Here is a 137,959-nt window from a genome sequence, read left to right on the forward strand (position 1 = left end):
CTGCAAATGAACTCCAGATGCGTGCATCCCCTTGTGCATCTGGCTTATGTGGGTCTTGGGGAGTTGGACCTGGGTCCTTTGGCTTTGCAGGCAAGTGCCTTAACCTCTAAGCCATCTCTCCAGCCTCTAAATTCTTAAAATGCAGTAATTCACTTAATACACAACATAAGTACTGTTATTCTCTATAAGAAAAGTAAAGTACAGCTGCCAAGTCAAAGACCTACTAAGTGGTGGCAATTTACTTGAACCTAGATTGTATTATAGTTCAGTGGTTAAGTGATTGCCTGGTATGCACTAGGCTATGGGACCAATCCTCAACGTCAAAAACAAGAATGAGCATCATTAGGTAACTGCTTCATGCAGTGTTGAAATCAGTCAACTGTGAGCATACTTGCCAAACACCTGCCAGGGTGCTTGTGGAAGATGTAAAGGAAGGGGACCAGATCTTCATAGAGCTAGATTATTAATAGGAAAACCAAATGTATGGAAGAATCAAGCCCTAAGTATTCCAGACATCTGTAGCTATTGACTACTGCTCATATACAGTGGCTCTAGGTGAATAATATCCTCAGAAGACATGAGGAAGTGCCCTTTCTGTGGCTCATGATGAACCTCAGCTGAGAAAAGTGATTTAGAATATAATAAAGTAAGGCTGGGTGTGGGGGTGCATGCCTTTAGTCCCAGCACTAGGAAGGCAGAGGTAGGAGGATCACTGTGCATTCAAGGCCACCCTGAAACAACATAGTGAATTCCAGGTCAGCCTGGACTAGTGTGAGACCCGAACCTTGGGGAAAAATATAGACTCCCAAAATATAAAACTTAAAAATCTGTGACAATTTATTTCCTTTGCCTTTTATCTTCAACCCCACCAAAAATAAAGTTGGAAGGAAATCAGAATGTTGTTGGTTAGCCTTGTAATTGTTTTTTTTTTGTGTGTATGTGTATATGTACATACATATACACGTGGGAGACAGAGTTAGGAGAATCACCGTGAGTTTGAGGCCACCCTGAGAATTCAGAGTGAATTCCAGGTCAGCCTGGGCTAGAGTGAGACCCTACCTCAAAAAAAACAAAAGAAAAACTACCAAAAATAAAGAAAATCTTAGAGACAAATGTTTTATTCCTAAATAATAGTCACTTTTTTGTAATCCCTTTCTTTTTTGTGTGTGTTTCTCGAGGTAGGGTCTCACTCTAGCTCAGGCTGACCTGGAATTCACTCTGTATTCTCAGGCTGGCCTCGAATTCATGGCAATTCTCCTACGTCTGCCTCCCAAGTGCTGGGATTAAAGGCGTTTGCCACCACGCCCGGCTGTAATCCCTTTCTTATGGGAACCAAGTTAATATAAAATTTTTCTGAAAATTATTTACTAAGGCATTTACCACTGGTATTAGAAATCTACTCAGCCTTTATCAATAGTATGTACACTATCTAGGCCATTTTATACTTAACAAGAATATTTATCACCAATTTTTTTTTTCAGTCTGAGCGGGACTCTACCTTGTAAAACAAAAAAAATTAAATAAAAATAAAAATAAGATAAACTAACACTGTGTACGTGTGTGTGTATGGGTGTGTGTGCTGGGGCTCAAACCTAAGATTTTACATATGCTAGGTAAATGCTTTACTACTGAGCTACACTCCTAATCACTGTTTATATATTAAGAGATCAGACATAAGCAGCTAATAAGACACATATTCATTTACAGAGCTCCAGGTGGTCTCAGGAAACTGTTATGAACAAGGTGGGTGTGAGAGCTGGAAGACAGGGGAGACACCTAAAGCACTTAGATCCTGGGTGTCCTATCCTTGGCTGAGGAATCAGAGTTTGTGAGGTGAACTTGATGATCTAGACTCTACCATCTGAAAGTGGAAATGAGAAATAATACTGAAACTGTGTTGAATGGAAAAGAAGTTATATGAAAGAATATGAATATAAAGCTGAAGAGAAGGCTTAGTAGTTAAGGCGTTTGCCTGCAAAGCCAAAGGACCCAAGTTCAGTTCCCCAGTATCCACATAAAGCCAGATGCCCAAGATGGTGCATATATCTGCATTTCATTTGTGGTAGCTGGAGATGCTGGCACATCCATTCTCTCTGTCTCTCTGGCTGCCTTTTTCTCTCAAATAAATAAAATATTTAAATACACACACACACACACACACACACACACACACACACACACACACATTAATATTGGCTCCCAGAACATTGGCAACTAGTCATACATCCCCTGGGACTACATTTAAAGACTTCCTTCTGTAAGTTAATGTGAAGAGATGAGAGGGTTCAACTGAAAAAGTCAGTTTACTTGAACCTCCACTGAAAACTACTATATAAATTAATATGCCCAGCTCCTACAGGCTAAATGTCCAATCAATTTTAGCATCACAAAGCTTTTTTAAAATGTTTATTTATTTGCAAGCAGACACATATAGAGAAAAGAGAAACAGAGAGAATGAGCACACTAAGGCCTTCAACTGCTGCAAACAAACCAGATGCATGTACCTCTTTGTACATCTGGCTTTACATGAGTACTGGAGAATTGAACCTGGTTGTTAGGTTTTGAGGGTAAGCACTTTGACAGCTGATCCTTCTTTCCAGCCCCCACAAAACTTTGTAGGTTTTTTAAAACTACATTGAGATTCCATCTCACTCCTGTCAGATTGGCCACCATCATGAAAACAAATGATCATAAATGTTGGCGGGGATGTGGAAAAAGAGGAACCCTTCTACACTGGTCCAGCCATTGTGGAAATCAGTGTGGAGGTTCCTAAAACAGCTAAAGATTGATCTACCATATGACCCAGCTATAGCACTCCTAGGCATATATCCGAAGGACTCATCTCATTTCCTTAGAAGTACGCGCTCAACCATGTTTGTTGCTGCTCAATTTATAATAGCTGGGAAATGGAACCAGCCTAGATGTCCCTCAACTGATGAGTGAATAATGAAGATATGGCACACATGTACAAAATGGAGTTCTACTCAGCAGTAAAGAAAAATGAAGTTAGGAAATTTGCAGCAAAATGGATGCATCTGGAAAGGATTATACTAAGTGAGGTAACCCAGGCCCAGAAAGCCAAGCACCACATGTTCTCCCTCATATGTGGATCCTCGCTACAGATGATTGGGCTTCTGCGTGAGAAGGAAAAACCTCAGTAGCTGAGGCCAGTAAGTTATAAAGGGAAGAGAAAGGAAGGGAGGAGGGTACTTAATAGGTCGGTACTGTATATATGTAAGTACAATGATTGAGATGGGGAGGGGATATGATGGAGAATGGAATTTCAAAGGGGAAAGTGGGGGTGGGAGGGTATTACCATGGATATTTTTTATAATCATGGAAAATATTCATAAAAATTGAGAAAAAAAATTTGTGATTTTTTTTTTTTTTTCAAGGTAGGGTCTCACTCTGGTCCAGGCTGACCTAGAATTAACCATGTAGTCTCAGGGTGGCCTCTAACTCACAGTGATCCTCCTACCTCTGCCACCCAAGTGCTGGGATAAAGGCATGCGCCACCACACCTGGCTCAAAACTAACTTCTTTTTCCTTTTTTCTTCTTTTTTTTTGGAAATCGGCTCTCATACAGCCAGGCTGGCCATGTGGCAAAGGATGACCTTGAACATCTGATCCTTCTGCCTTCACTGACTGACTGTAGGGATTACAGGCCTGCATGTTCCACCTCACCTAGTTTATTGTGTTTCTTGAGATTGAACCCAGGACTTCATGCATGCTAAGCAAGCCCTCACCAACTGAGTGACATTCCTAGCAACCGTGTTAATTTGCTCTTCTGTTTTTCCTCTTGTGTCCCGGCTAGCGGGGAGTTGAACAAGGACCCGAGGGGAAGCTAACCTGAATGAGAAAAGGCAAACAGGCACAAGAAGGAGACCATGCTAGATGTTTGTCAAGGCCTCAGAGTCTTTATTTTTACACAGTGGTTATATAGGGGAAGAAAAAAGGGGGCAATAAGCTGGCTGATGTGATTTAGGGCTTTGGAATTGTCAGGAAACCTAGAGGGGATGTAATTAGGTGTTCATCTAATCTTGCCTCAGTGGCTTAACATCCTGACTGCACCAGGCTTCACATCCTGACCATTAACTGGCCTTTTGCAAAAGAAGATTCTGTAAGCAGTCTGCTGACTGACGTTCCAGAAGTACCTAACAAAAAGCTGGATGGACCAGCTTTCCGAGTAATAAGTCAGCTTATGAGCAGGCCCAGGCAAAATGGAGAGGCTTTTGCTCTATGGCTCCCGACACCCTTGGAACAATCTGATGTCCTACTTAGAATTTTTGACTATATGGACAATTGCCATTTTATAAACTTTTTATTTGAGAGAGACAGAAGCAGAGCAGCCAGGCATGGGGTAGTACACGCCTTTAATCCCAGCATTCGGGAGGCAGAGGTGGGAGGAGCGCCATGAGTTTGAGACTACCTTAAGATTATATAGTTAATTCTAGGTCAGCCTGGGCCAGAGTGAGACCCTACCTCAAAAAGCCAAGAGGCAGAGAGAGAAAGAGAATGGGTATGCCAGGGCCTCTAGCCACTGCAAACAAACTCCAAATGCAGGCATCACCTTGTGCATCTGGCTTATGTGGGTCCCAGGGAACTGAACCTGTGTCCTTTGGCTTTGCAGGCAAGTTCCTTATCCACTAAGCCATCTCTCCAGCCCAACAATTGCCACTTTATAGTACCTTTCAGCTTCAACTTCCTACCACTCTTGAATCCTATATTTCTATTCAGAATTTTATCATGTTGTTTTTATCTATCCTAGTAACAATCTCAATGTGTAATGGGCTATTCAGGGTCCAGGAAAGTCCTTGAGCCCCAAACCCTAGGTTCATTTCTAATTTTAGTCAGGGGCTGGAGAGATGGCTTAGCAGTTAAGACACTTGCCTACAAAGCCTAAGGTCCCAAGTTTGATTCCCCAGTACCCACATAAGCCAAATACACAAGGTGGAACATACATCTGGAGTTCATCTGCGGTGGCTGGAGGCCCTGACACACCCATTCTGTCTACATATATCCATATCCTCCCTGCTCAGGAAGACAGGTGACTCACAAGGGGCCAATGTAGAAGTGTCCCATCATCTCCAGTGGCATCATGACCTTATGACCTGGGAACAGGGACCCAAATATTGGCTTTTTGTTTGTTTGCTTGCTTGCTTTGAGGTAGGGTCTCACTCTGGCTCAAGCTGAGCTGGAATCAACTATGTAGTCTCAGGGTGGCCTCGAACTCTCGGCGATCCTCCTGCTTCTGCCTCCCAAGTGCTGGGGTTAAAGGCATGTGCCACCAGGCCTGGCAACAGGAGCTATCTTTAAAGCCACAATGTCTTTAGGTATGGGTGTCTCATCTTTGTAAATAAAACACTTTATATGTGAACCTTTATCTTAACACTCAGTTTCTCCAATAGTTAAAACCTTGACAGAGGAGTCTAATTTATTTTATTGAGAGCCTTATAGCTAGTTTTTATAACATTAAGCCATAACAAATTAGCATCAGTGAGCTGTTAATGAGTGAAACCTAAACCATAAGACTCATTTTTTTTAAAAAAATTATTTATTTGAGAGAGAGAGGGAGAGAGAGAGAGAAAGAGGCAGATAGATCAGGCATGTCAGGACCTTCAGCCACTGCAAACTCACTCCTGAAGCATGCACCACTTTATGCATATGGATTTTTTAAATTTTTTTGTTTATTTTTATTTATTTGAGAGTGACAGAGAAAGAGGCAGATAGGGAGAGAAGAGAGAGAATGGGCACACCAGGGCCTCCAGCCACTGCAAACGAACTCCAGACGTGTGCGCCCCCTTGTACATCTGGCTAACGTGGGTCCTGGGGAATTGAGCCTCGAACCGGGGTCCTTAGGCTTCACAAGCAAGCGCTTAACCACTAAGCCATCTCTCCAGCCCTGCATATGGCTTTTGTGGGTCCTGGGGAATTGAACCTGGGTTCTTTGGCTTTGCAGGGTAGTGCCTTAAACAGTAAGTCATCCCTCCAACCCAAGACTCAGTTTCTCCACTGCTTCAAACCTTGGCATCTAGATGTGGTGGTGCACACCTTTAATGCTAGCACTTGAGAGACAGAAGTAGGATTGCTGTGAGTTTGAACCTACCCTGAGACTACATAGTGAATTCCAGGTCAGCATGAGCTACAGAGAGACTCTACCTACTCTATCTGTTTTGGCTACCAATTTTTGTAAATTTTTTTTGTTTTTGTTTTTTGAGGTAGTTTCACTCTTAGTCCAGGCTGACCTGGAATTCACTACACAGTCTCAGGGTGACCTTGAACTCTCTGCGTTCCTCCTACCTCTACCTCCTGAGTTCTGGGATTAAAGGCATGCACCACTGTGCTCAGCACATTAGTATGTTTTCTAGTTGTCTCCTTTAAGTCTCTGGAGAAAACTAATGGGCAGTTCCTATTCATTTAATCTGTGGATAGGGTCTAGGGAACACATGGCTTAAAGCTGTTTGAGGTGTGAGATAAAGGGGGTGTCATCTCTTTCTCCAGAGTCCAGCTTGCCATGATTTTAAATAGCATATAACAGTAAGCAAGAGCAAAAGGACAGAGCAGAGAGCTAAGCATCCTGACATTCCTTGTCCTTTTGTTTTTTCATTTTTGCTTTTTGGTTTTTTGAGGTAGGGTTTCACTCTAGCCCAGGCTGACCTGGAATTCACTATGTAGTCTCTCAGGGTAGCCTTGAACTCAGCGATCCTCCTACCTCTGTCTGCGTCCCAGGGCTTAAAGGCATGTGCCATCATGCCCCCCCCCCTTTTTTTGAGAGGATCGTCACCCCTCCTCCATACTTCAAACTCTTGAGATATGAGATACTACCTCTCATGCCAAATGAGTAAATTTTTTTCAGTATTTTTTTTTAATTTACTAGAGAGAGGGAGGGAGAGAATGGGCACCCCAAGGCCTCCAGCCACTGCTACCGAACTCCAGATGCATGTGCCACCTTGTACATCTGGCTTACATGGTTTCTGGGGAATCAATCCTTAGGCTTTGCAGGCAAGTGCCTTATCTGCTAAGCCATCTCTCCAGCCCAAAAGCTTTTTTTTTTTTTTAAAGTGAATCTGTCGCAAGCATGGAATTAAGTAGTTGAGAGGTAGAATCATCAATTCATCTGCCACACTTTTATTCACTTCACACATACATTATTTTGAGTTAGGACTTCTCACTTATACCATCCTCTCAAATATAGCCTAGCCCCAGGCAGCCCACCTGTGAGGACACTTGGTCCCTGGTCAGTATCTGGGTTAGCCCTCCCCATGTGCTCTGCTCTGACCCTGGTATGGGGGGGAGGCTCCCTCAGGCTGCTCCTCCTCCTCACGGTGGGTATCAATACAAAGAGGGACATGGAGTCTGTCTCTCTGAGTTGAGTGACAGTGTTCTGAGCTTTTGCTGGGTTTTTATACCTATTTTCACCTCAGTCACTCTAGCTGCTGACAGCCACCTTAGGGTTAGCTCATTAACATATCAGCACATAGCTGGTCTCTAAAAGTGGCCTCAGGTTGCCATGGTGATGTCCTCATTGCTAGGTGAGTGCCTTCATTTTCTTGTTGACTTACTAGTGCTCCTATGAGCACTAGGAGGAGGGTTATCAGAGGGTAAAGGGTCATCACAACTCTCAAAAAGTCAAAGCATAATTCACTACACATCAATTCATAGCAAATGTCAAATACACAGCAAACACTCACAGCATAACAACAATTCAAAACAACTCAATGCATCACATTACAAGGATGTTTCAACAGTGTATATTGGATAAAAAACTGTTGGTACAATTTCCAAGTCAAATAGGCAAATAGTTGAAACAAGCAAAATTTTGTAAATGGCCTTACAAGAGATCTAAGACAGTAGTCCTCTAATGTTCTAACAGGGATAGTGGGTTCTTTTCCGTCAATTAACTAAAAAGCAAAGGATCCACACAACACAAAGAAGTTTTCCAATAATAATCATGGCAAGTATCTCCCAGTCACTTCAGTCATCTGCAAATCGCCTTCTCTTCTTGTTGTCCAGATGGTGTTCCCATAACCAGGCACGAGGGATTCCTGTGGGGAGAGAGATGTGTTGGCACTGTGCTGCAAACTCTTGTATGGCAATAACACTGCAGGCCTATCACCTGCTTTGGGCATGTTGATGTCCCCATATTCATATACTCATCCAAGGGGCTGGCTGTGCTGTCTATATCTGGAATTTAACTCAAAACTGGGTATTTCCAATGCCTTCTCAAAAGGGGTTTTTAACTAACACTTGGAGTTCATGTTTTAAAAGGCTGTTAAAATGTTCTACATTTCCTGCTGCTGTCAGGTTATATGGTAAATGAAAATCTCAAAGTATATCCATTACACATGTCCATATTTGCACTACATTCCCTGTAAAATAAGATCCCTGATCTGAAATAACTAGCATGGGGGTCTCATGCTGTGCAATCCAAGTCCACAATGTATAAATGGTTGCAACCTGATTTGGCTTATCACAGGCCTTGGAACTCCTCGGACCTGTGCACACATCTACTACAGTACACACATACTGATTATGGGAAGAAGATAACAGGCCAATAAAATCAATTTGAAAAGCATAATTAAATCTTTCAGTTTTGGAGATATCATTAGGTGGATCCCCTAAATCTCAACTCAGTTACAGGACAGTGCTCACACCAGGCAATTATTCTCTTGCATTCCTGCCAAGTTATCAGTAGATTTCTGCATTGCATCCAGGTAAACATGGTGTGTGTTCCCAGGAGCCCCAAAGTCTTATGTAGTTTTGTTAACTCCTCTCTTCTAATTGGTGCCTCATTTTCCCACGCTACTTTCCATTGCTTATGGTGTTTAAAGGTCAGGTACAGACCTCTACTATCTACAGTCTGCTGTGGGGCTTCATTTTTTATCTTTAAGGTCATAATTTGAATTAACTGGTCTGCCTCATTGTTATAAATACTAGTGGCATCTTGCCTATCTGTGTGCATTCACATGCGTTATAAGGACTTTTATACCTTCTGCTAACTTGCTAATCTTTATCCAGTCTTCCTTAGACCAAATATCCCTACCACTAATATTCCAGTCTGCTTCCATTTAGCTGACCAGAGGGCTAGTCCATTGACCAGCCACCGTGAGTCAGAGTAAATGTGGATTAACCGCCTGCCTGCCTTCCTTTACTGACTGTTGCAATGCCAGCAGGGCTGTGTGTACTTCTGCACACTGTGCGGATTTCGCCACCCCCTCATCCATCAGGATATATCCATCAGATGGTCTCCAGGCTGTGGATTTCCATCGAAGCTTGTCCCCCATGTTTGCAGATGATCCCTCCATGAATCATGCATTCACCTGTGTAGGGTCCCCTCAGTTTTCCCCATGTTCCAATAGATGCCTCTTTTGGGGAAGGGGCTGTTCACGGCAAATGATGGCCTGGGTACAAGAGGTAGCTGTGCCATCTCCTATACCCAGCCAGGCGTTGTCCCCTTTGCTGACACCTTGTGGTCCTTAATGAACTCCTGAAGTACCACTTCCATTGTAATACCTTCAGTTCTGTTTTTGTTCCAGCCAGGACTTTGCCTGGCATGCATACCCATCCTAGTAAGGGCACTGACTATAAGGCATTGATCCTGGATTGCTGTGAGCTTCCTGACCAGCAGGATAAGAACGACCAGCAAACAAAGATCCTTCTCGATCACACTTTATTGGAGAGCCTCTTGGTTAACAGAAAAGTTGATGGCGAGGGGCCGGGGTGCAGGAGTGTAGCTGCTTTTATAGGGTGTAATACTACTAGACACCTACGGATTGGCCGCCACCTGCTCCCCCATCACCCAGGGCCACGGGATAGGCCCAGGATGCATTACATCATGTGCACGCGCAGCATCAAGCAAGACTGTCGCCAAGATATGACCAAGTAGGGGGTTGTTCGTCACCACTCTCAGCAGGAAGTCAGCGCCATCTTGTAATGGCGTCTGTAGCCGCTCCCTGCACTGGATATTGGGGCTAAACATCCTTAACACCTCATACAGGGTTGTAGTGGTTGGATTCAGGTGTCCCCATAAATTTAGGTGTTCTGAATGCTAGGTTCCCAGCTGATGGTGATTGGAAATTAAAAGCCTACTGGAGGTGGTGTATTATTGAGGGTGGGCTTATGGGTGTTATAGCCAGTTTCTCCATGCCTGTGTTTGGCACACTCTCCTGTTGTATTGTCCACCTTATGTTGGCCAGGGCAGGGGGTGATGTCCACCTCTGCTCATGTCCTCATTTTCCCCCCTACCATCATGGAACTTCCCCTTGAGTCTGTAAGCCAAAATAAACCCTTTTTCCCCCAAACCTGCTCTTAGTTGGGTGATTTCTACTAGTAATGTGAACCTGATTGCAACAAGGGTCCATGCTCATTTTTTCAAAGAATATTTATTTTCTGAAAATGGGAACCTTTGACAACAGAATGCGACTGGCCATCTAATTCCCTGTGATTATTTTTTTTTTGTAAAAATGCTCCTTATACCATAATTGCCAATAAACAGTATATCCATACATATTTCATCATCAGACTGTATAATATATAGTTGACTGAACTCAGATACATATGCACACACTTGATCAAAAGCTTGTTGTTGGGCTGGAGAGATGGCTTAGCGGTTAAGCGCTTGCCTGTGAAGCCTAAGGAACCCGGTTCGAGGCTCGGTTCCCCAGGTCCCACGTTAGCCAGATGCACAAGGGGGCGCACGCATATGGAGTTCGTTTGCAGAGGCTGGAAGCCCTGGCGCACCCATTCCCTCTCTCTCCCTCTATCTGTCTTTCTCTCTGTGTCTGTCGCTCTCAAATAAAAAAATAAATAAAAATTTAAAAAAAAGAGTAATTAAAAAAAAAAAAAAGCTTGTTGTTGCTGCTCCCACCACTGCAAGTCTGCTGCCTTCCTAGTTACTTTGTATAATGGCTTCAATATCAATTGTAGATACAGTATATGAAGGCGCCAATATCCTCCTACAAATTTTACACTGGTATCCGGAGGGTGACTTTTTCGTCACTAATAGTCCAGCTATCCTCCTTTAAAGTCTTTACTAGGGCATCTAGTACTTCCTGTACTTTCTCCTTAGTATGACCACACATAATCATGACATCCACATAAGTCAGCATCAGAGTATCAGGTGAATGTTCCGCCTTATTCAGGCCCCACTGCAGACTGACATGTGCAATAATTGGGCTGTTGTGGTATCCCTGTGGGATATTGTTTATTTCCCCATGTGAATGTAGTATCTCTACTATTAGGATGTAAAGGAATGCAAAAGAACATGTCTGACAAATCCACCACTGCAAAATATTGCACATCAAAAATCCTAATTTTGTTAAAAATTTCTCCACTTCAGGTAAATTCCCAGGCACAGCTGGTGTTTTGGTGTTTAAATTTTTGTAGCCCACTGGGAACTTGTATTACCCATTAGGCTTCCTCATTGGCCATGTTGGACTGTTACATGAAAAGGATTGGGCATGTTCAATAACACCTTCCTCTAGGGGTTTCTTCACAGTCTCGGTTATTTCATCATGTCCCCCTTCAATGGACACTGTTTAGTAAAAGATGGAGGAATCTTTGGTAGTTGTACTGGCAGCAGGTGAACAGTACTCAACAGTGCATTGGCCCCTTCAATTGCTTATATGATATCCATTGAGGGAAGATTATATTTATCATATCTGTCTCTAGTAAATCTACTGGAGCTGTAATAAAGACAGCATTGAAAGGTATAGTGGTATCAAACACCTTAAAAATTTATCCTCTTTATGGGGGCTCACTGGCTAGTCTCGTGGATGCCTTCAATTTCTATTTCTTTTCTAGTCCCATGGCCTGGCAGGCTGGTTATTATTGTAACTTGGCGCCCATCTTTTTTTTTTTCCTCTCATGCATTTACAGGGCCCTTGGATGCACCAGGGACATATACATGGTTGGGGCGCCATTTGTGCCACTAAATGACGCTCTTGGCCCATGAAGGTGGCTTTAGCCTGAGTATGCTGACCAGTTAAAGTCACCACCTTATTAGTTTCTACCTCCTTTGTTTGCTTAAAGAACTCAATTAGCTATGGCTATAGTCTGGCGTGTAGCCAGGGCTGTAGACAGAGTCATTCTCATATGCTGAGATGCCCCCTTTATCACTATTTTCTTCATTCCTGGCATGAATTGTGCTGCTTGTGGGGTAATTATCCCCATGTTATATAAATCTTGTATAAGACCCCTAACTTGTGACATAGCTCGATTGCTTCCTTCATGGTCCGCTCATTTAAACAGGGGAAGGCGTGAACCCACACAAATGCTACGCAAGCAAATACTGAATGCTGATTCCTGGCACACTGCTCGAGGATCATGCTAAGGCTTTTTGTAAATATGTGGACTTTCCACTATGTCAGCCAGGCTACATTTTTCTTTTTTTCTTTTTTTTGGTTTTTTGAGGTAGGGTCTCACTCTAGCCCAGGCTGACCTGGAATTCACTATGTAGTCTCAGGGTGGCCTCGAACTCACAGTGATCCTCCTACCTCTGCCTCCCAAGTGCTGGGATTAAAGGCATCCGCCACCACGCCTGGCCCAGGCTACATTTTTCATTTGATGTCAGAATTAATGTGTCACTGCCTTTCTTCCAGAGTCTAGTCACCTAAGTGACATCTTTTCCTGCTCTTTGGGCAAATTCTTGTCTATGTCTACAATTCTGCTCTGGTTTCCACTATTTGTTCTACTTCTGTTCCTGGTCCTCTGGTGGCTTTATTGGGAGGATTTACCACATTCTGGGCTGACAGTGGTAGGCTAGCTGCAGTGGTTTTGTCCTGTTACCATTCTTCAATCGCATCCTCTGAGAATGAGTTATTTTTACATCTCTCTAACACATGTCTGGCCAGTCTTTTTTCTTTCATCCTGTCTTCTTCAATACCATAATTGTACACAAAATGGCAGCTACTTCCTTTGTCTCAGCTCGAGCTATGATTGGTTCTACAACTTCTGACTTGTGGAGCACAATTTTTCTGTTAGTCCCACTCTCCTACCTACTTAATTTTTCTTGAACTTTTTTGTTCTGTTTTCCTCCATTCTGGCTGTGGCTTCAGCTCCTTTCTCTCTGCACGCTTTTGTATCCACCATTCTTTGAGGTGGTACATTTTGTGGCAGGACTGAATACAAATTTCATGTACTTTCCCCTCAAGTACCAACTAAAAGAATTTGTACTGTTTATATCTGATGTTAAGGTTTCTAATTTACTTTCAGCCAATTTGAATATTCTTTTTGCAAACCAATTTCCTATCTAGTGCACACTTGTGCCTGAGTATTAGGACAGTTTGGCCAGTGCCATGGCCTCTTATCCAGGGTGGCCCTCTGTCCCATGCCAGGTATTAGGACTTCAGCAGCAGGATGAAAATCCCAAAAAGAAGCCTGTGTTGGGGGACGGGGCTGCAAAGCAACCCCTTTGGGAAACTGCAACACTTAAGTCTTTGGTTCGCCTTCTGCTAGTGGTACAACGAGAAGCATATCATTTTTTTTTAAATTAATTAATTTATTTATTTGAGAGAGACAGACACAGAGAGAAAGACAGGTAGAGGGAGAGAGAGAGAATGGGCGCGCCAGGGCTTCCAGCCTCTGCAAACGAACTCCAGATGCGTGCGCCCCCTTGTGCATCTGGCTAACGTGGGACCTGGGGAACTGAGCCTCGAACCGGGTTCCTTAGGCTTCACAGGCAAGCGCTTAACTGCTAAGCCATCTCTCCAGCCCAGAAGCATATCATTTACTTTCAATTTAGTTTCAGAATCCTGTCGACCAGGCCAGCTGTCACACGGAATTAAGTAGTCGAGAGGCAGATACATCAATTCAATTGCCACACTGCCACCCACCCCCCGCCTCGAGGTACGGTCTCCCTCTAGCCCAGGCTGACCTGGATTCACTATGTAGTCTCAGGGTGGCCTCGAACTCATGGCGATCCTCCTACCTCTGCTTCCTGAGTGCTGGGATTAAAGGCGTGAGCCCCCATGCCCAGCTGATTGCCACATTTTACACACACACACACACACACACACACACAATTAATTTGGGGCCAGGACTTCTCACCGATACCATCCTCTCAACTCCAGCCTAGCCCCAGGCAGCTCACCGGCGACGACACCCGGGGTCAGCCCTCCGCCGCCGGCTCCGCTCCGTGTCTGACCGCCGCCAAGGGCTCCCATCTCCTCCGGGGACGTGCAGTCTGTCTCTCCGAGCTGAGTGACAGAGTCCTGAGCTTTCGCTGGGGTCTTTATACCATTTTCTCCTCTGTTACTGTAGCTGCTGAAAGCCACCTTAGGGTTAGCTCATTTGCATACCAGCGCGGTCTCCGGGCTTGGCCTCTGGTTGCCATGGAGATGTCATCATGGCTAAGTGAGTGCCTCTTCCATTTTCTTGTTTATTATTACTGTAAGTGCTGCCAACAGAATCCAGTCTCTTTTTTCCTTAAAGGGAGGTAGCTAGACAAACAACGAACACTAAAATACCTAAGAGAGCGCGCTACCGCTCAGCGAGCTTCGCTGGCACAAATTCCCTCAGATCCAGCCCACTTGTCCCGCCTCCGGAAACGGAAAGAGAAGAGGAAACAGTCCCGGAACCCTGCCTGCGGGGGGATTCGTCGTCTATGTCCACAGCTTTCTTTTGATGGGCGAGGCCCCTTGGCCGGCGGGCGCCGATTGGTCCGCAGGACCATCACTCTTAGCTCTCTCCGCTTCCTATTGGCTCTGTCGGGCACCGCCCCCTCAGCAGGGCGGGAGATTCGGTGTGCGCGGTGCAGGCCTCACTTCCCCCCCTACCCCAGAGCTGGCCTCGGGGGTCCCGGCGCGTCGCAGCCTGGTACGGTGTGTGAGAACGTGTCCTCTTCCCCGGGGAACCCCGACTGAGCAGAGCGGCCGGCCGCAGCCGTGAGACGCCCGGCGTTGCGCCGTGGTGCTCGGGGGTGCTGTCGGTCGGCCTCGCTTCTCCGCGAGCTCCGGGCTCGTGAGGTGAGTCCGGGCGTTCCCCGGCCCTGTGGCCCCGCGGCCTGGGCGCGGACCCCGGGGCGGGGGTCGGTGCGTTTCCTCCGGGTCGTGGGCAAGGGGCCCTTCGTCAGTCTGTCCGTCCGTGGTAGGCCTTCCTGCAGGAGCGTAGCAGGTAATGTACGCGAGGTGGAAGGAGGTGGTCCGGGGACCAAACTGCCCCTGCAGCCTCTGGCATCCCCGCCTCGCCGCGCCGCGCCGCCTGCGATGGGACCTTCGCTTTGGGACCACGCTGACCTGTCAGTGTTGACGAGCCTGTATCCTCCTGTAGAGCTCTTTAACTCGCGAGGATGTTAACGCGTTGCTTTTCAGTGTACAGTTGAAACCCTAGCCGTCTCGGTCAAGTTGCAGTCTGAAGAAAAAAATCGCATGACCTATACTGTTGATAACACTGAATGGCTATCGCACGTCGCTCAATCGGCACACCTGTTTTTTTCTGATAATGTGGAATGAAGTACAGAGGTGGTAGACGTGCGATCTGCGTGGCTAAGTTGAAGTTTAAAGTACAGATACCGGGCTGGAGAGATGGCTTAGCGGTTAAGCGCTTGCCTGTGAAGCCTAAGGACCCCGGTTCAAGGCTCCACCCCCCAGGACCCACGTTAGCCAGATGCACAAGGGGGCGCACGCATCTGAAATTCGTCTGCAGTGGCTGGAAGCCCTGGCGCGCCCATTCTCTCCCTCTCACTCTACCTCTTTCTCTGTCTGTTGCTTTCAAATAAATAAATAAAAATAAACCAAAAAAATATTTTAAAAGTAATAAAGTACAGATACCTATAATATGGGACGATTAATACATCAGGCAAATGATCTTATTTAATTATCATGACTTTGGCCAAAGCCACACACTTAGTCTCAAGTTATTATTACTTAGTACCCAGCCAAAAAAAATTTTTTTTAATTTATTTGAGAGAAAGAGAGAGATTGAGTATGGGTACATCAGGGCCTTTTGCCACTGGAAACTAACTCCAGATGCATGTGCCACTTTTTGCATCTGCCTTTATATGTACAGGGAAATCAAACCTTGGCTTTACAAGCAAGCCCATCTAACCACTGTGTCATCTTAACAAGCTCATTGCCCAGCTTTGTCTGATGGTAAATTGGTGCTCAAGCACTAATCTTTTTTTAAAAATATTTTTATTTTTTATCGTTATTTATTTATTTATTAGATACAGAGGGAGAGAGAGAGAGAGAGAGAGAGAGAATGGGCGCACCAGGGCCTCTAGCCACTGCAAACAAACTCCAAATGCATGCACCGCAATGTACATCTGGCTAACGTGGGACTTGGAGAATCGAACCTGGGTCCTGGGGCTTCAAAGGCAAGCGCCTTAACCGTTAAGCCATCTCTCCAGCCCCCTTTTAAAAAAAATTATTTTTATTTATTTGACAGAAAGAGGAAGGGAGGGGGAGAGAGAATGGGCATGCCAGGGCCTCCAGCACTGTAAATGAACTCCAGATGCATCTGTGCATCTGGCTAAGGTGGGTCCTGGGGAATAGAACCTGGGTCCTTTGGCTTTGCAGGCAAACGCCTTAACCACTAAGCCATCCCTCCAGCCCCCCTTTTGTAAAAAATATTTTTTTAATTTTTTTATTTGACAGAAAGGGAGCGATATAGAATGTCATAAACACTGATCTTAATGCACTGTCTTTTCTAAAGGATTATATTTTAAATAGTTATAGCAAATTTGTTACTTACTCCCAGAAGAAAATGTGTTAACACTCACTTGGTGCTGTTATATTGTCTTGTAGTGAGCTCTGGGAAGAACTAAATTATTAACATTCAAGCCAGGCATCCTTGGTGGCTCACACCTTTAATCCCAGCACTCAGGAGGCTGAGGTAAGGATTGTTGTGAGTAAAAGGCAACTTGGCCTAGAGTGGAGACCCTGTCTCAAAAAAACCTGTATGTGTGTATGTGTGTGTAAATTAACACCCAAGCCTGTACCACTATGCATATTTGTACTTTTATTGTTATTTTTTTGTTTGTTTGTTTTCCAGTACCTGTTGGAAAGGAAGGAAAGTTTTCATATGTGGTCTTGGTAGAAATTTCAGTTGTAGTGGTATATTGTATACGCACAAGTACCTTTAAGCACTCCAGTTCTTGCATTTGGTTACAAACAAAGGTGAGTTAGGCTATCTGTCTAGGCATGTCTGTAATCCAAGTAATCAAATTAAAACAAGAAGGATCTTTAGTTCCAGGCCAGCCTGGACAACATAGTAAAACCCTGTCACAAAAAGTAAAATAGGGCTGGAGAGATGGCTTAGTGGATAAGGTGCTTGCCTGGGAAGCCTGAAGACCCAGGTTTGATTCCCCAGTACCCACATAAGCCAGATGCACAAGGTGGCCCATGCGTGTCTGGAGTTCATTTGCAGTGGCTGGAGGTCCTGGCATGCCCGTTCTTTCTCTCTCTCAAATAAGTAAATAAATAAAATTCAAAAAATAAAATAAGGGATTGGGAATGCATCTCAGTTGGTAGAGTTCTTATCTCCCATGCACAAAGTTGTGGATTGCATCCTTAGTACCACATAAACCTGTAATTACATCACTTGGAAGGTGGAGGTAGGAGGATCAGAAGTTCAAGGTTATTCTTGGCTACATAATGAGCTTGAGGCCAGCCCAGGATACATGAGACCTGTTATATTTATTTATTTACTTACTTATTTATTTATTTTTTTATTTATTTTTTCTTTTTTGAGGTAGGGTCTCACTCTGGCTCAGGCTGACCTGGAATTCGCCATGGAGTCTCAGGGTGGCCTTGAGCTCTCGGTGATCCTCCTACCTCTGCCTCCCGAGTGCTGGGATTAAAGGCATGCGCCACCACGCCCGGCTTGCTTATTTATTTATTTTTTGATAGAGTTCCATGTATTTATTATAAATTAGGTCACATTCTCTCCAGAAGGACTCCAAGGAGTAAAAGCAGTCAGGTGGCCCTGGAGATATGACCAGGTGGCTTAGGGCAGTAAGGCTGGTCCTTGGACAGCTCCCACTTGTTTATGGGAGAAGCAGGTGACACTGCTTTCTTCTCAGTGGCTGCCACAGCTGAGCTGTCTGCTATCCTGCCTGCAACCAGCACCATTTGTGAGGACATGATGATGGAAGGGGGCACAGCTTCCCAGCGGCCATCACGAGTACAATAATAATTGTTGGAGAGCTTGTGGCTGGGGCCCTCGGGAAGTCTAGGAGGTGGCTGGGTCTGCTTGGCGATCTCCTGGTAGTGTAGCTGCAGCTTCTCCTGCAGGTCTTGACCAGATGCCCAGTTCCGTAACTTCTGAATAATGCGAATAGCAGACGCCATTTTTAGTCTGTGCCTATTTTATTTCTTTTAAGGTTGGGCTAGAGAGATGGCTCATTTATTTGTAAGCAGAGACAGAGAGAGAATGAATATGGTTGCACCAGGGTCTGTTGCCTTTACAAATGAGCTCTAGATGGATGCACCACTTGATATGTTTGGCTTTTCATAAGTACTAGGGATTTGATTCCAGGCCATCAGGCCTTTAACCTCTGAACTGTCTCTCTAGCACCTAACCTAATGATCTTGAAAATTAGGAACAATAGAAATCTGTAGGAATTTGAAATACCTGTGGGAAAATGACTTACACATACTATGAATAGTTTGTAGAGGTCAAAACAAACAAGTAGGGTAATACAAGAAAGGTATGTAGTTTAATGGACTGATCAGAAACTTAGGACTCTGTCAAAACAAACTAGCTTAATTTCTAGTTGTATGAATTTTGGTGAAGCTTTAATATTTAACTTAATTTTACTTATTTGTAAGTTGGAGAAATTACACACCCAAATTCATACATGACTCTTTGTTAACGATCTGGTGGAAGACATAGTTTACTAACAGTGCTTACAGACATCATGAATGAAATTATTTGTTATCTTTATGCAGAGAGTATAACCTCATAAAGTTCTGAGAGTTAAGTTACAGTACATGTCAAGAGTTGGACAAGGTGGCACTTGCTTGTATTCCCAGCCCTTGGGAAGTATGTTCAAGGGTATCATGAGTTCAAGACTAGCCTTGGCTACATAGTGAGACCATGTCTCAGTTCAACAAAAACATATAAAGTACTGAAAATAATGTCTGCATTATAGTAAGCACTTAAATTTTCTCCTACCTCCCTTCTCCCAATCCAGATGTAGTTCTTGGTCTCTGGAGTTTTGTGGCCAGTTACCATTTTATCCTTTGCTGTACCATCTTGACAGCTTTGGCTAAGGACATTTATATATTCTTCATGTTGGTTAGGATTTTTTTCTTTTTTTCTTTTGGCTTTTTTGAGGTAGGGTCTCACACTAGCCCAGGCTGACCTGGAATTCACTATGTAGTCTCAGGATAGCCTCGAACTTACGGCGATCCTACTACCTGTGCCTCCCAAGTGCTGGGATTAAAGGTGTGTACCACCATGCCTGGCTAAGATTTTTTTTTTTAATATCTTAATTTATTTGAGAGAAAGGGAGAGAATATGCACCACTTTGTGTATATGGTTTTATGTGGGTACTGGGGAATTGAACCCAGGCCAACAGGCTTTGTAAGCAAGTTTCTTTAACCACTGAACCATCTCTCTAGCCCTGGTTAAAAGTCTTGAACTTGTGGGTTAGCCCTGTTGCTTTCCTTTTCTTATTAACTGACCTTGACTTGGGTCATTTTTTTCCAATTACAGGTGACTCTGAATTTTCCTGCAGAATGAATATCCTCTCAAAAGGTAAATTAAAGCAAAACAAAACATTTAATTGTGCCAGTTATTAAAAGAAAATTTAGAAACATTTAGCTATCTCTGTGCAATAACTAACTCATGAGAGACAGTATTTAGTTCCTTTTGCCAGAGAGCAAGGAAAAAAAAGTATGAAAATAGAGAAAAGAAATTAAATAAAAACCTGAATTTTAGCTTGTATTTTGTGGTGGTAGTTAGACTCAGCATTGATTAGTTTTCAGTCCATTAACACTTTAAGTTTTTCTTTTTTCTTTCTTTCTTTCTTTTTTTTTTTTTTTTCCCCTGGTAGGGTCTCATTCTATCCTAGGCTGACCTGGAACTTACTCTGAAGTCCCAGGATGGCCATGAATGATCGTCTTACCTCTGCCTCTCCAGTGCTGGGATTGAAGGCATGTGCCACTATGGCTCTACTTTAAGTGTTGAAACTAGATTTTGTCAAAATAGCCATAGATTCTTAAGCTTTTTCTTGACAGACTCTGGTGTTTGTTCACTGAAGAACTATCTCTAAAGTACTAGAAAGATTAATATTTGTATCGGGTAGTATTTCAATTTACTGTTGCTGAAATGTATAAAAAGCCATAGTTTGCAGTAGGGTTTCTCACTCTCGCTCAAGCTAATCTGGAATTCACTCTGTATCCCAGGGTGACCTGGAACTCAGGGCACTCTTCCTACCTCAGCCTCCCAAGCACTATGATGGTAGGTGTGAGCTACCATGCCTGGCTTTTAGTCACAACTGCAGAGTGTTTGGTAAGCATGCAGTAAAGAGAGATACTTGAGAATTAATAGTGCTAGTTTTGCTACATCAAGAAGGTATGTAGACCTCTTCTCGTAGACTGTATCTTTTTTTTTTTTTTTTTTTGTTTGTTTGTTTTTCGAGGTAGGGTCTCATTCATGTAGACTCTATCTTTCTGGTGAAAAAATAATAAAATCTACTATACCTTTTATCTTGGATTGCCCCTTTCTCAATGCTTTTGTGTTAACCACACTATTTCTGTTAGTGTGGTCATTAATAGGTTAGAGTGCAAATTACATCCTAGTTGTCATAATTGGATGTAGCTCTTCACAAATTGTATACACTTCTTTCCTTCTCTATTTTTCAGATAAAGAATTGAGTAACCTACAGTCAAAAACACAACACAATAATGCTTAATATATCTCCTTTTTTAAAGTGGTTTTTTTTGTTTTTTTTTTTTTTTCAAAATAGGTCTCACTCTAGCCCAGGCTGACCTGGAGTTCATTATGTAGTCTCACAGTGGCCTTGAACTCTTACAGCAGTCCTCCTATTTCTGCCTCCCAAGTGCTGGGATTAGAGGTGTGTGCCACCATGTCTGGCTAACTTTAAAGATTTTTGAATGTCACATAAATATGAGTGTTTGTTTCTCAGGTGTTGAGTCTCTATGGTAGTTGGTATTTATTTATTCTTCATCACATGGATTTTTGTTTCTGTTTAGGTTGGCCATGATGAGTAAACTGCAGCTAAAGGAAGAAAAGATGCTGGAGGTTCAATTTGTGGGAGATGATGATGTTCTTAATCATATTCTTGATAGAGAAGGAGGTACTGAGTTGATAATACAGTTGAGGAGATACTTATGGATCATTTCACTTTTAAGAATATTTTAGGACTGGAGAGATGGCTCAGTGATTAAGGCTCTTGCCTGCAAAGCCAAAAGACCAAGGTTTGAATCCCCAGGACCTATGTAAGCCAGATGTACAAGGTGGCTCATGTGCCTGGAGTTCATTTGCAGTGGCTGAAGGCCCTGGCACTCTCTCTCTTTCTTTTTCCCTCCCCCACTTCTCTCACTCTCAAATAAATAAATAAATATATAAATAAATAAATTTTAGCAAGGCATGGTGGTGCACACCTTTAATCCCAGCACTTGGGAGGCAGAGGTGGGAGGATCACCATGAGTTTGAGGCCACCCTGAGACTACATAAGTGAATTCCAGGCCAGCCTGGACCAGAGTGAGACCCTACCTTGAAAAACCAAAAAAAAAGAATAATGTTTTCTAGTAAGACTAAATACAAACTCTGGTTTTGTTGTTGTTGTTTGTGTTTTTTGAGGTAGGGTCTCATGCTCTAATCCAGGCTAACCTGGAATTTACTATGTCATCTCAGGGTGACCTTGAACTCACAGTGATCCACATACTTCTGCTTCCCAAGTGCTGGAATTAAAGGGGTGCACCACCACACACCACTGCCCAGCTTTTTTTTTTTTTTTAAAGATTTCTTGTTTTTAAATATTTTTTATTTTTATTTATTTATTTGAGATAGGGAGAAGCAGAGAGAGAGAGAGAGAGAGAGAATGGGCATGCCAGGGCATCTAGCCACTGTAAATGAACTCCAGATACATGCGCCACCTTGTGCGTCTGGTTTATGTGGGTCCTGAGGAATCAAACCTGGGTCCTTTGGCTTTGCAGGCAAATGCCTTAACTGCTAAGACATCTCTCCAGCCCTGCCCTGCCTTTTAACATGGATTCTGGGAGTCCAATTTAGCAGTTGGCTTAAGCGGGAGCACTTTTTTTTTGGTTTTTTGAGGTAGGGTCTCCTCCTAGCCCAGGCTGGCCTAGAATTCACTCTCTATTCTCAGGGTGGCCTTGAACTCATGGCAGTCCTCCTGCCTCTGCCTCCTGAGTGCTGGGATTAAAGGCATGCGCCACCACGCCCAGCTCTGGGAATCACTCTTTTCACTGCTGAACTATCTCCTCAGTCTTGAACTTAGTACTTAAAATAAAAGAAAAAGTATTAACTTTATCCAGCTTTTTTTTTTTTTTTTTTTTTTTTTGGTTTTCTGAGGTAGGGTCTCACTCTAGCCCAGGCTGACCTGGAATTCACTATGGAGTCTCAGGGTGGCCTTGAACTCACAGCAATCCTCCTACCTCTGCCTCCCAAGTGCTGGGATTAAAAGGCGTGCACCAGCACACCCGGCTCTCCCAGCCTTTAAGTAGTGAGCATTTGACAGTATAGTTTGTTTACTTAAATGTAATATTTAGAGCTTATACTTGTCATGTTTAATTCTTTGGGTACTTTTATAGGGGCTAAATTAAAGAAGGAGAGAGCTCAGATTTTGGTTAATCCCAAGAAAATAATAAAGAAGCCAGAAGAATTGGAGGAAAGTGAACAGGAAGTCTTGAAGGATCAAAACTATGTGGAAGTTTTGGGAAGAAGTATTCAAGGTATGTGATAAGGAAATAAATACTTAATTTCTACTAGTAGCAGAAATTGCTTTGCAGGATACATGGAAATAGTTTGGTAGGTTGAAACAGTGGTAAACTATAATTGCATATCTGACTGACCTAAAAGCATTTCTTTCAAGTTTCTCTGTGTGTTTGCATGTGTGTGTGCTCACCATAGGACAAACAATCTCGAGTTTGTGCCTCAGGTATTCGTCTTTTTGAAGCAGTCTTCACTTGGGGCTTACCAATTAGGCTGGATTGTCTGGCCAGTGAGCCCCAGGGATCTGCCAGCCTTTGGGATTACAGGCATATGTTGCCATGCCTGGCATTTTACTTGGGTACTGAGAAGCCAACTGAGATCCTTGTCCTTGTGAGACAAGCATTCTATTGATAGACCTATCTCATCAGCTGTAGAGGGGGATCTTTATGTGTGTTCTTAGAGCATTCTTCAACCTGAAGGGTGTCAGCCAGTTATTCAGACAGGGACTCTTGTTAGGCTGCCATGTTACAGGGAAGCACAGCTTATCCTTAGTGTGTATCATGTGAAACTGCATATCAGGTACATGTCAGGGATCACTCTCAAGCTCTGTTGACCTTAATCCACATAAATCTAGTTCAAGACATACTTAGGGAGTGATACACACACACACACACACACACACACACACACACACACACGTGTGTGTGTGTGTGTGTAAATACAGTCTAGCTATTTTTCAAATTATGTCCCTGAAGTGCATGGCCTTGGCCTTTCCCTATTTCAGAAAGCTTTTATAGAATTTCACATTTGTTTTGGTGTGTGTGTGATATTTGTTTATTGTGATATTTTATGATTTCATATGAGAGAACCTCGGATAACAGACATCTGTGAAACTTGGTCATAGGGATGTCCTTCAATTATTGCTTTGTATATTACTGTTTTAAGGCCTTCTGAATTAGATACATTTCTGATTCCTTGATAATATTGTACGTTTTGGTTCTTGTTTGTGTGTGCATGTGTGTGTGTGTATGTTACACATGTGTGCATGCATGTGGAGGCTAGAGAAGATCCTGGGGCTTCGTTCTCAGGAATACTGCCTGCCATTCTTTGAGACAGCATCTTTTGTGGCTCTAGAGTTTGCTGGTTAGGCTAGTCTACTGGCCAGTGAGCCACAGGGGTCTTTTCATCATCTTCAGAGCACTAGGAATACAAACATATGCCACACTTTCCCTGTATACCCACTTCCACTGTGATGTTTTTTTTTGAGGGAAAGCCCATGTTAGAGCCATGCCCTTGAACCCCTAGAACTCTAAACCTCTTTTATTTATACAGTACTTAGCCTCAGCGTTTTTTTGTTTGTTTTAAGGTAAGAACTCATGCCAGCCTAGGCTGACCTGGTTCTCACTCTGTGGTCTCAGTCTGGTCTTGAACTCATGACCGTCTTCCTACCTCTGCTTTCAGAGTGCTGGTGTTAAAGGCTTGCACTATCACACCCAGCCAGGTATTTCCTTCCTTTTTTCAAGGTAGGGTCTCACTGTAGCCCAGGCTGGCCTGGAACTCACTCTGTAGTCCCAAGCTGGCCTTGAACTCAAAGTGATCCTCCTACCTCTGCCTCACCAGGGTTGGGATTAAATGTTTGTGCCACCATGTCCAGCAGTTTTGGGGTTTTTTTTTAAAAATATTTTTGTTTATTTATTTGTGAAGAGGGAGAAAAGAGAGTGAGTATGGGTGCACCAGGGCCTTTTGCTCACACTGCACCTGAACTCCAGATATTTATACCACTCCATGGATCTGGCTTTTTGTGGGTACAAGGGAGTTGAACCTAGGCTCTCAGGCTTTGCAAGCAAGTGCTTCAACCATTGAGTCATCTCCCCACAGCCTCAGCTATTTTCTTGTAATAATAGAAAACTGATAAAGACAGTCTTTAAATACATCATTAATCCTTTTACAGCATACATTTTGGCATACTTGGATTAATCCTCATAGTCTCTTAGTTGATCTAGTATAGATAAAAGTTACTGTATCTGTTTAAAAGTTAAAGCATAAAATTTTAAAATATTTAGTAAATTCAGAATATCTGTATGACTCAAATCACTCATTACTTAACAAAAACTTAAGAACCTAAGCTACATAGTATCAAAACAAAAATAAAGACTGGGCATCTACTATATTTTTTTTAATTTTTTTATTTTTATTTATTTATTTGAGAGTGACAGAGAGAAAGAGGCAGAGAGAGAGAGAGAGAGAATGGGTGCTCCAGGGCCTCCAACCACTGCACACGAACTCCAGATGCATGCGCCCCTTTGTGCATCTGGCTAACGTGGGTCCTGGGGGAAATAGAGCCTTGAACCAGGGTCCTTGGGCTTCACAGGCAAGCACTTAACCACTAAGCTATCTCTCCAGCCTAGTCTACTATGTTTTTTGTACTAAAATGTAAATAAACAAGATCAATCTGTTTTCTTTATTATGTATCTTAAAATATTTTATCTATAAATATCAGTACATTAAAAAAATTTTTTTTGCTTTATTTATTTGAGAGAGGGGGAGAGACAGAATGGGTGCACCAGGGCCCCTAACCGCTGCAAATGAACTCCAGATGCATGCACCACCTTGTACATCTGGTTTCTGTAGGTTCTGGGGAATTGAACCTGGGTTCTTTGGCTTTGCAGGCAAGTACCTTAACCACTAAGCCATCTCAGCAGCCCAGATACCAGTAAATTTTTATGTAATACAATGAAGGATATGAATCTTACACTTTTGTTAATTAAAGTCTCATCCTTTTTTAAAAAAGGATATTTTGAAAATTGTTTTAAATTTTTATTTATTTATTCATTTGAGAGAGAAAGAGGTAGATAGAGAGAATGGGCATGCCAGGGCCTGTAGCTGCTACAAATGAACTCCAGATGTGTGTGCCATTTTGTGCATCTGGCTTTATGTGCATATTGGGAGTTGAACCTGGGTCCTTGGGTCTTGCAGGCAAATGCCTTAACTGCTGAGCCATCTCTTCAGCCAGTAAAGATGTTTGTTTGTTTGTGAGAGAAGGCAGAGAGAGAAGGGAGGGAGGGAGGGAGGGAGGGAGGGAGGGGGAGGGAGAGAGAGAAGGGGGCACACCAGGGCCTCTGGCCATTGCAAACAAACTCCAGACACATGTGCCCCTTGTGTATCTGCCTTACATGGATCTGGGAAATCGAACCAGGGTCCTTTGGCTTTGTAGGCAAATGCCTTAACCACTAAGCCATCTCTCCAGCCCAGATTTTTTTTTTTTTTTTCACATTTTATTTATTTGTGTGTGTGAGAGAGAGGGAGGAAGAGAAAGAATATAGGCATGCCAGAGCCTGTAGCTATTACAAACAAACTTCAGACACATGTGTGCCACCTTGTGCATCAGACTTACATAGGTGCTGGGGAATTGAACATGGGTCCTTAGACTTCGCAGGCAAGTGCCTTAATTAATCGTCAAGCTATCTCTTCAGCCCTTATCCTTTTTTCTTAATTACTTTGTTGTTTTTTCCCTAAATCCTTGTTGTATTTTCTTTTTCAGAATCCCTAAACAATGGCTCTGCTGCAGATGGTGGAAATAAAGTTTATTCTTTTCAAAGTAAAAAGCACCCTGCAAAGATGGCTAAATTAGGTATGTTACTTTCCTGATTTCTATAATCATTATTGACTAACACTAACCACATTTCCTGAGGTCATCATCCCATTATAGTTCCTAAAAGAATGAAAATAGTTTCTAAGGTTTAGAGAATAAAACACTTTTATTTTATTTTTTTATTTTTATTTTTTAGTTTTTTGAAGTAGAGTCTCTGGCCCAGGCTTACCTGGAATTCACTATGGAGTCTCAGGGTGGCCTCGAACTCATGGTGATCCTCCTACCTCTGCCTCCCGAGTGCTGGGATTGAATAAAACACTTTCTGAGAGAATGTTACCATTCCAAAACATTGGTGGTACATTCCTATAATCCCAGCACTCTGGAGATGAAGACAGAAGTATGGCAAATTCAAGACGATCCTCAGTTAATAGCAAGACCGGGTTTTCATTAAAAAAAAAAAAAAAAAGATTCATTTTATACTAAACACAGTTAAGTTCACTGGATTTTTTTTTTCATGTGCAGTGTCTTCTGTTCAAAGCTATAGAATCTTCTTGTAATAGGTGCCCAGTCTTTATTTTTGTTTTGATATTATGTACCTTAGGTTCTGTTTTGTTTTTGGAGGTAGGGCCTCACCCTAGCCCAGGCTGACCAGGAATTCACTATACAGTCTCAGGGTGGCCTTGAACTCATGGTGATTGTCCTACCTCTTCCTCCCAAGTGCTGGGATAAAAGGTGTGCGCTGCCATGCCTGGCTTAGTTTAGGTTCTTAACAAGTTTTTGTTAAGTAATGAGTGATTTGACTCATATAGATATTCTGAATTCATTAAATATTTTTATATTTTATGCTTTAAGTTTTATAGTGTGTATAGAAAAAAAGTTTGTATTATAGAAATATATTTACATAGTCATGCATGATGTTGCACACCTTTAATACCAGCACTCAAGAGGCAGAAATAGGAGGATCACTGTGAGTTTAAGGCCAGCCAGGAGAGCTCCATAGTGAATTCCAGGTCAGCCTGGGCTAGAATAAAACTCTACCTCGAGCAAAACAAGAAGAAAATTTACATAAAACTATTAGAAATCGTGTCTTCTAACATTTTCCTTATCCACATTACTACCTACACTAGTTACATTTGAATTATTAATATTTGGAAAACTGAACTATAATAAAATACACTTAGCATTAAAATCACACTGCCAATTCTTAAGATTTTTCAGATCAAAACAAATTTTAGATGGCACTGTATTTAGATGTCACAATGTGAGAGGTCATTTTGAATGTTTGAACTATTATAAGATGTGACTAAGGTTAGCAAATTAACAGTGTATTGGAAACAAAAACAATGTTTTGTTTGTTGGGAGAGTAGATTTTAAAACTTCTCACTTTGAATAAGCATGTGCAATGAAAATAAATGAAATAACATCATCAAAGAAAATGTTTAAGCCGGGCATGGTGACTTTAATCCCAGCACTCGGGAGGCAGCGGTAGGAGGATCACCATGAGGTCAAGGCCAACCTGAGACTACATAGAGAATTGTAGGTCAGCCTGAGCTAAAGTAAGACCCTACCTTGAGTAAAAAAAAAAAAAATGTTTAAGCTGGGTGTGGTGGCACACACCTTTAATTCCAGCACTTGGGAGGCAGAGGTAGAATCATTGAGAGTTCGAGGCCACCTGAGACTACATAGTGTTCACTGGTGCACTACAGATTATTAGAGGAGTGACAATAAAAAGTTACATAAAATACATGCCCCAGTTTTCTTTCTTCCTGTCATGGGGTAGGTGGGTGTGTGTATGCGCGCACACATGCATGCAAGCTCTGCACGTGTACATGGAGGCCAGAGGCTCTTCCATCTTAATTCTCTGAGGCTGTTTCTCACTGAACCTGAAGCTTACCATTTTTTTGTTAGCCTGGCTGGCCCCAGCAAGCTTGTGTCCACCCCTTCAGCACTTGGGTTACAAGTATGTGCAGCCATACCTGGTTTTGGGGTTTTTGGGGGGGGGGATTGGTAGTAAGGATCAAACTCAGGTCCAAGCACTCTAATCCACTGAGTCAACTCTGTAGCCTAATTTGTTTTTTTAATATTTTTGTTTGTTTGTTTTTTGGTTTTGTTTTGTTTTTTTTCAAGGTAGGGTCTCACTCTAGCTCAGGCTGACCTGGAATTCACTCTGCATTCTCAGGGTGGCTTCAAACTCACGGCAATCCTTCTGCCTCTGCCTCCCAAGTGCTGGGATTAAAGGCGTGCACCACCACGCCTGGCTGTTTTTTAATTTTTTTTTGTTATTTGACAGAGAGAAAGAGGGAGGGAAGGAGAGAGAGAGAAAGAGAGAGAATGGAGGGCTTCTTCCTACTGCAAACAAAAACTCCCGACACATGCAACTGTACATCTAGTCTATGTGGGTACTGGGGAATCAAACCCAGGCTGTGAGGCATTGCAAGCAAGCACTTTAACCTCTGAGCCATCTATCCAGCCCTATATGTCCTAATTTTTATTGTCAAAGTCATTAGCTATACAATGAACACTTACTAGAAGAAATTGTGACATGGAAGAAAGAACTGAATTATAACTGCACTTATTAAAAGTGATGATTATAGCTGGGCATAGTGGCGTACACTTTTAATCCCAGCACTTGGGAGGCAGAGGTAGGAGGATTACTGTGAGCTCAAGGCTACCCTGAGACTCCATAGTGAATTCCAGGTCAGCCTGGGCTAGAGTGAGACCCTACGTTAAAAAAAAAACAAAAAAAAAAAGTGATGATTATATTTGATTTAATATAGAACAAAGGTCAGCATACTTTTTTGTATTTATAGCTCTGCTAGTCTGCTCAACTTGCTCTTGAACAAGTTTATTACATATTAATATGGTGTTATATTAATGTGTAATAAAATGGTGTAGCAAGGTTCCAAAACGAGTAAAAGGCAGCATTTGGTGTATTAGCTTATAGGTTCTTGATGCCTAATATAGATAATTGATGTTTGTAACTTTGTCATTCACAGATGCAACTGAACAAAAAGTTATGTGTTGAGTGCCTGTATATAACTTTGTGCAAATGTTTTGCTTATCAGGAGGCAACATTTTCAATTTGACACATGAGTTTTTTTTCTTGAATCATGGTTTTTTGTTTTGTTTTGTTTTGTTTTTTCTGCTTAATACCAGTAGAAGAAAAAACATTTTTTTAAAAAAATATTTTATTTCTTTATTTTTGAAAGAGAGAAAGAGAGGGGGGAGACAGAAAGAATGGGCAGCACATCAGTGCCTTCAGCCACTGCCAGTGAACTCCAGACATATGCGCCACCTTGTGCATCTGGCTTACATGGGTACTGAGGAATTGAACCTGGGTCCTTAGGCTTTGCAGGCAAGAACCTTAATTGCTAAGCCATCTCTCTAACCTGATAAAATGTTTTAAGAAGTAAATTATAAAGAACTTTTTTTCTTGAAAGTAGCTTTCTAAGCCATGTCAAAATATTTAAAATAGTCACTTTTAACTGATCCAAAATGATGTCATGATATCGTCTCAGAATTTATCATTAGTCATTCATTAGAAGCCAATTTCAACAGTATAACCTGTAAAGTTATGATTATCAAAACTCTTGGAGCCAGGCGTGGTGGCACACGCCTTTAATCCTAACGCTCGGGAGGTAGAGGTTGGCTACCCCTGCATCCCGAGTGCTGGGATTAAAGGTGTGCACCACTACACCCAACTGATTTTGTGTATTTTTGTGTTGACATTGACAGACTAACCTCAAAGTCGTTTTTATGTTATGTGAAGGTGACTGACTCCACAGCATTTAGACTGGTCCCATTTGTATTTATGACTTTAGATATTGTAGCAATGTTAAATACCTATAAAAGTTTCTGAACATTTATTCCTGTTTGTTTGTTTGTTTTATTAAGGCAGGGTCTTACTCTAGACCAGGCTGACCTGGAGCTCACTCTACAGTCCCAAGCTGGCCTCAAACTCATAGTGACCTTCCTAACACTGCCTCCTGAGAGCTGGGATTAAGGGCATGTGCCACCCAGTCCAGCCTTTACATAAATTTTTAAAACCAAACACCTGCATACTACTTTTATCAGAAAGATACCACAGAGTAAGTTCCAGGGCTAGAGTAAGACCCCCCCCCCCCAAAAAAAAGAGAGAAAGAAAGAAAGAAAAGAGCCAGGCATGGTGGTGTATGACTTTAATCCCAGCACTCAGGTAGCAGATGTAGGAGGATTGCCATGAGTTCGAGGCCACCCTGAGATGAGAGTGAATTCCAGGTCAGCCTGAGTTAGAATGAGACCCTACCTTGAAAAACCAAATAATAATAATAACAAAACAGCAACAACAAAAGTATTCATATAAGTGAGGGCCACAGAGGTGGCTCAGCTATTAAAGGCATTGGTTCACAAAGTCTGAAAACTTGGATTCAATTCTACAGTATCCATGTAAAGCTGGATTCACACAGGGGCACATGTGTCTGGAGTTTATTTACAGAGGCACAAGGCCATGTGCACCTCTCCATCTCCCTCTCTCTCAATATAAAATTTATTCTTTTTTTTTTTTTTTTTTTTTTTGAGGTTGGGTTTCACTCTAGACCAGGATGACCTGGAATTTACTATGTAGTCTCAGGATGCTTTGAACTCAGCGATCATTCCTCTGCCTCCCAAGAGCTGGGATTAAAGGTGTGCGCCATCACACCCAGCTAAAAAAAGTAAATCTGTTTTTTTAAAAAAGAATTCATATAAATGAATACTGTTTCCCTTTATATCTGCTGCTTGGGAGATTGTTTAATGAGTGTTTATGTATTTTTTTGTTGTTATTACAGCTTCGGAACTGGCAAAAACACCAAAAAAAAGTATTCTATTTGATTTGAAGACTGATCCAGTAATGATGACAAACATTACTCAAAAAAACAAGGGTAAGAGATGACCTTAGTTCTTTGAAAAGTTTTTATAGGTGCTTTAGGTTAGTTTACTTTTTTTCTTATCTAGGTGAATTTTCATGCTTTCTCTGTCCTCAAGGTGGCCTCGAACTCATGGTGATCCTCCTACCTCAGCCTCCCAAATGCTGTGGTTAAAGGTGTGCGACAGCATACCTGACTCTATCATACCCATTATTTATTTATTTTTTAAATTTTTTATTTATTTATTTGAGAGCCACAGACACAGAGAGAAAGACAGATAGAGGGGGAGAGAGAGAATGGGCGCGCCAGGGCTTCCAGCCTCTGCAAACGAACTCTAGACACGTGCGCCCCCTTGTGCATTTGGCTAATGTGGGACCTGGGGAACCGAGCCTCGAACCGGGGTCCTTAGGCTTCACAGGCAAATGCTTAACCGCTAAGCCATCTCTCCAGCCCATACCCATTATTTATTTATTTGAGAGAGAGAAAGAGGCAGATAGAAAGAAAGAGAATGGGTGCACCAGGGCCTTCAGCCACTGCAAACAAACTCAATGCATGTGCCCCCTTGTGCATCTGGCTTACGTGGGTCCTGGGGAATCAGACTGTGATCCTTAGGCTTCACAGGCAAACTTCTTAACCACTGAACCATTTCCCTAGCCCTAATATACCTATTCTTATCAGTTAATAAAAAGGGGGGAAATCTGTGCTAACTGAAATTGTATAAATTGAGAGAACCAAATAAAAACAGTTTGAGTCCTATTGTCTTTTTTTGTTTGTTTTGTTTTGTTTTAGAGGTAGGGTCTCACTCTAGCCTAGGCTGACCTGAAATTCACTGTGTAGTCTCAGGGTGGCCTCGAACTCATGGTGATTAAAGGCGTTGTGCCACCATGCCTGGCTCATTATTTGTTTGAGTTAGCCAAGTTCCAGTACATACTATGAAAATAAGGTTTTTAGGGCTGGAGAGATGGCTTAGTGGTTAAGCGGTTGCCTGTGAAGCCTAAGGACCCCGGTTCGAGGCTCAGTTCCCCAGGACCCACGTTAGCCAGATGCACAAGGGGGCACACGCATCTGGAGTTCGTTTGCAGTGGCTGAAGGCCCTGGCACGCCCATTCTCTCTCTCTTTCTCTCTTTCTCTCTCTCTCTCTCTCTCTCTCTCTCTGCCTTTCTCTCTGTATTTGTCTCTCTCAAATAGATAAAAAAAAAAAAATAAATAAGGTTTTTAGGTATGTTTGGTGGAAAATTATGGTATACTTACTTTTGATAAATTGTGTGCTTTCTAGTCAAACATGCAAAAGGCTCAAGGATTTTTTTTTCTTGCTAGAATGCTACAGAAATACAGGAAATGGCTATCTTTTCTTTCAATAAAAGTAGACTGATACAAAGTGAAGCAATTATAATAAACGTTGCTTTTTTGTTTCATTTAGGAAGTTCTGCTTCAGATAAAGTTCAGCAGAAGGTAAGCAATTGATGGAAAACAAAGATAACCATTAGTGTTCAAAAGTCATGATGAAAACAATAGCCTTTCATCTCTTAATTTATATAGTGCTTTGTAATTAATAGAAATTTACCAGTTATATACTTAACAGATGAAGACTTTGAGATTTAGAGAGGTAAAATGACCTGGAAGAAATAAAGCTGGAAAATGAACCAAGTTCTTTTGTACCCAACTATTGTGTGCTCCCTGGGCACTTTTAACTTAGTAGAGCTGGCCCAGGAATTTTGTGGAGTTGGTTTTGCATTTATTTATTTATTTAAGAGGTAGTGGGGCCACCAGAGCCTCCTGCCACTGTAAACTTCAGACACATGTTCCACTTGTGAGTCTGGCTTTAACTGGGTATTGGGGAATTGAACCCAAGCTGTTAGGCTTTTCAGGCAAGCCATTTTAACTGCTAAGCCCTCTCTTTAGACTGGTTTTGCTTTTTTTTTTTTTTGTTTGTTTTGTTCTAGCCCAGGCTGACCTGGAATTCACTATGGAGTCTCAGGATGGCCTCGAACTCACAGCATTCCTATACCTCTGCCTCCCAAGTGCTGGGATTAAAGGTGTGTACCACCATGCCCAGCTCTTCTTTTTGTTTTTTAAAGATTTTTTTAAAAATTTATTTGATGGGCTGGAGAGATGGCTAAGTGGTTATGCGCTTGCCTGTGAAGCCTAAGGACCCCGGTTCGAGGCTCGGTTCCCCAGGTCCCACTTTAGCCAGATGCACAAGGGGGCACACACATCTGGAGTTCGTTTGCAGAGGCTGGAAGCCCTGGCGTGCCCATTCTCTCTCTCTCCCTCTATCTGTCTTTCTCTCTGTGTCTGTCACTCTCAAATAAATTTAAAAAAAAAATTTATTTGAGACAGAGGGAGTAAGAGAGAATGGGCACGCCAGGGCCTCTAGCCACTGCAAACAAACTCCAGACACATGCACCACCATGTGCAACTGGCTTAAGTGAGACCTGGAGAATCAAACTGGGGTCCTTAGGCTTTGCAGGCATGAACCACTAAGCCATCTCTCCAACTGCCTTGTCTTCTTTTTTTTTTTTTTTAATTATTTATTTATTTTGGTGTTTTCCAGGCAGGGTCTCCCTGTAGCCCATGCTGACCTGCAACTCATGCTGGCCTCGAACTCACAGGAATCCTACCTCTGCTTCCTGAATGCTGGGATTAAAGGCATGTGCCACCACACCTAGCTCCTCTGTTTTAGTGTTGTTTCTTTTTTTATGATTTTCATTATGCCTGGATTTGGGTACGTTCCAGTGATCATAGTGTTGTGCAGGGCATTGTGTATGTGAGTAGTAGCATGTGTCTGATCCTTGGTGGCTATAGAATTAGATATGTTTAGGCATAAAGGGCCCCCCTTTTTATTTACTTATTTATTGGTTTTTTGGGGTAGGGTCTTACTCAGGCTGACCTGAAATTCACTATGTAGTCTCAGGGTGGTCTCAAACTAAGCGATCCTCCTACCTCTGCCTCCCAAGTGCTGGGATTAAAGGCATGCACCATCATGCCCAGCTAAAGGAACCCGTTTTGATAAAAAAGTGAATATAGCTTCAGGCATGTTGACTCACATCTGTGATCCCAGCACTCAGGGAGACTGAGGGAGATCACTGAGTTCAGAGCATGCCTGGACTACAGAGTGAGTTTCAGATCAGCCTGGGGTAGAGTGAGACACTGTTGCAAAGGGGAAAAAGGTTTTTTTTGGGGGGAGGGGATTGTTTTGTTTTTTTTAAGAGGTAGGGTTTCACTCTGGCCCAGGCTGACTTGGAATTCACTATGTAGTCTCAGGGTGGCCTTGAACTCACAGCAGTCCTCCTACCTCTGCCTCCTGAGTGCTGGGATCACCATGCCCAGTGTGGAAAAAGTTTAAAATGCATATGAACATATGATTATGATTATGACCTAGGTAGCAGTATCCTATTTAAGAAAGTATAGGTATAGTGTTATATGAAAGGCTCAAATGCCTTTAAAAATACTTTTTTCATGCTTTGTATGTTGTATCATTATGAAAGAAGAAACTTAGGCTGTAGAGATGGCTCAGCAGTTATGGCCCTTGCCTATAACACTTAAGGACCCAAGTTTGATTCTTCAGTACCTGCATAAAGCCAGATGCACAGGGAGGTGCATGCATCTGGAGTTCATTTTCAGAGGCCCTGGCATGCCCATTCGTTTTTTCTCTCTCATTCTGTGCAAATAAATAAATATTATTTTAATATGAAAGAAAGAAAGAAACAAACAAACTCACTCACTCACTCACTCTTGGGCCTGGTGTGGTAGCACACACCTTTAATCCCAGAACTCAGGAGGCAAAGGTAGAAGGATTGCCTAGAGTTCGAGGCCAGCCTGAGACTATGTAATGATTTCCAGGTCAGCCTGAGAGTAAGATACCTGGGGGGGGGGGGGGGGGGGAAGAAACTCCTTACCCATAATCAAGTATGAATTGAAATGAATTACAGTACTCTTTTTCAAGTTTTATGTCACACCTGTTAGATCTTAATACCATTGTTTTGTAGTGGTAGGAACTGTCTCAACTCATTTAATGTTTTCTATTGAAACAAAATATTTTTCTTTTCTTGCCTTCACTTAAATCAGGTCCTTTGTCTTACTCATTGTGTTTTTAAAATTTTTAAACAGAACAGTGACACAAGAGAACTTCCATCAACTCCACCTCGTAGTCTACGGAAAAGATTAGTAGGTATGCATTTCTTTTAACATGAAGACTTTTTTTGGTTTTGGGTTTTTGCTTCTCAGTTGTATAATTACTATTATCATCTTTGGGGAGGGCATACAAGTGCACATGTAGAGGCCAGAATCCAACCCCTTGTGTTGATCCTTGCCTTGCCTTCCACCTTATTTGAGGCAGTAACTCTTGCCTCACTACTGTGAACCCTAGGTTGGGTAACCCATGCATTTCTAGAATTCTCCTTTCTCCAACTGCCATCTCACCATAGGAGGGCTGGGATTGAGGCTGGTCATTAGTAAAATTTGCTTTATGTGGGTTCTGGACCTCCAAACACAGGTTCTTGTGTTGCACAGCAAGTGCCCATTGAGCAACCTCCTCAACTCTTTTATTGTTTGTTTGTTTTGGTTTTTCGAGGTAGGGTCTTTCTCTAGCCCAGGCTGACCTGGAATTCACTGTGTATTTTCAGAGTGGCCTCAAACTCAAGGCAGTCTTCCTATCTCAGTCTCCCAAGTGCTGGGATTAAAGGTGTGTGTGCTGCCACCCCTGGCCTTGATTTTGTTTTTGAGAAAGACTTCATGTAGCCCAGGCTGGCCTCAAACACACTATATTCTCATTACTGGCCTTGAGTTCCTTATCCTCCTACCTCTACTTCCCAAGTTCTGAGATTTCAGTTATGTGCTACCATGAAGTTTTGACACAAAGTAACATCTACAGCTGGGCTTGGTGGTGCATGCCTTTAACCCTTGAGAGGCAGAGGTAGGAGGTCACTGGGAGTTTGAGGCCAGCCTGAAGCTGGAATGCATTCCAGATCAGCCTGGGCTAGAGTGAGACCCTACCTCAGGGGTTAGGGAAATCTCTTAATAGTAACATCCCTCTTAGTTTGTTTTGAGACAGTTTAGAAGTGGTCTATTTATTTATTGAAAAAATTCATAACAAATAATATTAAATATTATAGCTGTACTGTATGATAGCTATTAAAAACCAAATTAATGGGGCTGGAGAGATGGCTTAGCGGTTAAGTGCTTGCCTGTGAAGCCTAAGGACCCCGGTTCGAGGCTCGGTTCCCCAGGACCCACGTTAGCCAGATGCACGAGGGGGCGCACGCGTCTGGAGTTCGTTTGCAGTGGCCAGAGGCCCTGGCATGCCCATTCTCTCTCTCTCCCTCTCTGCCTCTTTCTCGCTCTGTCTGTTGCTCTCAAATAAATAAATAAACAAAAAAATTAAAAAAAAAAAAAACAAATTAATGGATTTGGGTCCTGCCCTCTGGAAAGTTACAACGGTTTTAGATGTCTAAGTGGTTGACTTTGGAGCAAATGGGTCATTGACCTTTATATATAGTTGCTAAAGGTCTAAACCCTTTTCTTGAAGTTGACCTGTATTAATTACCTTCCTGTTGGCTGTGACAAAATGTCTGACAAGAAGCAACTTAAGGAAAGAAGGGTTTGTTTGGTTTACAGTTCAAGGAGATATAGTCTGTCATGACGGGAAGCTGCCACATTCAATCCATAGTTTGGAAGCAGAGAGGTGAATGCTGGCAGTCTGCTTGCTTTGTTCTTTTTATTCATTCTGGAACCCCAACCCAGTGGAATGGTCCCACCTATAGATAGGATGGATATTCCCACCTCAAATTACCCAATCTAAAAACTTGCTTGGGCCAGGTGGTACACACCTTTAATCCCTTGGGATTAGCACTTGGGAGGCAGAGATAGGAGGATCACTGTGAGTTCAAGGTTCCTCTGATTCTACTTAGTGAATTCTAGGTCAGCCTGGGCTTCAGGAAGACCCTACTTCAAAAAATCAAACACACACAAAAAAACCTCCCTCAGATATGCCCAGGAATATGTCTCCCTAATGATTCCACACTTGTCATGTTGATAATCTGTATCAACCATTACATGACCTTTTCACAATAATTGGCTGTGGGCTGGAGGGATGGCTTAGCAGTTAAGGTGTTTGCCTGCAAAGCCAAAGGACCCAAGTTCAATTCTCCAGGACCCACGTTAGCCAGATGCACAAGGGGACACATGCGTCTGGAATTCATTTGCAGGGACTGGAGGACCTACATGCCCATTCATTTTCTCTCTCTCCCTCTTTCTCTGCCAAATAAATAATAAAAATAAATCAATAATAATAACAGTAATTGGCTAAGATTGTCAAACCTAGTAAGATGAAAATAAAGGCTTCATGCCATATTGTCAAGGTACAGATTTCATAGAGATGTATTGCTACATCTTTCAACAGTATAGAAATTATAATGCTAACTGATTGGCTTTTTGAAGTAATAATAATGTATGTAATTATTTCATGTAAATACATTCATATCTTACATTTTCTTATTCCAAAGAAGAATCCTTTCTAAAGAGAATGTAAACTGCATTATTTGCTCTCATGTAATTAAGATAGAGACATTTTCTGGTACCTTCTACAGCTTCCATGCATATTTCATGAGCAATGTCAGTGCAAATTTGAATCTGCCAAACTATTCCTACAAAATGAGGTCATCTTTTTTTTTTTTTCTTGAGGTACAGTCTTGCTTATCTTTTTCTTTTTAATGTATATTTTTTTATGCTGACCCTACATAACCTTTTGAAGTAAATGTGTTCTTCCAAGTAATATGCTTATTTGGACAAAGTTGTTTTGACAATATTTTGAAAGTTAGAAATCATTCTAGCGAGTCATGGTGGTATATACCTTTAATCCTGGCACTCTGGAGGCTGAGGTAGGAAGATTGCTGTGAGGTAGAGGCCAGCCTGAGACTACATAGTAAATTTCAGGTCAGCCTGGAGTAGAGTGAGACCCTAATGCAAAAGCCAAACAAACAAAACAATCATTCTATATACTTATCTTGTTGAATATACAGCTAGTCATACCCTTAATTTGGTAAATAAAAAATTATCTTTAGTGTTTCTATGGGAGTGCTAGTGATTGTGGATTTTAAAAAGTATAATCTTGAATCAACTGGACTAGAGTGGTGTATGTTTTTTAGAGTATGTATTATAGTTTATGGCAACTGCCTGTTACTGACTAATCAATCAGGTAGGATGATCTAGCAACAGAAGTTTCTATAATAGTAATGTAAGCTATAGACATTTTATTTTATTTATTTGAGAGCGACAGACAGAGAGAAAATGGGCACACCAGGTCCTCCAGCCACTGCAAGTGAACTCCAGATGTGTTTGCCCCTTGTGCATCTGGCTTAGGTGGGTCCTGGGGAATCGAGCCTCGAACTGGGGTCCTTAGGCTTCACAGCAAGTGCTTAACCGCTAAGCCATTTCTCCACCCTCAAGTCTTAGTGGTCAATTGCAAGGGAGGAAAGGAGAAAAGGAAGTATCTGGCCAAAGGAAGAGAAGATTATCATGATTATTTTATTTTATTTTATTTTGAGAGAGAGGCAGAGAAGAGAATGGGCATGCCAGGGCCTTTCGGCCACTGTGAGTGAACTCCAGATGCGTACACCCCATTGTGGGCATGCATTGCATTGCATGCTTGCATCACACATCTGGCTATATGTGGGATCTGGAGGATTCAAACAGGAATTCTTAGGCTTCGCAGGCAAGTGCCTCAACAGCTAAGCCATATCTCCAGCCCTATCATGATTTTTACTGTAGGGTGGGACATATGGATAAACTGTCCCAGAATGGGCTCTTTTAGCAAGGGACAGAGAGATGTTAAATGTGGTTGACATTTTCTACCACAGTTCCTGTATGCCAGGCATAATTATTTGCTTTAGAAACATTTTAGTACAATTAGTTCGGTGTCATTAGCCTCTTACTATCTGTTAGGTGAGTACATTCCTTGCTACTCAGAAAATGTATGAATACCACAGAATGTGTAGAATTAGATCTGATGTCATTACCACTTAAATGACAAAACTAGATTTAAAAGCCTCTTACTTCAAAGCTCACATTCTACAATACCCCCAGACAACTTTCTTATCAAACTCAATTTTTTCCAATTGTTTTTATTACCCCCACAGCGCCAAAGTCTCATTCTGACAGTGAAAGTGAATATTCTGCTTCTAACTCAGAGGATGATGAAGGGCTTACAAATGAGTATGAAGAAGGCACTAATAATGCAGGCATGGTCAGCCAAAAGATTCAAGCTCAGGATAGAGTGCTCTCAGCTTCTGTTTGCAAAGGGACACCTCCCAAGAAAACGAAAAGAGACAAAACAGTAAGTGAAGAGAGAGAGTTGAACTTTAAAGAACTGTGTGTAATATTTCCAGGATGGGCTGTCCTAAAGAATAGATCTACAACAGGGATCAAGTCTCTTTTTTTCACTTTTTTTTCTTCACTTTTTTATATTACCTTTGCCTCACACTTAAGCTTTCTTTTCTAGTCTGTCTGCCTGTTCATAAGTTGATATAATAATACACACTAAAGGTGACAATTAAGTTGTATTAAAAAGAGTTTGCAAGTAATGATTGAACAGTTGGTGGCAAACTCAATACATTCCTCTTCTTTTTTATTTTGTTTTTTCGAGGTAGGGTCTCACTGTAGCTCAGGCTGACCTGGTGCTCACTCTGAAGTCCAGACTGGCTTCGAACTCACAGCAATCTTCTTACTTCTGCCTCTAGAGCTGGGATTAAAGGCGTGCACCACCATGCTGGCTACAATACATTCTTTTTCATACATTGTGTTTTGGAACCTTAGTGATATGTTTAAGTCAAAGTAAGCAATAGGTGATGTGACTTGATATGTGTAGAATTGTTGGTTTGGAAAAATATTGCAAGCACCTGGCTTTCTTTTTTTTTTTTTTTGAGATAGTTCAGCACTGTAGCTCAGCCTGGCCTAAAACTCAAGGCAATCTTCTTACTTTAGCATTCCAAGTACTGATATTGCAGGCCTGCCCCACCATTCCTGACTTCATCCTGCCTTAGCAGTGGCCTATTATGCTGGTACTCTAGAGGTTCAGAACAGGGGGAAACATACTGCTTAATTTCCACTTCTACAAATCCTTTTTTGATTTAATTTTTATTTATTTGAGAGTAACAGGCAGAGAAAGAGGCACAGAAAGAGAGAGAGAGAAAGAGAGAGAGAATGGACATGCCAGGGTCTCCAGCCACTGCAAATGGACTGCAGATGCATGCGCCCCCCTTGTGCATCTGGCTTATGTGGGTCCTGGGAAATTGAACCTAGAACTGGGATTCTTAGGCTTCACAGGCAAGTGCTTAACCCCTAAGCCATCTCTCCAGGCCCCTCTCCCTTTTTTTTTTTTATTTTTTATTTTTTTATTTTTGGCTTTTGTTTTTTTTTTTTTTCAAGGTAGGTTCTTACTGTAGCTCATGCTGACCTAGAACTCATTCTGTAACTCCAGGCTGGCCTTGAACTCATGGTGATTCTCCTCCTCAGTCTCCCAGCACTGGGACTAAAAGGCATGTAGCACTATGCCTGACTAGGTCTTTTGAAACGCTTATTTTCACAATATTTCATCAGTACAATATTAAAGAGTTTATTATCATTTTTTGTGGAGAAACAAATGGAATATAAATATTTTTGAAGAACAGACTACTTTTTGTTTGCTCTTAATAATTATTTTGTATGTGTGTATATATATGTGTGTGTGTGTGTGTGAGTGTGTGGACATGTACCAGGGTCTCTCACTGCTGCAGACAAACACCAGATGCTTGCATGACTTTAACTATGTCATGACTATATGGATATTGGGGAATCAAATTCAGGCCTTAAGCTTTGTAAGCAAGCTCCTTTAACTGCTCAGACATCTCCCCAGCCCTTAATCAGTTTTATTGGAAAAGTTATATATCTGTGGTTCTTTTTTTTTTAACTTTTTTTTTGTTTTATGTTTGTTTATTTATTTATTTGAAAGTGACAGAGAAAGAGGTAGAGAGAGAGAGTGAGAGAATGGGCGTGCCAGGGCCTCCAGCCACTGCAAACGAACTCCAGATGCATGTGCCCTCTTATGCTTCTGGCTAACGTGGGTCCTGGAGAATCGAGCCTTGAACTGGGGTCCTTAGGCTTCACAGGCAAGTGCTTAACCGCTAAGCCATCTCTCCAGCCCTCTGTGGTTCTTAATCTGTATTTTTTTTTAATTTTTAAAAATTTATTTATGAGAGAGAAAGCATATGAATGGGCATGGCAGGGCCTCCAGCTACTGCAAATTCCAGATGCATATGCCACCTTGTCCATCTGACTTACGTGGGTCCTGGGGAATCAGATCTGGGTCCTTTGGCTTTGTAGGCAAGCACCTTAACTGCTAAGCCATCTCTCCAACCCTGTATGTTGTTTTAAAAAATACTGTCAGGGCTGAGGACATAGCTCAGCTATTTAGATACTTGCTTATAAAGCCAGGTTCAGTTCCCCAACCAATTCCCCAGCAACCTGAGTAGGCATTCTTTTGCAGCAGCAAAAGACATGGGCATGCCCATACCCATGCACAAAAGTGCACACAGACACACTCACGTGAATAAAAAGCCAGGCATTGCAAAGTCAAAGGACATAGGTTCGATTCCCCAGGACCCACGTAAGCTAGATGCACAAGGTGGCACATGCATCTGAGATGGCCATTCTCTCTCTCTCTCCCTCCCTCCCTCCTTTCCTCTTTCTCTCTCTCCAATAAATAAGTAAATAAATAAAAATAATTAAAAAAAAAAAAAGCCAGGCATGGTGGCACATGCTTTTAATCCCAGAACTCAGGAGGCCAAGGTAGGACCACTATGAGTTCAAGGCAAGTCTGAGACTACATTGTAAATCCTGGTCAGCCTGTGTTAAAACAAGACCCTATCTCAAAAATAAATAAATAAATTTAAATTTAAAAATGTTGCCCCCAACACCTCAGCACTGAAGCAGACCAAAAATGAACCCAACATGGCTCAGGGAAATCTTGCGGAAGAGGGGGCGGAAAGAATGTCAGAGTTACATGTTGGGTCATGATTTGCAGAGACATTTATCATACTAATAACTGGGGGCTAACTCCACAATGCACGACCCATTTTCATTAACAAGGAGGGTCTAATGGGAGGGGGTAGATCACAGATGAGCCTAAATAATGGTACCAAACTGCCTGTATTTACTGAAAAGAAAACTAATAAATTAAATTAAAAAAAATTTTTTTAAATGTTATCAAGTAAAGAATTTTAGGTAAGCATGGTGACACACAGATATCCCTACTACTTGAGAAGCTGAGACAGGAGTATCTGTGGATCTTACTGATTTGGTATGAGCCTGAACAATGTAGTGAGATCCTATCTCAACAATAACAACAAAAAAACTCAAAGAATTTTACATGTACTATATACTTTTTTTTTTTCTTTTTTGGAGGTTGAGTTTCACTCTAGCCCAGGCTGGCCTGAAATTCACTATGCAGTCTCAGAGTGGTCTTGAACTCATGCTGATCCTCCCAGCTCTGCATCCCAAGTGCTGGGATTAAAGGCATGCACCACCACACCTGGGTATAATACATTTTTTAAGAAATATATTTTGTGCCAGGCGTGGTGGCACATGCCTTTAATCCCAGCACTCGGGAGGCAGAGGTAGGAGGATTGCCATGAGTTCAAGGCCACCCTGAGATGACAGAGTTAATTCCAGGTCAGCCTGGACCAGCTACCTCGAAAAAAGAAAAAAAAAAAAAAAAAAGAAAGAAATATATTTTCTGCTCACTTTGGCAGCACATATACTAAAATTGGAATGATAAAGAAAGATTAGCATGCCCCTGTGCAAGAATGACACACAAATTCATGAAGCGTTCCATGTTTTTTAAAAGCTTTTTTTTTTGTTTATTTTTATTTATTTCAGAGCGACAGAGAGAGAAAGGGGCAGAGAGAGAGAGAATGAATGAATGGGTATGCTAGGGCTTCCAGCCACTGCAAATGAGCTCCAGATGTGTGCACTCCTTGTGCATCCGGCTGATGTAGGTCCTGGGGAATTGAGCCTTGAACCAGGGTCCATAGGCTTAACCACTAAGCCATCTCTCCAGCCCAACGTTCCATATTTAAAAAAAGAAATCAATCAATCTATCTATCTACATACATACATATATATATATGTGTATATATATATGTATATATATGAATAATTTTTTTTTATTAGAGAGAGAGAATGGATGTGCTAGGACCTTTAGCCACTTCAAAAGAACTCCAGGTGCATGTGCCACCTTGTGCATCTGGGTTTTGTGGGTTCTGGGGAATTGAACCTGGGTCCTTAGGCTTCACATGCAAGCACCTTAACTGCTAAGCCATATCTCCAGCTCCTTAATATATTTTGTACTATTATTATCTGCTTTTGACAGAATACAAATCTTAGAAACTACTTAAAACTCACTTTGCTGTGTCCATTTTCAGAGTGACTTAGTAGAAGAATATTTCGAGGCTCATAGCAGTTCCAGAGTTTTAACCTCTGACAGAACACTGCAGAAGCTAAAAAGAGCTAAACTGGATCAGGTATGTTACAAAGAGTGGTACTTCTAAATTTTGCTTTATACTAGCAACACATTTGAAGGGTAAGTGAACATAAGCAAAATTATTGTATTTATCAAATGAAATATGAATTTATAGTTATTAAATATTTAATTAAAGATAATAAACTATGATAATCCCTCCTGCTTTCCCCTTCACAACTCCACTCTCTATCATATCCCCTCCCCCCTCAATCAGTCTCTGTCATTTGATGTCATCATCTTTTCCTCTTATTTTACTGGTCTTGTGTAGGTAGTGCCAGGCACTGCGAGGTCATGGATATCCATGGATAGCACACTGTAAGGAGTCCTACCCTTCCTTTGGCTCTTACATTCTTCCCACCACTTCTTCCACAATGGACCCTGAGGCTAAAAAGTTGACTATGTTGGACTTGTTAGAGATTTATTGTGGTGACACTGATAGCTGCAGTTCTTGTCAAAACAAATCCTAACAAAATAGAAAGAGTCATCAGGATTCTTTTTTTTAATGAGTGGTGGGGGCAGGGAGAGAATTGGTACACTAGGGCCTCCATCCACTGCAATCAAACTAGATGCGTGCGCCTTCTTGCGTACATGTGTGTCCTTGCATCACCTTGTGCGTCTGGCTTACGGGGGACCAGGAGAGTTGAACATGGGTCCTTATACTTCACAGGCAAGCTCTCTAGCCCAAGACTCTCTTTTGTCTTGCCTCACTGGGTTGTAGATATCAACAGACTTCGTCTTCTGGAAACATATCCAAGTGGGGGGCCCAAAATACTGATAGTTTCCTTCTAAATAACAAATATAAATACTTTTTTTTTTTTTTTTTTTTTTTTTTTGAGGTCAGATCTCACTGTAGCCCAGGCTTTTTACTATGTAGTCTCAGAGTAGCCTCAAACTCACGGCTATCTTCCTACTCTGCCTGCCAAGTGCTGGGATTAAAGACATGTGCCACCACCACCCAATTAAATACCTTTAAGACAAACAAAATATGTTCCCTTGGGGGCCACCACCTTAACTGCCAGTGTTTTAATACATTAAGCCTCTCCTATTACTTAAGAGTGGCTGCCCAGTAAAACAGGTCTTTCCTGGTTTGTTAGTTAGGCTCTGGTTGGTTATTTTCACCCCAGGTTAAAAATTTGTCTGAGGAGAGGGGAATTATCATGGTTTATTGTCTGTAATTATGGAGGTTGTCAATAATTAAAAAAATTTTTTTTGAAACTTGTCTTGTCCTAAAACATAGCCAACAATCCTTGCCCAAGAAAATGGATTCAACTAAACAGTTTATAACTAACATTTATTAGGGCCAACAGTTTTGTCTCATTTTTTATTTTATTTTTCTTTTCAAAAAATTAAAAAAATTTTTTTTTGTTCATTTTTATTTGTTTAATTGAGATTGACAGACAGAGAAAGGAAGAGGCAAGTAGAGAAAGAGAGAATGGGCGCACCAGGGCCTCCAGCCACTGCAAACAAATTCCAGACGCATGTGCCCCCTTGTGCATCTGGCTAACGTGGGTCCTGGGGAATCAAGCCTCGAACTGGGGTCCTTAGGCTTCACAGGCAAGCACTTAACCGCTAAGCCATCTCTCCAGCACAAAATTTTTTTTTTTTTATTAATAACTTCCATGATTGTAAACAATATCCCATGGTAATGCCCTCCCTCCCCCCACTTTCCCCTTTGAAACTCCATTCTAAATCATATCCCCTCCCCCACTCAGTCTCTTTTATTTTGATGTCATGATCTTTTCCTCCTCTTATGATGGTCTTGTGTAGGTAGTGTCAGGCACTGTGAGGTCATGGGTATCCAGGCCATTTTGTGTCTGGGGGAGCACGTTGTAAGGAGTCCTACCCTTCCTTTGACTCTTAATTCTTTCTGCCACCTCTTCCGCAATAGACCCTGAGCTTTGCAAGGTGTGATAGAGATATTTCAGTGCTGAGCACTCCTGTCACTTCCAGCACCATGATGAAGGCCTTCTTAGTCATCCCAAGGTCGCTGCCCTCTGAAAAGAGAAGATTCTCTACCAAAAGTGAGAGTAGCATTAATATAAGGTTATGAACATTGAGAGAAGTGCTTACTAGGCAGTTTGATAAGTCTAGTATATACATTTAGCCAGACAGCAGCAGACATTACACTCCTAGGGCTCATGACTACCCCAGTTTTAAGTTTTCAGTATCAGGATGTATTCCCTTCCATGGAGCAGTCCTCTAGTCCAATTAAAGGGCAGTTGGTTTCCAGCATGATAGACATGCCACTGTTGCCCCTGTTGGCTCATTTGTCCCTGACTGGCCAAATATAAGGCTTTCAGTGTCCACTGTTGAGTATCTTCACTGGTGATTTCTCTTTCTCCGATTGAACTGCACGCAGAATGGCTTCTTTCATCTTTCTGTCAGCTGGTCTACATGGAAGAGGTTATCAGCTCAGTTCCAGCAGGATATCTCAGTGGCCTTGCAGCCCAAGTATGTGTAGTCTTCAGCAATAGGGTCTTACCATCTATTCCTAGTGGGAAACCAAAGGCTTTGGCAATGGCCTGTAATGTTTTGGGGGCATCAGGGACCTCCCTGGTTTGTGTTTGTTTGAGGTAGGGTCAGTCACGGTAGCTCAGGCTGATCTGGAATTCACCATGTAGTCTCAGGGTAGCCTTGAACTCATAGCGATCCTCCTATATCTGCCTCCCAAGTGCTGGGATTAAAGGTGTGCGCCACCATGCCCAGCATGACCAACATTTTTATATTTATTTATCTGAGAGAGCGGGGGTGGAGGAGTCCGATGAAGAGAATGGCACACCAGAGCCCCAGCTGCTGCAAACAAACTCCATATGCATGCGTCACCTCAGCTTGTGCATCTGGCTTGCATAGGTATTGAAGAATCGAGCCTGGGTCCTTTGGCATCACAGGTAAACTCCTTAGCTGCTAAGCCATCTCTCCAGCTAAGAGGCCAACATTTTATTTATTTTTATTTATTTATTGGAGAGAGAGAAAGGGGGAGAGAAAGAGAGTAGGCATGCCAGAGCAATCAGCCACTCTAGACGTGCAACCTTGTGCATCTAGCTTATGTGGGTCCTAGGGAATTGAACCTGGGTCCTTTGGCTTTGTAGGTAAGATCCTTAACCACTTCACCATCTCTCCAGCCTCAGCATTTTAAACATCCTTCATCGGGGTCAAACTGTCCCAGCTCAAAAGTTGGTTCTGTTGATCAAAATGTTAATGTGTTATTTTATTGTCAGCCCGACAATCATTGTCTTAGATCCTTCAAGCATGGCCATGTGCCCAGCCCTCAAATACAAGTTCTTCAGGTAATGGGGTTACTCAGGTTAACTACCGGATATCTCTCTCCTAGTCTAGAGAGGTCTAAATATTTTGTACTCCTGTCAAACAGCTCGTATCTTCTCCCAAAAATACTGACACAATGGATACAAAAATAAATCCAATTTTTTTCCATATTATGTTCACCCCAGATAGGGCACAGAAGACAGACCAAAGTACAATTGCACCAAAATAAGGTGTTTTTGTTTGTTTGTTTGTTTTTTGGTTTTTCAAGGCATGGTCTCGCATCAGCCCAGGCTGACCTGGAATTCACTATGTAGTCTTAGGGTGGCCTTGGACTCAGCAGTCCTACTTCTACCACCCTAGTGCCAGTGTTAAAGGCATGTGCCACCACGTCTGGCTTTATTATTTATTTAGGGATGGAGAGATGGTTTAGTGGTTAAGGTGCTTGCCTGCAAAGTCAAAGGACCCAGGTTTGATTCCACAGGACCCATGTAAGCCAGATGCACAAGGTGGTGCATGCATTTGGAGTCGGTTTGTAGCAGCTAGAGGCCCTGGTGCACCCATCCCCCACCCCCCCATGCACTACTTTCTCTCAAGGGAAGGATTTTTTTTTTTCCAATTTATTTTTTATTAGACAGAGAGGAAGAGAGAGAGAATGGGCGCACCAGGGCTTCTAGCCACTACAAATGAACTCCAGACACTTGCACCACCATGCGCATCTGGCTTACATGAGACCTGGAGAATCAAACCTGGGTCCTTAGGCTTTGCAGGTAAATGCCTTAACCACTAAGCCATCTCTCCAGCCCAGGAGGAAGGATATATTTTCACTGTCACTGTTAGTGGTTTCATTCTATGATCACTTGTGGTATTGCTTTTTTTTTTTAATTAAAAATTTTTATTAACATTTTCCATATTATAAAATATATCCCATGGTAATTCCCTCCCTCCCCACCCCCACACTTTCCCATTTGAAATTCCATTCTCTATCATATTGGTATTGCTTTTAACAACAGAGCCATCTTTCCATCCAATTCTCTATGTTGCTTGTGGGCCTATGCATGGTAAGCTAGAGCATTATGATGGGGAACATGTGGTAGAGAAAGTGGCTTGTCTCTGGCACACAGAGCAGAAGACAGATAGGAAGAGGTCATCTTCAAGATACAGCCAGGCATGGTGGCACATGCCTTTAATCTCAACATATGGGGGGCCTAGGAGGATCACTGAGTTCAAGGCCAGCCTGAGACTACATACTGAATTCCAGGTCAGCCTGGACTAGAGTGAGTCCCTAGGGAAGAAAGGAAAAAACAAAACAAGATACAACCTTCAAAACATGTCCCCAGTAACCTACTTTCTCCAGCCAGGCCCCATCTCCTAAGTCATTCTACATGAAATTATAAATGCATAAATGAATTGACAAATTTAGTACTGTTGTGATCCAGTCATATCAGTAGCACTAGTAGTATTACTGGTTTTGAGAGCAGTGAAACCTTTCTCCGCTCTGGATGGGCTTAGCCTAGGGGATAGAGTGTCAGACACTCAATGGTCACTTAAAATTCCCCAAGCCAGTGGCTCTCTGGTTATTGTCTTGTGACCCAAGAAGAATGCAGGATCAGCAGAAGAGCTAGTTAAATAAGGTTTGTTAGCAAAACAGAAAATAGAAACAGAACAGCTCTCAAGCCAGGAGGCAACCCAAGCCAGTTGCCACTGAGTGACTAGGATCAGGGCTTTTTATACCATGGAGATGTAAATTAAGTATCAAGTTGAAGTGGATTAGATTGGTTACTTTGGATGCATGTGGGGACTTCTGATAGGCTGATTAGTTAACTAGAAGTTTGGTTACTTTGGATGTCTATGAGGGCTTCTGACAGGCTGATGAAGTAGAGGAGTTACTACTTTGGATGTATGTGGGAGCTCCTGACAAGCTGATGAGTTAATGGCATGGTCACTCTGAATCTGCCAGCCAACATCCTGGGCAGTCAACATCCATGACTAGTTTCCTACAAAATGGGGGTAACTTTACTCAGAATCCCTCTCAGTAGGGAACAAAGACTTCACACATGAGCCATTTTAGGGGACTTGCCATATCCGAACCATAACACATGCTTATGGAAGATGGCAGGATTTGTGAGAAACAGCTTTTTGATAAACCACAGTGATACAAGTTTACTTTATGATGTAGTCTTAGGCTGTCCTTGAACTCCAACCTCTACCTCCCAGGTGCTGAGATTAAGGTGTGTACTGCTGCATCTGGCCCAAGTTTACTTTATTACTGATAATGCTAAATCACAATGAAACTAATGTTTTCTGAGAATTAATATTGAACTGCTACCTTAAACTTTTGTATTTTTTTTTCAAATCTACAAGTTTAGGGTTTTTTTTTTTAATTTAATTTATTTGCAAGCAGAGAGAGAGCAAGTTTAGGGTATTTTGTTGTCATTGATGATGTTGCTATGGTTCTGGGAGCCGAATCCAGGGCTGTGTACTTGGTAAGCAAGCACTCTACCACTGAGGCACTATCCCAGATCCATAGATATTTTGTTTCTTACTCAAAATTTGTTGTCAAAACTGGAAGGTGGGTTTGATCATTATATAGTATAGTAGCTATCCTCTTATAAATTAAAATTTTATATTTGGAATTTATAATCCTTTAAATGGCTCTTTACAAAACTTACCATACTTCTATGTTATTACATATTTATAGTAGAAGAATTGAAAGCAGACAAATGTAAGTGATATCTGAAGTATTGTGTGTACTCGGTGGATACATTGAGTTCTGTATTCAATTATATTTCTGTTAACAGCCTTTTCTAACTGACTTGATATAGGTAGTTTGAAAATGATTTCCCTCTCTCTCTCTCTCTCTCTTTTTGTTTTTAGCAAACTCTACGTAACTTATTGAGCAAGTTCTCACCTTCATTTTCTGCTGAAATTAAACAATTAAATCAACAATATGAAAAATTATTTCATAAATGGATGCTACAGTTACAGTAAGTATTATTACCAACTTTGCACAATGAAGAATAATATGCTTGTATATGCCTTTATGTTAAAATATAATTTAGTATATTTGATTTCCTTTTTATAGTGAACTTGATGTATGTGTGTAAATTAAAGCCAAAATTCAGGCTAAATATCATGGCATACTCTTGTAATCTCAACATTTGGAGAGGGGCTGAGGAGGAAGTTCATAAGATTTAGGTGAGCCTGGGCTACACAAGGTCTTGTGTTCTACTTCTCCAAAAACAAGATAGGTATTTTCCTAATTTTGTGACACATAGAGAAATGACTGATATGTAGAAATGTCATTTTAGGGCTGGAGAGATGGCTTAGCAGTTAAGGTGTTTGCCTGCAAAGCCAAAGGAACCAGGTTCAACTCCCAAGGACCCACATAAGCCCACATATGCACAAGGGGCATACATCTGGAGTTCATTTGTAGTGGCCAGAAGCCTTGATATGCCCATTCTCTAACTTCTTTCTCTCTCCTCCTTTCTTGCTGTCTCTTTCAGATAAATAAATAAAAATTAAAAAATGTTCCACCCGGAGAATAACCTAGTGAATTACAGGTCAGCCAGAGCTAGAATGAGACCCTACCTCAAATAAATAAAAATAAATTTTTTTTAAAAAAAAGAAATGTCATCTTATTGTATGATGTTGCTCAAATTTCAGTTTTTACATATTTTTATTTATTTATTCTAGAGAAAGAAGCAGAGGGAGAGAGAGGGAGATTGGGCTTGCCAGGGCCTCTAGCCACTGCAAACAAACTCCAGAAGCATACACCACCTGTGCATCTGGCTTATGTGGGTACTGCAGAATCAAACCATGGTCCCTTAGGCTTCACAGGCAAATGGCCTTAACCACTAAGCCATCTTGCCAGCCCTGAAATTCTAGTTTTTAAAACTTTACCTATCAATTATATTTTTTTAAATTTAATTTTATTTTTATGAGAGAGATATAAAATGGGCGTGCCAGGGCCTCCAGCCATTGCAGTTGACTCCGGCTGCATGCATCACTTTGTATGTGTGTGCGACCTTATATACTTGGATCACCTTGTGCATCTGGCTTATGTGGGATCTGGAGAGTCAAATATGGGTCCTTAGGCATTGCAGGGAATCCTTTAACTGCTAAGCCATCTCTCCAGCCCAGATTTTTTAAACATATTTTTTTAAATTTATTTGTAAGCATAGAGGTACAGACAAACAGAGATTGAGAGTGAGTAAGTGTATAGGTACTCCAGGGCCTCTAGTAAATACAAATAAACTCCAGATGCATGGCCTACCTTGTGCATCTGGCTTATGTGCCTTAACTGCTGAGCCATCTCTCTCCAGCCCCAATTAGTTTTCTTTTTTCTTTTTTTTTTTTTTTTTTTTTTTGGTTTTTCGAGGTAGGGTCTCACTGTCTAGGCCAAGCTGACCTGGAATTCACTATGTAGTCTCAGGGTGGGCTTGAACTCACAGTGATCCACCTGTCTGTGCTTTCCAAGTGCTGGGATTAAAGGTGTGCACCATCACACCCATCTTCCCAATTAGATTTTAATCTAGGTCAACACAAATAAGTCCCAAAGAAAGAACGAGCCAGGTGTGGTGATGCATGCCTGTAATCTACCACTTGAAAGGTGGAGGCAGGAGGTCCTGGATCATCCTTCATTACATAGCAAGTTTGAGAACAGTTTGACATGATGCTCTGACTCAAGAAAAGGAGGATATATGTATATATATATGGGGGGGGGCAGGTTCTTACTTTAATTCAGGCTGACCTAGAATTCACTCTTACTTTCTTTTTTAACTTTTTTTCCCCCTTTGGTTTTTCAAGATAGGGTTTCATCTAGGTCATGCTGACCTGGAATTAACTATGTAGTCTCAGAATGGCCTTGAACTCACAGCGATCTTCCTACCTCTGCCTCCCAAGTGCTGAGATTAAAGGTGTGAGCCACCATTCTCGGTTTCTTTTAACTTTTTGTTGACAACCTCCATACATATAGACAACCTGGCCTTTTTGAGTAATATGTCCAGTGCTTATGTTAGGAAGGGAATGATGATCCTTTCCCTGCAAGAACCTCAACTTGTCTCAATAAGTATGAACCTAAGCCTTGCAAGTTTGTCCAACAGCTTTGCCAGTTCTTTCTTCTAGTATGTCAACCCACGATAGCTTAATTTGCTTTGTCTCCTGCTCTAGACCTGTAGTCAGCTACTTCAGTGGACTTGCTAGCTATTTGAATTCCCTTGTCTCTCTGCTTCATTGACTTTGCCAGTCTGTACATCCCAGGGTTTTATCCCTTCCTGTTCTGCTTCTGGGTTATCCTATAGACCAAGGGCATTACAGAAATCTTTTGTCTGACTGACTTCTGTAAATGATCATGAATTTAGTAAATCTGGGTGGTCTCATTCACTCTTTAGTTTTTGTTGCTCTTATATGAATGATTCATAACTATTATCTCCAACCCAGACTTTACTCAAGCAGCTGAATGTATATTGTAACTTTCTACCTGGATACCCTATTAATAATTCAACATATGGGCTGGGGAGATAGCTCAGTCAGTAAAGTGTTTGCCTTCCAAGCATGAGGACCTGAAATCAACCCACAGAAACAGAAACAATGTTAAATAGCCAGGTCATGCATTATGGTGCCCATTTTTAATCCCAGCACTTGGGAGACAGAGGTAGGAGCATTGCCGTGAGTTTGAGGCCACCCTGAGACTGCATAATGAATTTCAGGTCAGCCTGGGCTAGAGCAAAAACCCTACCTCGAAAAATCAAAATAGGCTGGGCATGGTGGCACACGCCTTTAATCCCAGCACTCGGGAAGCAGAGGTAGGAGGATTGCTGTGAGTTCAAGGCCACCCTGAGACTCCATAGTGAATTCCAGGTCAGCCTGGGCTAGAGTGAGACCCTACCTTGAAAAACAAAACAAAAAAAAAAAAAAAAGAAAAGAAAAGAAAAGAAAAATCAAAATAAATAAATAAGTCGCCAGGTTTAGTTTCCCAGTGCCCACGCAAAGCCGGATGCACAAAATGGTGCGTCCATCTGGAGTTTGTTTGCAGAGGCTGGTGGCCCTCACCTGCCTATTCTCTCTCTTTATCTGACTCTTTCCTCTCTCTCTCTCCCTGCTTGCAAACAAATAAATAAAACAAATAATTTAGTGTCCTTACTGGACATATTCTTCCTTGTCTCCCAGGCATCTGTCGCTTAAAAGATAATGGGAGGGCTGGAGAGATGGCTTAGTGGTTAAGTGCGTGCCTGTGAAGCCTAAGGACCCTGGTTTGAGGCTCGATTCCCCAGGGCCAATATAAGCCAAATACGCAAGGTAGCGCATGCACCTGGAGTTTGCTTGCAGTGGCTGGAGGCCCTGGCATGTTCCTTTTCTATCTGCCTCTTTCTCTCTCTGTCAATCTCAAATAAAAAAACAATAAAGTAAAATCAATTTTAAAAAAAGATCATGGGAGCGAGAAAGAAAGCTGTGAAAGAAGAAACCATAAGCTTTCCCACAGACAATAAAATAGTGCCATAATCTGGTATAAATTGGGAATTGCTCATTTTGTTACTGAGACATCTCAGTTCTTTCTGTATTAGTATTTATTATTCATTATACTTGATATACTCTTACAGTGTAGCCCTGGATGACCTGGTACTTTGTGGAGATCCTCCTGTCTTTGTCTCTCAAGTCCTGAGATTACAGGTGTGTGCTACCATGCACAGCTTCTATTTTCATTTGTTTTTGTTTTTGGTGGGTATATGTATGTATTGGCATATATGTATCTATGTCTAGCCATATGTGTGTGGGTGCATGCCCACATGTGTGCAAGTGCATGTAGAGGCTAGAGGTTGACGTTGTGTGTCACCTCCATCACTCTCCACTTGAATGACTGAGGCAGGGTGTTGTAGTCAGTTCCATGTGGCTGGGATGACATTCCAAACAGACACAGTTTATTGGAAGAAAGGATTTATTTCAAGCTTACAGATCAGGGGGGGGAAGTTCCATAATGGCAAAAGAGGCTGACCGCCTTTCACAGTTGCAAGCAGAGAGAGCTACAACTCAACAGCCAGCACCACAAGTAAGCAAGCAGAGCCCCGGAGTTCAGGCTGGTCTCTGTGCCTTTTGGCTGGAATTTAGATCCACGCCCAGCGTCACTTTCAGCTGTCTGACTGGAGATCCAAGTTACAAGCTTTAATAAAACACTGAGTCTATTGGGGGACATACATTCAAACTACCACACAGGGTCTCTCACCTGAACCTAAATCTCACCAATTTGGTTGGTCTGGCTAACCGTCTTGCCCCTAAGTTCCTGACTCTGCCTCCTGTTGGGATTACAGCATGGATCACCACACCCACCTGGCATTTATTTGGTTGCTGGAGGTCCAAACCCTGGTCCTTATACTTGCATGGCAAGGGCTTTATCCACTGAGCTGGTTTTATTTTGTTTTTGTTTGTTTGTTTGTTTGTTATTTTTTGTCTTTTGAAAAATATTTTATTTTTATTTATTTGAGAGAGAGAAAAAGAAGCAGATAGAGAGAATGGGTATGCCAGGGCCTCTAGCCACTGCAGAGGTGTTCTAGATTGCATGTGCCACCATGTGCATCTGGTTTACATGAGTGCTGGGGAATTGAATCTGGGATCCTTAGGCTTCACACCACTAAGTCCTCTTTCCAGCCCCCACTGAGCTGTTAAAATTTTCTATTATAGTAATGCTTTTCTTTCTATAATCTTTTTAAAAAATATTTTTATTTATTTGTGAGGTGGTTTGTGGGGAGAATATGGGTGTGCCAGGGCATCCAGCCACTACTAGTGAACTCCAGGATACATGCACCACCATGTGCATCTGGCTTACGTGGGAATCTAACCTGGGTCCTTTGGCTTGGCAGGCAAGCACCTTAACCACTAAGCCCTCAGTCTATAATCTTTATAAATTAAAGATATTGTAGACAGCCGTGGTGGTGCATGCCTTTAATTCCAGCACTCGGGAGGGAGGCAGAGGGAGGGAAATTGCCCTGAGTTTTAGGCCACCCTGAGACTATGTAGTAAATCCAATTCAGCCTGGGCTAGAGCAAGACCCTACTCAAAGAAACAACAACAACAAAAAAAAAGGACTGGAGAGATGGCTTGGCAGTTTTAGCAGTTAAGCCACTTGTCTGCAAAGCCAAAGGACCCAGGTTCATTTCCCCAGGACCCACATAAGCCAGATGTACAGAGTTCATTTTCAGTGGTTAGAGGCCCAGGTGAGCCTATTCTTTCTCTCTCTCTTTCTTTCTCCCCCTCTTTCTCTCTCAAGTAAATAAACAAAAACTTTTTTTTTTTAATTTTTTTTTTGTTCATTTTTTATTTATTTATTTGAGAGCGACAGACATAGAGAGAAAGACAGATAGAGGGAGAGAGAGAGAATGGGCGCGCCAGGGCCAAAAACTTTTTTTAAAAAGATATTGTACTTGATAAAATTCACAAGAACTTTTAAACATTAATTTCATAAATATAATCTTTCTTAACAGCCTTGGATTCAACATTGTACTTTATGGTTTGGGTTCTAAGAGAGATTTACTAGAAAGGTTTCGAACTGCTATGCTCCAAGATTCTGTTCACGTTGTCATCAATGGCTTCTTTCCTGGAATCAACGTGAAATCAGTAAGTTTCAAAAATCTTAAGAGGGATTGGGGTGATAGCTCAGTGGTTAGAGGTGCTTTCTTGCGAAGTCTTCCTGCCTAGGTTCAATTTTACAGCCACCCAATAAAAGCCGGATGAGCATTCGTTTGTGGGGGCGAGAGACCCTGGTATGCCCATACACATATATGCAAATAAATAAAACTTTTTAAATGTTAGAAGAAATAAAGCCAGCCATGGTGACACATGCCTTTAATCCTAGCACTAGGGAGGCTAAAGTAGGATGATCACTGTGAGTTTAGGCTAGGCTTGGGCTACAGGGTAAGTTTTAGGTCAGCCTGGGCTAGTGTGAGACTCTAACACAAAAAAATAGAAAAAATAGGGTGGGGGGTGGTACATTACAATCTTTAGTAAGACATAGTACTACCACGTAAGTGAGGATGCTATATCTATTTGAACATTAAATGTAAACAGATTTGCAGCCTGAGCCAGAGTGAGACCCTGCCTCGAAAAAACCAAAAAAAAAAAAAAAAAAAAGTAAACAGATTTGTTTTAGCCTTCAAATTAGGTTGCATCCTTTACACTTAATGTCCCAAAAGCAGCAGTATGCTCACTAATGTGTTTGGATTTTGGGGAATCTTGCTTTGAAATTTCATCTTCAAATTTACTTTGAAGCTAGTATGTAGTAAACATTAGAAAAATACTAGGTTTGTTTACTACACTAAATTATCAGTGGAACTTCTAAATTTAACTTTTTATAACTTTATTACACTCAAAATATTTCTGTTTATTTGAGAGAGAGAGAGAAAGAGGCAGAGAGAATGGTCATGCCAGGGCCTCCAGCCACTGCAAACAAACTCCAGATGCATGTGCCACCTTGTGCATTTGGCTTATGTGGGTCCTGGGGAATCAGACCTGGGTTCTTAGGCTTCCCAGGCAAGCACCTTAACTGCTAAGCCACTCTCCAGCCTTTTATTATACTTTCTATTAACACTGTAATTAATATAGTTTTATAGTATACATTTATCATGGGTCACTTTTACTTCAAATTATATAAGGTTCTTGGATATTAGGTATTAACCAATATATATTCCTTTTTTAGTGTCCTGTGTGTTTCTATCTTGCTTCTTTTGATAAATTCATCATTTTCTACTATTTCTTTTTGTTGTTGTTGTTGTTGTTTTTGTTTTTTTTCGAGGTAGGGTCTCACTCTGGTCCAGGCTGACCTGGAATTAACTCTGTAGTCTCAGGGTGGCCTTGAACTCACGGCGATCCTCCTACCTCTGCCTCCTGAGTGCTGGGATTAAAGGCGTGTGCCACCACGCCCGGCATTTTTCTACTATTTCTTATAGGTTGAGTTTCAGGTTCTTTTCTTTGGTTGCTTGCCTGTTTTGCTGGTGTGGTATATGCACGTGTATGTGCCCTTGCTGTACCCTATGCACTGACCAGCAGCAGGACCCACTCTGTGCTCTTCCTTTTATTTCCTATTTGAGCTGGCATCTCCTACTGATCTCCGAGCTTGGGGTTGTTATCCCCAAGCTCCAGAGATTCCTGGGTCTCTCTTCTCCTGTGGGACTGGGGTTACAGATGTATGTGGCCATGTCCAGCTGTTTATGTGGGCTCTTAGATTCAAACCCAGGTGGTGTGGGGCCCTTGCAGATCCTCATACTTATACAGGAAGTGTACTTAACTGTGAACCAACTGTAGCCCTTTTTAGTTTTTTAGTTTTGTTTTTGTTTTAGGGGGTTATTTTGCTCCCCTCTTACCTTTTTTTTTTTTTTTTTTGAGGTAGGGTCTCACTCTACTAGCCCAGGCTGACGTGGAATTCACTATGTAGTCTCAGGATAGCCTCAACTCTCAGCGAGCCTCCTACCTCTGCTTCTCAAGTGCTGGATAAAAGGCATGCACCATCACGCCCAGTTCCCTCTTACCATTTTTATATTTTGTTCCTTTTTTATTATTCACAACTTATCCAAAAAATGAATTAGGAGGCTATAAAGATGACTCAGTGGTGAAAAGTGCTTGCTTGCAATTCTCAAGGTGTCTAACTTCAGGTTCAATTCTCAAGGTGTCTAACCTGTATATAAATGGCCAGAGGCAGAAAGTGATACAAACATCACAAACATCTGGTGTTAGTTGTCAGTGGCAAGAGGCCCTTGTGTGCCTGGGTGGATGATTGATAGATGGATGGATGGATGGACGACGGATGGACAGACGTGTATAAGTATTGAAAAAATGTGGTAGTTATACTAAAGTACTCAGTGGGATTTTTAACTTTATGGGAAAGGGATTGCTATGCAAAATGTGTTTATCCTGTAACAGAATAAGTTGTAATTCATATAGTACCTCTTGCACTTTTATGATGTAGATCCTGAATTCTATAACTGAAGAAGTTCTCAATCATACCGGTACTTTCCGAAGTGTACTGGATCAGCTAGACTGGATAATGAACAAATTTAAAGAAGGTAACTTGAAGTAGATCATCTGTAGCTTTAGGGTGAAGTTATATAGATTTCCCCATATATATGTAATTATATACAGAAGAACATTATTTTAATATGAATTACTTATACTGGTGCCAATTTGGATTTCTTTAAGCCAGTTCTTGTTTTTATGAATTCTGTGAATTTCACTTAACTGAAAGGAGTTACTACCATTTTTAACTCTGTATGGCCTTTTATTTCAGAGTTTATTTTATTTTATTTTGGTTTTTTGAGGTAGGGTCTCACTCTGTCCCAGGCTTATTTGGAACTCACTCAGTAATCCCAGACTGGCCTCAAACTCACAGCAATCCTACCTCTGCCTCCCAAATGCCAGAATTAAAGGCATGCACCACCATACCTGGCTCCGTTCTTATTTCTTTATTGAATTACTGTATTGAGATATTTTTATATACTCTAGAATCTGTATATCTAAGATCTATATAGAATGAGAAAAAAGTACTTTTATTATTTGACTGTGAAGGTTTTGGTTGTATGAGGATATCAGAAAATTAGGCATAAGTTTATTCAGGATTAAGCAATTATAGCAACTCATTCAGTCAGTCATTCCTTAAGAATTAAAAGGAAAGGGCTGGAGAAATGGCTTAGTGGTTAAGTTAATTGCCTGCAAGGCGAAAGGACACAGGTTCAGTTCCCTAGGACTCACGTGAGCCAGATGCACAAGAGGGGGCACATGCATCTAGAGTTCGTTTTCAGTGGCTGGAGGCCCTGGCATGCCCATTCTCTCTCTCCCTCTCTCAAATAAATAAATAAATAAAATATTTAAGCTGGGCATGGTGGCACACACCTTTAATCCCAGCACTTGGGAGGCAGAGGTAGGAGGATCACAGTGAGTTCGAGGGTACCCTGAGACTACGTAGTAAATTCCCTCCCCAAAAAAGAATTAAAAGGAATAATTTGTAATGCAGATTTAATAGCTAATTTGTATAGAGTCACAATAATCTTAGCTCCTTTTCCCATAGCATTTGGATTTACCTTGTTAGTGATCTAGTGTATTCTCTTTTTTTGCATGCATATACTTGTGTGGTGTGTATGTGTTTGTTTTTGTATGTGGGTGGCTATGTGTACATGCGCAGATGTGTGCACATGTGTTTGTTAGGTAAGGGTTGGAGTCAAGTATCCTTCCTTTATTGCTCTCCACCCTACTAATAGAGGCAGTAAACACAGTGCTCACTGTTTTGACTAAACTAGCTAGCCAGCTTGCCCTGAGTATCCTGTCTTTGTCTCCCAAGTGCTGGGATTACAGGTGGGCCACTCAGCATTTGCATGGGCATTGGGAGCCAAATTCCAGTTCTCAGGCTTGTGTGGCAAGTGCTTTACTGACTGAGCCATGCCCCAACCCAATATTCTACTGTATTCTAGGTTTTCTTTTTTGTTTCTTAGCTAAAGCATTTTCTGTCCCAGATTACTTCACCCGTTTTATCTATGCTTCTTATAAACATAGAAAATATATGTTCTTATGTCAGCTGCATATACTTAAAAACAAGCACTGATAGCTCTTACTGGTAATCCCAGCACTTAGGAGACTTAAACAAGAGGCTTGCCCTGAGTTTGATGCTAACCTGGGCTGCAGAGTGCGACCCTGTCTCAAGACACTAAAAAAAGTGCTGGGGAGATGGTTCAGGTAGTTAAGTGTCTGCTGGATGTCCTGAATTTGGATCTCCAACACCCACTTAAAAACGTAGTACAGTGGTGAGTACTTATAATCTTCAGGCCTTGAAAAAGAGACAGAAAAGGAGCCGGGCGTGGTGGCGCACGCCTTTAATCCCAGCACTCAGGAGGCAGAGGTAGGAGGATCGCCGAGAGTTTGAGGCCACCCTGAGACTACATAGTGAATTCCAGGTCAGCCTGAGCCAGAGTGAGACCCTACCTCGAAAAACCAAAAAAAAAAAAAAAAAAAAGAGAGAGAGAGACAGAAAAAACCCTCAGGCTTGTTGGCTAGCTACTCTATCTGAATCAGTGAGCTTCAAGCCAATAAAAGAACCTGTTTCAAAAAACAAGGCACTTGGGAGGCTGAGGTAGAAGGATTTACATGAGTTCGAAGCCAGCCTGGGCTAGACCTTGCCTTAAAATAGTAATAATTGGGCTGGAGAAATGGCTTAGCAGTTAAGCACTTGCCTGTGAAGCCTAAGGACCCCGGTTCAAGGCTTGATTCCCCAGAACCCATGTTAGCCAATGTACAAGGGGGCGCACGCGTCTGGAGTTCGTTTGCAGTGGCTGGAAGCCCTGGCATGCCCACTCTGCTCTCTCTCTGCCTCTTTCTCTGTCTGTCGCTCTCAAATAAATACACAAATAAAAATTTAAAAATAAATAAAAAAAATAATAATGATGTAGAGTAATTAAGAAAGACACCTAACATGGACCTTTGACCTCTGTACTCACACATGTGCTTACATACACATACATATATACATACATGCACACCACATGTGTACACATTTCTCAGACTTTTTTGTTGTTCATTTTTATTTATGTATTTGAGAGCAACAGGCAGAAAGAGAAAGAGAGAGAGATTGGGCACACCAGGGCCTCCAGCCCTTACATGGGTCCTGGGGAATTGAGCCTCAAACTGGGGTCCTTAGGTTTCACAGGTAAGCACTTAACTGCTAAACCATCTCTCCAGCCCACATTTCAGAATTTTAAAAGCAAAAGAAAACACAAGTACAGTCAAGTTTAGCTGTTCACAATTTTATTCATTTACTTATTTTATTTTTTGGATTTTTAAGGTAGGGTTTCACTCTGGCCCAGACTGACCTGGAATTAACTTTGTAGTCTCAGGGTGGCCTTGAACTCACAGCATTTCTCCTACCTCTGCCTCCTGAGTGAGTGCTGGGATTAAAGGTGTGCGCCACCATATCGGGCTGTTCAATTTTTGTTCAATTGGAACTGATTCTAGGACTTCCATGATTACTGAAATATGTAAATTTTTTGTTGTTGTTTTGTTTTGCAAGGTAGGGTCTCACTCTAGCCCAGGCTGACCTGGGATTCACTATATAGTCTTAGGGTGGCCTCAAATTCATGGTGATCCTCCTACTTCTGCCTCCCGAGTGCTGGGATTAAAGGTGTGCACCACCACGCCTGGCTGAAATCTGTAAATGCTTAAGTTACTTACATAAAATGGTATATTTTCAAATAACCTCTTGTGTACTTTAAGTCATCCTGAAATTAATTGTAATAACTAATATAGTATATATGCTATAGTGGTCATACTGAATGCAAATATTGCCAAGAAAAAAGTTTGTAGATGTTCAGTAAAGATACAATTTGTTTGTTTGTTTTCAGATATTTATTTGCTTTGGGTATGGAGGCTGGGTGCATGCCACTGCATTCATGTAGAGGGCAAATGACGACCTCAGAATGTTGGTCTTCTTCCACTTTGTTTGTGACTGAGTCTGTCTTGTTATTTTGCCATTGGGAAGGCCAAACTATCTGGCTTGCAAGTTTCATAATTCTTCTAACTCCCGTTGCTATGGACATGTTAGGATTATGGATGTGTGTGCTACTTTTGTGTCCAACTTTATGTGGGTGCTGGGGATCCAAGCTCCAGTCACCAGGCCTGTATCCATAAGCCATCTTCCTAGCCCCCTCAAATATCTTAATTTATGGCAGTTGTTATTTGCATTCTACCTATTTTGATACATATTTTAATGTCAAGGCCTTGTATGTGGAAGGAAGTCTACAATAATTATTCAAAATAACAATTGAATTCCCTTTCCTTTCAGATTCCTCTTTACAACTCTTCCTCCTTATCCACAATTTGGATAGCCAAATGTTGAGAGGAGACAATAGTCAGCAAATTCTTGGACAGTTGTCATCTTTGCATAACGTGTACCTTATAGCATCTATTGATCACCTCAATGCTCCTCTTAGTAAGTTAAATATTACTGTTCTTCTTTCTTGAGAAATCAGTTTTGTTTTTAATTTTTCTTTTTTGAGTTAGGGTTTCACTCTAGGTCAGGCTGACCTGGAATTCCCTATGTAGTCTCAGGGTGGCCTTGAACTCACTGCGATCCTCCTACCTCTGCCTCCCAAGTGCTGCATGTGCTACCACGCATGGCAAGAGATCAGATTTATAAAAAGATTATTTAGGGCTGGAAAGATGACTTAACAGTTAAGGTACTTGCCTGTATAACCTAATGACCCAGGTTTAATTCCCTAGTACCCACATAAAGCCAGATGCACAGTGACTCATCCACCTGGAGTCCTTTTGCACAGCTAGAAGCTTTGGCATACCCATTCTTCCTCCCCCCCCCCACCCCTCCTTGCAAATAATATTTTTTTAAGTAGGCTTTTTTAATTTTGTTTTTTGAGCTAGGGGCTTGATCTAGCCCAGGCTGAGCTGGAATTCACATTGTAGTTTCATGGTGGCCTCTAACTCATGGCAGTTCTAACCTTTGTCTCCTGAGTGCTGAGATTAAAGGAGTGTGCCACCATATCCAGCACATTATTTGTTTATTTATTTATTTATTTTGGGTTTTTTCAAGGTAGGGTCTCACTCTAGCCCCAGCCTGACCTCAAACTCATGGTGATTCTCCTTCCTCAGCTTCCAGAGTGCTAGGATTAAAGGCTTATACCACCACACCCAGCTTGATTTTATTTTTCATTTTTTTATTTTTCAGGGTACTTTTAGTTTGCCATAAAGACACAGGTGCCAAAAAGGTCTGCTTAATTGCAATTCAAACATATTCTTTTTTTTTATATATTTTTTTAATTTTATGTACTAGAAAGGGAGAGAAAGAATGGGTGTGTCAGGGCCTCCAGCAACTACAAATGAACTCTAGATGCATGCGCCATCTTGTGTGTGTATCTGGCTTACATGGGTACTGGGGGATTGAACCTGGGTCCTGAGTACCTTAACTGCTCAGCCTTCAAAATCATTCTTGCCAGGCTTGGTGGCATACACCTTTAATCCCAACACTTCAAAAACTAAAACAAAAATTATTGAAAATAAAGAGTCATATAAAGTTAAATAAGGAAGATACCCATTATTTTAGTTACTTTTTTTGTTTGTTTGTTTGTTTTTTGAGGTAGGGTCTCACTCTAGCCCAGGCTGACCTGGAATTCACTATGTAGTCTCAGGGTGGCCTTGAGCTCACGGTGATCCTTCTACTTCTGCCTCCTGAGTGCTTGGATTAAAGGCATGCGCCACCACACCTAGCCCTCTCTCTTTTTTTTTTTTTTTTAAACATTTCATTACTTTCTTTATTTACTTATGAGAGAGAGAGAGAGAATAGGCATGCCAGGGCCTCTAGCCACTGCAAATGAACTTCAGACGTATATGCCACCTTGTGCATCTGGCTTACATGGGTACTGGGGAATCGAACCTGGATCGTTCACCTCTCAGGCAAGTGCCTTAGTCACTAAGCCCTATCTCTGGCCCTTGGACACTATTTTTCAGTGACCATCTCTTATCATATTTGATTTGAGCTCAAAAGAGTGCCCAGTTTTTTTGGTTGATGCTGTTGAGTGTGACTCAGAGTGGAGTCACTGATGGAGACCCTGGAGAACTTGCTACAAACTCTAGTAGGTAGAGGCAGTCAGGTGTGTGTGTGTGTGTGTGTGTGTGTGTGTGTATGTCTCTCAAACAGAGAGGGAGGAACGTATGGTCCCTGTTACACATAGCAATGGTATGGATGGAATGGGCAGTCTTTAAAGAATGCTGAAGAGCTCCTAGCAGTATTTAAAACACATCGGTTTTTTTTTTTTTTTTTTTATTGTTGAGGCAGGGTCTCACTGTAGCTCAGGTTTACCTGGAATTCATATGTAGTCTCAGGGTAGCCTCAAACTCACAGTGATCCTCCTACCTCTGCCTCCCGAGTGCTGGGATTAAAGGCGTGCGCCACCACACCCAGCTACTTTCTATCTTTTAAATTTTATTTCACAAATTTAATTCAGAAGTTTGTGATAACTCTACAGAGTAGAAGGTTAAATTTTATTTATTTATTTATTTGTTTGTTTGTTTATTTATTTATTTATTTTGGTTTGGTTTTTTGAGGTAGGGTCTCACTGTAGCCCAGGCTGACCTGGAATTCACTATGTAGTCTCAAAGTGGCCTTGAACTTAGGGCAGTGCTCCTACCTCTGCCTCCTGAGTGCTGGGATTAAAGGCATACACTACCACTCCCAGCTTGTTTTATTTTTTTTTTATGAGAGAGAGAAAGAATTGGCGTGCCAGGGCTTCCAGCCACTACAGTCAAACTCTAGACACATGTGTCATCTCATGTGTCTGGCTTATGCGGGATCTGGAGAGTCAAACATGGGTCTTTAGGCTTTGCAGGCAAGCACCTTAAGCCATCTCTCCAGTTCTACTTACTTATTTTTTTAAATATTTTATTTATTTTGTCTATTTATTTAAGAGAGAGAAAGGGGGCCAGATAGAGAATGATACACCAGGGCCTCTAGTCACTGCAACCAAACTCCAGAATCATAGCACCACATTGTACATGTATTTTATGTGTGTACTGGGGAGTTGATCCTGGGTCCATAGGTTTCACAGGCAAGTGCCTTAACCACTAAGCCATCTCTCCAGCCCTATTTTTTAAAATTAATTAATTAATCTGGTTTTTGTGAGATAGGGTCTCACTGTAGCCCAGGCTGGCCTACAATTCCCAGCAATCTTCTTACCTCTGCCTCTGTAGTGCTGGAATTAAAGGTGTGAGGCACCACACTTGACTTAAATTTTTAATTTTTAAAAAATGCCTTGATGAAAGGGTAGAGAAAGGAAGGGAGGAGGATACTTAATAGGTTGATATTGTATATATGTAATTACAATGATTGTAATGGGGAGGTGATATGATGGAGAATGGAATCTCAAATGGGAAAGTGTGGGGGTGGGGAGGGAAGGTATTACCATGGGATATATTTTATAATCTTGGAAAATGTTAATAAAAATTTTTTTAAAAAATGCCTTGATGATACTGAGTTTTTTTTTTTTTTTTTTAGGGTTTTTTTTTTTTTTTTTTTAGTTTTTCATAGTAGGATTTCACTCTAGTCCAGGCTGACCTGGAATTCACTATGTAGTCTTAGGGTAGCCTGGAACTCATGGTGATCCTTCTACCTCTGCCTTCTAAGTGCTGGCGTGTGTCACCACGCCCACCTTCTGATACTGAGATTTTTTTTTAAATATAGTTTATCTATTTATTTGAAAGCAGAGAGAGAGACAGATATATGAAATGGGTGCACTAGGGTCTGTAGCTGCTGCAAACTCCAGAGGCCATGTGCCATTTTGTGCATCTAGCTTTATGTGGGAACTGGCGAATCAAATGTAGGCCATCAGGCATTGCAAGCAGGTGTCTAACCACTGGGAAATCTCTCCAGCCCTTAATATATTTAATTTGTATTCAAAATTCAGGTGTTCTACAGGTGAGGTTGCTTGCACCTGTAATCCTAGAATTTGAGAGGCTGAGATAGGAAGATCACAAATTTTAGGCCAGCCTATGATACATACTGAGTTCTAATGAGTTTCATGCCAGCCTAGGCTACATAAGACCCAGTCTCAAACAACAAAATAAAGCAAGCAATGCAGATGTTGATTGACAATGAAAGCAGATTGTGAGGTATACATTTAGATGAAGAATTTACAAAAGTGAGAAATTTTTAAGGTTTTATTTTTATTTATTTATTTTTGGTTTTTCAAGGTAGGGGCTCACTCTAGCCCACACTGACCTGGAATTCACGCTGTGTTCTCAGGGTGGCCTCGAACTCATAGCATTCCTCATACCTCTGCCTTCTGAGTGCTGGGATTAAAGGTGTGCGCTACCAAAGTGTGTGTGTGTGTATGTGTGGTTATTTGCAAGCAGAGAGAAAGAGAAAGAGAATATGAATGGGCAATGCCAGCGCCTCTAACTACTGCAAATGAAATCCAGACCCATATGCCACTTCGTACATCTTGCTTTACATGGGTACTGGAGAATCAAACCCATACCAGTAGGCTGTTTGTTTGTTTGTTTGTTTGTTTGTTTGTTTGTTTGAGATAGGGTCTCACTATAGCTCAGGCTGACCTGGATTTCACTATGTGGTCTCAGGGTGGCCTTGAAATCATAGTGATACTCCTACCTCTGCCTCCCAAATGCTGGGATTAAAGGCATGCGCCACCACACCCAGCTCCAGTAGGCTTTTCAGCCAACTGCCTTTAATGCTGAACCATTTCCCTATTCCAATTTTTTTTTTTTTAATACAGTGGTGAGGATAAATGAAGTGTCTTGTATACTCTATGAGACTGGCACTCTGTCCACTATGCTAACAAGGCACCTTTAAATTTTTTTTCTGTTTGTTTCCTGGAATACTTTCTCATTTCTTCCCCAAAGTGAAATCTAGTAACATGACAGTATGAAAATAATTAGTAATTATTTTCCTTGATTATGTTCTGTAGTGTGGGATCATGCAAAGCAGAGTCTTTATAATTGGCTCTGGTATGAAACTACTACATATAATCCTTATACTGAAGAAACCTCCTACGAGAATTCTCTCCTGGTTAAACAGTCTGGATCTTTGCCACTTAGTTCTCTGATTCATGTCATACGAAGCCTTACTCCTAATGCAAGGTAAGAACCAGAAAGACATTGCTTATATTTTCTTTTCTTTGTGTGAGAGATGTATGCATGTGTGTGCAGAAGCCAGAGAATGACATTGGCTATCCCCCCTTTTTGTTCTTCCATCTTATTTCCTTGAGATATGCGCTCTCACTGAACCTGGAGCTGACTGGCTGACCAGCAAGCCCCAGTGATCCTCCTGTCTTTGCCACATTCAACACTGGGATTTTAGGTATAGGCATGTGTGGCCATGCCCAGCTTTTTATGTTGGTGCTGGTAGTAAAGTTCAGGTCCTCAACCTTACACAGGAAGTGCTTTTTCCCACTGAGCCATCGCCCCATCCTTTCTTCTTCTTCTTTTTTTTTTTTTTCTTTTAAGGTAGGGTCTCATTCTAGCCTAGGTCACTGTGTAATCCCAGGCTGGTGTTGAACTCACAGCAATCCTCCTATCTCTGCCTCTCCAGTGCTGAGATTTAAGGTATGTGCCACCATACCCCAGATTCCTAGGTTCATTTCAATTAGAACTTCTTTGCTTTTATATTTTATGTATTGGGCTTCAATATAGTTCGTCTAGCCTTTTATTTTATTTTTATTTATTCATTTGCATGCAGAGAGAGACAGACAGAAAACGGACATACCAAGGCCTTTAGCCACTACAAATGAACTCCAGATGCATATGCCGCTTTGTGAATCTGGCTTTATGTGGGTACAGAGAAGTCAAACCCAGGTCATTAGGCATTACAAGCAAGTGCCTTAATCGCCAAGCCATCACTGCAGCCCATAGCCTCAAACTCCTATCTCTGCCTCTCAAGAGCTGGGATTAAAGATGTTTGCCGCCACACTCGGCTAGCCTTTTATTTATCTATTTATTTAAATACCAAAAAATAAAAATAAACTAACCTGTATATTTGAGGGAGGGGTAGGAATATAGATGAACTGTAAAGTACTTACCTATCCTTGTAAGGCTCTTGATTCAGTCCCTAGTATTGAAAAAATTAAAAATAAATACAAATAAACAAAAACCCTAGCCAGGCATAGTGGTACTGACTTTTAATCCCAGCATTCAGGAGGCAAAAGTAGGAGGAGCACAGTAGGTTTGAGGCCAGCCTGGTACTACAGAGTGAGTTTCAGATCAGCCTGGGTTAGAGTGAGACAGACCGACTGTATGTTGAAAAACAAACAGAAGGAAAAAGGCCTAACTTTTATATTTGAAGATATGTACTACTAGGCTCATTGATGATACTGAAGTAAAGGAAGAAGAGAAATCAGAGTCAAAATAATTATCATGCCCTGCTTCTGTTAATTTTAGTAAATTTTGCTACTCTGTAAATCTGATTTGGAGTCTGGGGGTATTATTCATGGCAGAGCACGTGCCTAGGATGCATGAGGCCCTGATTTCAAACCCCCAAAAGGCTGATTTGTACATTGAAAGAATGTATTATGTCAGTGGCTGTTATCTTCAGATTATGTGTATGTATTTATTTAAATTTTTCTACTAGGTAGAATAATCTCTTAGAGCCTGGCGTGGTGGTACACGCCTTTAATCCCAGCACTCCCGGAGGCAGAGGTAGAGGATTGTCATGAGTTCGAGGCCACCCTGAGACTACATAGTGAATTCTAGGTCAGCCTGAGCTAGAGTGAGACCCTACCTCGAAAAACAAAAGAAAAAAGAAAGAAAGGAAAGTACTCTAGATTATAAAAGCTTCTTCTCTGTAAATCTTAAGAATGTGATGTTCGCTGGGCGTGGTGGCGCACGCCTTTAATCCCAGCATTTGGGAGGCAGAGATAGGAGGATTGCAGTGAGTTCAAGGCCACCCTGAGACTACAGAGTTAATTCCAGGTCAGCCTGGACCAGAGTGAGACCCTACCTCGAGAAAAAAAAAAAAAAAAAGAAAAGAATGTGATGTTCCTTGGAAAAAGGAACCAATGATAATGCAGTCAGGCCAAGTATTTGACATTCTCTCTATACCTTTGACAACTGTCTATCATCTTGCTGTTAATTTTCTGGATTTGAATTCGTTTTTTTTTTTCTTTTCCACAGGGGGATTTTCAGGATACTAATAAAGTACCAACTGGATAACCAAGATAACCCCTCCTACATGGGTATCTAATATTTATGATATTAAATTATAACTATCCTTTACCCTCTTCCTTCCCTCCCACCCCCAGGACCTAGTTTCTTGTTTTGGAATCTGATGAGACCTGCTTTTTTTCACTGTAGTGATAAGTTTTTTTGCTCTCTGGTAGGTATCCCTGCCCAAACATGTAGGTAATTTTTAAGCAGCCTTATAGACCCTGCTAAATTTGTTGTTTGCCAGTAGGAATTGAAAGACATACCTATCTCTAAATTTCATGTGCTGTAACTATGGTGTGTGTCTGTCAATTATTTTTCATATGTGAGGCATCTTTGCCTCCCCGTCTTTGGAAAAATAATGTGTATGTAAATGGTTTAGTGATTGTTCACATCTCATATGAATTGAGAGTCAACTTCTTAAAAGTCAACTTTATTCCCACTATCTAAAGCCATTCACACAATTGACTACTTTCAGGAATTGATCATCTTTAATACAAAATGTGCAATACCTAGGTGTTTTCTATATGGATATCTGTGTCTGGCATGTCTTAAATACTGACTTACATCTCATTTTGAACTCTAGGACTTTCTTTTCAAGATTTTTACCAGCAATGTCGGGAAGCATTCCTTGTCAATAGTGATCTAACACTTCGAGCCCAGTTAACTGAATTTAGGGACCACAAACTTATAAGAACAAAGAAGGTAAGACTGCTATTTTAGCATTGTATGCCAGGTATAGTGCATTTTATTTACTTATGGACAAGGGTGAGTGAAACCACCAAAAAGAAAACTGTTGATGTCATCTTCACATTGCTAGGAGGAACTGGCTTACTTCAGCTTATGTTCCATCAATGGTGGAAGAAGCTGGGTCCCTTTCACAGGTCCAAACACAGAGAGAAACCACCAACCAGCCAGCAAACACCAAAAGAAAGCAAGCACAAAACCATCAGAGTTCAAAGTGCTCTCTCCTTTGGGCTGGAGTCAGGATTCATCCCCAGTGACACCTCCTCCAGCAGGCTGCTAGAGATTTAAGCAGGAAGTTTAACCATCAAAAATCCTGAGGCACTGGATGTGGTGACTCACGCACCTTTAATCCCAGCGCTCAGGAGGCAGAGGTAGGAGGATCATCATGAGTTTGAGGCCACCCTGAGACTACACAGTGAATTCCAGGTCAGCCTGGGCTAGATTGAGACCCTACCTCAATAAATAAATAAATAAATAAAATATAACATGAAAGAAATCCAGAGTTGTGTGTGGTGGTGTACACCTTTAGTCCCAGCACATGGTAGCAGGAGCACCATGACTTTGAAGTCAGCCTGCGACTATAGAGTGAGTTCCAGTTCAGTCTGGGCTAGCGTGAGACCCTGCCTCCAAGACAAAAAATGCCGGGGGGGGGGGATCAAACCCATTTTTTTTGTAACAGGAAGGTTCAGATCTCTTTCTTACAAAGGGCTAACATGCAGAGTATTCTTTATTTTGTAGGGAACTGATGGAGTGGAGTATTTATTAATTCCTGTTGACAACGGAACATTGACTGACTTCTTGGAAAAGGAAGAGGAGGAGGCATAAGCTGTCCTTACTCTTGAACTTGATGTTGAAGGGTGAATGTACCCCGGCTACCACTCCTCTAGACAAGTGTTGTGTTTACATCCAACATTAGATTGTTTTCCAGCATACAAGATTTAATATTGGAGGGGTATGTCATCAATTAGAACTTCTGATTAGCCTGGCTGGTGTACTATGTCTAATACTATGCAGTGGTCATCGAGTTGGAAAATATGTGCCTTTACTTCATTACCTCTCTGGAGACCTTGCTGGGATGAACAGTGTGCTCAGGGATAATTTGGAACTGGATGCTTTTGAATTATTTTGTACAAGATGCTATTCCTAGTTTTTGAGGGCCCTTTAACACTCGCAGAGCTAATTGATTGCAAAGGTGCTGTGGCAGAGTCTGACAGTACACCGATGGGAATCACACAAATGTGTTCTTTCTGTGGGCTGGAACTTAGGAACAGAGAAGGCAGATCATCTCTTGTCGTTTCAGAAATATCACGCAGATGCAGATGGAATATTGAGCCATCAGCTTTCCCTTTGTGGAGTTAGGTTACTTTGTGGGAGAGGAAGGGTACTCAAGCGGGAGGAGTATGAGGAGTATGTAGGGCACAATGCCCAATGTAGGAAGCACATGAACTTGGGACTGTGATATTTGAAAGTTAATGTCTATACCATGACTTTGATTTTCGTGGTACAAGAAGCCAGGCTAAGAAAATCCTGAATTGCATTTTAGTATTTGTTTTCAGAACAATATAAAATTAAGGACACTTCATACATATTGACATTTTTCTTTCCTTGAATAATATACAAGTACATAGCATTGTAATGGTTGCCTGAAAAATCCTGATTTCTCTTTTAAGCAGACAAAACTCACCATAAAAATATTTTTTCTTAAAGAGATTATTTTAAGCATCCTAAATAGTTCTGTGAGCCTTTTTTCTTAGGAAAGATAAAAAGGCTAAACTTGGCCATTGTTGTCAGCTTCCATTCTTCACATACATCCTGAAATACTTCACATTTGGAAATGAAATCCTTTATTAAAAAATCACTAATAAAATCTGTATCGAATTGTTATCATTTATTTTAAGCCGCTTTCATGATATTTTAGAGTTGCTTGAAATTCATTAAGAATTTTTAGCCAGGCATGGTGGCACATGCCTTTAATCCCAGCATTTGGGAGGCAGAGGTAGGAGGATCGCCATGAGTTAGAGGCCACCCTGAGACTACATAGTGAATTCCAGGTCAGCCTGGGCCGAAGTGGAACCCTACCTCGGGGGGGGGGGGACGACTTTGTGTTATGTAGTTAATTTTATATGTTGTGGGGTTTTTTTGTTTGTTTGTTTTGTTTTTTGAGGTAGGGTCTTGCTCTAGCTGACCTAGAATTCACTATGTGGTCCCAGACAGGTCTCTAAACTCACAGCCATTCTCCTACCTTTGCCTTCCACCTCTGTCTTCCCAGGTGCTGGGATTAATTAAGGACATGCATCACCATGCCTGGATAATGGTTTAATTTAAAATATAACTGCTCGGGGCTGGAGAGATGGCTTAGCGGTTAAGCACTTGCCTATGAAGCCTAAGGACCCCGGTTTGAGGCTCGGTTCCCCAGGTCCCACGTTAGCCAGATGCACAAGGGGGCACATGCATCTGGAGTTTGTTTTGCAGAGGCTGGAAGCCCTGGCGCACCCATTCTCTCTCTCCCTCTATCTGTCTTTCTCTGTGTGTCTGTCACTCTCAAGTAAATAAAAATAAAAAAAATTTAATATAACTGCTAATCAAAGTATGCCTCACATAGCCTAGGCTGCACTTGAATTTGCTATATAGCCAAGGATGATCTTAAAGTCCTGATTCTCCTACTACTATCTTCCTGTGTCCTGGGATATCAGGCGTATGCCACCACACTCAGCTGGCGTGATAGCACACACCTTTAATTCCAGCACTAGAGGCACAGGTAGGCAGATTGCCATGAGTTCAAGGTCACCCTGAAAATTCCAGGTCAGCCTGGGCTATAGCAAGTCCCTACCTTGAACCCCCCCCCCCACAAAAAAAAATTGTTGGGCTGGAAAGATGGCTTAGCAGTTAAGGCGCTTGCCTGCGAAGCCTAAGGACCCAGTTTGGTTTCCCAGTACCCACATAAGCCAGATGTACAAGGCAGCACATGTATTTGGAGTTCATTTACAGTGGCTGGGGTCCTGGTGTGCCCATTCTCTCTTTCTAATTAATAAAAATATTAACAATTTTTTTTTTTTTTTTTTTTTTTTTGGTTTTTCGAGGTAGGGTCTCACTCTGGTCCAGGCTGACCTGGAATTAACTCTGTCATCTCAGGGTGGCCTTGAACTCATGGCAATCCTCCTACCTCTGCCTCCCGAGTGCTGGGATTAAAGGCGTGCGCCACCACGCCCGACGACAAAATATTTTTTAATGTATTTCTTAGCCAGGCGTGTTGGCACACGTCTTTAATCCCAGCACTCAGGAGGCAGAGGTAGGAGGATTGCCAGCCTGGTACTAAATAGTGAATTCCAGGTCAGCCTAGGCTACAGCGAGACCCTACCTCAAAAAAAAGAAAAAAGAAAAGTGTTTCTTTTATGCCACTTACATCAGTTTCTTCATCAGTATATTTAAGAAGTGGTTTGGGGGTGATCATGGTGGCAAAAACCTATAATCCCAGCACTTGGACACTGTTTTAATCAGGTCCATGTTGCTGGGATGAACTTGCAAACCACACGGTTTTGGGGAGGAAGAGACTTATTTTGTCTTACAGATTCAGGGTGAATGTCCATCAATGGTGAAGCTGCTTCCATACATCCAAGCAGAGAGAAACAACTAAATATCCTGTGAAAACCAAAAGCAGCATTTGTAAGCAGAGAGAGAAACAGACGAGACAGATTCTGCAAAAGAACCCAAGACACATGTGCTGCTTTGTGCACTGGCTTATGTGGGGACTGGGGAATCTAGGTCATTAGCCTTTGCAGGCAAGCACCTTAACCTTAAGCACGAAGCCATCTCCAGCCCACAAGCTTTAATAAAACATTTGAGTCTATGGGAAACATACAAACTATCACAGAGACCAAGATAAGGTTATGGGTTATGAATTCAAGGCCAGTCTGTGTCCCATGTAAAAAAATCAGCTGGGTATGGTGGCGCATGCCGTTAATCCCAGCACTTGGGAGGCAGAGGTGGGAGAATCACTTTGAGTTCGAGGCTACCCTGAGACTACATAGTGAATTCCAGGTAAGCCTTGGTTACAGAGAGACCCTACCTCAAGGGGGGGGGGGGGGGATCAAAGAGGTTTACTGGTTTAAACACAGGCTCTAGGATTAATCTGGTTTATTTTGTACACTAGTTCCAACACATTCTACCTTTGTAGCCTTGGGCAAACTCCTTAATCTTTTTAGTTTCTTCACCCATAAAATGAGAATAGTACTATATACTTATTTATGATTGCTAATGTTTAATAATAGTGTTTAATAAGTTACCTAGAGCTTCTGACACAAAATGCTGTATAAGTAATCACTAGTGTGTGTGTGTGTGTGTGTATGTATGTATATATATATATATAATTTTTTTTTTTTTTGGTTTTTCGAGGTAGGGTCTCACTCTAGCTCAGGCTGACCTGGATGGAATTCATTTTGTAATCTCAGGGTGTCCTTGAACTCTCAATGATCCACATACCTCTGCCTCCCAAGTGCTGGGATTAAAGGCATGTGCCACCATGCCCTGCTCACTAGTAATATTTTGAGAGCCAAACACCATTACTTATTAATAATTTTTAAAAAATAGGGGTTTGGGAATATAGCATGTAGTTCAGTGAGAGCACTTGTCTAGCATGAATGAGGTCCTAATTTTGATCCCCAGAAACAAAAAAAAGTATAAGTAGTAGAATAGTAATCAGCTGTTTGTGTGTGTGTGTGTGTGTGTGTGTGTGTGTGCGCGCGCGCTATTTGAGAGACAGTATGAATGTACAAGCGCCTCTTGTCCCTGGAGACACACTTCAGACAAACACACCATTTCGTGCATCTGGTTCTATGTGAGTACTGGGGAATCAAACCTGGGCCAGTGGGCTTTACAGTAAGTGCCTTACACCTCTGAGCAATCTGCCCAGCCCTGTGTGTGTATGGTTACACAACATGTGGAGGTCAGAGGACAACCTCAGGGTCCTTGAGTTTGCCATGTTTGAGACAGTCTCTCGATCACTGCTGAATATGCCGGGTGAGCTATGCTCCCTACACCACTTTCAGGATTTTTCTGACTCCATCTCCCATCTGTTCTATAGGTGTGCACAGTAATTACAGATGTGTGTACTACTGTGTCCTGCTTTATGTAGATGCTGGAGATCCAAACTCTGGTTGTCATGCATGGGCAGCAAGTGCTTTTAACCAGAGCCATTTCCCTAAGCCACATCTCTTTTTTTCTTTTTGTTTAATATTTTTTTTATTTATTTGACAGAGAAAGAGAGAATGGGCACGCCAGGGCCTTCAGCCACTGCAGATGAACTCCAGATGCATGTGCCCCTTGTGCATCTGGCTAACGTGGGTCCTGGGGAATCAAACCTTTGTCCTTTGACTTTGCAGGCAAATGCCCTTAAATGCTAAGCCATCCTTTCAGCCCCTGTTTTTGTTTTTTTCGAGGTAGGGTTTCTCTCTAGGCCAGGCTCACCTGGAATTCACTATGTAGTCTCAGGGTGGCCTCGATCTCACCTGGATTCTCCTATCTCTGCCTCACAAGTGCTGGAATTAAAGGCGCGTGCTGCCATATCTGACTTTTTATTTTATTTTTTAATCAAAACAAGTCTCATCTGGATTCTGAACTTTGGGAAATTTAAATTTAGGTGGCTATGGGAACCTCAAATACTGGGACTTTAATTTAGGTTTTTCAAGGTAATGTCTTGCTCTAAGCCAGGCTGACCTGGAATTCACTATGTTGTCAGGCTGACCTCAAATTTACAGCACTCCTACATTGGCGTGCACCACCACACCCAGCAAACAATGTTCTTTTGTTGTTGGTTTTTAAAGTAGGGTCTCCCTCTAGCCCAGGCTGACCTGGAATTCACTGTGTGGTCTCAGGCTGGCGTCACACTCACAGCAATCCTACCTCTCTCTCCCAAATGTTGGGGTTAAAAGTGTGTGCTCTGGGATGTTTAGAAGTGTCCCTGTTTTTAAAGTACTGTCATGGGAAACTTCCCCTGGGAAGACCAGACCCATATCTTCACCCCAAAAAGGGCAGACCAAAGTACGACTACACCAATACCTGTTCAGTGAACCAATGAATTTATTGGGGGGGGGGGGAATCACAGAGAAGGGTTGTTTATAGAAAGGATCCACTTTGATGGAGCTCCCTGTCAAAATTATTCCTAGGGTGCTCCACCCTCAGCCTCCAGGTGAGGGCTTACTTATACCACCTTGTAGGAGTTCATTGTTTCTGATCTTTTGTCCTCTATACTCTATCTCCCCCTGAGGCCACAAGACCTCATGCATTATCATTGTATACAGCTGGCAGAGCCGGGGACTCCTTTCAGTGAGAGGAAAGTTACCATACAAGTCTATTTTGGGCTGGAGAGATGGCTCAGTGATTAAAGGTGCTTTTGCAAAGCCTGGCACCTCACGTTCAATTCCCCAGTATCCACATAAAAGCCACAAAGTGGCATGTGTGCCCATAAACATTTATTTACTTAAAGAGATGGAGTGGGGGAGAGCATAGGCACACTTGGACCTCTACCCACTGCAAATGTGCTGCAGATGCATGTGCCACCATTTGTAGCTGGCATCTGTGGGGTTTGGGAACTTGAAACTGCGTCCTTAGGCTTTGCAGGCAAATACCTTAACTGCTAAGCCCACCAGCCCTCACTCTTTTTTTTCTCAGGCTGGCCTAAGACTCACAGTTCTACCTCTGTTCTACCTCCTACCTCTGTCTCCTGAGTGCTGGGATTAAAGATGTGTGCCACCACGACTGGCTTCCTCATCACTCCTTTTTTTTTTTTTCAAGGTAGGGTCTCACTCTAGCCCAGGCTGACCTGAAATTCAATCTGTATTCTCAGGGTGGCCTCGAACTCATGGCAATCCTCCTACCTCTGCCTCCCGAGTACTGGGATTAAAGGCGTGTGCTACCACGCCCGGCTTCCTCACTCACTTTTTAAAAGAAATACTTAGTCAGCCATGGTGGTGCACACCTTTTATCCCAGCACTTGGGAGGCAGAGGTAGGAGGATCCCTGTTGAGTTCAGGCTACCCTAAGACTATGGAGAGAATTTCAGGTCAGCCTGAACTAGAGTGAAACTCTACCTTGATAAAACAAAAAACAAGAATCTGTGTGAGAGGGAGAATGGGTGTGTCAGAGCCTCTAGCCACTGCAAACAAACTCCAGACACATGCATCATCTTGTACATCATCTGGCTTATGTGGGTTCTAGGGAATAGAACTCGGGTCCTTACATTTCACAGGCAAATGCTTTAACTGCTAAGACATCTCTCCAGCCCACTCACTTTGACTTTTCTCTCACATAAATTAAAAATTTGAAAAAAACTTTTAAATATTTTTATTTCCACATGTGTGTATGTGTGTGCATGTACCTCTTGCCACTGCAAAAAAAAAAACCTCAGACACATGCACTATTTTTTTCATCTGGCTTTACATGGGTAACTGGGGAACTGAACCCAGGCTGGCAAGATTTGTAAACAGGCACCTTTAATCACTGAGGTCTGAAGCCTGTTTAAAATTACTCAAGGGCAGATACATTGAGACTGACACATTCCATCTATAATAACTACTTCCCAAGAATGTTAAATAAATAGATTTCAGTAAATTTTTGCAGGAGTTTACAATGAATATCCATTCTTTCAAAATTATTTTTATTTATTTATATATTAGAGAGAGAAAGGCAGATAGAGAATGGCACTCAGGGCCTCCAGCCACTGCAAATGAACTCCAAATGCATGGGCCCTCTTGTGTATCTGGCTTACGTGGGTCCTGGGGAATTGAACCTGGGTCCTTTGGCTTTGCAGGCAAACACATTAATGGCTAAGCCATCTCTCCAGCCTTGAATTTCCATTCTTTAATATGTTATATAATTACCTTAAGGTTTTCACCTCATGAGTTATAACATTTGGTGGAACAATTAACAAAGCAGACAGAAGTGGTAATACATTTTAAGACACTTCAACAGAAGGATACCCACACCAATGACGCAAGTACACACTTGTTCTGTAATTTTGTTGTTTTTTTTTTGGAGGCAGGGTCTCACTCTAGCCCAGGCTGAACTTGAAATCGCTCTGTAGTCCCAGGCTGGCCTCAAACTCAGAGAGATCCTAACTCTGGTTCCCAAGTGCTGGGATTAAAGGCGTGCACCACCACACCAGACTCACACTTGTGTTCTGATTCAAATGATGTGCAGCTGTGTCATCCTGATGTCTCTGTATGTTTTATACCACACGCAGAGGGTCCCTGTCTGTCTCAGACAGGATAATATTAATCTTATTCTCCAAATGAGCCACCAGCATCTCTTGAAGGTCAGCAAGAAAGCCTCGTTCAGTGTTGCTGTGTTCACAAAGAATGACATTTATGCCTTGAGAAGCTGCATCTAGAAGATCGTGATGGGACATTTCACCTGCCAAAAAGGAAAGAGTAACAGTGTAAGTAGTAAGCATGAATGCACAGGATGCTGAACCACCACCACAGCAATGCCACATTACATTCTGTATGCAGGAAATGTAGTGAAGAAATACTTTACCAGAACCTAAAAAGCTTTGTAGTTTTCCTATGCCTCCCAAGTTAAAAAAAAAAAGAAAAAAAAGCAGGTACCATCTCATTGAGAATTCTAATTTCCTCTGGGCAGACCCAAGTCACCCTTGCAACACTCTAGCTAAAATAACTGACACAGCACAGCCAGGCATGGTGGCGCACGCCTTTAATTCCGGCACTCAGGAGACAGAGGTAGGTGGATCGCCTGAGTTCAAGGCCACCCTGAGACTACATAGTGAATTCCAGGTCAGCCTGGGCTACAGTGAAACCCGACAGACTACTCATGAAGTTTACTTAGCTCACAGGTTTTAAAGTTTGAAGTTCAAACTGGGTTCAAAGCTTGGTCCTTATGGTGGTTTGATTCAAGTGTCCCCCATAAACTTAGGTGATCTGAACACTAGATCCCCAGCTGGTGGCAATTTGGGAATTAAAGCCTCCTGGAGGCAGTGTATTGTTGGGGTGGGCTTATAGGTGTTATAGCCAATCTCCCCTTGCCAATGTTTGGCACACTTTTTGCCTGCAAAGCCAAAGGATCCTGGTTCAATTCTCTAGGACCCACGTAAGCCAGATGCACAGGGGGTACATGCATCTGGTGTTTGTTTGCAGTGGCTGGAGGCCTCTCTCTCTCTCTCTCTCTCTCTGCCTTTTTCTCAAATAAATAAATATTAAAATATTAAAATAAAGTTGCTTGAAGGATTCATAAAGTTCTAAAGTAGCCGAGACAAGCTGACCCTGAAACAGGCTTGAGAATGAAGTCCAAATTTCTTGGTGATAACACATCCTCAGACCTTAGGCTCAAGAAAGAAACATCAGTTTCAATAGGAAGCCACTGGGCTAACAACACAATAACATTTATAACATAAACAGGTTAATTCTCAAAGTTGTGATGTCTTGTCAATAAGGAAAATGGCCTTGTTCTGTCTTGTTTCCCTGACCCACACCCTTGCTTCCACTCTTCTCACCCCTCATTTCATATAAAAGTCTGCTCAGCTGCAGATACGCCACTGCAGCCTCAAACCCAAAAAGAGGTGTTTTAAGTCCTTCACTGCTTGATCCCCATAAAGTAGTCTATAGCCATTTGAGGTATGGTCTCATTACTTATTCACATCGCCCCATTTGGTTCTGATTCTGACTCAAATACAACAACGTGCAAAGTCTGCAGACCTGGGTTTGATTTCCCAGTAGCCATATAAAACCAGATGCTCAAAGTAGCAGATGTATGTGGAGATCATTTGCAGTGGCATGAGGCCCTGGTGAGCCTATACTCTTTCTGGCACTCTCTCTTCCTCTCTTCCTTCTCAAATAAATCAATAAGGGGGGGGGGGGAAGCAAGATTGAGAAAGAGATGTAAAGACTCTTACCTGTCAGGTACAGGTCAGCCTCTACTCCTTGCAGAACGCTGTTCCCAGAACCAGCACACAGAGCCACAACTTTGATTTGAGATTCTTTAAGATAAAGGCAGCAAGATACTATCTTATAATCCCCTTCTAGTTTAATATTACAATTTGTACCAAGAATCCTAAACATTCTATAGATCTCATACCTAAGTTTCTTCAGTAGTGTATAAATTATGCTTAACCAAAACATAAAGACAGCCAGGTGTGGTGGCACACACCTTTAATCATAGCACTTGGGAGGCAGAAGTAGGAGAATGGCTGTGAGTTCAAGGCCACACTGAGACTTCTTAGTGAATTCCAGGTCAGCATGGGCTACAGTGAGACCCTATCTTGAAAAAACAACAAAAAATATAAAGACAAGCCAGATGTGGTAGTGCATGCCTTTAATTCCAGCACTTGGGAGGCAGAGGTAGGAGGATCGCCATGAGTTTAAGGCCACCCTGAGCCAGCATAGTGAATTCCAGGTCAGCTTGAGCTAGTGAGACCCTACCTTGAAAATACAAAATACAGGGCTGGAGAGATTGCTTAGTGGTTAAGGCGTATGCCTGCAAAGCCTAAGCACTCAGGTTTGATTCTCCAGGTCCCATGAAAGCCAGATGCACAAGGGGGCGCATGTGTCTGGAGTTCATTTGCAGTGGCTAGAGGCCCCGGCGTGCCCATTCTCTCTTTCTATCTGCCTCTTTCTTTCTCTCTCTCTCTCAAATAAATAAATATATAAATGTATTTTTTAAAAATACAAAAAAAAGCAGGGTGTGGTGGCATAGGCCTTTAATCCCAGCACTCAGGAGGCAGGGTAGGAGGATCACCATGAGTTCGAGGCCACCCTGAGACTACATACTGAATTTCAGGTCAGCCTGGGCTAGAGTGAAACCCTACCTCGAAAGAAAAAAACAAACAACAACAACAAAAAACAAAACAAAACAAAACAAAAAAAAACAGCAGGGCAGGCGAGTTGACTTAGCAGGTAAAGGTGCTTGCCTTCAAAACCTGCCAGCCCACGTTCAATTTGTTAGCCACCTACATACATAAAAGCTGGATGGGTATTTGTTTGCAGAGGCAAGAAACCGTAGGACACCCAGACAGACAGACAGACACACACACACACAAATAAGTAAGTATATTAAAATAAACAAAGATAAATGAAACAAATAGTCTTAACCTTTGTTAACTTTGTTAACAGTGGATGGGCAGGATAATGAAGGAAATAGATTTACCTAAGGTCTTCCCTACCCCAAGAGCTAAGCGAAGGTGAGTTAGTTTTAGATGGCTTTTGATTCGCTCTATCATGGCTTCCACTGAGACTGATTCATCCAACGTGCATAACCGTCCCATTCCAGTATTCAGAAGCAAAGGCTGAAGAGAAACAGAAGTTACAAACATTATTCATCATCAATCCCAAGAAATGTATAAAACAAACAACAAATTTTGAAGTTAATTACATATGCATATTAGGGGGCTGAAAAGATGGCTTAGTGATTAAGACACTTACTAGCAAAGCCAAGAGACCCAGGTTCTATTCCCCAGGACCCCACATAAGCCAGATGCACAAGGTGTCTGGAGTTCTTTTGCAGTGGCTAGAGGCCCTGGTGTACCCATTCTCTCTGGCCCCCCACCCCGTCTCTCTCAAATAGATAAGTAAAAATTTAAAAAAATATATACATACTATAAACTTGCTACAGGAAGCTCCAGGTTAAAGTTTGATAATGCAAACCTGACAAAAATTATTCTGACTTCCAGAAGCTTACATCTCCTTATGTTTAAATAAATCAGCAAGATCAAATATTTAGATTCAAGGTAGGTGTTATTGTTACAGAAGCACAAGGGAATAACTAAATAAACAGAGACTTGGGAGGGGATGTGTTGAGAAAGTACAAACAAGGTTTTACTGGGACTTGGGTCTTAGAGAAATACTAGAAAAGAGTTCTAAAGGAGTGATGTCAAGTGCAGCGTGGCAGGGCAAGAGAAGGATGAGACATGGAAAGACATTCAAAACAGAGAATGTGAACAAAGGTATCAAAAGGAAGAGACTGCACTGAGAAGGTAGACAGGAGCAGACAGTATAGCTGACATGCAGAGCTTGTGATGGGGAAGGTTACGAGGCTGGACATGTGCTGCCCTGCGAGAATATACACACACCAAGTGAGGAAGATGAGCTTCCACTAGTGGTGGCAGAGCTCCTGGGAGGAACACTTTATAGATATGGGGACAGAATCTACAGAGCTTGGATTTGCAGGACCAAGAGAAAAGCTGCAGAGCCAGGTATGTCCTTAATCCCAGCACTTGGAAGGCTGAGGTAGAGGATTGCTGAGAGTTTGAGGTCAGCCTGAAACTACACAGTGAGTTTATAGGAGAAATACTTTCTAGATATGGGGACAGAATCCAGAGAGCTTGGATTTACAGGAATAAGAGAAAAGTTACAGAAACCTGGGAAATAAAGTTGGTGGTGATGCCACCAATAAAACTTGAAGAGAAAAAAAAGGAAAAGATATATAGTGAAGTTGTAAATCAGCTTAACATTTGTATAAATAGGATATGCCACACTTATGAGTGGAAAATATCATTTTAGAAAGCATTTTTGGGCTGGAGAGATGGCTTAGCAGTTAAGGCACTTGCCTGCAAAGCCAAAGGACCTAGATTCAACTCCCCAGTACCAATGTAAGCCAGATGCACAAGGTGACACATTCATACAAGGCATGCACACACACAAAAGGGCACATTGCAGTAGCTAGAGGCTCTGGTGCACCAGTCTCTCTCTCTCTCATAAAAAATAAAATAAAATATTTAATTTAAAAAAGAATGAAAGAAAGCAAGCATTCTTAGCTGAGCATGGTGGCTGGCTCACACCACACCTACAAATTCAGACCTTGAGAGGCTATGTAAGTGAATCACCATGAGTTCAAGATCAGCCTGGGCTACATAGTTACAGGTCAGTCTGGGTCACAAAAAAGAAAGAAAAAGAGAAAAAAAGTGTTCTGAGCCAGAAAGTATAAGAATCATTGGTACATGAATGTCTATCAAGTTAAAAGGAGTGAATAAAATGGTTCAGACAGGGTAATAAATATCCAAGTTTATAAACTTGAAGAAGTACCAACATTTTCCTAGTCATGCTATATCTCTCTTCCCCAATAAAGTTTCTACAGCATATCACATCCTCAACAATACTTTTTAATTTTTTTATTGTTTTGTTTTTTGAGGTAGGGCCTTACTCTAGCCCAAGCTAACCTGGAATTCACTATGTAGTCTCAGGGAGACCTCACACTCACAGCAATCCTCCTACCCCTGCCTCTCAAGTACTGGGATTAAAGGCGTGCCATTTTGGTTTTTCGTGTGGTGCTTGGGATAGAACCCAGGGCTTTACACATATGAGGCAAACACACAATGAGCCACCCCCACTCTTTCAATGCTGCCTTAGTTAACTATGGATGGCCATTTGACCTATACTTTACAAATGAACTTACAGAACAAAAATAGTTAATGTAATTCACCAAAGTGTATATATTAGATATGTATAGTTTGCATACCAACTAGCTATAAAAATGCACAAAAACAATAAAATATTCTTATTAGCTGGGCATGGTGGTACATGCCTTTAATCCCAGCACTTGGGAGGGAGGCAGAGGTAGGAGGATCGCTGTGAGTTCAAGGCCACCCTGAGACTACATAGTGAATTCCAGGTCAGCCTGAGCTAGAGTTGAGCCCTACCTCAAAAAACCAATATATATTCTGATTACCTTCTCTAGCGACAGAATTTCAGTTTTCTGATAAAGTTGGCTGTTCTTGGAGAGAAAAGCCACGACTTGCATCAAAGCTTTCTGGGTACAATTCAGACTGATCCGTGTTTGTTCCTTGTCATCATACCTAAAAAAAATCATGTTTTGGTTTAGAATAAATGTATTTAAATCTCCTATAAGTTTACAAAACAGCTATAATAAATCAGATTTAAATGAAACTAAAGATCTGACCAAGAGAACCCATAACTCATTAAATCTCACATCAATGTCTTCCCTCCCTCCCTGTATTTCAGAAGTACTCCAGTAAGGCTTGAAGGTCCTGGAATCAGGTCCGAGAAGCACTGCTCTAGAGTTTCTTTTAGAAACAAAGCATGGCACCAAAAAAGTTTTGTAGCTAGGTATGTGGCACATGCCTGTTAATCCTAGCACTCAGGAGGCTGAGGCAGGAGGATTATCATGAGTTCAAGGCCAACCTGGGCTAGATGGGTAAACAGAGAGAGCTAGAAAGGGAGAGAGAGAGGCAGAAATTGTTGATCACAGAGCTATAGGAATAAAGACACCTTAAAAAGTTATCTTGCAGCCAGGGAAGGTGGCACACGCCTTTAATCACTGCACTTGGGAGGCAGAGGTAGGAGGATCACCATGAGTTTGAGGGCCACCCTGAGACTCCATAGTGAATTCCAGGTCAGCCTGAGCTAGCGTGAGACCCTACCTTGAAAAACAAAAAACAAACAAACAAAAAAAAAGAAACGTTATCTTGGAAGGTGGTGTATGCCTTTAATCCCAGCAGAGGGAGGCAGAGGTAGGAGAATCACAATGAGTTCAAGGCTAGCCTGGGACTACTACATAGTGAATTTCAAGTCAGACTAGGCTAGAGTGAGACCCTACCTCGAAAAACCAACAGCAAAATGAATCCAAGACCAGCCTTGCTACAGAGCAAGTTCGAGGCCAGACTGGGTTACAGGAGACCCTATCTCAAGAAAAAAAAAACGGGGGGGGGGGTGGAGGCAGAATCATGCAGAGCTCAATAAGAAAGAAACCAATCCCTGGGCTAAAATCTAATGATGAAAACGATATTTTCTATAATATGAAAAAAGAACAAAATTAAAAAATGACCAGGCTGGGCATGGCGGCAAAGTCTTTAATCCCAGCACTTGAGAGGCAGAGGTAAGAGGATGGATCACTATGAATTCGAGGCCACCCTGAGAGGGTTACAAAGTGAATTTCAGGTCAACCTGGACTAGAGAACCTGCTTCAAAAAAAGAAAGCAAAACAAAAAGAAAAAATTGTGGTGAAGACACAGCTTAGAAGTATGACTTGGCCAGGCGTGGTGGTGCATGTTGGGCATGGTGGTGCACACCTTTAATCCCAGCACTTGGGAGGCAGGGGTAGGAGGATCACTGTGAGTTTGAGGCCACCCTGAGACTACAGAGTGAATTCCAGGTCAGCATGAGCTAGAGTGAGACCCTACCTCAAAACAACAACAACAACAACAAAAAAGTATAACTTTCCCAGCATGCACAAGACCCTAAATTTAATCACAAATATGGAAAAAGAAAGAAAAGAAACTTGCTCTGTGTAACTAGGTGGTGCAGGTTTATTAATCTAACAAGGTTGGGCTAAAGGGATGGCTCAGTGGTTAAGGCACTTGCCTGCAAAGCCTAAGGAACCATGTTCAACTTTCTAGATCCCACATAAACCAGGGCGTGGTGGTGCAAATTTTTAATCCCAGCACTGGGGAGGCAGAGGTAGGAGGATTGTTGTGAGTTTGTTGGAGACCAGCCTGGGCTAGAGACCCTACTTGGAGGGAGGGAGATAGAAACAAAGTAAATAAAACATACCATTAAAATAAGAAAACAGTATACAAAACAAAACTGTGCATTTCTTTTTTAAAGATTTTATTATTTATTTATTTGTTTGAGAGAGAGAAAAAGTGAAAATGGGCACACCAGGGTCTCAAGCCACTGCAAATGAACTCCAGATGCATGCACCACCATATGCATCTGCTTTATATGGAACCTGGAGAATCAAACCTGGGTCCTTAGGCTGCCCAAGCAAGCACCTAAACCACCAAGCCATCTCTCCAGCCCCCAAACTGTGCATTTCTTTATGTGCCTATTTATATTTGGAAAGATACCTACTTCTCAGCTAACAAGGTAGCTCATGCTTGCAATCTCAACAGTGAAGTAGAGACAGGAAGCTAGATTCAAAATTTGATGATGCCAGCCCGGTTACAAAGAGACCCCGTCTCAAAAAAAAAAAACAAAAAAAACAAAGGTACCATTTCTCTGTGAACAAGGGAAAGGGTGATTTGAATTAAGGATACTAGAATTAAGGGAAGATACAAGAAGAACCTTTATGTTTGAATTTTTCATTTTTTATTTGTACTATTAACTTTGGTTTTGTTTTGTTTTTAAAAAAATATTTTTATTTATTTATTTGAGAGCGACAGACAGAGAAAGAGGCAGAGAGAGAGAGAGAGAGAGAGAGAGAGAGAATGGGCACACCAGGGCCTCTAGCCACTGCAAATGAACTCCAGATGCGTGTGCCCCCTTGTGCATCTGGCTAACGTGGGACCTGGAGAATTGAGCCTCGAACTGGGGTCCTTAGGCTTTACAGGCAAGCGCTTAACCGCTAAGCCATCTCTCCAGCCCTGGTTTTGTTTTTTCAAGATAGGGTCTCACTCTAGTCCAGAATGACCTGGAATTCAGTTTCAGGTCGTCCTGGAACAAACTAATGGTAATCCTCCTACCTCTGCCTCCCAAGTGTTGGGATTAAAGGTGTGCACTACCACACATGGCTTTCTTCATCCCCCCCCACACAAAGTAAACTGATTCAAAAGTCCCATAACTATTTTTTGAGATTCCTGAACTTTCCCCAAATTATAACAGAGTATTTACAATGATTTTATGGTACAAAATTTATACTTAATAAGTGGTTATATAGCTTAGTGGTGGAGTACTTGCTTACCACACAAATCACTAGGTTCAATCTCCAGCATCACAAAAAAATATTATTATTTAAAAACCACTCTTAGGGAGCTAGAGAGATGGTTCAGCAGTTAAGAGTACTTGCTTGCAAAGCCTGCAGGCCCATGTTCAATTTCCCTGTACCTATATAAAGCCAGATGCACAAAGTGGCACATGTATCTGGAGTTTGTTTGCAGTGGCCAGAAGCCCTGGCCTGCCCATTCTTTCTCTTTCTCATAAATTAACATTTTAAAAAACAAACAAAGTGAGACAGAAGTAGGAGAATATAGAAAGTAGAATGTAGAAATAATGAAGCCAGGTATGCCCATTTAATCCCAAGACTGAGAAGGCTGAGGCACAAGGATCACCATGAGTTCAAGCCTGAGACTACAGAGTGAATTCCAGGTCAGCCTGGGCTAGAGTGACACCCTATCTACACCTAAGTAAGTATATAAATAAACAAGTAAATAACAAAAAAAATACTCTTCAGCCACGTGTGAAGGTTCATATCTATAACCCCAGCATTCAGGACACTGAGACAGGTCATTGAGTCTGAAGCCAACATGGACTACACAGTGAAATCTTTTTACAAAACCAACCACTCATCAAAGAAATTGCTTTTGGTGCAGCCCTATGATAACTTCAATTTTTTTTTTTTTCAAGGTACGGTCTCACTCTAGCCAAAGCTCACCTGGCATTTACTATGTAGTCTTAGGGTGGCCTCCAACTCACAGAACTCACAGCAATCCTCCTTCCTCTGCCTCCCTAGTGCTGGTATTAAAGGCGTGTCCCACCATGTTTGGCAACTTCAGTGTTAATAAAAAGTTGTATTTATTGGGCCAGAGAGATGGCTTGGCAGTTGAAGGTGCTTCCATGCAAACCCTGATGACCTAGGTTTGATTCCCCAATACCCACATAAAGCCAGATGCACAATGTGGTACATGTGTCTGGAGTTCATTTGCAGTGGAAGAGACACCCATATTCTCTCTCTCAATTAGCTTGTAGATAAATAAATAAAAATAGTTTTTAAAAAGCCAGGTATGGTGGCACACATCTTTAATCTCAGCATGGGGAGGCAGAGATAGGAGGATTGCCATGAATTCAAGGCCAGCGTGGGACTACATAGTGAATTCCAGATCAGTTTAGGTAGAGTGAGACCCTACCTCAAACAAACAAACAAAAAAAGTTGTATTTATCTTTGTTTTTATGTTTAAGTCCTGTTTTTTTGGTGGTGGTGCTGCTGCTGAGAATTAAAGGTAGTGCCTTACACCATGCTAGGCATTCACTCTACCAGTACACTATTTCCTTACCCCTTACTTTCTTTTTTTTTTTTTTTAAAAATATATTTTATAGGCCAGGCATGGTGGCGCACGCCTTTAATCCCAGTACTCAGGAGGCAGAGGTAGGAGGATTGCCATGAGTTCAAGGCCATCCTGAGACTACATAGTGAATTCCAGGTCAGCCTGGGCTAGAGTGAAACCCTACCTCGAAAAACAAAAAGACAACCAAACAATATGTATATGTATATGTATATGTATATGTATATGTATATGTATATGTATGTATATACATACATGTGTGTGTGTGTATGTATATTATTATTTATTTGAGAGAGAGAAAGAGGCAGAGAGAGAGTATAAGATAGTGAATGAGTGCTCCAGGGCCTCCAGCCACTGCAAACAAACTCCAGATGCATGCGCCCCCTTGTGCATCTGGCTTATGTGGGTCCTGGGGAACCAAACCATGATCCTTTGGCTTTGCAGACAAACTTCTTAACCTTTAAGCCGTCTCTCCAGCCCACCCCTTAACATTCTTGATGTTTCTTGGGTATTAGGAAAATCTCCTATCCCTGTCTCGAATAACCGTATGATTGAAATTGTAAGAGGCACTTAAATGCATTTTTCTATTAAAGTCCTTAGAGCATCTCATTCTATATAACTCTAGTGCTTAAATCTGTGATAAAATTTTTTCTTCCTGAAGCCAGTGTGGTGGCATGCCACCATACCCAGCAAAATTTCTTCTCAATAAACTCCAATTCTGCTTTGAAAAAAAAGGGGGGGGCTGGAGAGATGATTCAGTGGTTAAAGACAATTGCTGCAAAACCTGATGACCTGGGTTGAATTTCCCAGTTCCCATGTAAAACCAGATGCACAAAGATGGTATATTCATGTGGAGATCATTTGTAGTGGCAAACTGGCGTGCACATACTTAACTCTCTGTCTTCCTCTTTCTGTCTCTCTCACAAATAAATAAATATACTTTTTAAAATAATAAGAAAGCATGTGCAAGCCAGTGGTGGCTTATACCTATAATCCTAGCACCAAGGAAGCTGAGGGAATAAGATTGCTATGAGTTCAAGATCAGTTTGATCTATAGTAGACTCTACACTAAAAAAGGGGGGGCAGGGCTAAAGAGATAGCTTAGTGGCTAAGGCACTTGCCTGAAGACAAGGGACACAGGTTCGATTCCCCAGGACCCACGTAAACCAGATGCACAAGGGGATGCAATGGCTGGTGGCCTCTTTTTTTCTTCTCTCTCTCAAATAAATAAATAAAAATAAATATATAAAAAGGGGAAGCAGTGAGAAGAGGAGAAATAGAGAAAGTAAAAGAGCCAGGTGTGGTGGCATAATCCTACTATTCTAGCATTTGGGCAGCTGAGGTATGAAGATCATGAGTTTGAGGCTATCTTGGGCTACATTATGAAACCCTGTCTCAGGAAAAAAAAAAAAAAAAAAAGAAAGAAAGAAAAACGAGGGACTGGAGGAATGGCTTAGCAGTTAAGGCATTTGCCTGCAAAGGCAAAGGACCTGTTTGATTCCCCAGGACCCATGTTGGCCAGATGCACAAGGGGGCGCATGCATATGGAGTTCATCTTCAGTGGCTGGAGGCCCTAGCATACCCATTCTGTCTATCTCCCTCTGTCTCCCCACCTCTCTCTCTGTCAAATAAATAAATAAAAAAAATTTTAAAGAAAGAAAAATGAGAGGGAGATATTGTACCTAGCAGAAAAAGAAGTAACAGAAACATCGCCAATTCCTTTTAGTGCAGACATCACTTTGTCGAGGTCTTGGGTGTGATTAACATTAAATTCTACTCGGTGAGTTCCCTCTGTGGGGTGGTTAGGAGCTTTGGAAGGATGTATAGGCCTCGAGGTACAAGTTCCTAGAGAAAAAATTTATGGGGAAATAAAAGTTTTTGTGGTGCTTAAAAATTAAAAAGATAAACTATTACAAGCAAATTTTGTAAGGCAGTTAAGATTCATTTTCATATGTTTAAATATAGGTACACACATATATAAGTTTATATATTCATCACCAGTCCCCCTAATCTAGGGATTTGGTATGGGCATAACAAAATCTAATCTACAGAATTATTTTCCAGAAGACTCACATTTCAGAAAAATTTGGACAAGACACACTGACTCACTGGATTTTTAAAATAATCATGCTTGGCAAATCTATTCATGTACACCACGTTACAGGTACAAATACTCATAGTGAAGAGACCATGTCATCAAAAAGGCTCTGACCCAAAATGAGCCCCAAAATAAAGCCAAAGCATGTTTGATTTGCTTGTTGTTCTGGGCACAGGAAAGGCCACAGTACAATCTTGAGGCTGTGCTGGCACGGCTCAAATCCCAGCACTCAGGAGGCTGAAGCTAGAGGAGCTCAGGCTCGAGTCCAGCTTGAACCACACAGGAAGACCCTGACTCACAGAAATAAATAAATTAATTAATTAATTAATTTTAAACAAACCAAACCAGGGCTGGGGAGATGGCCCAGCCATTAAAGGCGCTTGCTTGCAAAGCCTGATGGCCTGGGTTCAATTCCCCAGGCACCCACACAAAGCCAGATGCACAAAGTGGTACATGCATCTGGAACTCATTTGCAATGGGAAGAAACCTGGCATGCCCATACTCCCTCCTTGCAAATAAATAAATACAATTTTTTTTTAGAAAGACCCCAAACCAGACACACAAATTATCAAGTATACTTGCAGAGGCCTGAGCTTCCAGTCAACAAGCAGTTTTGAGTGTCTGGAGCACAGGCGCTGTGTCATATGATGGAAGAATAGCGCAGCTTGGTCTAGCAATGAAGACTCAGGATCTCCTTATCTATGAAGAATTATAGATAGTCCATTCCACCCCGTCCCCCCACTGGTGCCCCTCTCTCTCTCTCTCTCTGATAGACAAATTTTTTTTTAAATTTTTAAAAAATATTTAAAAGGGCTGGAGAGATGGCTTAGTTGGTTAAGGCATTTGCCTGTGAAGCCAAAGGAACCAGGTTTGATTCTCCAGGAACCACATAAGCCAGATGCACAAAGGGGTACATACATCTAAAGTTCATTTACAGTAGCTGAAGGCCCTGGCACATCCATTCTCTCCTTCTCTCTCTGAAAGAAATAAATAGGGCTGAAGAGCTGGCTTAGCGGTTAAGGCACTTGCCTGCAAAGTCTAAGGACCCAGGTTTGATTCTTCAGGTCCCACGTAAGCCAGATGCACATGGTGGTGCATGTGTCTGGAGTTTGTTTGCCATGGCTAGAGGCCCTGGCATCCCCATTCTATCTCTCTTTCTCTCTCTCTGTCTATAATTAAAAAAAATTTTTTTTAATAAATAAATTTTAAAAAAAGAATAAGCAGGTCATCCACCACTACACAGAATTCAAGGCCAGCCTAAGCCACATGAGACCCTGCTTCAATAAAAATAAATATGTATGGGCTGGAGGGATGGCTGAGCAGTTACAGCATTTTCCTGCAAAGCCAAAGGACCCAGGTTTGATTCCCCATGAAAGCCAGATGCACAAGGGTGCGCAGACGTCAGTTCATTTGCAGTGGCTGGAGGCCCTGGTGTGCCCATTCTCTCTCTCTTTCTCTCCCTCTCTCTCTGTCGAATAAACAAATATATAATAAAATATTTTTGTAAAAAAAGGGCTGGCTGGATGGCTTAGCAGTTAAAGCATTTGCCTGCAAAGCCAAAGGACCTAGGGTCGATTTCTCAAGACTCACATCAGCCAGGTGCACAAGGAGGCGCACGTGTCTGGAGTTCCTTTGCAGTGGCTGGAGGCCACAGGGTATAGCTGCTATGTAGCCGAGGCTATCCTCACACTCAAGATCTGGCTATACTTTCTAAATACTTGGATAAGGTTCATATTAAGCCTTGTTTATGTCCCCCCCCCTTTTTTTTTTTTTGGTTTTCAAGGTAGGGTTTCACTCTAGTCCAGGCTGACCTGGAATTCACTATGGAATCTCAGGGTGGCCTTGAACTCATGGTGATCCTACTTCTGCCTCCTGAGTGCTGGGATTAAAGGTGTACACCACCATGCCCGGCTAAGCTTTGTTATGTTTTATTGTTCAAATACAATTTAATTGCCACATGTGGTGGTTTGATTCAGGTGTCCCTCCCCCATAAACTTAGGTGTTCTTATTGCTAGGTTTCCAGCTGATGGAGATTTGGGAATTAACACCTCCTGGAGGCAGTGTATTGTTGAGGGTGGATTTATGGGTATTATAGCCAGTCTCCCCTTGCCAGTGTTTGGCACACTCTTCTGTTGCTATTGTTCCCTTTATATTGGCCAAGGGGTGATGTCCACCCTCTTCTCATGCCATCATGGAGCTTCCCCTTGAGCCTATAAACCAAAATAAGCCCCTTTTTCCCAAAACCTGGTCGTGGTCAGGTGATTTCTGCCAGCAATGAAAACCTGACTGCAACACCACATTCAAGCAACATTTTTTTTTTCGAGGTAGGGTTTCACTCTAGCCTAGGCTGACCTGGAATTCACTATGTGGTCTCAGGGTAGCCTTGAACTCACAGAGATTCTCCTAGCTCTGTCTCCTGGGTGCTGGGATAATAGGCATGTGCCACCACGCCCAGCTAAGCAACATTTTTTAATACACAAAAATAATCTCTCCCCTATGTTAAAATTTTACTAGGAAGATATTCTAAATTTTGTAGAGAAAACATTAAGTATGAACGACAAGAGGCTTCTCACCTAGGCCTTTGGCCAACCAATGGTTAACTCCCTGGGGTACAGCGTCATAGGCTGTGTGAGGGGAGTAGATGCCCACTCTGTTTTCTAGGGCCCGGATCACGAGGCGCTCCTTCCAGGTTTTCCAAGTTATGCGCTTCATGGGCCGGAAGATTGGTGGGTGGTAGGAGAGAATGAGATCGGCCTTCTTCTGCAGAGCCTCCTCCATCACCTCCTCAGTCAAATCATTGGTCAGGAAGAGTGTGCTGACAGTATGCGGTGGGCTGGGTTCCACCAGTAATCCCACATTGTCCCAACTCTCAGCAAATGAGAGGGATGCGAAGTCATTCAAGGAGGAAAGGAGAGCCTTCAAATCCATGAAGGAACGGGAAGGACTACAGATCCAGGGCTGGACAAGCCGGACGGTTGTGGGGACCAGGCGTGCAGAGGACAACATACAGAAGCCAGGTGAAGCTGGGTGTCTGCAGTCAAAACACAGGAAACAGCACACATGTACGCTGCAGGTCTGGGCCTTCATGGCATCAAAACATATGGGCAAGACAGCTGTCACCATAACGACCTGGGCTCAGGAAATGGCCCTGACACTTTCCAGCACATTGACATTCACTAAGTCATTTGGACCCTTTGCTTGGGTACATAATAGAACACTGCAACCTACCTCACGTCTACCTGAAGAAGCAAACTGGATGATGTTTCACCTAGCAACTCCTGATACAAATAATCCTGCCATCTCCCCTCACCTTCCTCATCCTACATCCTTCAAGTCTGTAAATATTACCTTTTCAAGCTCCTTTGACTTCCAAAAGCACTTATTGACAAACCTTCCTTTTAGTGTCCCTCCCCAGCATCCCCAAACTAATATTCTCATTTTATAATTCTGGTGATCTGCTTCCCTCAATATGCTAAAGCTGCTGGAGATAGGAAGGAACTTCAGTATCTTTAATAAATCTCATCACCACCACCACTGACCACCACTGAAGTCTTAGTGTACAAACTGGCCCAGTCTCCTCCCTCTCTACATGCTATAGCAGAAATTGGAGTGAAGAGTGGTATATACTGGCATTCAAAAGTGATTTATCTGCCAGGTGTGGTGGTGCATGCCTTTAATCCCAGCCCTGGAGAGAAAATTTAGAGGATCACTATGAGTTTGAGGTCACCCTGAGACTACACAGTTTCAGGACAGCCTGGGCTAGAGTGAGACCCCACCTTGGAAAGGGGGTAGGGGCTGAAGAGATGGCTTAGTGGTTAAGGCAATTGGCTGGAAAGCTTAAGGACAAGGTTCAATTCCCCAGTACCCACATAAGCCAGATCCACATGGTGGCACATACATCTGGAGTTTGTTTGCAGTGGCTAGAGGCCCTGGTGCACCCATTCTGTCTCTCTCTTTCTCTAATAAATAATATATGGATGGATGGATGGATGGATGGATGGATGGATGGAAAGAAAGAAAGAAAGAAAGAAAGAAAGAAAGAAAGAAAGAAAGAAAGAAGAAAGAAAGAAGAAAGAAAGAAACTTATTTTTTGAGGTAGGGTCTCACTCTAGCTCAGGCTGACCTGGAATTCACTGTGTAGTATCAGGGTGGCCTCGAACTCATGGTGATCCTCCTATCTCTACCTCTCGAGTGCTAGGATTAAAGGCGTGTGCCATCACGCCTAGCTAAATAAAATATTTTTAAGTAATATTTTTTAAGTGTAGAACACTGTACCCACTGTATGGGAGGAGAGTAACATAAAAAGTATGGCAACAGTAAAAGGTTTCTGAACTTGTAATAACCAAAGTTAATTCAAAATATATGGGCTGAGGAGATAGCCCAGCAGTTAAAGGTGCTTGTTTACAAGACTGTTGGCTGAAATTCAATTCTTCAGTACTCGTAAAGCCAGATACACAAAGTGGTGCATGCATCTGGAATTCATTTGTAGTGAAAAGAGGCCCTGGTGTGTCCATTCTCTCAATCTGTCTCAAGTAAATAAAATTTTTTTTTTTTTTTTTGGTTTTTCGAGGTAGGGTCTCACTCTGGTCCAGGCTGACCTGGAATTAACTCTGCAGTCTCAGGGTGGTCTTGAACTCACAGTGATCCTCCTACCTCTGCCTCCCGAGTGCTGGGATTAAAGGTGTGCACCACCATGCCCGGCTTTTTCAAGTAAATAAAAATATTTTTTAAAAATTCAAATGTGAAAAAACAAATCAAACGGGGCAGAAGAGAAGGCTTAGCAGTTGAAATGCTTGCCTGCAAAGACTGAGGACATGAGTTCAATTCCTCAGTGCCCATTCAAGGCAGATGCACAGGGTGGCGTGTGCATCTGAAGTTCATTTGCATTTGACTAGAGGCCCTGGCACACCCATTCTCTCTCTCTTTCCTCTCTCTCTCTCAAATAGATAAGTTAATAAAATATTTTAAAAATCAAATGCATAATGAGGTGTTTCTGGAAGCCCTCACCAGTTTCATCATGATCTTCCACTGCTGCCTTGGTGCTGAACACAGAACATGCACACCACACCATACCAGTGAATGCTGCCTTGGCTCAGATTTGAGAATACTGTGTTATGAGCTGCAGTGATTTTAATGAACATACAAAGTTTTTTCTCTTTAGAAAAATAACTGTTTAATTACAGAAAAGAAAGATGTTGGATATTTTCTCACCATCATTCCTCAGCATTTACCAAATTTGTGTATGTTGGATTGTATTGTGTTTGAATGGTTTTAAAAAGAGCTGTTTGCGGGGCATGGTGGCACATACCTTTAATCCTTGCACTTGGGAGGAATAAGTAGGTGGATTGCAGTGAGATTAAGGCCACCCTGACACTACATAGTGAATTCCAGGTCAGCCTGGGCTAGAGAGTGAAACCCTACCTTGAAACCCCCCCAAAAAAAGGTGTTTGAGGTGCTGGTAGGGCCCCCTCATCTCACTAACTAGGAAACTGAGAAGCCACATAACTTGAAGCCAAAGCCAGTAACAATGAAAAAAACAAAGCACAGCAGCTAACCATGGCTGGCACTGACTCAGCCAGGAGTGGTGGCTCCTGCCTGTAATCCCTGCATTCGGAAGGCTGAGGCAGGACTACCCTCAGGTCGAGGCCAGCCTGGGCTACATAGTGAACTTCAAGCATAAAAGCTACTGTGTGAGACTGAGACGCTGCCTCAATATAAAAACGCCAAACAAAAGACCGGCGGGGTGCCGCACACCTTTAATCCCAGCACTGGGAAGGCAGGGGGAGGAGGATCGCTGAGAGTTCAAGGCCACCCTGAGACTACATAGTGAATTCCAGGGCAGCCTGGACTAGAGTGAAACCCTACCTAGAAAAACAAACCACCGCCAAACAAGCCGGGTGTGGTGGCTAAAGCCTTTAAACCCAGCATTTGGGGAGGCAGAAGTAGGGGAATTACCATGAGTTCGAGGGCACCCTGAGCTACTACAGTGAGACCCTACCTCAACTCAAAAAAAAAAAAAAAAGTCAAACAATTAAAAACCAAACAAGAATCCCCACTGTGACCTAGCGCAAATTACTTAACCTCTAGTTTCCCCTCTGGAAAAAGAAACAACGACCAGCTCATGTCCTGAGGTTGAAGCATAAAGTACGGAATAATGCCCGTCCTGGAGTAAGACATGCTTGCTATTTAAATATAATTTTTATTCACAAGCACAGAGAGCGACAGAGAGAGAGAATGGGTGTGCCAGGTCCTCCAGCCACTGAAAACGAACTCCATAGGCGTGTACCACCTTGTGCATCTGGCTTGCATGTACACTGGGGAACTGAACTCATGTCCTTAATCGTGTGCAGCTGGCTTTACGTGGGGAATCGAACCTGGGTCCTTTGGCTTTGCAGACAAATGCCTTAGACGCTGAATTACCTCTCCAGCCCCCTGCATGTTATTTTTTAAGTAGTACGGACGGAGCCCTCTTTACAACCTGCAGACCAACAGTTAGTTACCTGTCCTAGTTTCACTTCGGCGCCACCAGAGGCCTTCCCAGTTAAAAGGCCAGCTGGCAGAGCCATTAACCCTCGCCCCTCGGGGCCGCAGGGCAGTTTTTTGTTCCAAATCTCTTTCCTATCCTCCATCTCTGCGTCACTCTTACAAGCACTACACCCTGCTGTGTTCCAGACCCACTGCAAACAGCACAGGTAGTTCGCCCAGTCTGCCCATCGCCCACTACTCACCCGGGCCAGAACGCCTTCTTGGTGCGTCACTTCCGGCCTGGCTGAGAGGTTGGGGGGGAAGTCGGGCGGAAGTGGTCCTTTCCATTTTGCTTCCGACTCCAAACACCGGCTTGAGGGGCCTGAGGCCTCTTGTCCTTGTGAGATTATGAGCAGAGCTCCCTTTCCTCGTTAGCTTCGGGGCGGGGCTGGCAGATGTCATTACATTGTTTCCCTAGCTCCGGCCGTTCAGGTCGGCCGTCAGCGCAGGCGCGAGGCGAGGGCGAGAGCGGAGTTCTCCGCAAAGGGTCCGGCGCTCCACTTCCGGCCGCCCGAAGCAACCAATTTTGAACCTGCAGGCGCCTGAGTCCGAGACTGCTTCTCCGTGGCCGTGCTCCCCGAGCCTGTAAGTGGAGAGGCGGGGTGTTTATTCTTTCGTGCTCGCGGCGTTCTACCTTTACGCTGTCTTAATTCCCGGCATTCTTCTGCTGACCGTGCGAACTGGTGGAACGTCAATATGAAATACGGTAATGTGTATGTATATGTGTGTGTGTGTGTGTGTGTGTGTATGTATTCGTAATTTATATAATGTATATTATGTAATTTATGCATATTATATGGATACATTCATAAAGGAAAAGAGAGCGGGCCCTGGGGTAAAACACTTATTTACTTATTTTTTTTTCTTTTTTAAATTTTTATTAGCATTTTCCAAAATTATAAAAAAAAAATCCCATGATAAATCCCTCCCTCCCCCCCCCACACACTTTCCCCTTTGAAATTCCATTCTCCATCATATTACCTCCCCATCACAATCATTGTACTTACATATATACAATATCAACCTATTAAGTATCCTCCTCCCTTCCTTTCTCTTCCCTTTATGTCTCCTTTTTAACTTACTGGCCTTTGCTACTAAGTATTTTCATTCTCACGCAGAAGCCCAATCATCTGTAGCTAGGATCCACATATGAGAGAGAACATGTGGCGCTTGGCTTTCTGGGCCTGGTAAAACACTTTTAAATAAGGTCATCAGGTCCCTGAGACCGGATGTTTGAATGAAGAGTTTGAAGTTGGGAAATCGGTGGAACAGGAAGCCGATTGTATGTCTGACACTACCTACACAAGACCATCATAAGAGGAGGAAAAGATCATGACATCAAAATAAAAGAGAGACTGATTGAGATGGGGAGGGGATATGATGGAGAATGGAATTTCAAAGGGGAAAGGGATGGAGGGTATTACCATGGGATATTTTTTATAATCATGGAAAATGTTAATAAAAATTGAGAAAAACAAAGAAAGAAAGAAAGAAAGCCGACTGTAAGCAGGCAGTTCAGGTGAAAGGAGTATCCAGTGCCTAGACCATGAAGTGGGAAGATGCCTGCCCGACTTGCAGAGTCTCTTTTGTAAGGAAAGTGTAAGAGAAAAGCGAATGAGAATACCAGACTTGATCGCTACAGATAGGCTGTTTATTGGGAGAAACAGCGAGGGACCTCGGCTTTCCCGCTAGCACTGAGCCAGGCTGCGGTGTAAGTTTATAAGCAGGATCCTAAGAAAAACAAGACTGGACCAGGTGCAGTTTGTAAGGTTCAGGAGTGACCAAGGACCACGGAGACCACTCTGAGGCAAAGATGGAAGTTTTTATTGGGGGGGGCGGGGAACACAAGCTACCAGGACTGACCCTCAAGAGCGGAGCAGTCAGCTTGGGGTTACAGATAGTGGGCTTTATAGGCTCTTCAGTTGGGAAGGTGAGAAAGGGAAGGAATTTCTTTGTTGGGCAGTAAATCTCTATTCTTTACACTAGCCATAGAGTGAGACCAGAAGTGACCCCGTGAGAGAAAAGGGAGCAGTAAATCCAGATTTGGAGTCTTGCTGGGCAGGGGAGGAATAATGGCTGGGCAATTTCTTGAGGAATGTGGATGATTCACTTCACCCTCTTGCTGTAACTCCATTTTGTCCTGACCTAACACAGTTGATAAGAAAATTGTAGCTGTTTGTATCCTTGTTGAAAATAAGCTTCTTCAGCCAGGAATGTCTAAGAGAGGATACTCTACTCTGATGGTCTCTGGTCCTTCAAGACCATCTAGGCTAAGGGGAGTACGTCAATCAGGGAAGGGTGCCAAACTTCTTTATTGCTGCAAGCTTTAGGGATAGCTATTATCTCTTTACTTCCCTTTACTTTTCAGGGAAGGCCATTAACCATTCACTCTTGGAGCAAAGAGAACAAGGAAAGTAGGAAGCAGGGAGTGGGGTTTACACTGGGTAGGAACTCCTAATCAACTTTTATTTTTCTTTCAGTTTTTCAAGGTAGGGTCTCACTCTGGTCCAGGCTGACCTGGAATTCACTATGTAGTCTCAAGCTGGCCTCGAATGCAAGGTGATCCTCCTACCTCTGCTTCCCAAGTGCTGGGATTAAAAGCGTGTGCCATGACTCAGTTTTTTTTTGTTCTTTTCTAGACAAGGTCTCATGCTAGCTCAGGGTAACTGTGGAACTCTGTAGGTAGCCCCAGCCTGGCCTCACACTCACGGTGATCCTCCTACCTCAGCCTCTTGAATGCTGGGGCAAAAGGTGATGCCTCCACGCTGGGATTCCTAGTCAGTTTTTGTGATCGGATTATTTGGAAGATGCTATTCGAGACTTTTTGTTTAATACTTTTTAGGAGGCCACTGCCTTATCCATTAGGTGACTGGGGCTTCTAAATATACTTTTTAAAATGGGCATGTGGAAGAGAATATAGGATAATAAACTAATTCTCTTTTATTTTAGGAACACAAACTTGTTTTCAAACTTTGCTCCATAAGGCTTTGAAAAATTAAATAGTACGTCCTGAAACCATAAAGAATAAAAATGGTAAGTGTTGTAATGTTTTCCATTAAGAGATGGAATTTGCCATAAGGATCTTTAGAAGTCCCTGCCCCAAAATTATGTCCTGTACTGTATAGTCGATTGTGCTGATTATAGCCAACACTGTAATCTTTTTATTGTTTTGAGGCCATGATTTGTTTTGCAGCTACTATCCTGTACTATAAATCATCTTGTGTTTCTTTTTTTGTTTTGTTTTGTTGTTTTTATTTATTTATTTGAGAGAGAAAGAGGCAGGGAGAGGGAGAGAGAGAATGGCTTGTTTTATTTTTTTGAGGTAGGGTCTCACTAGCTCAAACTGACCTGGAATTCACTATGTAGTCTCAGAGTGGCCTCGAACTCACAGCAATCCTCCTACCTCTGCCTCCTGAGTGCTGGAATTAAAGGCATGCGTCACCGTGCCTGTCTTCATCTTGTGTTTCTTTTTATCTCCATACCACAGCTGCAGTCATCTGTCTGCTAACTAGCCATTTTCCTGTTTCCATAAAACTTGTTTATTCTATACTCAAGTTCTCTGGCACTAGGTTGGGGCTCTGGGCTCTGAAACTTAATAAGTAGGTTAGTCCATATAAGATATATAATTTCTGAACCACCAAAAAACAGGATCCAGGCTTTGGAAGAGATTCCCCTGGGCTCACACTGGTGTGAAAATAAACTTTTTTTTCTGATTCTCCACTCTGTCTCTGGTCTAGGTTGTATGTGCCTCGGTTTCTCATATCAATTATAGGTAATTTTTAGAAAGTCAGCTAAGTGCTGGGATTAAAGGCATGTGCCACCACACCTGGCCCAGCCCACAATTTTTTAAAAAATATTTTCTGTCTATATTTATTTGAGAGCGTGAGAGAATGGGCGTGTCAGGGCCTCGGGCCACTGCATATGAACTCCAGACACATGTACCACCTTGTGCATCTGACTTTATGTGGGTACTGGGGAATTGAACCTAGGTCCTTAGGCTTTGTAGGCAAGTTCCTTAACTGCTAAGTCATCTCTCCCACCCCCACATTTTTTTTTTTATTCATGGAAAGTTCAAGTCAAAAATAATTATTAGCCGGGTGTGGTAGTGCACACCTTTAATCTCAGCACTTTGGTTGCAGAGGGAGGTGGATCGCCATGAGTTCAAGGCCACCCTGAGAATACAAAGTGAATTCCATGTCAGCCTGGGCTAGAGTGAGACCATACTTCAAAAACCCAATATATATATATTTATACCCAATATATTTATATTTATATATAAATTTCCACTAAAATAGTGGCTTCCAAATTTTAGCAGCGATGCCACATACATATTCTGGAGGTTTTTTGTTTTGTCTCATTTTCCTTGCTGTTGAAATAAGTTTGAGAAAAGAATTGCAACATAGCTGTCAGAGTGCAGCTTAGCTATGTCTGAACAAGTCATCCCTGCAATAATATTTCCATCTTTAATCAATTGTCATGTTCAATATGCAGTTGGAAGACAAATATTTCAAAGCCTTAATCACTAGTAACCAAAAAAAAAAAAAATCTCTTTTCTCACATTCTCCTTTTTAGTCTGTAACATTGCATACAGATGTGGGAGATATCAAAATAGAAATCTTCTGTGAGAGGACACCCAAAACATGTGAGGTGAGTACCATTGCTCACACTATTAACAATGTGGGGAGGGCACCAGTACTTCCATTGTTAACTACGTGAGGTGAGTACCAGTACTTACATTCTTAACTGCGCAAAGCGAGCACCATTGCTTGCATTAACCATGTGAGGTGAGTATCATTGCTAACATCATTAACTATGTGCAATGTGTATCGTTACTTACATAATTAACCATGTGAGGTGAGTATCATTGCTTGCATTATTAAACACGTGGGTTGAGTACCATTGCTTACATCGTTAGCTATGTATCATTACTTACATAATTAAACATGTGAGGTGAGTACAATTGCTTACATTCTTTTTAAAAAAAATTGTTTATTTTTATTTATTTGAGAGTGACAGACAGAGAAAGAGGCACAGAGACTGACAGAATGGGCTCACTAAGGCCTCCAGCCACTGCAAATGAACTCCAGATGCATGACCCACCTTGTGTCATCTGGCTTATGTGGGTACTGGGAGTCGAGCCTTGAACCAGGGTCCTTAGGCTTCACAGGCAAGCACTTAACTGCTATTTTTTTTTAATTTTTTGGTTTATTTTTATTTATTTGAGAGCAATAGAGAAAGTTGCATACATTCTTAGCCATGTAAGGTGAATACCATTACTTTTATAATTAAAAATCAGTTCATGTAGAGATATAACCACTCTGAAATTGAATCAACATAAAAAACAATTTCTCGGGCTGGAGAGATGGCTTAGTGGTTAAGTGCTTGCCTGTGAAGCCTAAAGTCCCCTGTTCGAGGCTCAGTTCCCCAGGACCCTCGTTAGCCAGATGCACAAGGGGGCACACACATCTGGAGTTCGTTTACAGAGGCTAGAACCTCTGGCGTGCCCATTCTCTCCCTCTCTCTCTCTTTCTGTCTCTCTCTCTGTGTGTCTCTGCCTCCTTCTCTCTGTCGCTCTCAAATAAATAAATAAACAAAAAAATTTTTTTTCTCTGTAAAAATTATTGTCAGGAAAAGTTAGTCACCCTAATTTCAGGCCAAATTTCCACTTAACTGACATCAAAGCTAAATCAAAGAGAAGGCAGATTTTCTGTAACCATAGTGTTCAGTATCTTTTCTTGGCTTATTTTCTTCAGAAAATGTAATTGTTGGGATATTCCATATGATAATTATTCTGGGCTGGAGAGGAGGCTTAGTGGTTAAGCGCTTGCCTATGAAGCCTAAGGACCCTGGTTCAAGGCTCGATTCCCCAGGACCCATGTTAGCTGGATGCACAAGGGGGCGCATGTGTCTGGAGTTTATTCGCAGTGGCTAGTGGCCCTGGTACACCAATTCTCCCTCCCCCCCCTCTCTCTATCTCTCTCTCTCTCTCTGCCTCTTTCTCTCTGTCTTTCGCTCTCAAAATAAAGAAGAATAAGAAAAAAAAAAGATAATTATTCTGTAATTACCTGTTGAAATGGCAAGAATAAAAGGAAGAAGAGGGCTGGGGAGATAGCTCAGTGATTAAAGGTGCTTGTTTGCAAAGCCTGCTGGCCTGGTGAGAGTCCCCATTATCTACATAAAACGCGAGTCTGGTTTCATTTGCACTGGCAAGAGACACTGGCTGGCCCATATGCACAGGTGCATACAAATAAATTAAATTAAAAACAAATAAATTTAAAAAAAAACAGTGCACTTTATTCAGTGATTTGCTAAAGCCTGTCTTGTCAGGGCAGGGTCTGAAGATACAGTGATTAGCAAGAGGCATTCTTTGACCTCAAAGAACTAACATTCTAGCTGGGAAAATTGGCAAGGTGGGAAAAGTTGGTAATTCTAGAAGGTGATAATGTCATGTAGGAAATACAGTATGGTGATACAGAATAACAGGGAAAGGAGCTATTTAATAGAAAGTGAGAGGGCTGGAGAGATGGCTTAGCAGTTAAGGCACTTGCCTGCAAAGCCAAAGGACCTATGTTCGATTCACCAGGACCCATGTAAGTCAGATGCACAAGGTGGAGCATGCGTCTGGAGTTTATTTGCAGCGGCTGGAGGCCCTGGTGCTCCCATTCTCTCTCTGTCTCCCTCCCTCTCTCTCTCGCTTCTTTCTCTCAGTCTCAAATAAATAAATAAAATAAAATGTGTTTAGAGAAAAAAAAAATGTGTTTAGAAAGTGAGGTACTAGGCATGGTAGCACACACTTTAATGCTAGCACCCAAGAGACTGAGGATGGAAGATCACTGAATTTGATTCCAACCTGAGATTATCATAGTGAATTCCAGGCCGGGACTGGAGAGATGGCTTAGCTGTGGAGGCGCTTGGCTGCAAAGCCAAAGGACCCAGGTTCCATTCCCCAGAACCCACATAAGCCAGATGCACCAGATGAATTCCAGGTCAGCCTGGGCCAGAGTGAAACCCTACCTTGAAAAAACAAACAAACAAAAAAGTACATAGTGGGGCTGGAGAGATGGCTTAGCAGTTAAGCGTTTGCCTGTGAAGCCTAAGGACCCTGGTTCGAGGCTCGGTTCCCCAGGTCCCACGTTAGCCAGATGCACAAGGGGGCGCACATGTCTGGAGTTCGTTTGCAATGGCTGGAAGTCCTGGCTCGCTCATTCTCTCTCTCTCCCTCTATCTGTCTTTCTCTCTGTGTCTGTCACTCTCAAATAAATAAATAAATAATGAACAAAAAATATTGAAAAAAAAAAGTACATAGTGGATCATACCAATCCTATGACTTGGGAAACAGAAAAGAAAAAGCATAAAACAACATTCCCTATATAGAAATGGCCACTACCAAGGCTCAAAGATAGGAATACTGATAATACTGATGAGTCAACAAGGAAGCAAAAGAGCTTATTACCATATGAAATGCAGAGGCCATTCACATCATCCAGGGTTTCTTAGACTGCTGGAGGCTGAGGTTGTATATTTTATTCAAAAAGAAGAAAGCAGGCTGGAGAGATGGCTTAGCAGTTAAGGCATTTGCCTGGGAAGCCAAAGGACCCAAAGGACCCAGGTTCAATTTCCCGGGGCTCACATAAGCCAGATACACAAGGTGGTGCATGTGTCTAGAGTTCATCTGCGATGGCTAGAGGCCCTGGTGTCTCTATCTCTCTCTGCCTTTTTCCCTCGCTTGCTCTCTCAAATAAATAAATAAAACATTTTTTAAAAGAATTAAAAAAAGAAAGTTAATATGTTTTAGGTGGAGAATTGACATATAAAGTAATGCCTAAAAATCTTAGTTAAATATACTATGATAGTGGTTTTAGTAAATATAACTGATTCTTTATCTTAAGTATACTTTAGCTGATCTCAGTCATTCTTTTTATTCCTTTCAGAATTTCTTGGCTCTTTGTGCCAGTAATTACTACACTGGCTGTATATTTCATAGAAATATCAAGGGATTCATGGTTCAAACAGGAGATCCAACAGGTAAGCTTTTCCATTAAGTCAAGTTAAAAAAGTTGGGTGTAGGCTAGGGAGATGGCTCAGCAGTTAAAGCATTTACCTGCAAAACCCTAAGGCCCTGAGTTTGACTCCCCAGTACCCATGTAAAACCAGATGATGCACAAAGTGATGCATGCATCTGAAGTCTTTTTGCAGTGGCTGGAGCCCTGGTGTACCCATTCTCTTTGCCACCTATCTCTTTCTGCTTGCAAATTAAATAAATAAATAAATTGTTAAGGGGCTGAGCCAGGAGTGGTGGCACATGCCTTTAATTGCAGCACTCAAAGGCTGAGGTAGGATAACCTAGAGTTCAAGGCCACCCAGAGATTACATAGTGTATTCCATGCCAGCCTGGGCTAGAACAAGACCATACCCTGAAATACTAAAAAGAGTGAATGATGGAGAGATGGCTCAGTGGCTAAGGTATTTGACTGCAAAGCCTGACAACTTGAATTTGATTCCACAGTACCACATAAAGCCAGATGCACAGTGGCACATTCATCTTGAATTCCTTTGCAGTAGCTGGAGGCCTTGGCACACCCATTTTCTCTCTATCTCTCTCTGCTTGCAAATAAATAAAGATATTTGAATTTTAAGAAATCGTATGTGTAGTATGAAAAAGAGGATAAAAGAATTGAAAAATAGGGCTGGAGGAATGGCTTAGTGGTTAAGGTGTTTGCCTGCAAAGCCAAAGGACCCAGATTCGATTCCCCTGGATCCACGTTAGCCAGATGCACAAGGGGGTGCATTTGTCTGGAGTTTGTCTCCAGTGGCTGGAGGCCCTGGCACACCCATTCTCTCTCTGTCCCTGTCCCTCCCTCTCTTCCTCTTTCTCTGTCAAATAAATAAATAAAAATTTAAAAAAAGAATTGAAATATAAAGTGTGTGAAGTCTCTGCAACAGGGAGTTTTTTTTTTTAAATTTAATTTATTAGTTTTCTTTTCAGCAAATACAGGCAGTTTGGTACCATTGTTTAGGCTCATCCATGATCTACCTCCTCCCAATGGACCCTCCTTGTTGATGTAAATGGGTCGTGCATTGTGGAGTTAGCCCACAGTTATTGGTACGATAAATGTCTCTGCATATCATGAACCAACATTTGACTCTGACATTCTTTCTGCCCCCTCTTCTGCAAAATTTCCCTGAGCCATGTTGGGTTCATTTTTGGTAACAGGGAGTTTTTTTAATCTTTTGTTTATTTTTTTTTTTTTTTTCTGTTGACAGAGAGGGAGAGAGAGAGAATGGGTGTGCCAGGGCCTCCAGCCACTGCAAACAAACTCCAGATGTGTCTGCTCCCTTGTACATTTGGCTAACAAGGCTCCTGGGGAATCAAACCTGGGTCCTTTGGCTTTGCAGGCAAATAAATGCCTTAACCACTAAGCCATTCCTCCAGCCTATGTTTATTTTTCTTTATTCATTTGAGAGAGACAGACAAAGAAAGAGGCAGAGAGAGAGAGAATGAGTGCACTACGGTCTCCACCCACTGCAAACGAACTCCAGATGCCTGCACCACCTTGTGCATCTGGCTTATGTTGGTACTGGGGAATCAGGCCTCAAACCGGGGTCCTTAGGCTTCACAGGCAAGCACTTAACCACTAAGCCATCTCTCCCATCTGGGAGTTTTGTTTTTAAGACAAGGGCTCACTCTCGCCCAGATTGACCTGGACTCATGCTATAGACCAGGCTGGCCTCCAACTTAAGTAAGTCCTCCTACCCCAGCCTCCCAAGTGCTAGAATTACAGAAGTGAACCACCACACCTGGTGGTGTTTTACTGTTTTTAAATATGTATATATACATATATACATATATATATATATATTTATTTATTTATTTATATATTTATATATATACACACACACACACACACACATACATACACACACACACATATAATTTATTTGAGACAGGGAGGGAGAGAGAATGGGCACTCCAGGCCCTCTTGCCACTGCATGCGATCTCCAGATGCATGTGCTACTTTGTGCATCTGGCTGTACGTGGGTACTAGGGAATTGAACCTGGGCTGTCAGGCTTTGCAAGCAAGTGCCTTTAACCACTAAGCCATCACCAGCCCTTATTCTTTTCTTCCCAATGATGATCCACCTACCTCTGCCTGGGATTAAAAAGGTGTGAGCCCTGGGATTAAAAGGGTGTGCAAAAAAAAAAAGGTGTGCGCCACCATGCCCGGCTTCCCTTATTTTTTTGAGACAGGGTGTTCCATGTAGTCCAGGCTTGTCTCAAACTCACAATTCTGTTCTCACCGCCCAAGTGCTGAGATTACAGGCATGCATGACTGTGCATAGCCAATAGCAAGAAATTTTTAGCAGGAGGTGTTAGCACTGCCCATAAAATATGGTTAGTATTAATGAGGGTTTTTCCTTTGTTGTGAGGATGTTTTATTTTTCTGGTTTATGTAGTTGATTTTGGGGAAGTGCTCGAGGCCATATCTTGCAGACCTGTAATCTCAGGTACCTGGATGGCTAAGGAAGCAGGATTGCAAGTTCAAGGCCAGCAATGGCAATTTATTAAGATCCTGTATGAAAATTTTAAAAAGCTGGAGAGATGGCTTAGCACTTAAAGGCACCTGCTTGCAAAGTCCCATGGCCTGGGTTTGATTCCCCAGTACCCACATAAAGCCAGATTTAGAGTGCCTTGTGCATCTGGAGTTTGTTTGCAGTGTCTGAAGGCCCTGGTATATCCATACTCTGTGACTGCCTCTTTTTCTCTGACTGTATTGCTCAATCTCAAATAAATAAAGCATATAAAAATAGGGCTAGAATTATGGCTTAGATGTTAAGGTGCTTGCCTATGAAGCCTAAAGAGCCACATTCAATTCCCTACTCCCCACATAAGCCAGATGCACAAGGTAGTATGCTCTGGATTTCATTTGCTGTGGCTGGAGTCCCTGGCATGCCCATTCTCTCTCTATCTGCCCCCTCTCTCAAATAAATAAAAAAAAAATTTTTTTTTTTGAAAAAATGAGTCTAGCATGTTAGCACATGCCTTAGCACTTGGCAGGCAGAGGTAGGAGGATTTCTGTGAGTTCAAGGTCAGCCTGGAGCTACAGAGTGAGTACCAGGTCTGCCTGGGCTACATAGAGTGAGATCCTACTTCAAAAACAAAGAAAAAAAGAACCAGGCTGGAGAGTCTGCTTAGCAGTTAAGGCATTTGCCTGTGAAGCTTAAGGACCTAGGTGCAATTCCCCAGTACCCATGTTAGCCAGATGCACAAGATGATGCATGCATCTGGAGTTCATTTGCAGTGGCTAGAGGCCCTGGTACACCCATTCTCTTTCTGCACCCCCCCCCCTTTCTCTCTGCTTACAAATAAATAAAATCTTCTTTTAAATAACCAAAAATAATAGTAGGTAAAATGGTGGGGATCCTAGGGGTATGTTGTTTGGTGGTAGGACACTGGCATAGCATTCACAAAGTCCTATGTCCAATCTGAAATCCTAAAAATAAATGCAGTCAGAGTTGTGCTTTAAAACAGGCTCTAAGTTTTAGAAAGTGAACCTTTATTCACATTTAGTGAGAAACTTCTATTTGTTTGACTTGTACAGGCACTGGAAGAGGAGGTAACAGTATCTGGGGCAAGAAGTTTGAGGATGAATACAGTGAATATCTGAAGGTACATCCCAATGCTTCGGGATTTTATTTTCTCATGTTTGGAAACTTTGATGTCTGTAATGTAGTAAGTAACACATGGTAACATCGTTGGGAAGTTAATGCATTCTTTGGGGGCTGAGGGGCTGATTTCCAAGTATGGTCTCATTCTAGCCCAGGCTGACCTGGAATTCACTCTGTAGCTCCAGGCTAGCCTCAAACACACAGTGATCCTCCTAGCCAACTTCAAATTAAAGGCATATGCCACCATGAATAATACACTTGTTTTTGTAGTGTTTGCATGCTCAATAAATTATATCCAGGAGAAAACTTAACTGGTAGTCCTGGCCTTACATAGGTACCATCATCTCACCATCATCTTTATCGTGATACTAAAAGATCTTGTCTTTGAGTTCAATTTGAAATGCTTAGCAAGTAATGTGCCAAAGTAGATTAATGTTCACCATAAAGTTCATGTTAAATGACATGAGTCACTGGCATTTTCTGGAGAAAGATCTACTGGTTGCAATGTTACCTGTTATCAGTCTGCAACTTGTATCATTTTCTATTAGATGTCTGGACATTCCTGTATTAATTGTGCTTAATATTTGTGTTAGATCCCACTGAAAAGTATATACAAAGAAACAGTTATATTAACTGGTGTGGCAGCACACACCTTTAATCCCAGCACTCGGGAGGCAGAGGTAGGAGGGTCGCTGTGAGTTAGAGGCCAGCCTGAGACTCCATAATGAATTCCAGGTCAGCCTGTGCTAGAGCAAGACCCTACCTCAAAAATAAACTAGCAAACAAAAAAGGGTAATATTAGAGATGAGACCTTCTATAGATCATTCAGTCCTAGGGTAATACATGACTGCCCATGGGAGGAAATCTCACAAGTGCATTCTTTTTGGCCAGCAGTTAAGAAGAACTGCTTTCATGTTCTTAAACAAAATATAAACTGTTGTTGACCTTGCCAGACTCCTTCTCTGCCCAATGTTTATATCCTGCCCAGCTTTCATTGTACTATCTGCTGGGCCTTGTGAGCATTTGAATTCTGAAGACTCTTGAACTAGTCCAATCTCCCTTGTTTTATAAAGAAACTAGCAAGAGTCCAGTATGTAAGAAGAGATTATGGGGATTTTAGTTTTATTGCCTGGTCATTTTACACCAACACACCATTTCTTTTCTTTTTTTTTTTCTTTTCTTTTCTTTTTTTTTTTTTTTTTGAGGTAGGGTCTCACTCTAGCTCAGGCTGACCTGGAATTCACTATGTAGTCTCAGGGTGGCCTCAGACTCATGGTGATCCTCCTACCTCTGCCTCCTGAGTGCTGGGATTAAAGGTGTGCACCACCATGCCTGGCTACACTGTTTCCTAATATAAATGTAAGGGTTGTTTCTGTTATAAATTGGAAGCACTAAAGTGTTTGTACTTCTCCAAAGTGAAAATGAAATTAAGTAAAAGACATGATATATAAACAATTTTCTTGCAAGTTTGTCAGGCATAAAAATAACATACAAACTGCACATTTGGGGTAGTTCTAATAAAGTTGAATGCTTTCTTACTCCCTTAAATCCTGGGGAGGTAAAGAATATGTGTATTGTTTCAATCCTATGTGTGGATTATACAGTTCAAAACACAATTAATGCTTTGGTTTGTCTTTTTCAGCATAATGTTCGAGGTGTTGTATCTATGGCTAATAATGGCCCAAATACAAATGGATCTCAGTTCTTTATCACCTATGGCAAGCAGCCACATTTGGACATGAAATACACAGTATTTGGAAAGTGAGTATACTGGTTTTGGATGTCCTGGGCCCATCAGTGCTTATGCATGGCTGTGATTATGAAGGAGAAATAGGAGAAAGCTAGCTTCTCCTAGGCAGTCCAAAGAAGGAACAAGGAGATGGCATTTTATCCATCTTGGCAAAATTGAAACTTGGATTTGATCCTGTGTGTTCAAGGTGGCTGCCAGTGACATGCCCAGCAAGAACTTCCAGCTGCTGCTTAGCTGAGCCTCCCTGGGTTAGCCCTCTGAGTCCACAAAGCCATCAGATATTGGCCCCTCCGGGGTCAGCCCCTTGAGTTTGACCCAATCAGGGCTCTGCTTACACATCTGAGCCTGATGACCAGGCTCACTCTGATTGGATGTGTAAACCATGTAAAGGAGATTATGCCCATAGTCCTGTCCTCTCTTCCCTAGCTGTTTTGCCAGGTGACCTGGCCTGAACAACCAGCCTGGCTGGAAAGGGGAGGGGGAATACTTCCCTTGGTTTGGGTATTTTTTTTCTTGCCTCTGTCTGTGTCATGCTTTGGTGATACCCTCTCACTGTGAATATATGTAAGATTTATCTTTGATCCATGAGTCCTTTACTATTTATTTATTTATTTATTTATTTATTTATTTATTTATTTATTTATTTATGAAAGAGGCAGAGGGGGAGGGCAGGGAAGGAAGGAGGATGCTCTAGGGTCTCCAGTCTCTGCAAATGAACTTATGTGGATCCTGGGGAAATGAACCTAGGTCCTTTGGCTTTGCAGGCAAGCACCTTAGCCACTAAGCCATCTCTCCAGCCCCTTCACTAGCCCAGGCTGACCTGGAATTCACCATGGAGTCTCAGGGTGGCCTCGAACTCACGGTGATCTTCCTACTTCTGCCTCCCGAGTGCTGGGATTAAAGGCGTGCGCCACCACGCCCGGCTCCCTTCACTATTTCTTAATACTCTCTGGTCTGTTATTTGAAGGGGCTTCGATGTCTGATCTTTCATACATGTGGAACTGCCCCAGCCTTTTCCTAACTATCAATTTTCCCTAAATAAACTTCACAAGTTGTGATTTCTCCCTAAATAAACTCATGAATTCATGATTTGTCCTTCTTAAGTCCATTTTATCATTTTTTTGTTACAAATTGGATAAAGACCCAAAATTGGGGTTCACAAATTTAAAAGACTCCTCCTGAACCCCGAAATTTTGCATCAATAGTAGTATAGCTGATCTTGGAAAGAGTAGTAGGAGAGGCCATAGTTATCTGGACTTGAAGCCCACTGTTTACCAGGTTACTGCTGGTACCCTGAGGCAGTTAGAGCCTAGTATTTTTTTTTTTTTTTGTAACTTAAACATATTATTTTTTTAAATCTTATTTTTTTTAAATATATTTTATTTATTTATTTATTTGAGAGTGAGAAAGAGGCAGAGAGAGGGACAGAATGGGTGCACTAGGGCCTCTAGCCACTGTAAACAAACTTCAGATGCATGTGCTCCTTTGTGCATCTGGCTTACGTGGGTTCTGGAGAATCAAACTGGGATCCTTTGGCTTTACAGGCTAATGCCTTAACCGCTAAGCCATCTTTCCAGCCCTTAAATATATTATTTTTTAAATACGTGTGTGTGTGTATGTTTTGTTTGGTTGTTTTTTCAAGGTAGGGTCTCATTCTAGCCCAGGCTGACCTGGAATTCACTGTGTATTCTCAGGGTAGCCTTGAACTTGTGGCAATCCTCCTACCTCTGCCTCCTGAGTGCTAGGACAAAAGGCGTGCGCCACCACACCTGGCTTTTTAAAAAAATATCTTTATTTGTTTATTTATTATTTATTTATTAGAGCGAGAGAGCATGCACAAAAGAAAGGAAGGGTGCACCATGGCTTCTAGCCACTGCAAATGAACTCCAGGCGCATGTACCACCTTGTGCATCTGGTTTACGTGGGTTCTGGCGATTCATACCTGGGTCCTTAGGCTTCACAGACAAGCACCTTAACTGCAAAGCCATCTCTCCAGCCCCTTTAAATTTAAATATTTTTTAAAATTTATTTGACAGAGAAAGAAGAGAGAATAGGCATGCCAGGGCCTCTAGCCACTGCAAATGAACTCCAGATACATGTGCCACTTTGTGCATCTGGCTCTACCTGGGTACTAAGGCTTTTCAGGCAAATAACTTAACCACTGAGCAATCTCTCTAGCCCTTGTTTTATTTATTTTGTGTAAGAAGGCCGATGACTTTTTTTCAGCATTAGTATTGGTAAATTAGTAATAACATATCTGTTTCTATTAGGAATAACAGTTATGGGGCTGGAGAGATGGCTTAGTGGTTAAGATGCATGCCTGTGAAGCTTAAGGACCCAGGTTCGATTCTCCAGGTCCCACGTAAGCTCAATGCATATGGTGGCACAGGCATCTGGAGATTGTTTGCAATGGCTGGAGGCCCTGACATGTCCATTTTCTCCCTCTCTCTCTTTCTCTTTGTCTCTCCTCTCTAATAAGTAAATAAATCTTTTTTTTAAATTTTTTGTTGTTTATTTTTATTTATTTATTTGAGAGCAACAGACAGAGAGAGAAAGAGGCAGATAGAGAGAACCATGTGCCCACCAGGGCCTCCAGTCACTGCAAATGAACTCCAGACTTGTGCACCCCCTTGTGCACCTGGCTAACGTGGGTCCTGGGGAAATCAAGCCTTGAACCAGGGTCCTTAGGCTTCATAGGCAAACGCTTAACCGCTAAGCCATCTCTCCAGCCCAATAAATAAATCTTGTTAAAAAATTATAGAAGAAAGCCGGGCATGGTGGCACACGCCTTTAATCATAGCACTCGGGAGGCAGAGGTAAGAGGATCGCCATGAGTTCAAGGCCACCCTGAGACTTCATAGTGAATTCCAGGTCAGCCTGGACTAGAGTGAGACCCTGCCTCGAAAAACCAAAAAAAAAAATTAAAAATTATAGAAGAATAAGCTATCCACATAAAGCTATATGCACAAAGTAACAGTGTATCCCAAGTTCATTTGCAGTGGAATATTCCTACCAAAGTGCCTAAAATTGTATTCTTCAATATCCATAATTACATGTTAGCAACAAACAGTGCCAATGTAACCCAGTAAAGCTCATTAGATTCTGGTTGACTTAATGCTATAAAAAATAATTTAATCCTTATCTATGATAGGGTATCAAGTCAATATTTTGTACATTCAATTAGAGAAGTCACGGAACTAGAAGACTTGGCTTTCCCCTTGATTATAATTACTACTAATATTTGGATATTTTGGACTGAGTAAATTTTCACATATTACATTGTTTTTCTTTCAGGGTAATAGATGGTCTGGAGACTTTGGATGAATTGGAGAAGTTACCAGTAAATGAGAAGACATATCGACCTCTGAATGATGTGCACATCAAAGACATAACCATTCATGCCAACCCATTTGCTCAGTAGCTATAATAGACCAGGATAGATACTTGGCAAACTCTTCACTGGAACATGCATGTTATGGGTACCCCAGGTTTGGTTTTTTTTTTTTTTTTGTTTTGTTTTTGTTTTTTGTTGTTTTGAGGTAGGGTCTCACACTAGCAATACCAGTGTATTTATTTAATGTTAACATAACATAGTGCCTTATTACATGTAAATATCCTTGTGTTGTTTAAATGTTTTTATTGATTTGTAGGCAGAGAGAGTGAATATGGCCACACCAGGGCCTCTTGCTGCTGCAAATTCCAAATGCATGCACTACTTCATGCATCTGGCTTTACCTGGATACTGGGAAATTCAGCCTTGGCCAGTAGGCTTTGTAAGCAAGTGCCTTTAGCCACTGAGCCATTCCCCCAGCCCTATTTACTATGTTCTGTTTATTTTCTGAGGAATGATGCCAGTATATTTGCTTTTCAGTTCTTTTGTTTGAATCAGGTTCTCACTTTATCCTAGGTTGACAAGGAACTCACTTTATAGTCCAGGTTGGCCTTACACTCAGAGATCCTCCTGCCTCAGCCTTCCATGTGCTGGGATTAAACTATGAGCCACCATGCTTGACTGGCATTTTGGTTCATTAGAATTTATTCTTGAGCTGGAGAGATGGTTCAGTGGTTAAGGTACTTGCCTGCAAAGCCTAAGGACCCAGGTTTGATTCCCCAGTACCCACATAAGCCAAGATGCACAAGGTGGTATGTGCATCATGAGTTTGTTTGTGGTGGCTAGAGGCCCTGGCACACTCACCCATTCTCTATCTGCCTCCCTGTCCCTCTCTCTCAAATAAATAAATATTTTTTTAAAAAGAATTTATTCATTTTGGGTTTTTGTTATTGTTGTTGTTTTTGTTTTTTGAGGTAGGGGCTTGCTCTAGCACAGGCTGACCTGGAATTCACTGTGTAGTCTCAGGCTGGCCTTGAACTCATGATGATCCTCCTACCTCTGCCTCCCAAGTGCTGGGATTAAAGGTGTGCGCCACCCAGCTGTGTTTTATTTTGAAGCAGGGTCTCACTGCAGTTGAGATTGACCTGAAATTCACTCTGTAGCTCCAGGGTGACCTCAAACTCATGGCGGTTCTACCTCAGCCTCTCAAGTGCTCGGATTAAAGGTGTGTGCCACTATACCTGGCAAGAGTCTATTCTTACAATGGCTGCTCACTTACAGCCATAAAGGTAGCATGGTAGGGAGGCTTATCATGGCATGATGATGGTGACGACCCAGAATTTGCACTGAATTGACTGGCTCACACTCATCTGATTAATGATCAGATGGTTAACACTCTGTACATATATATAATTTATTTGAGAGAGGGAGAGACAGAGAGAGAAAATGGATGTGTCAGGACCTCCTACCGCTGCAAACAAGTTCCAGATTTATGCACCACTTTGTGCATCTGGCTCTATGTGGGGAATTGAAGTCAGAAATTGCAAACAAGCACCTTAATCTCTGAGCCATCTCTCCAGCTCCCAATACTCTGTTCTTGCCAGGTGTGGTAGGTAACACAACATTACCCTGTCTCATAAAACCAACAGGCCTGGTGATGTAGCGCAGTGGTAGAGGGCTGGCTTACTAGGCCCTAGGGTTGATACTCAGCACTGCAAAAATATACAAGCAATCAGCAGTTTGGGGAATCTTTATCCGCCCTTGGACTTAACAATAGCTGAGCATCTGTATAGGACTGGTTATCTGCATTGCAGTCCTGCCCAAATAACTCATTTTACTCTGGAAATATGAAATGGACTAGTAAAATTAGGATGCTTCAGGCCTGATGATGATTTCACATTTTCTTTGAAGTGAGTAAATTATTTCGGTAACAAAGGAGGGATTGTAGGTACTGGTGAGATGGGCTCAGCTGTTATCTAAAGGTTTTTGTTTTTTTTTTCAAAGTCTCACTCAAGCCTAAGCACATTGACATTTATTACATGAATAACATTTCTAGTAAAACAATGAGTTCCATAACTGAATTCACATGACAGGCTTTGACCCATTAGCCAATTTGGAAATGTCATTGATCAAAAGTAATAAAACTGCCGGGGACATGGTGGTGCATGCCTTTAATCCCAGCACTCTGGAGGTAGAGAGGTAGGAGGATCACTGAGTTCAAGGCCACCCTGAGACTACATAGTGAATTCCAGGTCAGACTGGGCTAGAGCAAGACCCTACCTTGAAAAACCAAAAAGTATTAATAAAATTAAAGCACCTTTTCCTTGCCATATGTCATATTTTTACCAAATATTCAAAGCTGCAGATTTTGACTTATATGACATGAGTTTGTTTTATATTTTCTTAACTGTAGTCATTTATACAGATTAAAACCATATAGTTGTCTGGGGAAGAAACTGAAAATACAGCTGTGAAAATTATACCTTCCATAGTAAACACCTACTTACTTCAGCAGAATTCTCATGTTGCTGAGAACCTTAAACTACTCTAACACATCTTTAGAAACTTTTTTGGTTCCTTGGGCAGGCGCTAAGAGGATTTTTTTTCTTTTACTTTTTGGTTTTTCAAGGCAGTGCCTCACTATAGCCCAGGGTGACCTGGAATTCACTATGTATTTTCAGGGTGGCCTTGAACTTATGGTGATCTACCTCTGCCTCCCTAGTGCTGGGATTAAAAGCATGTGCCACCACACCCAGCTAAGAATTTCATTTTTTTAAATTTATTTATTTTTATTTTATTTATTATTTTTTATTATTATTAGTCTTCTTTTTGTTTTTTCGAGGTAGGGTCTCACTCTAGCTCAGGCTGATCTGGAATTCACTATGGAGTCTCAGGGTGGCCTCAAACTGTCTCCTGAGCGCTGGGATTAAAGGCGTGCACCACCACAACTGGCTTAATTAATTTATTTATTTTAAATTTTCATTTATTTATTTATTTCAGAGCGACAGACACAGAGAGAAAGACAGATAGAGGGAGAGAGAGAGAATGGGCACGCCAGGGATTCCAGCCTCTGCAAACAAACTCCAGACACGTGCGCCCCCTTCTGCATCTGGCTAACGTGGGACCTGGGGAACCAAGCCTCGAACCGGGGTCCTTAGGCTTCACAGGCAAGCGCTTAACCGCTAAGCCATCTCTCCAGCCCTTAATTTATTTTTTTAATGATAACGTCCATAATTGTAGACAATAACCCATGGTAATTCCCTTCCTCCACTTTCATCCTTCTACAAATATCCTGTTTTCCCAGCACCATTTGCTGAAGAGGCTGACTTTTCCCCAATGAGTATTTTTGGCATTTTGTTGAAGATCAGGTGGGTGTAACTACCTGGATTTACAGCTGGGTCCTCTATTCTGTTCCATTGAGCTACGTGTCTTTTTGTGCCAGTACCATGCTGTTTTTGTTACTATGGCTCTCTAATACAGGCTAAAATCAGGTATGGTGATAACCACCAGCCTTATTTTTTTTGCTTAAAATTGTTTTAGATATTCGAGGGCTTTTTGTACTCCCAAATGAATTTTTGGATTGTTTTTTCTATTTCCGTGAAGAATGTCATTGGAGTTTTAATGGGGATTGCATTAAATGTGTAATTTCTTAGATTGCCATTTTTACAGTATTGATTCTTCCAAGGATTTCATTTTAAATCTAGAGTTAGAACTTGAACTTCCAACACTCTACCCACCTAGGTTCATAACTCATTAACATAATTGTGAATATTTAGAAATCCAGATACCTCCTAGATTGTTCAGAGCTATTCCTGAAAATATTAGCAAGTGAATACAGAATTAGCTAAATGTATATTCCTGAAGCTGCCTGAACTCCCATTTCAGAGCCTCCTCCAAGAGTAGAATTTAAGAGTTCAATGTACTAAGGTTGCATGTTATTTTTATCTTTTACCCATATCCACACTGATTATCTAGCTTTTAGCTTGTTTGTTTGTTTGTTTGTTTTTGTTTTTGTTTTATGGTTTTTCGAGGTAGGGTCTCACTCTGGCTCAGGCTGACCTGGAATTCGCCATGGAGTCTCAGGGTGGCCTCGAACTCTCGGTGATCCTCCTACCTCTGCCTCCTGAGTGTTGTTTTTGTTTTTTTGCGGTAGGGTCTCACTCTAGCTGTGGCTGACCTGGAATTTACCATGGAGCCTCAGGGTGGCCTCGAACTCATGGTGATCCTCCTACCTCTGCCTCCCAAGTGCTGGGATTAAAGGCGTGTGCTACCATACCTGGCTCAGCTCTTATATCCTTTCCAGCTCCTCTCCTGAAATGGACTCTGAGCCGTGGACGGTGTGAGAGATGTTTCAATGCCAAACACTCCATCACTTCTCAGCACTGTGACACCTTTTGTGTCATCCATGTCTCAGCTTTGTATTTACAGTGTTGTTCAGGAGAAAACACGTTACACTTACTGCCCTAGCTCTATTCCATTTGTCTTTCAGTTTATGCAGAAGAAAACCATTGTTCTTTATAACATTATACTGGATTTTTCTAGAGCAAATGGTGAAATACATCAACCCAAATCTTAAGAAGGCAGCACATTTTTATGAGTAACTATGTATGAAACATATCAATCAACATCAGTAGTTTGAATATAAAAATTTATTTTTCAGTCAAGGTATGCAACAAATAAAACCTACAGAAAACAGATTTTCCCATCATAATCTGTAGCTTTATCAAATAATATATTGAAAACACATTCCTTCAGTCATTATAACGTTCTTAACATACAAAAATTAAATCTATAGAAAGTCTAGTTGACCAGATACTGTTATCAGGACTCATGTGTTGGTGAGTCAGTAAATCCCATGCCATCTACCTCTGCTTATGCCACCTTGCCCATAGTAACTTCCACTGCCTCCAACCACCACAACCATAACCACCCAGGCCATCAGGCGTGCCATCTCCTCCACTGGAGTTGTTCCCCATTCCCAGGATTCCAAAAGATCCATATCCACACTGATTATCTATCTATTCCTTCTCTACCATAGCCTCCCAGTCCAGAACCTCCCATTTCAGAGCCACCTCCAAGAGTTTAAGAGTTCAATGTACTGAGGTCACATGTTATTTTTATCGTTAAATATGGCAGCCACTGCATCTTCATGTGTCACAAACTCCACATCAGCTTCTCCCATGGCTCTACCGTCAGTTCTAATATCAGTATGAACTTGTATTGGATTTAGTGATGAGAAGAAATTAGCAATGCTAGAGCTGAAGAGATGACTTAGCAGTTAAGGCAGTTGCCTGCAAAGCCAAAGAAACCCAGTTCAATTCTCCAGGACTCATGTAAGCCAGATGCATATGGTGGCACATGCATCTGGAGTTTGTTTGCAGCGGCTGGAGGCCCTGGCATGCCCATTCTCTCTCTCTCCCCCCCCCCCTTTCTGCCTCTTTCTCTCAAATAAATTAATAAAATATATTTTTTAAAAAAGAAATTGGCAATGTCATTTTCAGTTGCACAAAAGGGTAATACTCCCATATGTACAAAATGACTACCATGAGAACTTGAACTTGCATCACCAGCTCCACCACAGCCATGCCCTCCCATACCTCTGCCATCTCTCATTCTGTTGTCAAAGCCATCATTTCCATAATTGCTATAGCCTCCATAGTCATCAAAACTACCATAGCTTCCACGCCCAGCTCCATAATAACCCCTCTTCCTCCTATTGGTCTATTATATGGTGCCAGTGGTTTCTATCTCAGCAATCTTGGTGGATCCCTAAAATCCTTTGATTTCACTCCTGGTACTCTCGAAAATCTCAATACACCTGTGCCCTATTCTTTCCTTGTGTTTCCCCAGAGCATTTTCTGCTATTTCCTTTGAAGCAAAATGCCTGAAGGCCTCCCCTGTGCTTCTCCCCTGGTACTCCATTGTCAGTGTTATCCCATTTGGCACGATTTCCAACCCTTGAAAAAACCGAACTATTTCCTCCTTGCTGCGAGCAAGTGGCAGTCCATGAAGTCGCACTGCCCCATCACTTGTGTCATTTGCACCATTATGCTTCAGAACCCGATCCATCACAATACCGTTTGACTTAAATGCCGCTTCTACCTCACAAACCCTGGCCCATAGGAACACCGACTTGTGGTGCTTGCAGGGGGGGCAGCCGTGGACAAGGGGGCAGTGGACAAGCCCGGCCCGGGGAATGCTCTCTCTACCCCGCAACAGTGGTTTTGTTTCTGAGGTAGCGGGTTGCTCTAGCCCGGGTGCCCAGACTAACCTGGAATTCACTATTTGGTCTCAGGGTGGCCTAGAAGTCAAGGCGATCCCAGTGCTGGGGTAAGGTATGTGCAGGCCAGGGTCTCTTGCTGCTGCAAATGAACATCTGATACAGTCACTTGAGCCTGCTTATGTAGATGGCTTGGGACTTGAGCCCTAGGTGGCCAGCTGCACAAGCATACACCTTTAACTGCTGAACCATCTTCCCAGTCCTACTTTGTTACATCTAAAGGAATTGTTGTGCAATGGATGTTTCTTTATACTCTCAGCCCTTTGTAAAGACGCAAAGTTGAGCTATAGAGTTGGCTCAGAGGTTGAAGGCACTTGCTTGCAAAGCCTAATGGCCTGGGTTTGACTCCCTAATACCCACCTAAAGCCAGATGCACAAAGTGGCACATGCATCTGGGGTTCGTTTGTAATGGCAGGAGGCCTTGGTGTGCCCATACTCTCTGCCTTTTTTTTTTTTTTCCTCTCAAATAAAAATACTGCTTTTTATTTCACTGACTGTGTTTTTGGTAGTATTTCTGACTGGTTTTTCTTTATTATTTCTGTTTCCTTATTTATGTCTTGTATTGACCTCCTTATTTCACTGGTTTCCTGTGTCTTCTTTGACTCCTTTGATTTTCTCTGATTTCTTTGAACATATTTATAATCATTCTTTTGAACTCTTTCTCAGGCATTTCCTCTAAATCAGTCTCACTGGAGATCATTTCTGATGCATTAATACTTCGTGGTGGATTTATAGTGTCTTGAGTTTTTGTGTTTCTTGTATTATAAGGTGATTTTTTGCATCGAGGATTAATTTAGTGCTTGGATTTTCTAATTATCTGCAGTATTGTTAGATGTATCAATCAATCTGATGTTATGTCTTCAGGGTAGGAGCTCAAGGTGCTGGGTGTGGCTCCTAAGACTCTCACAATAACCACAAAAGTGACCCTACATGTTGGGTTTGCCTGCTATGAGAGTATTCAAGTAGGCTGAGTGGAACAAAATACAGGCAGATTCTAAAATTTAACTAAACAATGTACTCTTTCAATGAAAAACAGCACAGAGTAGTTACGCAAGAGTGGGTATTATAACAAGATCCTCTAACAAAGTCACAGTCCCTAAGGATGTGTGTTACCCCACACCCTTAGTCCTGTCTACTGGGAGGCTGAGGTTTCTGGTCTGTAGAGGGTTTCAAGGTCAGCTTGTGACTGAGTGAGAACCTTCCCCAATGAACGACAGAAGAGGAGACAAAGGCACTATAAATGAGGAAGCAACAAATGACAAGCCCAAAATATAGGTTATTTAAGAATAGCAAATCTGGGGCTGGAGAGATGGCTTAGCGGTTAAGCGCTTGCCTGTGAAGCCTAAGAACCCTGGTTCGAGGCTTGGTTCCCCAGGTCCCACGTTAGCCAGATGCACATGGGGGCGCACACGTCTGGAGTTCGTTTGCAGAGGCTGGAGGCCCTGGCGCGCCCATTCTCTCTCTCTCCCTCTATCTGTCTTTCTCTCTGTGTCTGTCACTCTCAAATAAATAAATAATAAAAAAAAAAAGAATAGCAAATCTGTTGGGTGTGGTGGCACACCCCTTTAATCCCAGCCTTCGGGAGGCAGAGGTAAGAGGATCATCATGAGTTCCAGGCCACCCTGACAATACAGAGTGAATTCCAGGTCAGCCTGGGCTAAGGTGAGACCCTACCTCGAAAAACTGAACCCCCCCCCAAAAAATAGCAAATTTTTACTTGAGAGAGAATGGGGATGGGCATGGGCATGCCAGGACCTCTTGCCACTGCAAATGAACTCCAGATGCATGCGCCACTTTGTGCAACTGGTTTACATGGGTGCTGGAGGTGAGACAGTAGATTTGGCAAGCAAGTGCCTTTAACCGCTGAGCCATCTCTCTAGGCCCCATTTCAGTACTCTCTTATAGAAGAAGAAATAATTGTTTGATAGTAAATAAATGTGTTCATAAATATTAAAAAAAAAAAAAAGGCAAATCTGGGGCTAGAGAGATGGCTTAGTGGTTAAGTGCTTGCCTGTGAAGCCTAAGGACCCCGGTTTGAGGCTCCATTCCCCAGGATGCACAAGGGGGCGCGTGCGTCTGGACTTCGTTTGCAGTGGCTGGAGGCCCTGGAGGGCCCATTCTCTCTCTCTGCCTGTTGCTCTCAAATAAATAAATAAAAATGAACAAAAAAAAATTTTTTTAAAGGCAAATCTGACCATCAGATTCAGCATGTAATTTATCCTGACATGGAAGTTACAGTTAGCACTTCCAATTCAAGCCTATAACCTATATACCAGGCTTATTTGGAGGGTACTGACCTGGTGTAATCCCACTTACCTTTGGGAATGGTTTGGTCTCAATTATGCTGCACTCCTGCTTGGGTACCTCTTTGCTGCGCTGTGGGCTCAAGTAGGCTGGCTGGGTCACTGCTCTGATTGCCTGTGTCAAACTATTGTTTTGCTTTTTTTTAAGGTCGTGTTTGCAGACCAGTACCCACGTAAAACCAGTGCATTCAGCTAGAGTTCATTGCAGCAGAAAGAGGCACTGAATGCCCATTTTCTCTGGAATATCCTGTTTTCAGAAAAAACTGGTCTGAAGGCAGTCATAGTGGTTTACGTTTATAATCCTAGAAGACTGATTTTTATGCATTTAGATTTTAGATTTAGAAAGGTTTTTTTGCTTTTGTTTTTTGAGGTAAGGTCTCACTCTAACTCAGGCTGACCTGGAATTCACCAAGCAGTCTCAGGGCCTGGAAATCGCCATGATCCTCCTACCTCGGCCTTCCGAGTGCTGGGATTAAAGGCCTGTGCTACCACGCCCGGCTAGATTTAGAAAGAGGGCAAAAGGTAAGGAATAAAAATCCTCCTACACATCAGGAGAACTTCGGACTTATTTATTTTTAGTTAATAATGTTAGATTCTAGCCCAGCCTAACTTGGAATTCACCACGTCGCCTGAGGCTGGCCTTGAACTCACACCGATTCTAATTAGGCATGTACAGACTCAGTTTTCCCAGGGCGGGGACTTGCTCAACACTTGAACGTTTGCTGGGACTCTTTGGGGACTCCCGCAACCCCCACCGCGGTCGCTACTCCAGGCGGGCGGAGCCCAGAGGCCGCGCCTGCGCACACTGGCCCGCGCAAGCCCCGCCCCCCGACGTCACGGGTATTTTCGAGTAACTGCGGCTCCTGCGCCCGTCAGCTCCATTTTGTCTTCGGCGCTCGTTGTGGTCGCAGCTCGCTCGGCAAGCTTTGTCTCCCTCGCTCGGCTCGCTGCAGGACGGTAAGACACGGGGGAGCCTGTCAGGGTCCCGCTCGAGTGCCTGGTTCTGCGGGTGTCCGCAGTCTGAGACGGCGTCTTGGCCCGCCCGCCTCCGCTTTCTGACTGCGAGGGTGGGGATGGCGTTGGCGGTGAGCGGGCGCCATGTTGGACCGGCCGAGCCCTAAGATGGCGGCGGCGTCGGCTGCGTCCTCTTCGCCCGACTGACGCGGTAGCGGATGGGGCGCGGCCGTGGCCGGGACTCTGGAACATTCGTGGGAGGTGCACGGAAGGCCAGGTTGACTTCGGAGACTCGGAGTAGACTTGCCTTTTCCGCGGGCCGGGAACGCGCAGCCGGGTACGCGCGTGCCCGCCGGGGAGGAGTCCGTGCCCTCCCTCCCTGGTAAGGGAAGCAGCCCAAAGGTTTTTTATTTTTTCTTTTCTTTTTTTTTTTCCTAGAGGTAAGGTCTCGCTCTAGACCTGGCTGACCTGGAGTTCACTAATGTAGTCTCAGGGTGACCTCGAACTCAGGGCGATCCACCTGCCAATGCCACTCGAGTGCTGGGATTAAAGGCGAGCGCCACCACGCCCCGCTAGCCCAAGAGTTCCCTTAGGGCTAGTCGCATATGTTTAGGAGAAAGACCTACGAACCTACACTTCATTAGTAATCCGGAAAGGGTGGGGATAAACTTTTACCAAAAAGTTAAATACCTTGGGGGAAGAATCCCTATAAAGTTGAAATTCCAGCACCTTGGATAAATGTAATAGTTGCATTTTTTTTTTGGTCTAATACCCGTGATATCTTGGCAACATTCCATAACTTTTGATTAAAAATAAAATTTTAGTTGGGCGTTGTGGCGCACGCCTTTAATCTCAGCACTTGGGAAGCAGAGTTCGAGGCCACCCTGAGACTATTGAATTCCACGTCCGCCGTGGCTAGAGTGAAACCCTATGTCAAAAAATAAATAAAATTTTAAGGGTGAAAATTCAGAAGTAAGAGTTTCATTATTACAATTTAATTGGAAAATAAAGGCATGTCTTTTATGTAGATGAGGCATTCAAAGAGAACTTACTGTCCTGACTGGGATGAAAGAGATTGGGATTATGGAACCTGGAGAAGGAGCCCCAGTCGGAAGAGGAGGAGGAGCTCTCACAGCAGTGCTGGGGAAAATAAGCCCTGCAAATACACTCACTCTAAAACATCTGATAGGTAAGTAGGCTGCTTAAAGCATCACAAGGTAATAGAGGTGGTTTTAAAATTGTGTTTATTTGAGAGAGCTAGAGAGAGAGAATGGGCGCGCCAGGGCTTCCAGCCACTGTTAACGAACTCCAGATGCATGCACCACCTTGTGCATCTGGTTTACATGGGTCCTGAAGAGTTGAACCGGGATCCTTTAGCTTGGCAGGTAAACGCCTTAACTGCTAAGCCATCTCTCCAGCCTGTAGATTTTTTTTTCTTCCCGAGGTAGGGTCTCACTCTAGACCAGGCTGACCTGGAACTCACGATGGAGTCTCAGGGTGGCCTCAAACTCATAGCGATCCTCCTACCTCTGTCTCCCAAGTGCTGGGATTAAAGGCGTGTGTCACTACACCCAGCTCCCATAGATGTGTTTTTTTAAAATATGTTTTATATTTCAGAGGGAGAAAAATGGCAGATAGAATGAGAGTCCCAGGGCCTCCAGCTACTGAAGACAAACCAATCACCTTGTACATCTGGCTTACTTGGTGAATTTGGGTCTTTAGGCTTTGCAGGCCAGCACCTTAAATGCTGAGCTATCTATCTATCTTCAGCCCCTAAAATAAAATATATTTCTGGTTTAAGGAAGCAGTTTAGATGAAGAATGGTTGCCTTACATACTGGAGGCCCTGGGCTATGATGAAAAACCTATCACCTAATTATGTGCCTGGATGATGCATACATAGCTTGAAGGACTTCTGCAAGGCAGGTTCTCAGTTTATAGTCCAGGCTAGCCTTAGACTTTTGGATATTTCTGCTGCTGCTTTCCTGCTTACATTACAGGCAGCCACCACACCCAGTGGAACCAAAAGTTCTTTTGGTCAGATTACTGGAGGGCTGAATTTGTGGTTTAGTAGAGCCACCCTCCTCATGTAGATGACCCTGGTTCAATTCACAACACTACAGAAGCTGAGGATTTGATGACTTCTTTTTCAATATTACAACTGGAAAATAATTTTTTTCCTCTAGTTACTATATGGAAAGCAGATACATATATGAGAAAGATTATCATAGTCGTCGCTACATTGATGAATATAGAAATGACTACAGTCAAGGATATGAACCAGGATATCATCATGGAGACTATGAAAGCAGATATCTGAACCATAGTAGCAAGTCTTCTGGTAGAAGTGGAAGTAGTCATAAAAGTAAACGCAGGATTCACCACCGTACTTCACCTCATCGCTTACATGGGGTAGGAGCACTTTTGAAACATTTTAAAAGTTTGTTTCCCATATGGAACAGGAAAATTAAATTTTTGTCTGTCTGAGAAAATTGTGTTTTTAGATAAAAGTCCTCTCAACTTTAACTTACAGGATTCTGCTTGTGCATTAGATAGGAAATTCATTAGAGTACATATTTAGTTCTCTGGTAATAGATTTAATTACTCATTGGCTACTAATTGTCATTCCAGTGAAATAGAGAAGATAACTTAGAAAATGATATTCTCCAAATTTTCGTAGAGTACTTCAAGAAATATGTTTTGTTTGCTAAGTTCATTGAATATAGGTATTTTGTGTGAGGGAGGATTAGTCATGTGTCTGTTGTAACAGCAGGTTCACTAATCCTTTTTGCATTAAGAAGTGTATACCAGATTTGAGCTTTATGGGTTTTGTACTTAGTTGGAGATCATATATCAGATCACATTTAAAGTGCTATGTATAGTGTTGTTTTCATATACCAAATCCTCTTTCTTCCCCAAATCAGGACTATATTTGTATTTTTTTTTAACCTTAGTTAGGAAATCTGAACTTGGCCACAGTCTATTTTGACAAGTGAATATTGCATCCTACAGTTTTGCAGCATTAAATAGAAACTTAAAATTTATGTTTCAGTGAATGGTACAGCTAAGCATTTTTTTTAAAGAAAAAATATGTGTTTATGTTTTGTTGCCTTACCACTGAGTATCTTATCTGAAAATCTGTTCCTTGCCATGTTTTTCTCCTGTTAACATAAACTATGTGCCCTGTGAATTTCTGGGGACTGAATTTGAAATTGCTCCTGCCAACCGTTTGTGGCCTGGCGTGTATCTGAATGCCTGAATATCTCCCCGCTGAATGAATTTCGTATTCTGCCCTGAATTCACTCGGGTATATTGATTGGCTGGATGATCTTGGTGCCGCCCACTTGACGTTTCCAGAGGAGTCACCGAAGGAAAAGAACCAGGAGTGTAGAGGATGATGAGGAGGGTCACCTGATCTGTCAGAGTGGAGACGTACTAAGTGCAAGATGTATAGACTATTTTTCAACACTTATTAACTTTTCAGATAACATAATCTATATATAGATTAAGATTTCTGAGATTTGGAAATCTTTTTGTTTTTTGTTTTTCTTTCTCTGTTTTGTTTGTTTTTCCATTTCTTTTGGTGGGGGGATTGTGTCTTTGCTATCTTTTAGAATTTTAATATTATGCAGAAATTCCAGAACAGTAAATCAAGTTAATGAAATTACTTAAGAATGAAATTAGATCTAAAAATATTTGTATGTTTTTTGGTGGTGTTGACTGTGATAAGTAACTAGTGGTGAGGACATTTTGTAATATCAACTAGAATAATCTTCATCACTAGCATTTATTATGATAAGTACATTGTTCATGTTTCTGAGTGACTGAGATTTATTTCTCTCTTTTAGATGAAATTGTTGATACTTTAGGAGAAGGAGCTTTTGGGAAAGTAGTGGAGTGCATTGATCATAAAGCGTAAGTTTCCTGTGTTATATTCACATTTAGGAGTTCCCCAGTATAGGAAATTAGTTTGTACCTTTGTACCCTTTTGGTATGAATTTTTTTTGAACATTTTTACTTACTTATTTGAGGTGGGGGAGGCAGATAGACAATGGGTGTGCCAGGTCCTCTTGCACTGCAAACAAACTCCAGATGCATGTGCCACCTTGGGCATGGCTTATGTGAGTCCTAGGCATTCAAGGGTCCTTTGGCTTTGTAGGCAAGTGCCTAAACTGCTAAGCCATCTCTCAGCCTTTGAATATTTTTTGAAATGTAGAAAAACTTTTGGTTTAAGCCAGATAAGGTAGACTGCTTTTTTGGGTTTTTTCTTTTGGTTTTTTTGAGGTAGGGTCTCAAGCTAGCCCAGGCTGACCTGGGATTTACTTTGTATTCTCAGGGTGGCCTTGAACTCATGGTGATCCTCCTACTTCAGCCTCCTGAGAGCTGGGATTAAAAGCATAGTCTAAGGCCAGGCGTGAGAGGCAGCGCACACCTTTAATCCCAGCACTCCCAGAGGCAGAGAGAAGATAGACTACAGAGTGAATTTCAGGTCAGCCTGGGCTAGAGCTATATCCTACCTACAAATACAAAAAGAAAACAAAAAACTTTTAAGTCAAACCATAAGTTGTTTTTTTTTTTTTTTTCCAGGCGTGGTGGCACACTTTATTTTTTTTATTTTTTTGTGATTTTTTGAGGTAGGGTTTCACTCTAGCTCAGGCTGACCTGGAATTCACTATGTAGTCTCAGGGTGGCCTCGAACTCCCAGTGATCCTCCTACCTCTGCCTCCCAAGTGCTGGGATTAAAGGCATGCGCCCAACACACCCGGCTTATTTTTTTATTAGCATTTTCCATGAGTATAAAAAAATATCCCATGGTAATTCCCTCCCTTCTCCCCCCCCCCACTTTCCCCTTTGAAATTCCATTCTCCATCATATTACCTCCCCATTCTCAATCATTGTATGAACCATAAGAAAACAAGTACGGATCAGGTAAAATAGCGCAATTTACTGAATATGAAACTTGAATGACACATTTACCAACTTTTTTTAACTTGGACTTATTCTCTCAAACAGGGGAGGTAGACATGTAGCAGTAAAAATAGTTAAAAATGTGGATAGGTATTGTGAAGCTGCTTGCTCAGAAATTCAAGTTCTGGAACACCTAAATACAACAGACCCCCACAGTACCTTGTAAGTATCATATTAGAACTTGGAACGTGGCTTTAGGACATTAGAATTGTGAAGTGCTGCACTGATTTTTTTGTGTGTTTACAGCCGCTGTGTCCAGATGTTGGAGTGGTTTGAGCATCATGGTCACATTTGCATTGTGTTTGAACTGCTGGGGCTTAGTACTTACGACTTCATTAAGGAGAATGGTTTTCTACCATTTCGACTGGATCATATCAGGAAGATGGCATATCAGATATGCAAATCTGTGAATTGTAAGTTCTTGGCATATCTAAAAACTTGAGTTTGTGATCTTTACTAAACACGGTAATGTGGCTGAGGATGATAGAAGTCATTATGTTGTACAGCTGAGGGTATAGGTTAGCACATGGCCCTTAGTTTTATCCCCAGATTAAAAAATAAAACTGCATTGATGCATAAATTTATAGCATATGTGCCCATTGCACAATATACAAGCATCATGTATATTCCATAAATATATCCAATCAAAAATAAAGGCCAAGGGGCTAGAGAGATGGCTTTTGGTTGAGCACTTGCCTGTAAAGCCTAAGGACCCCGGTTCAAAGCTTGATTCCCCAGGACTCTCCAGATGCACAAGGGGGTCGTCTGAAGTTTGTTAGCAGTGGCTGGAGTTCCTGGTGCACCTCTTATCTGCCTCTTTCTCTGTTCCTCTCAAAAAAATAAAAAAAATAAGTAAAGGCCAGGCTGGAGGGATGGCTTAGTTAGCAGTTAAGGTGCTTGCCTGAAAGCCAAAGGATCCAGGTTGGATTCCCCAGGACCCATGTAAGCCAGAAGCACAAGGCGATGCATGTGTCTGGAGTTTGTTTGCAGTGGCTAGAGCCCTGGCATGCCCATTCTCTGTCCTGTCTGTCAGATAAAAATAAAAATATTTATAAAAAATAAAAATAAAGATCATTAAGGTGCTTCATTGCTTGTGAAGCCTAAAGATCCAGGTTTGATTCCCCAGTACCCACATAATGCCAGATGCACAAGGTGGCACATGCATCTGGAATTTGTTTACAGTGACTGGAGGCCCTGGCATGCTCATTCGCTAATATTTAAAAAATTTTTTTCCTTTTTTCCAAATTTTTATTAACAACTTCCACGATTGTAAACAATATCCCATGATAATACCTCCCTCCCCCCACTTTCCCCTTTGAAACTCCATTCTCCATCATAATCCCTCCCCATCTCAGTCTCTTTTTTTCCTTTATTTTTATTTTTTGATTTTTATTAGCATCTTCCATGATTATTAAAAAAAAAAATCCCATGGAAATTCCCCCCCCCCCACTTTCCCCATTGAAATTTAAAAAAAATTTTTTTTAAAGGAGCTGGGCATGAGTTTGAGGCCAGCTGGAGACTACAGAGTAAATTCCAGGTCAGCCTGGGCTAGAGTAAGACCCTACCTCAAAAAACAAATGAAAACTAAAGTAACAGAGAGGAGATTGGGGGAGGATTATTGCTTTGAGCTCAGGAGTTCCAAGACAGCCTGGCCTAGAGTGAGACCCTACCTCAAATAAAGATAGATACATACGTACCAGCTTAGAACTGTGAGTGAAACCTAAATGTGCCAATTGTAGCTTCATAAAGATCTCTTTCTTGTCCAATTTATTTTGTTTTTGGCTTTTCAAGTTAGGGTCGCTCGAGCCCAGGCTGACCTGGCTTGAGACTCAAATCTATCTTCTTACTCTTGCTTCCCAAGTGCTAGGATTAGAAGTGTATGCCAACATGTCCAGCTATATATTTTTTTTAAATAAATAGGATCTGGATATCCATGGCCTCACAGTGCTTGGCACTACCTATACAAGATCTTCATAGAAGGAGGAAAAGAGGAGAATAAAATAAAATGAAAGACTGAACGAGAGGGGGAAGGGATATGATGAAGGGTAGATTTATGAAGGGGAAAGGAGGGTGAGGAGGGAATTATCATGGCTTATTGTCTATAATTGTGGAAGGTGCCAATAAAAAAGTTAAAAATTTAAAAGTATTTCTGTGAAGCCAGGCATGGTGGTGTGTGCCTTTAATCCCAGCATTTGGGAGACAGAGGTTGCCTGGGCTAGAGTAAAACTAACTCAAAAAGTCAATGAACAAAAAAGATTAAGGTCTCACTCTAGCTCAGGCTGCCTTCCCACTCACACTGATCCTCCTGCCTCAGTCTTCCAAGTACTAGGATTGAAGGGTAATAACCACAACACCTGGCTAAGCTCTCCTTAAATTTGGGATCCTCTTGCCTCACCTGAATACAGGGATTATAGGTGTGGGCCACCATACGAAAAACTGTTTCTGTTGTGCTGTCTGAAATTGCCACAACTTTCTCTGTTTTGTTTTCAGTTTTACATAGTAATAAGTTGACTCACACAGACTTAAAGCCTGAAAACATCTTGTTTGTGCATTCTGACTACACAGAAGCTTATAATCCCAAAATGGTAAGTCTCCAATCGATTCATAGATTGTAATGAATTTCTTATGCTTACATATTTTCTCTTACATCCTTGATTTGTGATTTTCAGAAACGTGATGAACGTACAGTAATAAATCCCGATATTAAGGTGGTTGACTTTGGAAGTGCAACATACGATGACGAACATCACAGTACGTTGGTGTCTACAAGACATTATCGAGCACCTGAAGTTATTCTAGGTTAGTAGTTATTACTCTTTGAAAACCTACATAGTCTTACGGTTTTATTCTTGGTAAGATTGTTAGGTCATTTGCTAATAATAATGCAGTACATTGCTGAGCAATAGGGATGTTTTTTTAAGAAGTAGATCATGGGGTGAATAACATAAAATTTACTTCTCAGTACTTAGGAAGCAAGGGAAAGAGAAGCCACAGGATCTGGACCACCTGGGGTATATTTTGCCTTTAAAAGAGTACTTAGAGCCTGGTGTGGTGGTTCACACCTTTAATCCCAGCACTTGGGAGGCAGGGGTAGGAGGATGCCATGAGTTTCAGGTCAGCCTTAGCTAAAGTGAGACTCTACCTCAAAAAAAGAAAAAAAGTTACAAGATTAAGTCAAGCACCAGTGAAAATAATGAGACTTTTTGTGGGGGTGTAGAAATGGCTCAGCAGTTAAAGGCATGACCCATACATATTTATAGGTAAATACAGAGGGAGGGAGAGAAATTGTAAGATTAATCTCTTAAATGAGCTGTATGAAACTGCTGCTGGAGTTCTTTAAAATAATTTAAGGTTTGGATGTAGCTCAGCTGGAAGACTGCTTGGCTAGCATGCACAAAGCACAGGGTTCAATCCCTGATAGTGCTGCATACACTGGCTATGGTGGCATGTCCCTATAACCTCAACATTCAGAGGTAGTTACAGAAAGGAGCATCAAAGGTTAAAGGGTAGCCAGTGCTACCTGAGACCCTGTCTCAAGGAAAAAAAAAAAAAAGACTGGAGAGATTGCTGGCAAGTCAAAGGACCTGGGTTTGATTCTCCAGTACTCAGGTAAAACTAGACACACAAGGTGGCTAGAGGCCCTGGTATGCCTGAGGTAGGGTCTCTCTCTATCCCTAGCTGACCTAGACTTCACTATGTAGTCTCAGGGTGGCCTCGAACTCACAGTGATCCTCCTGCCTCTGCCTCCCGAGTGCTGGGATTAAAAGCATTGTGCCACCACACCCAGCCTGGATATCCATGACGTCAAGAGTGCCTGATACTATCTACACAAGACCATCATAATAGGAAGAAAAGATAATGACATCAAAATGAAAGACTGATTGAGAGGGGGAGGGGATATAATGGGGAGTGGAGTTTCAAAGGGGAAAATGGGAGGGAGAGAATTAGCATGGGATATTGTTTACAATTATGGAAGTTGTCAATAAAATAAAGAGACAACAAACTGGAAAGGAAAAAACAAAACAACAGTAACAAGGTCCTCCTCATCGTTAGTCAGATACTGTGTTATAATAACTGAATGCTATACTTGATGACTGGCATTGCAAGTTTGTTTGCATTTAACCGAACACTTAAGTATGTCATAAATGTTAAAAGAAGTCACGTAAGTGATTTTATTTTTGAGGCAGGGTCTCACTATATCCCAGGTTGATGATGGTGATTTTACTATAACAGCTCCTGAGTGCTAGGAGTTTAGGCATGTGAGCCTCAGGCTTTATATTTTTCCTTGTTTACATACAAGTGAAATATTGAAGCTTTAGCTGGGCATTGTGGCGCATGTCTTTAATCCCAGCACTCAGGAGGCCGAGGTGGGATGACCACTGTGAGTTCAAGGCTACCCTGAGACTAAATAGTGAAGTCTAGATCAGCCTGAGCCAGAGTGAGACCCTACTTTGAAAAAGAAAGAAAAAGAAAATACTGAGGTTCTCCTCCTAACATTGTGCTTTGTTTTGCAGCCCTGGGATGGTCTCAACCATGTGATGTCTGGAGTATAGGATGTATCCTTATTGAATACTATCTTGGATTTACAGTATTTCCAGTAAGTAACTAATTAGTTTTAGTTGTTTTGCACAAGAAAAGTCCTATAATAACTGTTATTTAGGGAACTCATTGGCAAGCTTATTCAGACTTTATTTACTAGCTTTTATTGCTGACCAAAATAGGCTATTTTGGTGATCGCCTTTCTGGTTCGCCAAGAACCAGGAAATTGACACTGATGTTAAATAAAAATGAAGCACAACGTTTGAATTTATTAACGAGTTTTTTAATTTTAGACACATGATAGTAAGGAGCACTTAGCCATGATGGAAAGGATTCTTGGACCTCTACCCAAACACATGATACAAAAAACCAGGTATGTTTTATTTGAGTCATTGCTTTTCCTTTTATTATTCCTTTTATTACTGGGTTCCGGAGTCCCATCAGAACTTTATAAAATAAATATAATGAATGCCCTTTTTGACAGAAAGAGGCAGATAGAGAATGAGGGCACCAGGGCCTCCAGCCACTGCAAACGAACTCCATACACATGCGCCCCCTTACGCATCTGGCTATCGTGGGTCTTGGGGAATCAAGCCTCTAACCATAATGAATGCCTTTTAAATTAAGTAGTATATTACCTTACTAGAAAGTGAATAACATATCTGTCTAGAAAAGTACTGACCTTGAGCTAGAAAAGCAGTCAGTCTCCTTTGCTAGATGCTTTATGTTTTGGGCAGTCAACATGGTAAATGTGAATGTTTTCTGACCTGTTTTAGGAAACGGAAATATTTTCATCATGATCGGTTAGACTGGGATGAACACAGTTCTGCAGGCAGATATGTTTCACGTCGCTGTAAACCTCTTAAGGTAAGCTTGAGATATTTCCTTATTCCCCTCTGTTTTTAATAACAACTTCCATGATTGTAAACAATAGCCCATGGTAATGCCCTCTCAATCTCTCTTATTACATCTTTTTGTGATGTTTCTTATTTGAGTCTGGGAGGCACAAGAGAACAAAAGATGACCCGAGAGGCCAGTCTTTAGAGGACTGTAACTATGACCCCCCTCTTGAAGGGCACATGGGTATTAGTGTAGACAACACAATACCTGCAATGATGGGAAAATTATGTGTTATAAACTGTAGCTCAATTTCTTTCTTTTTTCCTTTCAGGAATTTATGCTTTCTCAGGATGCTGAACATGAATTACTCTTTGACCTCATTGAAAAAATGTTGGAGTATGATCCAGCCAAAAGAATTACTCTCAAAGAAGCCTTAAGGCATCCTTTCTTTTACCCACTAAAAAAAGCTACATAGATGCTTATCTGCATAACTCTTCAGAAGAGATTTTTATTGACTGTATCAGTCTGGTTTTAAATATTAAGTTATTTTGTATAGCTTTGTGAGTTTCTTTATTGTATTGTGTATTTGGGTAATTTGATTTTAAGTATATAGCCAAGTAAGTTTCAGTGATTAGAAAACGATTTGAGAATAAACTTTGCTCATGAGGTTTGTGTGCAATTTGATTTTGGTACCATTTTTGTTATTTTTCATTTTTCAAAATAGTGTCTCTAGGCCAGGTTGGCCTCAAACTTATGCTGCCATGCTTAGCTTTTTTTAGTGTCTCACTGTATGTAGCCCAGGCTGATCTCAACTGAGATCTCTTGGTGATCCTATGGCCTCCACTTCCTGAGTGCTGGAATTAAAGGTGTGGACGACCATGCCCTGCTTGTTTTTGTCAGTTTAAAGAATGGATGCATTTTCCTTATGGAAGTTTTTTTTTTTTTAACCTTTATAATTTTGTGAAGTTTTAAATTATTTATTTATTTATTTATTTGAGAGCGACAGACACAGAGAGAAAGACAGATAGAGGGGGAGAGAGGGAATGGGCGCGCCAGGGCTTCCAGCCTCTGCAAACGAACTCCAGATGCATGCGCCCCCTTATGCATCTGGCTAACGTGGGACCTGGGGAACCGAGCCTCAAACCGGGGTCCTTAGGCTTCACAGGCAAGCGCTTAACCGCTAAGCCCTCTCTCCAGCCCCCTTATGGAAGTTTTGAGTCTTCGTTGCAAAGTGGGATTTGGGCCATCCCTTGCTATGCTACTCCATATGAAACTTGTTTTTCGGGGTAGGGTTTCATGCTAACTCTGGCTGGCCTGGAATTCAGGGTGGTCTCAAACTGATGATGCTTACTCCTGCCTCCCCAGTCCTGGGAGTAAGTAGAGGCGTGCCCCACCAACCACGCCTGGCAATTCTTTGATTTTTGTTGGTTTATTTCTAACCTTCCAGTATGTGTTCTGCATGTGAAATTCCTTCAGGGCTAAAAGTGAACCTCTACAACCTTTGCAAGCAAGTATGAATAAGCAAGGTGTACCTCATAAGATACTTGTTTCCCTGTTCTGCGTTTTATGCATGTGATACTCTGAGCACATGGTGTCCACATACCTGTAATCCCAGCATTAGGGAGGTAGAAACAGAACCTTGAGTTTGAAGCCATCCTGGGCTACTTGAAACCTTGTGTCAAAGAGGGAAAAAAAAAACTTACAAATGCATTTAAATACAGACCTGTTGATTCATGCTTAAAAAATTTAAGTTTTATTGAGAGCAAGAGAATGGGCGCACCAGGGCCTCCAGCCACTACAAGCAACATGTGCCCCCTTTGTGCATCTGGCTAACGTGGGTCCTGGAGAATTGAGCCTCGGACCGAGGTCCTTACGCTTCACAGGCAAATGTTTAACCGCTAAGCCTTCTCTCCAGCCTGCCTCATGCTTTTAAACCCAGCACTTAGAAGGACTGTCTTTGAATTCAAAGCCAGCCTGGGCTACAGAGTGAGTTTGAGGTCTGCCTGGGTTAGAGTGAGACCCTGCCTCAAAAACAAAAGAACAAGCTGATTTGCAGACCATTTTACAAATCCTCCCTTGCTGTCAATATTCAGTCAGATTACCTCAAAGTCCAAGCATTTATATTTTTATTTTTTATTGACGTGCATGATTGTAAACAATACCCCATGGTAATACCCTCCTTCCCTCCCCCCCCCCAGCATTTTTTATTTGCACATTCAGAATTTTTTCAGGTGCAAGGGCTCAGTTGACATCATAACCCTTACCTATTTCTTAAAATTTTTGTTTGTGACCTTTGCACATAGCAGCTTTATTCACAGTAGGACAAAACTTGAAACAACCAAATGTTTCTACATTTTCATGATATAACAGTAACAAACAGGAATAGATCACTGATATGCACAGTGACATTGATAAATCTTTTTTTTGTAAATTTATTTATTTGAGAGTGACAGAGAAAGACAGAGGGAGAGAGAGAGAATGGGCTCGCCAGGGCTTCCAGCCTCTGCAAACGAACTCCATCCAGACGCATGCACCCCCTTGTGCATCTGGCTAACGTGGGTACTGGAGAATCGAGCCTTGACCCGGGGTCCTTAGGCTTCACAGACAAGCGCTTAACCACTAAGCCATCTCTCCAGCCCAATTTAGAACGTTTTTATGTTCGCCTCTGTTCAAAAAATAAAAGATCTTTATAAAATAGTATTTTATATATATATATATATTTTAAATTTTTATTTATTTATTTGAGAGCAACAGACACAAGAGAGAAAGACAGATAGAGGGAGAGAGAGAGAATGGGCGCGCTAGGGCTTCCAGCCTCTGCAAACAAACTCCAGACGCGTGCGCCCCCTTGTGCATCTGGCTAACGTGGGACCTGGGGAACCGAGCCTCGAACCGGGGTCTTTAGTCTTCACAGGCAAGCACTTAACTGCTAAGCCATCTTGCCAGCCCGTATTTTATATATTTTTGAAAGGGGAAACAGTGACCTATAGTCTTACTTTGGGAGTAGAGCACCCATATCATTAATGGTATTAATGTTCCTTGAATCTTGTACAGTTGTGGGTCTTTGTGGGGTAAGTGGTACTGTGGTTGGGGCCCCAAGAGTCTCATATTTCTCAAAGAAATTGCAATGATGGGATTAGGGAGATGGCACAGAGTTTTAAAGGCACTTGGCAATTCTGGCACAGGTTCACTTCCCCAGCACCCATGCAAAGCTTTCACACACCCATATACAAATATGACCAAATAGTCCTAAAAATTATATTGGTGATATGTGCTTGTAACTTCAGCACTTAGAGGAGGATGCGGGCCAGGTGTGGTGGTGCACACCTTTAATCCCAGCACTTGGGAGGTACAGTAGGATCACTACGAGTTCAAGGCCACCATGAGACTGCAGAAAGGAGGTCTTGCTTCACAAGGGAGAGAAGAGTCTTAGATGCAGGTCACAAATGGCCAAGTATGGGGGGCTATGCCTGTAATCCCAGGTAGAAGATTGTGAATTTTGGCTACAAAATTGAGACAAAGAATTTCAAGAAGAGGGAAGTGTAGGCAACCTGAGTGGTGGTGCACACCTTTAGTCTCAGCACTTGGGAGGCAGAGGGAAGATTGCTTGATACCAGTCTGGGGCTACAGAGTGAGTCCAGCTCACCCTGGGCTAGAGGGAGACCCTACCTTGAAAAATGGGGTGGGGGTGGTATCCACCTTTAATCTCAGCCCAATTTGACAGGCAAGTTAGCAAAGTCGGCTGGAGAGATGGCTCAGCAGTTAAAGGGGCTTACAAAGCATGACAGCCTGGGTTCAATTTCCCAGTACTCACATAAAAGCCAGATGCAAAGTGGTGCATACATGTGTATGCACAAAGTGGTGCATGGGTCTGCCTGGAGTTTGCAGTGACTGGAGGCCCTGGGGTGCTCAGTAAATAGCTGCCTGACCACTTGGGAACTTCCAGCTGTGGGTGAACTTTTTCTCAACTGGTTTGGCCCAGGTCCAGCTGGATTGAACCTAGGAGCCCTTACTCTCCACATGGGTACTTTATCCTCCAGCTTCTTTCCATGGCTTTTCCAGCCTCCACGTGGGATCTCTAGTCATGTGGGGCGTCTTTTCTTGGCTCTGTACTTCCCTCAGTTTTTCTAGAAAAAGCCAAACAAATGTCAAGGTAGGAGGCCTGAGAACACACAACCAATGGAGCAATCTTTTCTGAACATTAACTAGGGTCTCATGAACAAGAAGCAAGTTCCATAGATTGCAGCAGTGGATATTTCTGGTTTGGATGGCTGGACTTGACACTGGTGCATCAAGAGCTATGTGGAATACCTATCTACCAGCTAAACACTTTCAGTTTTTGTTTTGTTTTGAGGTAGGGTCTCACTCTACCCCAGGCTGACCTGGAATTAACTATGTAGTCTCAGGTGACCTCAAACTCTTGCCTTCCAAGTGCTGGGCTGGATTATAAAGGCATGCATGACCACTCCCAGCTCATTTTCACAGTTCTTCAACTTTGACATGCTAGGCTCCATTAATCCTAACTGGTGTCAGAAGAGGGCTGGTGAGATGGCTTAGTAGTTAAAGACCCAGGTTCAAATCCTCAGAACCCACATAAACCAGAGATGCACATGCATTTGGAGTTAATTTGCAGCGGCTAGAGGCCCTGGTGTGCCTATCCTTTCACAAATTAAAAAAAAAAAAAAATAAGATTATAGAGCACCTTTTTGATGTCATAAGCTTGAGAAAGGAAGACAGATTCAGAGAATGGGTGCACTAGAGGCTGCTTCCACTGCTTATAAACTTCAGATGCATCTGCCTGTATTGGCTGAGCCATCTCTCCAGCCCGTTATGCTTGTTTTTTAAGTTAGGCCACGTATTTTCAACTTTACCCCTGAGCTTTTAAGCACAGATTTCAGCTTTATAAAGTGGTTTAGGGCTGGAGAGCTGGATATAGTGATCAATTCTATCCCAGCTTACTCAGACTTATAAAATGGACACTGGGAATTCCTTGAACAGAACTCAGTAATCTTGTATTTGTAGCACTGAATTCACTACATGACCACAAATAATCAGATTAGCCTCACCAACTATTAATCTCTCTGAATAATCCCAAAAAGTTTGGCAGCTTTTTGAGATCTAGAACTCAGTGATCCTCCTCCTCCTTCCTGAGTGCTGGGATTAAAG

The 137,959-nt window shown here is 42.1% G+C and overlaps 5 protein-coding genes, 1 long non-coding RNA gene, 1 other non-coding gene and 1 pseudogene across 13 annotated transcripts; 4 read left to right on the top strand and 4 right to left on the bottom strand.

Annotated features, from left to right (window-relative positions):
• Nucleotides 1-7,084: 7,084 nt before the first annotated feature.
• Nucleotides 7,085-14,659, bottom strand: LOC123460151. The gene is made up of 2 exons (XR_006636811.1): nt 14,090-14,659; nt 7,085-8,045 (listed from the first exon to the last, which is right to left on the bottom strand). It is a non-coding gene; the product is annotated as an uncharacterized LOC123460151 (long non-coding RNA).
• Nucleotides 14,660-14,779: 120 nt separating this feature from the next.
• Orc2 (origin recognition complex subunit 2) lies at nt 14,780-71,451 on the top strand. 4 transcript variants are annotated; one of them, XM_045148264.1, is made up of 19 exons: nt 14,780-14,963; nt 16,743-16,830; nt 19,657-19,698; nt 21,159-21,262; nt 22,740-22,880; nt 26,402-26,491; nt 31,258-31,350; nt 32,757-32,788; nt 35,447-35,507; nt 39,472-39,668; nt 43,792-43,890; nt 50,028-50,137; nt 55,628-55,760; nt 58,105-58,201; nt 61,960-62,106; nt 66,608-66,779; nt 68,808-68,869; nt 69,424-69,542; nt 70,323-71,451. In XM_045148264.1, exons 4-19 carry the CDS (start codon nt 21,166-21,168, stop codon nt 70,407-70,409), a joined length of 1,737 nt encoding a protein of 578 aa, XP_045004199.1. In that variant the 5' UTR covers nt 14,780-14,963; nt 16,743-16,830; nt 19,657-19,698; nt 21,159-21,165; the 3' UTR covers nt 70,410-71,451. The 4 variants fall into 4 exon arrangements, with proteins under 4 accessions (XP_045004199.1, XP_045004201.1, XP_045004200.1 ...); XM_045148266.1 differs by lacking the exon at nt 61,960-62,106; XM_045148265.1 differs by lacking the exon at nt 16,743-16,830.
• On the bottom strand, nt 17,913-18,287 carry LOC101616904 (NADH dehydrogenase [ubiquinone] 1 alpha subcomplex subunit 7-like). The gene has a single exon (XM_045148364.1). The coding sequence runs from the start codon at nt 18,285-18,287 to the stop codon at nt 17,913-17,915; it is 375 nt and encodes a 124-aa protein (XP_045004299.1).
• LOC123460437 lies at nt 43,104-43,208 on the top strand. The gene has a single exon (XR_006637000.1). It is a non-coding gene; the product is annotated as a U6 spliceosomal RNA (small nuclear RNA).
• A 5,547-nt stretch (nt 71,452-76,998) lies between the features above and the next one.
• Nif3l1 (NGG1 interacting factor 3 like 1) lies at nt 76,999-96,516 on the bottom strand. 2 transcript variants are annotated; one of them, XM_045148269.1, is made up of 7 exons: nt 96,366-96,516; nt 92,211-92,668; nt 89,222-89,384; nt 83,252-83,378; nt 80,735-80,873; nt 79,485-79,568; nt 76,999-77,989 (listed from the first exon to the last, which is right to left on the bottom strand). In XM_045148269.1, exons 2-7 carry the CDS (start codon nt 92,641-92,643, stop codon nt 77,805-77,807), a joined length of 1,131 nt encoding a protein of 376 aa, XP_045004204.1. In that variant the 5' UTR covers nt 92,644-92,668; nt 96,366-96,516; the 3' UTR covers nt 76,999-77,804. The 2 variants fall into 2 exon arrangements, with proteins under 2 accessions (XP_045004204.1, XP_004653641.2); XM_004653584.3 differs by lacking the exon at nt 96,366-96,516 and having other exon boundaries at nt 92,211-92,686.
• Nucleotides 96,469-113,457, top strand: Ppil3 (peptidylprolyl isomerase like 3). 2 transcript variants are annotated; one of them, XM_045148270.1, is made up of 7 exons: nt 96,469-96,747; nt 99,112-99,195; nt 100,735-100,809; nt 104,094-104,187; nt 107,763-107,830; nt 109,472-109,590; nt 112,874-113,457. In XM_045148270.1, exons 2-7 carry the CDS (start codon nt 99,193-99,195, stop codon nt 112,998-113,000), a joined length of 486 nt encoding a protein of 161 aa, XP_045004205.1. In that variant the 5' UTR covers nt 96,469-96,747; nt 99,112-99,192; the 3' UTR covers nt 113,001-113,457. The 2 variants fall into 2 exon arrangements, with proteins under 2 accessions (XP_045004205.1, XP_004653642.2); XM_004653585.2 differs by having other exon boundaries at nt 96,470-96,868.
• Nucleotides 113,458-117,753: 4,296 nt separating this feature from the next.
• LOC101594542 lies at nt 117,754-118,979 on the bottom strand (annotated as a pseudogene).
• A 3,358-nt stretch (nt 118,980-122,337) lies between these two features.
• Clk1 (CDC like kinase 1) lies at nt 122,338-133,459 on the top strand. 2 transcript variants are annotated; one of them, XM_004653586.3, is made up of 13 exons: nt 122,338-122,450; nt 123,476-123,636; nt 124,633-124,858; nt 125,804-125,894; nt 126,295-126,361; nt 127,460-127,576; nt 127,661-127,827; nt 129,905-129,999; nt 130,084-130,213; nt 131,929-132,011; nt 132,247-132,326; nt 132,730-132,820; nt 133,125-133,459. In XM_004653586.3, the coding sequence occupies exons 2-13, from the start codon at nt 123,476-123,478 to the stop codon at nt 133,266-133,268; spliced, it is 1,452 nt and encodes a 483-aa protein (XP_004653643.1). In that variant the 5' UTR covers nt 122,338-122,450; the 3' UTR covers nt 133,269-133,459. The 2 variants fall into 2 exon arrangements, with proteins under 2 accessions (XP_004653643.1, XP_045004062.1); XM_045148127.1 differs by lacking the exons at nt 122,338-122,450; nt 123,476-123,636; nt 125,804-125,894 and having other exon boundaries at nt 124,719-124,858.
• Nucleotides 133,460-137,959: the final 4,500 nt, after the last annotated feature.

Source organism: Jaculus jaculus, chromosome 4, assembly GCF_020740685.1.
Source record: "Jaculus jaculus isolate mJacJac1 chromosome 4, mJacJac1.mat.Y.cur, whole genome shotgun sequence".
In the NCBI taxonomy this organism is placed as follows: domain Eukaryota; kingdom Metazoa; phylum Chordata; class Mammalia; order Rodentia; family Dipodidae; genus Jaculus; species Jaculus jaculus.

Coding starts and splice junctions, on each gene's coding strand:
- LOC101616904 (XM_045148364.1), bottom strand. CDS start 18,287: ATGGCGTCTGCTATTCGCATTATTCAGAAGTTACGGAACTGGGCATCT.
- Orc2 (XM_045148264.1), top strand. CDS start 21,166: ATGATGAGTAAACTGCAGCTAAAGGAAGAAAAGATGCTGGAGGTTCAA. Junction 32,789..35,446: donor CAGATAAAGTTCAGCAGAAG/GTAAGCAATTGA, acceptor ATTTTTAAACAG/AACAGTGACACAAGAGAACT. Junction 55,761..58,104: donor CTGGAATCAACGTGAAATCA/GTAAGTTTCAAA, acceptor TTTATGATGTAG/ATCCTGAATTCTATAACTGA.
- Nif3l1 (XM_045148269.1), bottom strand. CDS start 92,643: ATGTTGTCCTCTGCACGCCTGGTCCCCACAACCGTCCGGCTTGTCCAG. Junction 79,569..80,734: donor TGGGGTAGGGAAGACCTTAG/GTAAATCTATTT, acceptor TTTATCTTAAAG/AATCTCAAATCAAAGTTGTG. Junction 77,990..79,484: donor GGCTGACCTGTACCTGACAG/GTAAGAGTCTTT, acceptor CCTTTTTGGCAG/GTGAAATGTCCCATCACGAT.
- Ppil3 (XM_045148270.1), top strand. Junction 104,188..107,762: donor TCAAACAGGAGATCCAACAG/GTAAGCTTTTCC, acceptor TGACTTGTACAG/GCACTGGAAGAGGAGGTAAC. Junction 107,831..109,471: donor AATACAGTGAATATCTGAAG/GTACATCCCAAT, acceptor TGTCTTTTTCAG/CATAATGTTCGAGGTGTTGT.
- Clk1 (XM_004653586.3), top strand. CDS start 123,476: ATGAGGCATTCAAAGAGAACTTACTGTCCTGACTGGGATGAAAGAGAT. Junction 127,828..129,904: donor GATATGCAAATCTGTGAATT/GTAAGTTCTTGG, acceptor TTTTGTTTTCAG/TTTTACATAGTAATAAGTTG. Junction 130,214..131,928: donor AGCACCTGAAGTTATTCTAG/GTTAGTAGTTAT, acceptor TTTGTTTTGCAG/CCCTGGGATGGTCTCAACCA.